This window comes from Nilaparvata lugens, chromosome 7 (genome assembly GCF_014356525.2).
Source record: "Nilaparvata lugens isolate BPH chromosome 7, ASM1435652v1, whole genome shotgun sequence".
Lineage (NCBI taxonomy): Eukaryota > Metazoa > Arthropoda > Insecta > Hemiptera > Delphacidae > Nilaparvata > Nilaparvata lugens.
In genome coordinates, this window is record NC_052510.1 from 16,455,403 (window position 1) to 16,580,075 (window position 124,673).

The 124,673-nt window shown below is 34.1% G+C and overlaps 1 protein-coding gene across 2 annotated transcripts; it reads right to left on the minus strand.

Moving 5' to 3' along the window:
• Nucleotides 1–1,253: 1,253 nt before the first annotated feature.
• Nucleotides 1,254–114,235, minus strand: LOC111051793 (potassium channel subfamily K member 1). Of its 2 annotated transcripts, none has more exons than XM_039432187.1 (4): nucleotides 114,019–114,235; nucleotides 9,695–9,835; nucleotides 7,071–7,469; nucleotides 1,254–3,715 (listed from the first exon to the last, which is right to left on the minus strand). In XM_039432187.1, exons 1-4 carry the CDS (start codon nucleotides 114,212–114,214, stop codon nucleotides 3,462–3,464), a joined length of 990 nt encoding a protein of 329 aa, XP_039288121.1. In that variant the 5' UTR covers nucleotides 114,215–114,235; the 3' UTR covers nucleotides 1,254–3,461. The 2 variants fall into 2 exon arrangements, with proteins under 2 accessions (XP_039288121.1, XP_039288120.1); XM_039432186.1 differs by lacking the exon at nucleotides 114,019–114,235 and adding an exon at nucleotides 19,145–19,411.
• Between the last annotated feature and the right edge of the window lie 10,438 nt (nucleotides 114,236–124,673).

Below are 124,673 nucleotides of genomic sequence, written 5' to 3' on the forward strand. Positions count from 1 at the left end.
TCTTCTACCTTAAGGGTACGGTATATGATGGTCAAAGATATTGTAAATCCTATATAACGTTGTCCAAGGTATGTCTGATCATTGGAATTCAATATTATTAGAATACATACATTTTTCATATAATCTCTTATTTTCGATTGATTCACTTGAATCAATATAACTTCAATTTATCTCAATTAATCGGAATGAAATGAATTTATTGTAAATACTTGCCAAAAAGTAATGGTTCAATAATAAGTGGACGGACAGTTGCAAGCTGCTTGTATAGTTAAAAATAGTAAATAAACAGAAGGTTTTCCCTCGTAATATCAGCTCACATAACACTAGATTAGGTATAAGTAGTATCAAATTAGCATGAAAGAGGTCCCAATTTCGGAAATGCATAGTTCACTTTATAAAATCACTTTATATAAATTCAACACTGTTTTCAGAGGTGCTGTAGATTTCAGGTGTTGTAGAGGTCAAATTGACTGACTGTAGAACTGAACTTATAATCAAAAGGTTTTGTCTTGTTCTATTTATTTAGATTATTGTATTCATGAAATGAATCTTATTGCTCATGGTATTAACATTGAAGAGTTGACTTTTCATGTATTTCATGCTAATTTATACTGAGAGTACAATGAGTTTGTTTGAGTGAATGAGTATTATACTAAATACAGTATCATTTATACTGCATGTGTATTGATAAGCCACACTATAAAATGTATACTGGATGTGAATATTTACGAGGATTCAGTGACAATGATTTATGCTTTCTCTTACTCCATTTCTCATGAGTGTTTGACTCACAATATGATGGCAAGAAGAATTTTCCAGCCTTAATTTTTCATTTCTAACCAGAATTTGAACAATTTCTGGAGAGAAAGAGTTTTGTGCTTAAGTCTTCATTAGGGTTAGGTTTGTAAGTATTTAATGAATATTATTGCAGCAGACTACGGTATGAAAAAACTATTACCGTATATCATGAAAAGAAAAGTTGATTGAGTGTGCCACACCATATTTCCTCAACTAGATACTCTAGTTTTGCTGAGTCTTCTATTATAAATTTTTATCATACCAGTACCTAGATTGCACCTTATTTCTTTGTTCATTCATTGTTAACTTGAGAAATACATTGTAATATTTTCAGCCAACAAAATAATGAATTTTGAGTCTGTTATGATGAATTATTATCAATGAAAAAATGAACAAAAATAAGTTATAAGACATTCTGAATCAAAGGTAGGGGTTGGAGAAAAAACAAAACGTAATAAAAACATAAAATATTTTTTATTCTAGAATTTGATTTAAAAATAAAAATTCAGTCAATGGTTGAACGGTTGAAATGATAAGTTCTTATATATTTTAAAATAAATTAAAAATGTTCAAATGCTCTTTTGCACTTTTTCAGTTCGCTTCTTGACAAGACTTTGAAATTGGGTGACTTATTGATTCACAATAAATTGAAAAAATCTGGAAATTCCATTGTAGAGAGTTGAAAAATTGATATTTACGAGACCTATCCATCATCGAAATTTTCCTCATGACTTGGCCATGTGAAATATTCCATGTTGATATACGAGACTAGTCTATTGAGTGATTTCTTATTCTATCAAAATACCTAATAATAATAATGTACAATATTTCATTCCATCAGCAACTTCTCTATATTTCGCATCTCATACATTTTGTTTGATACATTACATAGCTACATCACGTTGTCGAATTACTTTCTTATTATTCTTATTCATCAGTTTCAATTAGCTGTGAAGCTTCAATCAAAATTGACAAAACAATTACCCACTTTAAAACTCTCTTTTGTCTGACTGGAGGCTTTTTAAAAAATGAATATTTAATTATTTCCAGTTATTTATTAGGATTTTTCAAGCAAACATGAATGTGTTTTGAAATGTAACTACATGATCAAGAAGATTATTCATCCATCTGAAGAATTCATAATCTGTAACAGATTTCTTCTAATTTTGGAACAATGATTTGTTATCATTACCGGCTTTCAAGGAAGTTCATTAATTCATTTTCAATATTCTTTCTTATACAATCTGGAAACTTACTAAGTACACAACACATTTACTTGAAGATTCACTATACAGTATTAATACTATTTAAATACACAGTTCCATTAAAAAAATAATATTGATTCTATCAGCATATATTATCATTATTCATCAGAGTATCAGTGTTGGAATGAAAATTATGGCAAATTTTTAGATTTCATAGCAATTCTTCAATATGCCTATCAACATTGAAGTCTTGAATTTTGCATGATGTTCTTCCTTATTGTGAAAGATACTCTGATATATGTAGAAAGAATATATTTATGACAGATTTTTGAGGATTCAGTAGATTTTGCAACTTAGGTCTATGTATATTTTTATACTTTTATTTTTTTATGTGCCCAGCACATCATTTATTTCCAAAAAAAAGAATTCATCTTGAATTCTGCCTAATATGACACATTCAGTTGATATAATCAGTATTCTCAGAATACTTTCTGAAGGGCGATTTCTATGTGGTTGTATTCTAACAGAGTAGGCTATTATAATCTTGATGAAGATGTTATTCAAGTCAATGAAAATTGTCATTGAAGTCATTTATAATCAAGTGGACTATATCGATCTTAACGCTTGAATTCTTAGATGAATTCAGCCTAGATTTGTAGGCCAACTCCAAAGGTATTTCACAAAATCATGGGTATTTTACTCCTGTATCTCTATTTATCAGTAACTCATTCCATACAACCTATAGAGAACAAATAAAGCGTCTATTAATTTGTATCATACGAACATTTAAGATCATAAATGCCGATCAATGTGGTGTAAATAATGATTTGAAATCCTACGTATTCCAGGGAAGAAATTTTGCCAGATATAGAGAGGGGAAGTACAACAGAATTTTTGAAATCTCAGGTTTTTCTGTTTTAAAAGTTTATTTGGGCTATTTACATTACATACTACAGAACTTATTACAAAAAAATCTTTTGACCTGTAAATATATTTTGTATGTTTATGACGTTTCTGCTTGTATTCAAGACAACACTTCCCAAGAATAGGATAACTTGCCGGAATGAAAGCATGAATTCAATGTTATAAATGCAAGTGCAAGTCAATAGGAGTAATTGCATGAAATCATTCAGGCTTTTATTCCCACATGTTTTATCACAAAATATATATAATATACACAATAAATAAAATAGTTTCCTTCCTAATGTTTTGTTTTTCTGACCAATTTAGTATTCAAACTATTATCAATCAAATAACAGTAGATGAGGAAATTATGTAGCAGGAGAAATCATTCATGCTTTCATTCCTACATGTTATACCACAAAATATATACCGGAATAATATACACAATAAATAAAATAATTTCCTTCTTAATATTTTGCTTTTCTGATCAATTTAGTTTTCAAACTATCATCAATCAAACAACAGGTATTAACTAAGGAAATTATGTTGCAGGATCTACTGATGTCTAGCATGCACTGGAGTCTGGTCCTCTGGAGTTGGAGTTTCGATTTTGACTCCCTTGAGGTGCTCGTTGAACTGCTGCGTGTATTTGGGTCCGATGGAGCCGGGCGTTTGCAGGCGCACTTTCTCCGGATCGGTCGTCGTCTCGTCGGATCGCATCAGAAACAGCACACCGAAGTTCAGCTGCGGAATGTCGTAGAATATTGTCAACGTCAGCATTGTGAATGTCAGGCCGATTAGCAAGTATCCTGGAACAAGCAAACCCAATGTGAACATTATTTCATAGAACGTGAACCATAAATTCCTTCTACTAAATCAAATAAATAATTTATATGGTCATTTATTATATTATAATTCAATAAGTTCCCGGGCTGACAAATAATTTTTGAATAGTACAGTAACGCTCATCGAATTTCCATTTGGCTGTTTACCCTGTTGTCAATATTTGCAGTAGCAGCATTTAATTTGGATTTTCGTTTGATAATAATAATAAATAAATAATTGAAAAGAGGAAGAAAATAACTGTTTTATTGTTTTCAAACAAAAGATGAAAATACATAATTACTAGTTTCATTTTTTTGTGAGGAATAGGCTACTCTCATTCATCTGTAAATAAATAATCGCACCTTTTTTAAAAAAAACCTTTTTTATTACTCACGACATGTTTAACTGTCATTTCCAAGTCTTTATAATGACATTAATGTGTCGAAACATGTTGTGAATAATACAGTAGAGTTTTAGTAAAGTGTTCTTTGATTTTTTAATTTACAGATTAGTTACTTATTGACAACTATACCTACTAAATTGTGACGGAATAAACAACAATAATTTTATATAGACATTGTTGTAGAGATTACAAAAATGCGAATTTTAATTTATTGTTCATACAAGGAATAATACATAAAACACTCCACCTATATGGGCTACTTTTGTACCGTACAAATAAAAAACAATATAAAAACTTGTAGTACCCTTTATTATTAAAATCTTTAAAATATTTCAACGACTAGTTTCGACCATAACTTAAAAATGACAACTTTTAAATGACAAATTTCAACTTGTATATAAGTATTGGATATAAATCTGAGTCTGAATATGAATATGAGTCTGAATATCGAACACAAGTGATTGGATACGATTAAAATCTCTTCACAGAAGAAGGAAATAAGAAACGTTTCTTGAACAAGCCTCTTCTCTTCTGAAGCTATTGATGATTTAATTGTGAATTGGCCTATATTTGGGGAATTCAATAGAAATTAAACTTTTCAAGCAATTTTCTGTGTATATCATTGTCTATTACAGGTGGTTTTTCCAAAACATCCTCTATGTTTGTTATTTTTTGTTGCAACATCATATTAGAATTTCTATCTCGTATCAAATTAATTTGTACATAAGGGAGTATGAAATAAATCTGTCTAGAGTATGAAATACTCTCGACAGAGTGAATAAGTTCTTAAAGAGTGTATAAGTTCTAATCAAAAGGAACTGAAGACTTTACTTACAAAGAAAATTTAGCAGTTTAGGGAATTTATTACCGTCTACCATAATAATTTAATCGATATTTTTTCTCTGACAATTCTAATATCTTCTTCCATATTTTAATAATCTGTAGTAGGCTATCACTCATGTGAATGGAATAAGAGAAACCTAGAAGTATTTTTCATATATATCATATGGATATATGAAATAGAATTTTATGTAACCTTGATGTGATTCAGTGGTGTACTGTGACGCATACAGTGAATAACAGTAAGTTATTGGAAAGAGGGTGATTCTTATGTGATAATTTGAGACACAAAGAAAAGGCTTGAATGTTATACAATATTGTATCATAGAGAAAAGCATAATATTGTTATATTTCCTCTACGGTTATATCAAATTGGGGAAAAATATCAGGTTTCAAGTCAAAAATCAAAAATTGACTTAACCATACTTCGCTGCTAAGTGATTTCAGAGTGAGTGCCACTTCAAATAGTGTTAATAATTATTTTTGAATTTAAATAATCCATTACATTGTTCATTATTCTCATACAATTCAAAGTGTACGATATGTTTGATATTGTAAATAAACTCTAAAACAAATTTTTTTGCTGAGGATGCATCACTTGGGTCCCAGTCTTCAGGCTTATTAGATTCGATTAGAGTTCTTTATTTATGTATGTTACAATATGTGTGAGTAATGTGTGTGCGTATGTGTGAGTAATGGAACTGATGATGATGAAAGATGACTGAATAGAGAGCTTCAAGTAGGTTGCAAATCAACGGGGAGCAATTTTTAAAATCATGAATGGTATTATTTAGAGGAGTTCGGCTCTCCAGTGGTCATCCTGCTTGAACGGGATTAGCAGGCGCATGAATGTCAATTTATCCTTTTGATAGCTTATTAGCGCGATCACTCTCAGTCAATTGCTTCCCTAAACTTTACTTTGATGTTAATATTTCCACAGAGAATACATAATATGTACTCTTGAATTTCATTTATTACATGAAACTCATGTCAAATATATTTATTAACTCATGTATTACATGGGTTGGACTTTGGCATGAAAATCTCACCTCAAAAATCCAAGATAATGGCATTCAGGGGAAAGTGGCCAGTCAGATCAAAAATCGTGATAGACAATCAAGCATTAGATCAAGTGAGAGACTTCAGCTACTTGGGATGCCGCATTACATTCGATAAGGATGAAGATGTTGGTGAAAAAGTGGCGAGATTCAGTGCGGTCTGTGGCACTATAAGACGAGCTATAGGAAGGCGAACGAGACAAGATACCCAGCTGAAGTTTTACAAAACAATGGCGATACCGTTAATAACATACGGTAGTGAGGCATGGATCTTAAACAGACAAACTGAATCTCGTATACAAGCTGCTGAAAGGAGATTTTTACGAGCGGTCGAAGGTTGTAGTAGACTGGATAAAATAAGGAATGACAACATAAGAGCTGAATTGAATGTAGAACCGCTATTGGATATTCTGAAGAAATATCGGGAAAATTGGTCTACTCATTTATTCAGAATGCCATCCAATAGGCTCTCAATATTAGCATGGGAGTACAAACCCGAAGGAAAGCGAGGCATAGGAAGACCAAGGAAGAAATGGATGCCGGTACAGGCCAATAGAGCCTAATCTTTGTAAGAAGATGATGATGATGATGATGATGATGATGATGTATTACATGAAACATACATGTCTTTGTATTACACTGATATTGAGTAATATCCATAATTATTTGCACAGAGAATACTTATTGTACTCTCCATGTATTACATGAAGTTCATGTAACTTATTTTTCAATTCATGTATTACTCAGAGTACGGTTCATGAATTCGTTATTTTTTCGAATCCTTCATCATCATATCTACATAATATCAAATCAATGTCGATTTCATAAGTTACATGGTATCAACTATTGGGAAATAAAAAATCCAAGTACCTTTTATTAAAAACTCTTACTCACAACATGTTTCAAAATTTTAATAAATGGTACTTGGATCTTTTATTTCCTGATAAATAAGAGTACCGAAACGTAGAGTAAGTCGAATAAATAAATAAGAGTAAGTCGAAACGTTCTTAATGCTATTACCTGTTATAAAAACATTACCTGTTGTAGCGACCTTGTAGAACGGCCGATACGGCTGGTTGGGGAAGTCACCGGGGATGTAGTCTCCGAGGCCGACGGTCGTCAGCGATATGAAGCAGTAGTAGAAGGAGTCGAGGTAGTCCCACTCAGGCTCGAGGTAGGCGAATATGCCGGCCGGCAGGAGGTAGAGCAGAGTGACGACGAGGGTGGCAATGAGGGAGAGATGCAGCAGGCGGATGTTGAACGGAGGATAGAGGTGACCGAGCCGACTATTGAGAAACTGCAGGAAGAGAGTGGTGGGGACCATCAGACGCTCGACGAGTGCCGTCAGCAGAACCAGCGTCAGTGGTATGCCCAGCATTGCGTAGATCATGCAGAATATCTTCCCGCCTTTCGACAGTGGCGTCACGTGCCCGTAACCTGCAACAAACCAATACATATTGGTTTACATATACATTTCTGGCTCTTATCAACCCTTCGAAATTCAAAATTCATCAGTCATATCTCGAATACGTATTCTCTGAGTGTTAATCTTTGGTGAAAACAGAAATTTTAAACTTAACCTCACTTTGGACTATTTATGTGCCAAAATCAAGGAATTGAAGAAGTTTTGGGCAATTGCCTGTTTCTCTTTCCAAATATCGTGTTTGTGACTGTTCTAATAAATAAATAAATGAATGAATAATAATATTGAATTGAAATAATGGCATGGAGACGAAAGACATGTAACAGTGTTGTGAGGAGGGGCTCTTGTGCGAGAGGCTCAAGCTCACATCGAGCTGTAAAGGCAGAAGAAGATAATAAAACTTATGAATTTTATGAAAATATGTAAATATGAAATGAAAAATTTCATTTTTTCAAACTTGATGAATATAAAAAATATAATATTGAACTAAATTCCAAATTGAATGCTGTCAACCACCAGAAGACTTTTGCTACTGTATATATTGACAACAGACTGATCTACTACTAGAAAATTCTCTGAGTGCTACTATCCAAAAATTATTTGCCAGGCCGATAATGGATCCCAGGCTTGGTATAAATGAATATATTATTTTTCTCTCATGACAGCATTGGAAAGTTAATAAAATCCTGAGTATCCTTGGAATCCACTTTGAACAATGAATGATAAAAATTATCAAAATTCAAAAATAACTAATATGATTCTAGTCTACAGCAATTATTAAAATTTCATTTCGATTATTCCAAGACTTACTGAAGTATTCCAAGTTGAATCAGACTTTATTAACAACAGTGGAATATAAATTCCATTGCGCAACTGATCGCAACGATTTTTTCAGTTGAGGGGATAATGCATGTGAATCAGACCAGTGAATAAAAATTTACCAGTTGTTATAATGATATTAAGGTTTTCTAAAGACCTAATCTTGTTTGCCATTTAATATGATTTGACCATTTACTAGAGTAGTCTATGCTTGTTCAATAATGACGATTCCGAGAAGATACATCATAGAGCTGAATTCAATCTGTACTGTTCATAATGTTGATTGATCATGGTCTAGATACACCAGATATTTCTAGTGAAATCTGCGTACACTTGAACCCTAAAATGGTATCACATGAGTGAATAAATTCGAGCTGTGAATATTTACACTGTTGAATACAATTACGTATTTATACCCCCAATTTTATAATTAGGGGTAGACGATTACAACATGATACGAATATTTCGGATTCCATATTTTTCAAATGTAGATGATAGTAAAACGGTATTAGACCTGAAACAAGTAATTTACTACATCTTTCAAAATGAGGACTGTGAGAGTGGAATCACTAATAATTTATTGAATAGCAAGCAACAAAATAATAATGAAATGAAGAAACAGGCGTTAGGCCAAAACTTTCACTTAGAAGCAGATCACATAAGGAAAATCACGAATATTATTCAGAAACAAGCTGGTTCTCCATATTTAAACCAAAGAATATCCATACATTGGCAGATCAGATTCATTATTAAATACTTTGATCAGAGGTCAAATAGTTATTATATGATTGAATAGGTTATTGGATATGAGCCATCCAACAAAGAGTATTAAAATAGTGAATTCGCTAGTAAGAATGAGAAATTTGGATTACAGTAAAGGTATCTTTACATTACGCTACACTGAAGACGTATCCGTCCTATCTCGCAAAATTGAAAGCTACATCAGCGTTCACATCAGCGTAGCGTCTTGGGAGATCAGGCCGGCTACGTCTTCCGAAGACGTATTTCAGCGTAGCGCAGCGTAATGTGAGAAGACTTTAAATGATTAATAATTTCACAGTATATCCAATTCAAAATAAAAATGAAAAATCAAACTGAACAGTGAACTACTAATAATTCCCCATAGAATATAGGTTATTGAATCTGAGATATTTTAGTTGCTTGATTCTTCAATTTTCTTTATAGCCCATATTTCGCTAGCATGTATATGATTTCTATTATGAAGCTAAGAAATGAGTGATCAATATTTGTTTGTTAATTAGAGTATAGTTGATAATATTGCCAATGTTTAATGATTCTAGTTGCATAAGTTACATTTCCTTCACAGCCCACATTTCGCTAGCCTGTATATGATTCTGAATATAGAGCTGAGAAATATGTTATTAGTATTCCTTTGTTCGTGAAGTTTTCTTTATATTACCAATGGTTGTGACAACAGTGCTGGAGAAAAAGAGCGATTGTCCGAAACTCCAGTTGGGCTCACTGGTCACATTGCCCATGGCTGACACACCTCTATTGCTCGCCGTCACCACCTCCACTATCAACGATTCTAGGTCTTCATCTGCAAATAACAAAGCAAATACAACTTCAATTTGAAATTGAATTGAAAAAATATGTAAATAGCATTCAAAAGATAACATCACATTAATTTATCATAAGATCAAGTTTTATATTTTCAACAGAAGAAAGGTTATTGTAGAGATATCATTCTCAACTTGAAAAAGATATCGTTGTACAAATTTTCTATAATATAATGGAGGAAAGAATTGCTTATACACGTATGGGATAGGAAATTCACAAATGATGCATCATCGCATTTGAACTACACAACTGATTAACTTGAAATTTTGCATATTGATTCCTTATTCACCAAGAATGGTTATAGGCCTATTCTCAATTCTTCAAGATTTCAGTTTTTAATAATTAGACTCTTGTGAAGCACGTTTAGCATATTTTAAACAAAAAAAGTTCTAAACAGAGTAAATGATATACCAGATATAACAGAGTAATGAGAAAGAAAATATACAATATACTTTAGTAGGCTAATATTTGATAATTTACTCATGAATGATATCTATCACAGTTACGAGACTGATCATCACCCTTCGCATTACATCATATGAATTCGTTTATCATATAGGGCAGGCTATAGTTGAAAATTCAATATTTCTCTCAGAAGAATGTTTTTGCAAATAATAATATAACTGGAAAGTTGAAAGAGTAATATTGTATGGAAATAAGGTTACACATTATTGTTGAATATTATTTCCTTATTTAATATTCGAATAGAATGAATAGTTTAACTTTATAGGCGAGTGATTTAGTACATAATTATCTTAAATTCACATTTTTATTCCTACTTAATAAGATCAGATTGTAACTGAATCTTTTCAACACTAAAATTTTTCAAATCATCTTGGTATCACTTGAGAGATTCACTATTTCATCACAATAATTTGAGCGATTACGTTCATTCTTGCTATTGCTCTATCTAATATTGTAACACATGATTGCTTGACCTGTTGCCAGTTATTCAAGTTCTGAACTGTAGTGTGTGAATTTGACTTTTACGATGATGTGGATAACTGATGATAATGGAATGAGTTTCATACATAGAAATTCCCCAGAGAGAGTATGTTAGAGTACGGATTTCAACTGAATATCTATTTTGAGCATCAATTTTTGACCAATTTGTATTGAGACGAATTCCATGTTATATATGATGCAGGTACCTTTTTCGCAAAATATTAATTTTATATTGTAAAAACCAGTCAATGGAGTCGCCTATTAGGGAACCCAAGCTACAGAACTCAACATGATCTTATTCATTAATTCACCAAATGTCCACTTCGGTATTCCTTTCAACACCCCACATTATACTACTTACAATATTAATATTGGAATATGAGTAATTTTACGATGCTTTTCTTCGGTTGCCAATCGATTCATCATTGAAATTGGGAATCATGCTTTTGTCCATACCTAATAGCAAGATCAAGGACATTGTAACAAGTAAGGTGTACGAGAGAGAAAACTCCAAATAATTTAGAGAAAGTGATAGAGAGACAGATTAAGATGGTTGAGAAAGAGAGAGATAGAGTAAGCTGGAGAGAGAGTGAGAAAAGTGAGGGAGAGGAAGAAAAAGGAATGTAATGGATGGAGAGAGGGAAAATAATAAGTGAGAGTAAGATAGAGAAAGATAAGTGGGAAAAAGTGGGAGAGAAAGAGAGTGTTAGAGAGCAGCAACAGCAAAAAGAGCGTCTAATGAAGCGTCATCGTTAATACGGTGGCAGCTCCAGGGTTGTTGGATTGACGTTTTCGCTTATCCCTGTACTGGCGCCGCCCGTCTGGGTAAACGTCTCAACTCAACTCATCTCTGCTCTGGCTAGTTTTTCAACTTTCATCAACTTAGAACTAATGGCTGGTCGCTTCATCGGCTTGCGTCATAGACCTACAACTCATGTGCTTTCCAATGTTTTCTTCAAAGGTTTTTCTAAAGTTGATGCTGACAAGAGACCTAGATTTGTGTGTGGGTTATACAGTTTATGTGGGTTCCGAACCATCGGAAAGTGATTCCAGAGCTCATATTGTCAGTTAGTGGAGCAGGCCTGGAGCAAATACCCTACCAAGTTTCAAGAAGAGTGTAGTAAGGGCACCTCCCAAAAAGAGCACCTAATCTAAGTGATTTATATCCTGCTGGATCTATTTATTCATTAAAAAGGAAACTCTTCACAAGTATCTTAAGCCCAGGTGATGATGGGGGATGAATGATAATACAGTACAAACGTTTCTAATTGAGATGATTCCATGAATAGAGTGATGATGAATAGCTGAAATGAAACTAGAGAATGAGTAGCTGATATAAAATAAGAGGGAAATGGAACCTGAAGTACCTGTTAATTCTATACTAAGAACCTGCTTGCTACTTACCATTATCTTGTCAAAATTAATATAATTCATACTTTATCTACATGTGACTATAGATCTATATGACTCAACAATAGTTGAATGTTCGAAAATGTAAATTTTCGAAAATTACTAATGTTTGAAATTAGTCCTATATAGGCTATATTCTTTTAATGCTATGTAAATTATACAAGAGTATCCTTATAACGTAATATGAATTATATAGGCCTATTCCACGAAACTCAATTAGCAAAATAATGGTAAAGGTAGAGTTTGAAACCGAACTATTGAGAATGAATAATTCCAGATTGTGAATTTTCAAATCCATTAATCTTTTCCTGGAAAAATTAGAACCGAATTATTACCCTCACTTCATAACAACTGGCAAAATAAAATTATTCACACAACCCAACGTGAAAGCAAACTTGCTGACCAGGCTAAAATTATCCGCCTGTCAGAGATTCAAGCTGAAAATAGCGTTGAAACCGCTAAAGTTAGAAGTTGCCGGACTGCAGTTGAAACTCATCAGTTGCATAAATTGAAAATTCACAATAATATCGTCAGCACTGAGCAGTGGTGTTAGCGGCGCGGCCCACATAATAAATGGCATTGACATCCAAGTGAGCTTTGTTTCAATTCCTCGTGTGGCTTTCGACCACAAGTTTTAATTTCCGCAGTATTGACGAGTAGTCTAACCACCCAAATCAAAGCAAGCTCTGCATTTTCTCATTTTTCATTCATCGTACAATATTGGTGGTGAATTCAGTCATTTCATTGGTAACTATGACAACTCTGATCTGACTTGGAAAACTCAAATTTCAATGAGAATGTGTGTGGTCAGTGTGGTCTACATAATTTTGGAAATCTCATATGTATTATAGGAAGCATATTTGTATTTAGGAAGCTTTCTGACTCACTGCTTCCGAAATCGTTCTGAAATCGTTGTGATATCTTTTCAACTCCAAGCACACCTAGATACCTATTTTGCATTCAACTCTGAGATAACACTGGACTTGATATTGAGAGCATTGTACATTGTCACCGACGAATTCTTTTACAGCGATAATATTTAAATTAATTGAATTTATTCTTAGATAAATATGATTATGTTGAGCTGTAGATTACTATTTTTGAGATGACTATATAATGTCTATATGAAGTGATATATCCAATAAAAAACATCCGTTTCGAAGATATTTCCAGACTATTGGAAATTATTTGTCTACTTCCCACTAGAATAAACTGTTTTGAAGAAAAATTTTCTTATTTATGAACTCGATTTCAAGGATATGTATTTTTGAATAGTGATCCTTTTCATCAATACAGCTCATGCTCACTCTTGAAAGCTCTGAAACTCTAGATAAAATTCTAGATTTCAGAGCCGTGTTGTAAAGAGAAGAGCATCTAAATGTAAAGTTTTCCGATTTGTTCCTTGAAAATCGCATTCTTCGTTGAATGAATTTATTATTTCAATAAACCCATAACAATAAGCTACCCATTCATAATTTGATTCAAGATATTCTCCTTGAATCAAGGTGGCTGTTTTCTCTCCAGACAGGATGACAATTTATCGATTTTCTATAGGTTTCACCGCTTCTATTCATCTAATATTTCAGTGGGAAGCCAAGCAAATTCTGACTATCAATATCCAGTTAATTGTGGAATGATATTATGTCATGAATATCGTAGGCTGATTGCTCATGTGATTCAGAAATAGAGCTGAAAATCGTATAGAAACGTTGAGAATATGGGATCAAAGGTTATCAGACGCGGTGAATTTGTGAACTTTTGAAACAGTCATTTATCAGACACGACGAAAATCACTTGGATTGTGAGATAATAGTATGCTGCTCATCAATACTGATAAGCTATAATGTCATTGAGTAGCACTGAATAGTGAGTTGAGTTCTAAATAGAAGATCTAAACAGTATAATCCAAAGCTCTCTCACTCGTACTCATTTCTTCTTTCTAAATCACACACTTCCCTCTTTCTCTGTCTTCCTCTCCAAATACTATAATCGGAACCTTTACCCCTCCTTCTTTTTCTTCTTCTTCTTCTTCTTCTTCTTCTTCTTCTTCTTCATCTTCATCTTCTTCTTTCATATCTCTTATTCTCTCTCAGTTGATATAATGACAATATAATATTGCTCTATTGTTTGTAATGGCAATATTCACTATAACATACTTATTATTTGCAGTAATAATTTATTTATTGTGTGTGATAGTTTAATATTCATTATAAAATATTTATCATTATTGTAATATTCATTATGGGAATATTTTGGATCTCTTATTACAGGAGAATATTGACAATAAGCCTTTGGGATCCATCTTGTTGACATCTGGCATCTGGCATAGGAACTCAGCTCTAAAGTTGATGCTAATAGGCCTATACTGTATATTAAGATTCACGTTATTAAGTTAGTGGAAGTATTAGGAATGCATTGTTGCCACTTTTCCATTTCTACTAGCTTCTTAGCTGTGATTCATTTTATCACAGATGAATCAATATCCAGGCCTAATATAACTTAAATAGTTATAGATTATCATAATTGTTAAATCTACCTCTTTAAAGGTCTTCACTGGAGAGCAGCTATCATAAGAATTGAAATTTCAGTTTAAATAGTATGGATTCTTCGAACATTCTATATTCGAATATCTATTGACTGTAATCATAAATTTCAATCCAGATTAATGCAAATTGAAGCCACTGAGGATAGAGAATATTTTATTATGTTAGAGTGAGAGTAATTCCACCTCAATTTCTACGAGGAATACGAACGAATCAATCTGAGCGCGTGTCGCTCGTGATTTCAATTTGCATCTTATTATTTCCCAACTGGTAGGCTTGACAATCACATTTCTCAGTAGTATAATTCCATTACACAAATGTTCGCAAGATATGCATTTAATATGTGACGTAATCTGATATTGAATATCAATAAATAAATAAGTTTCAACAAAAAAAGTTATACAAGTAACAAATAAATACATCGTGACCATGATAAATTAATATACGACAATGCAAGAGTGTATGCTAATTATGTAACATATATGATTGGATGCATCCTGAGACGCGGGAGGCTCGTCACTTGATACCGGAGATACGGAGCAATAATGCTCGTTTCTGGGAAGGAAGCCAGGAAGGTCCGCCTGATTATATAATGCTCTACAACTTGGAGAGAAGTTCTAGGCTCGGTCAAGGCTGCTCAACTACACAAGTCTCGTGTCAATGACTGTCTAGCCTCTGCAATCTAGAATGGAAAAAGCTACTTGTCTACCTTGATGGGAGGATTTTGGGCCTGATTCACTTTATTTTTAGAATCTTCCAAATTTGAATCCTTGGAATCTGTTAGGTCAGTGAGGAACCCCTATTTCAAGATTATAACCTGTGAGAAGAACCGCTAATACTGTGGAATATATTTTGATTCTAAGACAGCATCAAGATTTTAAACAAGTTTATTTTTAATATTATTTCTCATAATTATCACACAGGCCTACAAGAAGTTATGTAACTTATAATAGAGACTGGTTGATTGGAAGTTTTCAACTCACTTCTTTTTACGATCCCATGTCGTACCTTTCTGATCATAAGTTAAATTGAATTCTCAAATAATATCCAACTAAATTGAAGGTTTTAGAGAATTTAAACTGAAAAGAATGATGTGATGTGTCATCTGATAGTATATGAATTCATGAAGAATAAATATTTACATGTTTACAATACAAAAATGTCTTAGACCTCTATTATTTTTGAAAACTGCTAAAGTCCATTGCTTTCAATGATTATTCGAAGACTTTGAAATCAACTACAATTATACGATCAATTTCAATAATTGTTGATAGTAACCCTTCTGGCTTTTGTCTAGTAGCTACTTGATAGGCTTTTGATAGTAATTAGCTAACTTTTGCCCACTTGATAACTTATATATTTAAGAATATTTAACTGGAAAATAGTAAATTATATTGTTTTTTCATGAGGAATAAAGAACTAATTGAATTGAAGTTGAGGTTTTTTTATCACGAATGTATGTAGTCACTCGTGCGTTATGTCAAGGTACGATTGGAGACATGTGAAGATTTTGTTTACTTTTAATGTAATTGAGGAAGGCACTGGTTATGTCACGCTACAATTTGGAGGGAAGTAGTGTGGCAGTTGAAAGCTTATCATATAGGCCTCATGTTTAGCAAGTGTTTATACAAATCGATTTCCTCTCACATTCTTATCACATCAGAAACGACTTCGAGTAGAAGGTAAACTGAAGCAGTTATCGGTCAATGAACTTTCATATCATTCCTTGTTTGATTAATTTCTCAATTGTATATTATGATTATTATATTCAACATATTGTAATATAATATATACGTCTTGTTGAATATATTATATTGATATAGTATCGTTTATTTTGTTAGCCCACTCTCTTCAAAGGTATCTTCTACCTTATTAACTCCAATATATTTACATTATCTGAATATCTTGAGACCTATTGGAGATAATACCATAGAGAATGAATACCGTTAACTATTATGAAAAATATCATTGCATTATTCGTATCTGATAATGCACATGGATGCTTTTCACTAGCCCTGTATCCTGTCAAAGTCAAATGTACCATATTATTCATGAGGAAGAGTTCAAATAAATAATGAAAATTTCGTAAAAGTTAATACTCTGAAAGTAATACTGATAAGTTTCAAACAATGCAAACCAAAAATTACAATTGATAACATTATCAGAAACAACCGTCATGAACTGTCATTACCTTGAAATAGCTCATATCTGTCGAGAATGTATTCCCTTGTTATCATGCCATAATTGTTATAAATACTGCTTGTTTACTTCTGCTGTAAATGCATCATGAATAAAATCATTGATTTGTCCTATCATTTCCCATCAAAACAAGTTATGGAGAGACCTGCCCGTGTTGTCTTGAAAATTATCTGAGACTTTCCACCGAGAATAACAAATAAACAGTGACTTAATTAGTTTTTTTTTGTAAAATGGCGTACTTTTCACAAGTCTGACCGTATGGTGAAACCAGTATAGTAAAAGGGGCGAATGCTAAGTCGCAATAAGGAAATCAACTCCACGTGCAAATCCCCGCTCTGGCTCCTCAATAAAACCAGTTTCAACATTTTGAATAAATTTACTCAGAGAAAAACAACAACAAATTGGAGGGAATGACGCTGGAATTGCTACAATGTCCGTCAGTCATTCGTTCTTCTTTATGTGATAAAAATGTATTTGAAACTTTCATTCTTATTGACAATGTTGAATTAATATTGTTGAATATTATTACTCCATTGATGAATTGAAACGAATTAATATTTTGAAAGTTTTTGAACGAATATTTTAAGAAATATATGCGCTATGGTAGATGCTTTCAGGAAAGGTAAATTATTGCAATTGTTGTCTAAGCCTATATCTGACTTGTATATAATCAGAAACAAATAATACATTAATTCACTGTATCTTTTCTTTATGATATGAATCTATTTCTTTAATATTCGCCTTATCGAAAATGAAATTATACGTCGAAACATGTTTAGAGAAATTGATTAGAGTTAAAAAGATATTTTTTTATACTATTTCCCTATGATTAACTGACAAACTGTGTACCGTATTAGCGGTGGTTTTGAACGGTTTGAACAGTTGCCTATCGTATTATTTGTGATTAATATTGTTAATTGAACATGTACTTACAATTTCAGTTGATGCAATTATATCTTAAATTACTAACTTTTGTTGACAAAATTATACTGAAATGGAGATGGCTTGAAACTCCTCTCTGATCTACAAAATATTCAATACTCGTATCTGTTGAAAAGGGAAACTAAAATACTACATTCTATCATTGGTTTTAACAGTTGACAAGAAGATGACAAATTCAAATGGGATTGTTTGATGTGTATTGTTAGTTGTAGTCGATTCTCTAATTGGACTTATTCACTCTTCAGAACCCGTTTGTAAACAATTACATTATTTATACTACTCTCATAATCAAATAACAGTGTTTAAGTAACTTCTGGGTTAGTTACCCTTCTCAAATATTGTTTCAAACCATTTAGAATATTGTCCAATGTGTGTAGATTCGAAGTAATTTGACATGATAATTAAAATAATATCGATTAAATCATCAGATGTACAACTATTCAGTTAGAGCGTCCAGAGTCTAAATTAATGTAATTGGAAATTGAAGCTTTCTTTAACAAACCCCTCCCCCACCAAAAAATGACAACATCGTTAGAGCTCCCCCAAGATATTGAGAATAGATAGAGTATAGAGTATAGTATAATTATATAGAGTGTAGATGATATCAATGCACATAGCAGTGCTTGTATTGTCTTGAGCAACCAGATAATAATACTGTACTTGTTCATTTATTCTCATTATCATTCTTATTCGTATCAATTTATACGCGTATACTTATAATGCTAACCAAATCAAACTAGAAGAACTTTTTTGATCTCATTATAACTATAAAGACTCGGCATCCTATTGCAAATAGTAGATTGGTAACCCCTTAAAATGACATTTGTTCTCAGAGTAAAACTCAACACCATTGTTGAATTATGGTATAAACATTGTAAAACATGTCATTATCTGTTATCTCTAAATTACTTCTAATATGATTGTACTTCATCATAGCACCAGAAAAAACTTATACGATTAAACTAAGAAACGATGAAACTAAGATTGTTCAACCCTCCAAGTTAATGCAAATCTCTAGGTTTAGTGGTAGAGATGCCTGTTAGGGGATTTTCATTTTATTTCATGAACAAGAAAATGGAAAACTGATGCAAAATCAACTTGACGCACATGGGTTTCAACTTAGAAAAGTACAGTACCACTTACATTACTTACGGTACCTAAAAATCATAATCAATTATAGAAACCCCTATCAATTCAATGCACATGATCATGAACGAAAAATGATAGTGAACAGTTGATAATCCACCAACCTGTTACACACGGATTCCTATTAAGAAACGCGCGTTTGGCGTGTATCAAATTTTCCATCGTCTGCCTTTCGATGGGTGACTCCAGCGAGGCGAAGATGACTCCGCCGGCTGCCAGGTAGACGACATAGAACACGACGTAGAGGATGAGGAGGCTTGAGCTACGGCGTATGCCCAGGACGCGCCGCAGACGGGCTCTCTTTTCAGGCATTCCTCACACATCGCGCACCCACAAACACTAATGACAACGAGTCCAACATCGAACATCAACGGTCGCCTGCTCTCGGGGACAAACTCCAAGAGCTCCGCTACAGGCAGACGCTCTCCGTTGCATGGCTTGATACGGAGGAACGGTTGTGTATCAAGACTAGGAATGGGGTAGGTTAGTGGTTTCACTTGTTACATTATCACTTTCAATCCTTTTCCGTGCTTGGAGATGAGTAAAGTTGACTATAAGACGTTTTGAAAGGTTCACTTCACTTTTTGTATCAAATTTTGTTCTCTTCAACTTTGGTTTCCATTTCCTACTTTGCTCATATTATTCAATTTCCAGTAATTTCAATAAAAGATAACATGAATCACAACATTTAAAACCACAATCACATATTTTCCTATAAAATGAACCTGGAAAATACGAATATCTTTAAGATGATACCACCGCAGGTATATTGTTCATTCAATATGAGACCCGTAGCGGAAATTTCCAAGGAATGAGAAATACAGTCAAAGAAATTTTCTCGAATGTAACATTGCAAGAATGCAACAAAAAAATCGGACCTTAACCAAACAGTATTGGAGAAATTCTAGTTGTTTGAAATGTAAGTGATATTAATGAATAATGATGATAATTCTTTGTAGATATATAGTTTGCAATGGTTTAGTTGTGGAATGTGGATATTGATGAACGAAAGCGATGACTGCTAATTTAATAGGCTGAAGAGAAAAGGGTGGAAATGTGCTCAGTTTATAATAATAATAAATAATAATAAATTTTATTAACCAATCATATCAAACAAAATAATAATATACAATACTGCAAAATCTTGTACTAATAAACTTATACAAATCAATGAAAAAAGGTCCATCCCTCTTTAAGCATAAGCTTGTGCTGAGGGATGAGTCGTAAGAGCAATTACCTTATTACATAGAAATAATAAATGAACAAAATAATAGAAATCATCATCATCAAAGTGTGAAAGATAAATAAATAAATACAATTTTCAAACTATAATTAACTAGATTACGTAATTTATTGATGCAGTTACTAAATAAATAAAGTTTTAATCATACAAAATAAGAATAAAAATAAGAAATCCAAATTGATAAGAAAACAAAAATTATATAAACACAAAGATCTTTCAGTTACAAAACAGAATAAAATTATTCCTCTAGGAGTCCTTATTTATACTTTGCAAATTTATATATACATTAATTCAAATACAGACAAACGGGAAATATAATGGAAAAATATGCACACAAATATGCTCCAATGAGAATAATATTCAAAATAGTACCCAGTACATCATAGAACTCATAATAACTTGCATTAATTACTTTGAAAACAAAATTAACCAAAAACAAACATGATAAGATGAAAATGATAGTAAATATAAAACAAAAAGCTAATAGGAAATGAATCGAAATACTGACAGGGAATGAATCAATCTTGTCTCAGATTGATAAAAGTTTTTAAACAATTTTTAAACTTATTGAAATTTGGAATGCCTGAAATTGAAAGAGGAAGCTCATTGAATAAACGAGGTCCCCTGGCAGAAGCATGACATGCAGCTGCAGAAGTCCTGAAACGATGCTCCTCCAGGGGCAACCTCACTTGCCTTCGAGTTGTATAGTTGTGTGGTACAGCCACAGGAAAAGCATGAGGTTTCAAATAAACAAACTTTAATAGGTTGAATTCATATAGCTTGGGTATTGTAAAGACTGAAAATTTCCGGTACAGGCCTTCAGTAGGGTATCTTGTTGGTTTCCTCAAACAAATTTTTATAATCTTCTTGTGAAGTATTATTAACGGTTGCATAATGGAGGCACCACAGTTACCCCAACCTATGATTCCATAACTCACAATGGACTCTATCAATGCTAAAAATACCATTCTTATTTGATGAAGAGGTAAGATATTTCTTAGCTGTACAAATTTATAAATTAACCTTCTCATTTTGAACACAGATAAGATATATGACTTTCCCAGCGCAGGTGCTTATCTATCATGATACCTAAATATCTAGCTTTCTCCTGAAACTCCAGTCGAACACAAGTACACTGATTATGCTGGTTGCAACCAGTGTTGTGGATAACAATATTGCAATCTTCAAAAACAGTTGGTGAACCTGCAGAAGTTAGCGAAAAGGGGATAACAACAGTCTTGGCAACATTAATAGACACCAGATTATCATCCAACCATTCTTTTATCACAGATAAACCATTATTGGCCAACGTACAAGCATCAGACCAGCTTGAGCTATGAAACAAAGCAACTGTATCATCTGCAAATGAGTATAGAGAACCGCTTATACTGGGTCTTTTACTACCACATAATCAGATGAAACTAGGAATAGAGATATTTTTAATACACCAACATTCTCTGAGCATTCACTTCTGTTATGATTGAAATTTAACTTTCATTTCTTAATTTTCTCCCCACATGTATGTTTATTATAATTATTGTTTTCATAAATAGTGAATACTCATTTTTCATGATTTATGATTTGATTCAATTGATATTTTTCTTCTACTTGAGTGATTTATCTAATTTCTTTTTTTAAATTTTATTATTCTAGTTCCTAGATAAGTTTACCTTCCTCACCACCATCCTTCCTTTACATCCTCTTCTTACTTCACAACTTTCCTTTGCATGCGAAAACAATTTTTTTCTCTTCCTCTTATCAAATTTGTTAATTTTGTTTCTTTGTAATGTACTATTCTATAATTTACTATGTATACTTATATAGGCACCTACTGAAAACCCTTCCGGTTTAGTGGGACCTCCAATGTAAATATTTTGTTCAATAAAACTTGATTGATTGATTGATTGATTGATACGCAGTACGCAGTTACTATTTAGACAATGTTCTTTCACAAATATTATCATGTGGTTCCACATGTCCATTGTCCATGGATAGGCCTTGAATATGCCAATGAATAGAGTGGATGATTAAATACTCGCTATTCTTGTTCTACCTATACAGCTCAAATTTTCGACAGAAAAACTTGCATGGATTCGAAAAATACAGATTTCTCCTTTCTACAAATGTATGATGATTCCAGGCTGGTGACGACCTTGATGGCATTGACTTGGCAACTTTTTCTACTTTTTTCAAAAATGTCTCTTCGCTATTCCAGACTCAAGAGGAAGCCGCCAAACTATTTTGCATTCCTGCAAGGTGGACCAGTGTTGATATTTACAAATGCAACAGGGTTGCAGATAACTGTGGTTTGGCTGCTTAAAGTATCATTTGGATTCTCATCGTTTCTTGCTCTACTATTCGTCTTCCCGATGTGGTTAGACGTCACAATTGCCAAGATATATAGCAACTGTACCGAACAAATATGCAATTTAATAGTATTGATTTCATCACGACAGTTTTGACGAATTCAGAATATTGTTAAGAAAAAACTAACAGATTACAATCGGTTACAAAAAATACAGAACAAAACCAGACGAGGTTAAAGGCGTATCTTGTTCAATGAAAGCGATTCCGTATACTAATAAGCGTATTCCGTATGTACACGTATTTTATAATCAGTTTTGTTGGGATGATGTACTTACATTAGAATAATATCTATTCAAATTTAATATTTATTAGTATATTATTTTTATTTTTTCTTGGAAGAACATTTGCACTTACAGTTTTACTCACCGCTTACCGAACAATTTCTTAATGAATGCTGAGTAAATGACTAACATTGAACTTGTCTGTTGAATTATCCATTATGAATTATTGTTAAATATTATCCATCGTTACCACTTGTGTCAAATCTATAAATGTTAGGTCAGTGTAAAAAATTACCAATTTCTCCTGCAATACACGAGGGATTATGCGCATTATTGATTTATATGTGCATAAATTCCCTATAACATTTTTTTTATGCTTAATGTGTTTCACCAGCAGAACTCTGTACTCCAATTTTAATATTGACTCCGATGTCTGTGTCTTTATCATCAGTTCAGTTTTAGGAATTGGAATGACACCTCTCTAAACCATTTAATCCAATTAAGAGGAGCTTCTTGAAGTTACTTCTTAATTGATTATAGAACTTTTAAAAATTGTACAGTTCTTCAACAAGAAGAAACAGCCTGGCATCGACATTTCTTAGGAGACGAAACTTCTTAATTAAACTTCTTAAATACCTTTGAGAGGTGATGCAATAGTTTGAGTGACAGTCTTTCGTTCAGGTTTTGCAACTTTGTTCAGTCGGAATAGGAGGTAGGCAGAGCAAATAAGTACTCTACAACTTGGATACAGTCTTAATTCTCTCTAATAGAATATACTCTGGAGTAAAGTTGATGAATTCAATTCTATCATAGCTGAGTTTTCAAACTACTATCAGGAATAATCGTGGAATTATTACTGTAGAACTTGGAACTATTATTGATAAGTTTATCAGCCTTGAAATATTAAATAATAATTGTGATGATGAAATTACCTACAATTGAAGCTGGTCACTGAGGAGAGTTCCAGCATAAAAAAAAGAATGCTTTATTTATATTTCAATATACTTTGCCTCTGGTTCCAGCAAGTCAACACGAGACCCAAAATGCTCAGAACTTGACTTTTGATGGTTATGTTTAGGGTCTGAACGCCTAGAAAGTAACTAAACTCACATAGGTAGACTAAGATATCGTCTTCCATATAACTGATTATCAAAAAAGGGAACTCATAATGCAGTATGATGTGTTTTAATAATTCCATTTCCTGAGAAATTTATAAGCATTTTTCCGTAGAACGTAGAGCCATAAGTGAAATGAGAAATAAAAAGTGAATATAATTGTACTGCTGTATAACAAGTCAACAAGAGTGATACAGTGATACCCAGAAGGCATATTAGGTGCAATATCAAATTCATAGTCTCAAATGATCCAGAATGTCGAGGTCTTGTCGAGTAACGATTCAAAAGTCATTCAAGTTGGATAATGCTGGATCGCTAATTTTTCAAAATTTGTTGAAAATTCCAACAAAAATGTTGAATCAGATTTTCAAAAATGTTGAATCTGAAATTTTCAAAATCTGATTCAATTTTTAACATAGAGAATATTCCATACAACTCTTTTGTAAATGATTCACTAATAAAATATAACAGAAATAGCACACTGCCCCAATTGTTCAGGAGACGATTACCATAATGATTATTCTTCTCCAAAAAAATAGATACTATCTTCATTATGGACTAGGATTCAAAGTATTATTTAATTAAGAATTTGATTTGATTAATGTTTACTCTTTCAAGAGTTCATTGACCCTAGCAACGAATCCTCCCACGTTTCGTATCAGCTTGAGCACTCTCCCCAATAAACGTATCAAATAATATTGTTTCTAAGAACCTCCCTCAAATATGTCCAACCAATAAGTCTATTATGAATTGCCTAATAGCGTTTTATTCTGGGATAGAGTAGAATCACAATATCTTCTTCCACAACGATGCACGACATTTTCTTGACACCGTAGGCTTAAAGTCCAACGGCGGATGACGCATTAAGACCTAGGCCTATTTCCGTCTCACTCTATCATCAACTATCCAATACCTCAGCTTTCTTCGTCTATTATCATTCAGATAGAACAATTTGTAAACAGCTCACCAGACGATAAATAGTAGACTAAATTCAAATCTGCCGGGTACAGAGTTTTGGTTATTTAGTAATTCCATACTGATTTCAATAGGCTCACTTTTGAGTTGAGATTATATTATCGATCCAAACTTTCAAGCCGCTGGTCTAAAGTTCTGAAATAGCACGTGATTCATATAACTGTTCTCTCATATTATATTATGCTACGTATTATTTCTTCAAAAATGTGTTCTACAGATTGTTTGGAGAAGTTCGTCTTGTCAACCCTCCTGACATCTTATACGCCATGTTTTCATTGATTGACTGTTAGTTATTCGTTAGTGGGAATTCAATTATTGATTTCATTGAACAAACCAATTCAACTTTCAACACATCTTCTCACGAGTTTCTCCTGTATCATAAATTTTCATCTTCATTTTCAACACCATCCCTATTCTGTATACACAGCTTTTCCTTATCTTGGAAGCAAAACATACAGTATTATAATTTACGATTTTGAAGACCATCTTATTTTCCAAGAAACGACCTTTTTTCTAAAATTTCTGAATCTAGCTTTTTATTTGAAACTACGTTTGATAGTTGTTCATGAATGCTACATTTTGATAAAATATTCATTATTAATTTGTTATGAATGTTTAATTTTATGAAACTTCAATCGTTCATCAGTGTTTTTTTAAGAAATGAACTTGAAAAAGTGTTGAGAAGGTAATCTCATAAGCATTTTGAAAGATCAAAATCTTACATTTATCATCATTAAATATATTTTGGATGCTCATCAATTCATATAATTGATAGCAACTTTTCTACGTCTTCTCTAAAAGAGAGTTTCAAGTGCGAAGGTTTGTTCAGGAATTTCAGCAACACTTCTCGATCAAATCAAGCGCAGGAAGGAAAACATTTGTTAATATTCTCGACTTTAATTGCAATTCAAAGTCAACCGCTTGTTAATTATCAACAAGGTTCAGGAATCCGAATTTTCAAAGTTGTCAAGTTTCCTGAAAGTTTAGTTAGCACTTCGGGAAAGTTTTCAGCTCATCAGTTTATTAATCAAATTCTCAGCAGCTATTCATGCGTAACTTCCCCCAGTGACTTGAGACTTGAGTAGGCTGCAAGTTTGAGTTTTAACTTTCAAGTTAAGTTACTTCGGCCTGTAATATTGTTTGCTAACATGAATTTACGTCGAAGTCTCAGTGAAATTTGAACCTCTATATTCCATGCATGTTAGAATGTATATAGTGCAAACTATGATATCTCTTAGGGAAATTTTCTCTGTTCACAATGAATATGAACAGAAGTTTATTAGGACTAATCAATCTTTACCTCACACTCAACCATTTTGGGAAAAACATATTATTTATTTAGTGACTGATTTATTGATTTTACAATTAACAAATCTTTGTACTTGGACAAACCACCCTTTCATGTCATAAAAGTCAATTCAGTAGGCTACTCTTAACATTCATTGTGAAAAGTTTATATATGTATTTAGATTTGAATGACGGATCAACATAGAATCGTTGATATCCAAAAAAATACAAGACGATGAAAAGAATGATAAGATAACAAATAGCCTCCATTTATTATAACTGTTTTCTGTATAACATACAGTACGGTAATAATGATTCATGAGTTCATCATCATCATTATAGATAACCTTGTAGGTGAGTTCCAGTTCACACTATTTGATGTTGTTCATATTATGGTGTATGACTCACCCAAAATTGTGATGGTATGATAAGGTTAACAACATCCTCTCCTGTTGTTGACAACATATCGAATAAATAGAAGGTCAATCATGCCTAATTGGATAGAGTATTTATTTATCTATTACAATAGATAATGAATAAGGTAACAACAAATTTCCTCTGAGAATAAGTTCATTCACTTATTCACTCTGTGAATAAGTTCATTCCATTTCCTTATTACAACCTCTTCTATTTCAGTATTGTTTGATTTCAACTAGTCAACGGGAACGATGATTCAGAAGCCTTCCGTAATACACATATATATTGAATCTAGAATTGATATCCTGTGTGGTGTAGTCTTATTTAAATGCCGTCACACAGGTATAAAATCTCACACTGAACCCTCGGTGTTGTAATCTCAAATTTATGAGTATGTGGATGAATTCTACTGAACACCAGACTGAGAGATTCAATAAAAGATTTAATTCTATAGTCCAAATCGCGGGAGGCACAAACTCCTGCACACCCTTGATCTGTTCAATGACTATCTCTATGAGAATAATATTCTTTGCAAGTATACGTCGTAGTGTAGCAATTGCTAGACACCAGATTCAGAGACCTTAGATTATTACCTGTATTGTGGACAGTGCACAAAATCAAACAGGTCGAGCAAGGAGCTTGGTGCATATAATTTGCGGGATTGCGCCACTAATAAATTCCGACGGTCTAGGCTAGGTTTGATATACCAAATGCCGTTCGGAAGATACTTCGCGGACAGAATCTTTCCAAGTTTCAGGCTCTATTGTATGATTCTTTACGCTGTAACTGTTTCTGCTCTGTGGTAGGAACTTTTATTCCTAAGTCGATGAAGGGCACAGATAGAAGCTGAGATATTAGCAGGTAAGGACAGAGAACGTATGATCTCGATCTGACCCCACTTGATACCTCCACTTAGATCTGTTCCTTGAACCAAATTTGGATAAATTATTTCAATGATCGTTTTTGATCGGTGTTTAACCATTCAAACGTGCCAAACACAAAATCTGAAGGGCTAAAGAAATAATCGAACTCTGGAAGTGAAATATTAAATTTGAAATATAATGAGCAGTAATAATAATTAATAAACAGTACAGTTTCAAGATTTGATAAACAGGTTTTGAATAATTTTCTGCTGACAGGCTTTGAATTGGTGCTATGATGCTGGGCTATCATGCACATTCTCTTTACAAAGTTTAAAATTCTTAAAGATAAATTATGATTCCAAATGATTTAACTAGAAAAATATTACAATGTGTGAATTTGATCAGGGTCGTGGTTAAGGCAGATAAGGACAGTTAAACGACCACAAAAATTACAATTATAATTCAGTACACTTATCTTAATAGCGCTTTCGACGTGGCCAGTTTATTTAGCGAAGTAAAATGGAAGTAATTTTTGTACTTTTCGAAGCGAAGGGTGGGGCCCCAAAAAATAAAAAGAAAACTCACGTGATCCTTCTTGGTATGGTAGTTTCTTTGAATTAATTTCGATTCGATGGTTCGTCCCAACTTCAATCTTCAGCACATGGGAGATTTTCTTTATAAATTAATTATTTCCTTCACTAATACAAAATTAATAATAAAATTTAGATTCATGGAAGTAATCAATTGATAGAATAATTTTACAAATATAACGAATAATATTGCCTCAGATATAGGCTAACATTTAAATTACATAAATTTAACAAATAATAAGAATCTCACTAGAAAAATGGTAACTTTTAGAACAAGGTCTTTACAGTGAAGGCATTGAAAGGGAAGTAGTGTCTCTCTTCTCGAAAAACCTTTGCTGAGCAGTTCCGTCTTACTTAATTTGCGTAGAATTTTGCTATTGGTGGAAATAGTATGACGTATACATCACGTCAGAGATGAGTAAGAGAACAGTTCTTGCTTTACAATAAATAAACTTAAATTATCTGCCTTTCATTAGTAATTAAATTCTCTTCACCGCATATGATAAGGCCTTTTCTAGTTGCTAATAACAAAAAAATAGAATATCATGTTTGAATATCATCCCTTTTTGGTGTCATTTTTCTGACCTATGATTGGCCTGAACGGGTTACAGAGATTTTTACATCAGTCCATGCGTTTGATTGTATGATAATTATTATATAATATTAATATTTCATACAAGAGATTCTTATTACATTAATAAATAACAAAAACTATTATTACAATTCTTATCAATGATAATGCTTGTATCATGACCATGCTCGCTTTTATAATATGTAACATGTTGTATATTTCCATTAATAAATTATTTTAACAATGATAATTATATTTTTATTTTAAAACTCCTATCCTTATTACAATAATTATTGGTTTTAGTAGTAATTATATCATCGTTCTGAAACGTAAGTTCAGCAGTACAAATAATTCATTTTGACTAATTTCTTGACTGCATTCAAAACAGCTGTTCACTAACATAAACAAAGTTGTAACCTCCAAATTTGATGGTTTAATAATTTACAAATTATTTGCAATAAATTATAATTTTCAATAAATAATTCTTCCAAAATATGCCGTATAAAACGGTGCTCTTATCTCAGTCACAGCTGTTGATGAGTGTAATCTTCATTGCTATCAGGTAACAGTACATTTGATACTCTTCCTAGCCTCTGACAATAATAATATCTTCTATTACTTAGATTTATTTTATTTCATGGTCTTAATAATTTTAAGATGTCACACCTGTTATGTACTAGGCACTTATAGCTTATTTTCATTATTTAGCCTACTGTTCTAAAAATTGTTCCCTCTTGAAAAATGAATAAAAACAGTCAACTTCATATCAGAACTATAATGAAGTGTGAAAATTGCTTAAATTTTCAATTCTATGAATTCATTGATTCCATTAATTGAGTCCATTATCAATTAACCAACAATGATACTCTATTGAATTGTACAAGCCATAGTCGAATCTGAACTTCTCATGCAATAAGTACTGATACTTGAAAATGAAATTCGATTTTCTAATCATGACACGTCATGCCGGAGGTATATAGGAAGTGAATTTGATATAGGAAGTTCACCTCAGTTGAAACCGACAATCATTAATACTTCCAGGAATTTGATTCTTTGTGAATTTCTCAATGCCCATGAAAATAATTAATCCCTTAGCGCTGATACTGGAGTAGAGAGATCAATATTAGAATAGAACAACACTACTGATTAACACATTGCGTGCCGTGAGGGCACCGGTGCCCTCATAACTGGGTTCCCAATGGGCCATGAGGTCTCCGGTGACCTCATGTAGCATATACTTTAAATGGTTGTTTTTCATTGTGGCCTATCAGTGACATCAATTCTATGTTTTGTATTGGCCTCAGAAGGAAACAAATGAATTATTTTCGGAATGGCCAACAGATCGCAGCAGTTTCATAGCTCCTACCAGCTGGTAAAGTGGTGAGTACATATTACAGCTGTTTATTTGCATTAATCTCATTGTTTCTGCTGCAATATTGAGTTTATATTTGATTATAATAATTGAGTTTATATTTTTATTATATTTGCTTATTATTGGAGAATAGAGATTCATGACTTGACAGGTAATAATATTATATTTCATACAAGAGATTCTTATTACATTAATAAATAACAAAAAACTATTATTACAATTCTTATCAATGATAATGCTTGTATCATGACCATGCTCGCTTTTATAATATGTAACATGTTGTATATTTCCATTAATAAATTATTTTAACAATGATAATTATATTTTTATTTTAAAACTCCTATCCTTATTACAATAATTATTGGTTTTAGTAGTAATTATATCATCGTTCTGAAACGTAAGTTCAGCAGTACAAATAATTCATTTTGACTAATTTCTTGACTGCATTCAAAACAGCTGTTCACTAACATAAACAAAGTTGTAACCTCCAAATTTGATGGTTTAATAATTTACAAATTATTTGCAATAAATTATAATTTTCAATAAATAATTCTTCCAAAATATGCCGTATAAAACGGTGCTCTTATCTCAGTCACAGCTGTTGATGAGTGTAATCTTCATTGCTATCAGGTAACAGTACATTTGATACTCTTCCTAGCCTCTGACAATAATATATCTTCTATTACTTAGATTTATTTTATTTCATGGTCTTAATAATTTTAAGATGTCACACCTGTTATGTACTAGGCACTTATAGCTTATTTTCATTATTTAGCCTACTGTTCTAAAAATTGTTCCCTCTTGAAAAATGAATAAAAACAGTCAACTTCATATCAGAACTATAATGAAGTGTGAAAATTGCTTAAATTTTTAATTCTATGAATTCATTGATTCCATTAATTGAGTCCATTATCAATTAACCAACAATGATACTCTATTGAATTGTACAAGCCATAGTCGAATCTGAACTTCTCATGCAATAAGTACTGATACTTGAAAATGAAATTCGATTTTCTAATCATGACACGTCATGCCGGAGGTATATAGGAAGTGAATTTGATATAGGAAGTTCACCTCAGTTAAAACCGACAATCATTAATACTTCCAGGAATTTGATTCTTTGTGAATTTCTCAATGCCCATGAAAATAATTAATCCCTTAGCGCTGATACTGGAGTAGAGAGATCAATATTAGAATAGAACAACACTACTGATTAACACATTGCGTGCCGTGAGGGCACCGGTGCCTCATAACTGGGTTCCCAATGGGCCATGAGGTCTCCGGTGACCTCATGTAGCATATACTTTAAATGGTTGTTTTTCATTGTGGCCTATCAGTGACATCAATTCTATGTTTTGTATTGGCCTCAGAAGGAAACAAATGAATTATTTTCGGAATGGCCAACAGATCGCAGCAGTTTCATAGCTCCTACCAGCTGGTAAAGTGGTGAGTACATATTACAGCTGTTTATTTGCATTAATCTCATTGTTTCTGCTGCAATATTGAGTTTATATTTGATTATAATAATTGAGTTTATATTTTTATTATATTTGCTTATTATTGGAGAATAGAGATTCATGACTTGACAGGTAATAATATTATATTTCTAACCATATAATTTTGGTTTTCAGATAGCCAATAGTTGATTTTTGATAATGCTAATTTTTTCTCATTGACTACATTATTATAGGTTATGTATATTATTTGTTTTTCTATACTAGCATGTTTTTTTTTATTTTTAGGACTAGTTATGGCTACAAAGGACCAGGATGTTCTTAGTGATGAGGAACTTCTACGCATTTTAGAAGGATCAGAGGACTCTGATCCATCCAGTGCTGATGAAGATGGGCCTTGGGAGCAAGATTCAGAGTCATCATCTGACAATGATAGTGACACAGAAGATGACCCTAACCTACCACAGCCTCCACAAGCACAAATACCCGATGATCACGCAGATAATGCAGAAAAAGGGAATTATGAAGCTAGGTTACACTATGTAGCAGAGCTACATGTAGCAGAGCTACATGTAGCTCAGCTATAAAGCTCTGCTACAAGTTCAAAGAGTGACTTTGGAGATATGCTATATAGCAGTTGAGCCTATTTTTTCAGCTATATAGCAGAAAATGAGCTATCCAAAATTTACAAAATTATCCAATATCTTCTCTTTCTTCTCTGTGCTGAAAGCATCACAGTAGTTTCGCCAAAAGCAGTGGCTGCTGCAAGAACTACGTACATTCTTCTTTGGCATCTGGTTGGGATAACTAAGCAGTGAATAGTGGTTTATTCCAAACTATATGTAGCTCTGCTACATGAAATTTGCATTTGATATACCACGCTTATCTGAGTTTAGCCCTGGCAGAAAAAATACTTTTCTACGAATCTCTCTCATCCCAATTAGTGACGGTAATCTCTCATTTCCAAAACTGGAATAAGGAAATCGATATTCCAATCGTAATACGTGTATGATGTCAGCCGCGTAAGTCACATCAGACAAACAAAGTTTATCTGAGTAAAGACGTAGCTACTACAGTATAAGCATTTTGGAGGAATTAGTGTTCTCGGAATCTTTCTCATACCCAGCACTACAGAAACGGGAATTGGAAAATCCATATTCCAATCATAGCATATGTCAGGGATGTAATACGCATCTGATGTAAGTTTATCTGAGTTTGGAGCTGGTAAATCCAGCAACCGAACTGTATATAACTTATCTGAGTAGGGCTCCTTCTCTCTCACACTCTCTCTCTCACTCAATTCCTCGCAAGACAGGCACACAACTCTCGAGTCTCTCGAGATTCCGGCATCCTGATGAAAAGTAATTGAATCCTTCGCGATTTCCTCGCCCAATTTTTCCAGACCGGCTCCCAATAAATAACAGGTTGCATCGATCCTATTCATTGACGTAATCCGCAGTATTCACCCGAGTGCAACGATGTTGCTGATCCAAACAGAGATTGTAATCAAATAATACTAAGTTATCGTCTTGAATCCAAGTTGCGTAAAACAGAAGATGGAATAGATAGTTGGAGATCGGATTGCGATAATCTAAATGCTAATGAATAAGTCATCAATTATCACAGAGATACGAGTTTCCCGATATCCAGGGTTGCCCACCCCCCACCGCCACACCAAGAATACTCCTGCGATATCCGTTTCGTTGAATGATAATCGAAAATCCGTTTTCATCCGGATTCTATCCTATAATAAACGAATTCTGGTTCAATAATCATAGTTGAAATAGCTTTATTGATTTTTTCACTCTCCCTTTATTCATGGAATAAGTACAATAAAAGGAGACAGACAAAGATTCGTTCATAATTTTGATAAAACGCACAAATGAAATAAAATGAAAGTTATGTAACCATTTTACACGTTCCTCAATTATTCTATTTCAATTTACTTCTTCTGAAATTACGTTGAGTAATGGAAATATCAGGATTGAGAAGGGACAAGAGAGTAATATCACTTGAGAGCTGTCAAGCGACAAATATCACTTTTCTCGGAATTCCTGCAATATTCATAGCACACTTCATTTTGAACTTGAAGATATGAAGGCGGTATTTGGTTCAACAAAATTGTGAGTGCATTCTTGTTGGAATGTTCCTTGAGAATAATAATGGAAATCATGAAATAATGAGTATTCATAAGCATAGTGTCACAATAAATCATTAACAGATGGAAATAAATGAGAGATCGCATTTAATCAAATACTGATGAATATATAATGATCATTTCGATTCTGCTACAATGATCTCTATTGAATTATGAAAACACTTTCCTTGGATATTGGAATTCTTGCTTTTGATTGGAAAGTAAAAAATATAGTAGGCCTATATTCTTCCACAGTTGTTGATTCCTGAATAATCATTATTCTTCAGTCTTCATTATTTTTTATTGATTCATACAATAATTACATCATCAAAAAGATATGGAGAGAAAAAATAAGGTAACCTTGTGCTATTCCTCTTCCAAATTTAGATAAGATTACACATAGTCCGAATTAGGTCAGGTCTTGTAGTTGTTCACTTCACAACATTTTCAGTCCTTAATAATTATTTTAACAAACTAGTTTTTTAAATTTAGATGCTTCAAAGCCAAACATAGAAGAAATATTTCATATTATTATCACTAAAATAGGAAATATTCACATATTAAAGAAATAATTTCAATAAGAATCAAGATTCTATGAAGATAGATCAAGTTGGAGCTGAACTTTCTCTATTTGAAATTTTGCAAGACAATAATGATCCGTGAAAAGGATAGAATCTGTGAACTGCTGTACTGCTGACTGGAATTGTGTTCAAATATTTTTTATCCTTCTTATATGTAATAACAAGAGTTTGAAACCAAAGAGTTTCCCACTATTTTTGTTCGAACATAATAATTGTTGATTTCTCATAGTTCCAGACAGCAATAATTTCAACATGTTTAGGTTTGTGAGTGTCAAATTTTCAAAATAAATGTTACTCTAGACATTCTATAGATTTTGCGTTTAGAAATGTAGAACTCTCAACTTCTTCATTGATTTCATCGCCATTTTGCATACTACTGTAAACCCAATTACTCTTAATAACAATTCATGATAAAATATAATCGAATGATAAAATTAGAAATTTCTGCAATATTATTTCTTTCATTCTCCGAAAGCTTGATATCATTTTGAAGACAACTATTTCAAGTTTAGCGCCTCTTGAACTTCAGACAGTGCTTAATTGATACTAAAGCTACTAATTTAACTGACAGTTGAACTCTGTTTTGAGTTGATCGCCAATTAAACTCAAGCATCGCTTGATAATATCATTTAGAAAGTCAACTATTCGAAGTTTACAGCCTCTTTAAATTCAGACAGTGCTTAATTGATACTCACTAACTGAACTGACAGTTATACTCCGTTCCGAGTTAAGCGCCAATTAAACTATGAACAGTGTTTATAACTCAACTGACAGTGGAACCACAATGAAAAATGCGTACGTAAGAGGCTCCGTTATTCAGTTTCCCGGTTGTTTGGTATGAAAAACAAAAAATGAACCGTTTATTCCTCCATCTCAGTGCTTCTCTCATTTCGTGGAAAACGAAAGAAGTTGGCAGAACAAAAGAAGTGCACTACCTGGATCTGGGCAGCAATAAATCCTCAAGGAGCAGCTTAGAGCCTGGATTGCGTCATCAGGCGATCTCAACACTTTTTCCTCTTCCCGACCAATGAAATTCTTTTTTCCACGAACTTCCCTCGAAGAATTCCACTCCACAAGCGAGTCAAGATACTCACAAGCGGCGATATCTCGAAACTACTTTTAATTATTTGCACTTATCTCGAATGAGCAACTTGGGGACTCATAGAGCAAATGTCTTTCCCTGGCGTAAAGCCCAGACGTGTTTCCAAGAAGTTATGGAATCTCTTCTTATCTCGTGCATGTTGAATTAAGAATATAAAACGGCTCATTATAATCTAAATGTCAAGTCAGAACTATGAGAAATGAGTGAACCCTCTCAGGGATATCTTGTCTCAGTTTTTATTCAAATTCTAATTACAACGCATATATAAGTGAACTTTTAATTGCCTATCATGGATTCTCTATAATATAGAAAATTAAATGTTGATGATTTATGAATTAAGATGAATATGAATTCTCATCACCATTGATTTCATCATTTTCTGTTGTAATATAGATTTCTATGATTTCGAAGAAGAGACAGATTTAAAATAACTAAGAAGGACTAAGAAAGGAATATTAGTCGCCACGCCAGACAACTAATTCGAACTGGCTTGTTCTAATGTTCTGAATAATATTTCATAAAGACCTTAGTATTAGTTTATGAATAGTTTACATAAATTATTTTACTTAATATTAGTTCACTGAGAATAGTTTATGTATTGTTTGGGTTGTCTTATCTCACAATACCAATCGAGTAGAAGCTTCCAGATATTCTAATCCAAAAGTTTCTATTAACTGGCTTGAAACCAAGAAACTGAGTAGATTGTTAAATCGAAAGCCAGCTGTAGAAATAGAAAAAACATTTGAGTACTATTTTGATGTTTGCCACCTAGAACATTCTCCTCAGATCTCAATATTATTATTGCATCTCACACCAAAATTATCCACCACTCCATCCCCATCCATGCTGTACCACAGAGAAGAGGAAGAAGAAGAATCTCTTCTCTGTGGCTGTACTCAACAAGAATCAAGGTGATCCCTCGCCAGCTCAATCTCCCTCCTCCAATACCGTTTGATCTCGCAATATTGCTCCACAGTGAATTGGCTCTCTGTTTATGAAAATCAACCGACCTAATAACAATATGATGTTGACTATTCCTCCTTGTCTATACAACCCAGAGTTTAATTTCGATTTGCGAGGCTCTCAACCCTGGGTGAAGCTCTCCATTCCCTATACCTATATTCGCTGTTGTATTCATCATGAATTCACGTACCGTTATACCCATATAAAGTGCATAGGTTCTGGAACAAAGAGAACATACTAAGTGGAGTGTCAACCGCAGCTGATAAAGTGTAACAAAGCCTGGAGCTTTCACTCTGTCTTAGAGACAACAATTATCGCTTCAGCTTTCCCCGATAAACAAAGGATACAAAAAAAAACAAAACACTTGGAAAACACTGTTTTACCGAAGGAATACACCCACATGTCTCCACAACCCTACTCAATATCTTGTAACGTGTGTTTCACATGTCATTTCTTCAACTTTACTTTGCACATGAAGTATGGTAGATTTGCATCGAAAAAGTTTTCTCTAAATACGGGATTTCATTCTAAAGATTTTTTCAGTTTGACTCAGTATCCAGGAAATGAAATTTCTGCCTGTAAAACTTTATTTATATTTAAATATTAATAAGATTGTAAATTATTAATCGGAAAGATATCAGCCTACTATGAAAATGTCACATTTTTGGAGCTCAATTGGCAAGATAACATGCCAAGTAAACAAAGAATAAACAGGATGCTGAGGTGAATCAACCGACTTCAAACCCAATACCCAAGATCAAATCAATCGTAATTTCAGACATGATCAGCTGAATCAAGATGTCCTGGTTGAAGCAGATACACATTAAGATTAAAATATCACAATACATGGTAATAATATTGTGGATTTGATAATATTCGAAGAATCTCAACTCACGCATGTTAATATTCAACATTTTAATGGGTACTCAATGAAATGAATCAGTAATTTGTTTGAATTACAGGACTCCTATCACTAGAGATTACTAGATTAGTGAGGGTGGCCACTAACGACAGGAAAAGAAAGTGATCTAACATGTGTGAACACATGCTCGTCATACTTGTTGTAGAATCAGTGAACGAAAAACAGCTGTTCGACAGCAGATTCCAACATAGAATGAACAAGCAAAATCGGTAAATTAAATAGAAATAAAATAGAAATCTCAGTACCCTTTTTGAATTATTTTATCACAACATGTTCCAATATTGATGCCATTTTCAAGTGGATATTTTGTGATAAAATAATTCAAAAAAGGTACTGAGATTTTTATTTTCATTCCTATTTATATTACAAGTAACTCTATACAGAAAATAGTCAGTAAATTAAACACTGGAAAGTAACAAATTACAATGATACAGAAATAATTTTACCTTGAATAGAGCGGTGAAGTAAAAATAAATAACCTAAACAAAAAACAACTCCATAACTATATCTTGTAATGATTAATGAAGTACAAATTTCTTTTAAAATTTAGGAATAAGTGAGTGATAGCTACTTGTCTTGTGAAACTATAAATTTTGGGAGGAATAACGAGTTTTCCCTTCTATCAGAATGTAGAGTGCAGTTTTACAATTAGGGAATCCTTCATATTGGAAAACAATCATATTATTGGAAAAACAACTCGCATCCTGATAATGATGGAGCACTCCTACTCGAATTGGAATAATTATGTATTCACGGACGAGAACTCCGAAAATTAACAAACATTTTCAACAAAGTAGCTTTATAATATACGCTTCATCTAATTATTTGTTCCTCTTTATTGAGGCGCATGTTCTTGACGTTTAAATGGAAAATTATATCATCCAAATAATTCTAGAAAGTTCATTCACTGCAGGGAATGTTTGATTAGTTCCCTAAGTCTCAGCTCATATAATATTTACATTCAAATCACCTCCCAGCGGAGTTTCTTCAAAAAGGTTGAGTGCGTGGGTGTCTTATATGAAGTAGATAGGGATCTTGGAATTGAGAATATCTTGGGGAGGAAGAGAGAGAGAGAGAGAGAGAGATAGAGGAGAATACAGAGAGATGGAGTGAGAAAGAGAGAGAAATGAGAAAAGAAAGAGAAAGAGAGGCGTGAACGTGAGAGAGAACCACTCCAATAAAGTTCGTGAATCGACAGAGCAGTGTGTAACTACTGGCTTGGGCGCGGACTGTATTGCAGAAATAGCTCCGTTCAGGGATTGAAGAATTTCTCAATTTCTCCGCACGATACTAGTCCACATCTGAGGCCTGAGGGTGATCTTCACTTTCATTTCGAGCTGGAAAATGCTGAATCAATCATTTTAACCTGAAAGATAAAAGGGCAAATTGAAGTCAAGCGCATTCAGCATTTCTGTTTTATTGCTGATCCTCGTAGAGATCCAGAATTATTCCAATTTGGGAGATGATATAGTAGTGGACATCTTCGTTCTTTGGTGAATGAAGTTCACATTCTATTTGAAGTTCTATTCGTATATGTGTGATCTTATCTTAGTAATCAGAGGATCATTATGAGGTTGTTGAAAGTTCCCTCATAAGTGAAATCACTAGCAAGTGATGTCAGGACCATTTTATAATATTTGTTCAATTCGAAACGTGATCGAAACCACAGTTTTTCCAGGATCTTGTTAGATGAACACATTCGAATCTAATTTGCCTCCCAAACCGAAGATTCTGTGTACTGCTCTTCATCAAATATTACAAAATTTCTCAACAAGGCACAAGACCAATAGAAAGTTTGTATTTATCAGGAAAACAAATCAACAAAAGTTGGAATTAACCCTTTCCTTTTAAATTTTAGCTTTCGATTAGAATTATCGATAACAGATCCATCAATTAAATCTATCCGTTTCTCATTCCTAATGTAACAACAATTCCTACATTAAATTTATAACAAAATTCAGAAAATGGAAAAACAATATATCGCCTCAATAGCTTTCATCCATCAGGTTCGATTTCTAATATAACAAATCGAACATTTCAAGTACATCGAATTGTCTATTGAGCAAAACTCTTCATTTCCTGCATGAAACCTTTGACTCTGAATCCATCTATGAACGTGCTAACCTCTGATCGAGTCAATCAAACAAACCCAACTCCACTCTCCATATAGACGATCAAACATGGAATAGACGCTTGCAGCTTACATTGTACATTTAATTTTCACACTTCACATCATATCTCATAAAAAACACTGATTCCGTGAGCTCTCAAGGTTTTTTAATGGCGTCAAAGAGCGTTTTTAAACTGTTGGCTGGGGTTCTCCTTTTTCCTTAATCATTCCTATTCCATGTAGTGTCATCAGAGCTCAACAGATTTTCAGAAAGTACAAGCATCTCCCTCTCTGAACATCTACCCTTCATACTACACTCAACAAATATTTTCAAGAGTACATATTTTCCCCAAATCATCTTAATTTCAACCTTTGCTATTGAATACGACGGATATTTCAAAGAGCCTCATTCTCTTTCAGATCATCCTGTGCTATTTGAACAGGAATGTGCCGAGCTGAGTGGAGAGGTAGCTTCAGTTTTCGCCCTCAATTGATATTCCTGTCACGCTCTGGTTTGTAGCGCAGAGTAACAGCAACAGAGAGATTCTAATGAGTTTTGCACCGTGGAAATCTCTCTTTCTTTCTCCCCAGCTCCAACTGTAACTGTCTATCTTCCTCTTACTCTCTCTCTCTCTCTCTCTCTAGAAGGCTCTCGAACCTTTCCCAGTGTTCAGTAGCAATTGAGACAAACCTGAGTAAGACGAACTTCTTTTCTCTCAATCTCGTAACATCAAATGGGAGAGGACTAAGGGATACTATTCTCTTCTCTCTCAATCTCGTCTCATCGAACAAAGAGGGCTGAGGGATACTCTTCTTCTTCTCTCTCGACCTCATAACATTAGACTGAACTCGTTCCAGGTGAGACAATTGAAAGACAAGCACGTGGAAGAAGAATAACCCTAATTCAATCAGAATGGGTTTGTTCTGTTCATTCCGAACTTCTCTCCAAACCTTTTAGTTCGCATGTCAAGAGTGACTAGCTCTTTTAACCGTATATTTTCTCATTCTCCAATATTAAATTGTAGAACAAAGGATTCAGTGAAAGACAGTGAAATTTATGGTTATAGTTCAAGTGACTAGTCTTAATAAAATTTAATAATAAAAAAATAGGTACCTGTATCTGTGATAGGTGATAGGTATCTGTACACATCCTCCTTTCAGTCTCAATTATATGAGATGTTCATTATATCACAGTTATTATGAATAAATGGATCTGTAATTATTTATTTAATTTTTCAATGATACACAAAACACAATGATTGGGGATGGACCAACAGTTGAATTTATAACAACAAAATTGATGAATAAGAAATCTTCTTATGATAAAGAAATCTATTCTCTATGATATAATTTAGCAGTGGTCAGAGTAGTCGAATAAGAACGAGACAGAATATGGGGGAAAACTAATGTTCTCACCAAGTTATTAAAACATATAGTGGGTGAGAAAGAGGAAGAGGTGAAGAGAGCACGGAGTTAATGAACGGCAGTGAGAAGGAAAATTGAGAAAGAGCGGGAATGAGAGACAGGAGTGACATTGAGTATCTGGATTGTACTTTGGACAAGAGCTCTCAAGTCGGTTCCAGGCAAGTACTAGAGACGCTGTCACAATCCTCAATGCGAAGGCTTTAAGCTTTATAAGTTCAGGGCCATTCAGTTACCAAAAGCTGAGTCGAAGAGATTTGCCCACTGTGAATGACTAACTTGTCCACAATGATTCTCTATTTCCAAATTCTTGAGATTTCATTTTCAAAATAGTTTCAACCGATTACTGTAGTAAAAATATGGTTCCTATAAAATGATGTGATTTTTATCAATACTCTCTCCAAATTGAGTTTGGATAAACTAATTCAGTTTTACTGTATTAAGTTAGTGTTGTAAGAGAGAGTCATGTGCATTCTATGGATTTTCATCAAGTGGCGATTTTCAGATGTGAATATAATAATTGTTATTGTTGTAAGGGAGCATGTCCTGTACATTCCATGTATTTCACCAATTGACAATTTTTAATGTTGATAGAAATTGTGGATATAAGTAATTATATAATTATTGTATTAATATAAACCAATGTACCTAGAAAACATCCTAGGTACATTGATATAAGCTGTTCTATCCAGATAGTCAGTCTATAAGGATGATCCACTATTATAAATTATACATTATGTTACCAAAATATAACTTGTCTGACATTTCTGAAATCAATACTAATCATGTCTTATGTGATTTCAATTTATGATCAAAGAAACAGAACTGCAACCACATTATTTTATAATCGTCAGGAAAACTTAGCAACTTTTATATTAAAATCGAGCAAGTTTTTCCATCAAGAAACGGACGGTCAATAAAACGTCAACAAACGAAAGGTCAATAACGGATGGTTGTAGAGCTTGTAGGCATTATTCCTGTATAATATTGAATTCGCCTTCAAAGAACAGAGTTGGCAACCACCAATACACTCAGACGACAATGTTCAACTATAATAGGGGGTAAAAATGTTAATAAAATTATTGAATTAGGGACTAGGCAAAGCTGTTCTCTTTATACTCAAGACATCATTATGCAATCAATCATTCTTCTGCTTGGAAGTAACAGATTATCTATTCTATCCAATAATGTGCTAATTCTTGTCTACAGCATATATCAAAATTGTTAATAGATATTGGTTAAAACTTAATGGATGTTTGGAAACGTAGATATATTCAATATACTGCTATCGTCTATTGCAATGAATTGCTATCATTATATTGAAATAACAGTCAATAGAGTAGGCCTACTGCAATTCAAATAAGAGCTTTAATTAGATAAATCATACCGTGATATATTTTCTGAATAAGAACCGGTGCCTGCTGATAAGTCAATTACTCCAACATTTTAATTCGTGATTTTGTTCCATAATAATTCCAGTTTCATTCATGTTTTCAACAACTATTTACCTCATATCATCAAGTAATGTTTTCTGTCCCAATAATTTCAATAATGAGGCCATCTGTATAAATGAAAAATATAAAATTATTTTGAATCAACGTAATATTGAACTCCAGTTTCAACTTGAAACAGAACCAACTTTCCTGTTCCATGACTCTCTATAGGAAATGCTTTTTTCAACATCGAAGAATGAATATTGGACTCATTATCAAAACAAATCAGTATGATGGTAAAATTGGGAAAATGTTTGTTAGTAGCTCGAACAACTCCATCGATACTGGACAAGAACAACTCTCCATTATTTTGAGGCGATTGAATTATTGCTGTTGAATATTATGAAGAGTGCACCCGACATGTTTGATAAGCGATGATTGTTCGCCATTAATCAGATTAATTTTCATTGGAAAACGCTGGTCATTCACAAACTTAATTAAAAAAGTTTTTCAATTTTGATGGAGCTTTATTTGATGAATTATTACCAGGAAAATGGCCATGAGCTGATCATTATTGATTTAACGGTTACTTTTATCATATAAAGAGAACGAAATCGTGCATTTTCAATAGCAATTGGCAAATTCGACTCTCTTCCTCCCCCTTCTCCTCTTCACCGTTCTCTATTCCTTCTTTTTTTCATTATCATAATCATCATCATCATGGTCAATATTATCATCATAATCATTATCTCTACTATCCACTTCTCCTCTTCCTCCTCCCCTTCAACCACCTCCTTCTTCTTCTCCTCCTCCTCCTTCTCCTCCACATCATCCTCCTCCTCCTTCTTCTCCACCTCTTTCTCCTCTTCTTTCACCACCTCCTCCTCCAACTCTTCAATATCATTTTCTTCCTATTCATCCTATAATCACCCAATCAGATTGAAATATTTTTCTGCTCATCATGTTTAATGATCATATTCGTCTCATTATCCACGCACAGTTTGGAGCTCATGAGAGCAAAAAAAATTGCTCTCATTCTTATTCTAATTCAATATAAGGATTAGGAAGTCCTGATCAAATTCGTTGCATCAAAATTGAAGGGACACGGGAAAAACTAACAATTTTCTCAGCTCAGAAGGAGAAGGAGAGAAAGAAGAAGAAGAAGAAAAAAGATTTTGTGACTTTGATAGTTTTTCCCCTGTGCCCTTCAATTGAGTTAAGAATGATTTCAAAACCTGATATTAGTCAAAATTATCTTTTTATTGAAATGTGGGATAGAAATGGTACAGGCTCAGACTAGTTTTACCTCCACGGTGATAATTATATAATGATCATAGTGTTTTGCACAATAAATGAATGAATACAAATTATAATGGATAAAGAAATAATGTTGATGTAATAATAATAATTATGGTTATGATGTTGATCCATTTCTCTTCCTACTGATTGTAACACAATTTAGTGTCTGATGATGACTTTCTTACTTTGAACGTTGCGTACTTTCTTAAAGATAAACATTTCTGCTTCTAAGTTCCGTGCTCTACTACAATAAATTATTGTACCAGTCGAGTATTACAATCCGAACAAAATCTTTCACTTATAATAATGAGGCTCATTGTTGATGTTCCTTAGCTCTGGTGTGTCCAGTTCCCTTGGAGTGGAATACTCCAAGTTTTCCGTGCATTGTTGATGTTCTTCTATTGTGGGAAGTACAGCTCTTCGGAATAGAATACTACCGAATAGACAAGTTTTCTAAGCAATCGTTCATTTATTTGGGCCCACATCAGAATCGAAACAGTAATTTTGCTGAAAGCAAACGCAAGCCGACTTTCATCGATCTTGTACTGTTAGGCTGTCAGTGCCAGTGTTGGAATAGCGAAATGCAGCGCCAGAATACCGAAATCTCATTTTAACCTTGATTCAGTCATTTATCATGAATGAAAGCAAGTGCCACCAAATGTACGCTCGTTTTCAACTTTCAACGGAAAAATGATTCAGCCAGTCCTCATGAATGGGAAGTGGCAACATGTTTGGTTTCAAGTTGCTGCTTGCAACGTGCAGCTTGCAATTTTAATTCATTGAAAGTTAAATCATGAGTGGAAGCAGCCATCAACCATCAAAAGATGCAACATATTCGTGCATTTTCAACTTTCTACTTGCAATCTGCACAAATTGATTCAGTCATTCATAATGAATGGAAACCGACTCCTGTAACTCCTGCAACATATTCGTTGCAACGTTTGTTTTCAAGTTGCTGCTTACAACATGCAACTTGTTGATTTATTGGAAGTTGAATCAAGAGTGGAAGGGCTGGAAGCAGCCATCAACCTATTGCTATATATTGGTGCATTTTCAATTTGCAACTTGCAACCTGCTCGAGTTGATTCAGACATTTATCATGAGACAGCCAACAAGTTCTGCAACATATTCGTGCATTTTCAACTTGCAAGGCGAGAAAGTTGCCACTGTCAACATACTGTATACTACTGTTGAAAGCTGGAACAGTGGCTTCGGAATAATGTATCCCGGTTGGGTAGTTGTACTCTATGGTCCAATTCATTTTCAACTGTCAGCATTCATCATAAACAAAATCAATGTTTCTCATTCATAGAATGCTGACAGTGTAGAGAGAGTTTCATAGTGGAAGTTGGGATGGCTTTGCCGGAATCATCGAAGTTTGCCTGCCGACTCTTGTTTGCCAATGGTAATGATGGCCGAAACTTCTCTCTCGTCGCTGACTAGATTATCAAACTTGTTTCGGCATTCCACTTGTTCTCAAATCACGCGGAATCTTTTTTACATTCAAAACTGTGAGTACGATCTTTGCTCCACATATTACATGTATCATACGTGTATAATGATGTGGAGCAAGGGTAGTATTCTCAGAGCTAGAAACGTTAGGACTTATGCTACTTCATGATTTCCCTCTTATGATGAACATCACTGGAATTTACTTATTCCTAGAATGATACAATCTGGGGAATAAATTGTAATGTAGAAAACTCGAACATTTAAATATGGATGGATTAACAGAGAAGGATAGAAGGATATCCTCTCTTCTCTTCGATGAGAAAATAATATTGTAATAATATAATAGAGAAAAATAATATTGATTTGAAAAAGACGAAATAGGCATTTACCATTTTTCTTCTACTCCTGATTATTTCATGAAAGGTCAAAATATCTGGATTGTAGCCCATTGATAGTTAATCCACACCTGGGAATTCTTTTATAAATTGCAAAACGGGTGATAATATTCACCGAACGTTTTTAACATTCAATTTTTTTTCGTCAATTTAATTTATTTCTGATCATAATCAATTTTTTTTCAGAAGCAAAAAAATACCTACACTGCAGGAATTATTTGTTTGCAGGCAACAACAAATTTCACTTCATAGAGGAATACATAGTTATTAGTTTTACAGAGGGATTTCAAACAATTATTAAATAATATCATATGTATTCAACTCTCGCTATTTCAATCTAATAATACAAATAAGTCTATAATTGAAATCATAAATTTGAGTTGTGTAGGTTGAGAATAATCAATAATCAGTGAAAGGCTGACAGAGTGATATCCAGTCGGACTCGGAAGCCCTTGAAAAGCAATTCAGAGCTTATGATTGACAGCAATATTGGTATCCAGCCAGATATATGTCAGGAGCTTCGCAAGCACAAATGGAACAGTATTCCACTGATATTGGGAATATGTTCGTCTTTCTCGAGGGTATCATCCCCTGTCAATCAAACACTTTTTCTGCGCTGAGAATTCCGCCTCAACGGTAGCAGTTATAAATAAAATCGATAAAATCAGTAAATAATCCATGGATTGATTGATTGATTGAGTACTTTATTTATGTAGATTATAATATATACTGGCTTATACACTTATAACAATAGCTTACAATACAGCAAAATTATAGATGAATTTACATAATATAGACTAAGAAAATAATTATTGAACTGCATATGATATGAAAAAGCAATTTGTAATAGATAATTATATTGTTATGCATCTACATAAATTAACGGAGCATTGGACATATCAATGTCCATTCTTCGGAAAGAATATTAAAAATATCCTTCCCACTAACTCACTAACTCTCTACCATAACGTTAATTTTATTAATTAAACTAAGGATTTATTTATAAATGGAAATATTGTAAAAGTTTTAATTAATATGAATATTTGAGAGAAAAAAAACAGAAAATTAATAAAGTAAAATAATTATATAGGTAGATGAGATCAAATTATTGATTAATAAAATGGAGTAGGCTGGAAGTAGATCAGGGTAATCAACTTTCAGTAATATACAGCAGTATGCAGTGGATAATTGAAATAACATGAGTTTATATGATATATATATATATATATATATATATATATATATATATATATATATATAATTCATTCTATAACAGTTTTATAGGTTTATATTGGTGGGATGGGTGGGGATGGTTGTCATGTGATTGTTCTAGGACTGGACAGTTTCAGTCATTTGTTCCAAAAGATGTTTTTTTTAAGTCAGGATGAAGCTCGCTCGGCTCTCGATGGACCTGATAGAAACAGGAAGTGCATCCCATGCATGACAGGCACTGACTAAAAAGGATTTTGTGGAAATAGTGGTTCGATGGTTGGGTATCCTTAACGTACTTTCACCGGTTCTAGTATGTGAAGCATCTGTCCTCCTACCTTCAGAAACAAATTTGAAATCATCTTTGAAATAGTTCGGATTCCCGTATTTCAAGATATCTCTAACAAGCTTGACTGTACGAAAACGTCTTTGATCGGGAAGCTTCAATGTTGAACTGGCAATGTGGGCAAGAGTAGACGAACCGTAGACAATAATTTTGGCAACGCTGTAGTTTATCATTCAGAGTAACTTGCATATCGTTGAGAACAGAATTACAATACATTAAATGTGGGAAGATAAGAGATTGAACCTATAACAATTTAATGTTTCTAGGGGGGATGTCGTGCATTTTCTTCAATGAATGCATCGCTGAAAATACCTTTTTACATGTTTTGTTCACTTGTTCTGACCAGTCAAGAGTATTATTCATAATAATTCCTAAATTTTTCACTGAGCTACAGTAAGGAATGTCATTACCATCTACACTAATTTTGTGAATCGATTCAAGGTCAATATTGTTCATAAGACGGGAATATCCAATTATAATGGGTTGTGTTTTGGTGGGATTAAGCTTAAGGCCATTTTTCTTTGTCCATTCAAATATCGAATTGATATCTTGATTCATAATTCCAACTGTTTCATCTATTCTTGTTATGGGACAGCTTGAATAAATTTGAAGGTCATCTGCATAAGTATGGAAGCTGGAGAACTTGATATTGGAGGAAGGTCATAAGCATACAAAGTGAATAGGAGAGGGCCTAAAATTTAACCTTGTAGTACTCCATGCATAACATTTTTCCAATTTGACTTGTTGTCACCAACAGAAACACATTGTTTCCTACCTAAGAGATAGGATTTGAACCAAACTAGGGAGTTGAGACTAAAACCAAAAATTGCTAATTTACTTAAAAGAACTTTATGATCTACAGTATTAAATGCTTTAGAAAAATCAAATAGGGTTTGACTAGACTAGTCAAAAATATCAAATGACTAGACTAGTAATTTTCCAGTCCAGTCTGGAACCTACTATCGTTTCTAGTAAGTAATCACAAAAAATCAAGATAATTATATAAATTTCATTGAAATTTCTTCCATTCAGTATCAATTTTTGTACTAGAGAGAAAATTTAAGTTGCAAATAGAAGTTATATTATTACCGGCGGTAAGACCCACAACTGCAGGCTGAACTGAAGATTATTGAACGTTTTCCATCACAAAGTCTTTTTATTATCATGGATTTTATATCTCCTGTTTCCTCATCATTTTCACTATTTTATTTTACTCACATCTATTACTGAACATGTTTATCTATCAGATTACGTGTACAAATTACACATCCATCAACCAGTCTAAATCACATATACAAACATGAATATTTATGTCTTGTCTCAATAATGTATCCTCTGAGAGTATCCATTAAACTCTTGATTTATTCTATCACATAGTTCCACATCATTGTTGCTCTGTTCCTTTGGGAAGTCGAATGAATGATTCAGAGTCAACTATAGCCTTGGTGTACAAAGGGTTCTGCAATCTCAACTCTAAATTACAATCCACTCCTATATCAACTATCACACATTTCTCTTAATCATACTAACTTGTTTGTATGTGTTCCAAACTTTCCATGTAATTGAACATGACCCATAGAGCCATATGACCCAAATGTATCAAGTTACCTCTGTTAGCACTTTTCAACTCAGTGCCCGAAGTTCAATCCCATTACAATACTGAGAGTATATAATACAGAGTGTATTCGAAACTTCTGTAACACGAAATTGGTGTATAGCTGCCGTATTCCAGGTTGAACTTCAACCGTCTCAAACTTCTACCTCACAGCAATTTACGGCTTCAGACCGTCTCACTGTTTATCGGAAATCGATGAAATAGCTCTTGGTATAACTGTATTCATTGCTAGAGCTCACTGTATGCCTCACATCTCTATATCTATATACATTTATATCTCCAGTTTTCAACTAGTAAAAAGTACTTTCGTATGTACTTTATTTCTTCATTTCTCAGGCACTAAACAGTTTTTCCGCTCTGCTCCGTTGGAGTTCTTAAATGTAATATCTTTCTAGTAAAACGTGTGAATGATTAGACAAAAGCGGTTTCTGATGAGATGCTATCCACATTTCTTCATCCTATCAATCTAAGTATTCCATGTTGGATTCATTCCAAAAATTGCACTTACCTGTATTCACCTAGACTGTTGAATTGAATAGTTGTGAATTTTTATAAATTTCCTGATATATTTAGATCCGCTTTGCACTCGTATAAACAGTAGACCTATATTAAATGTTTCACTTCATACCGACATGCAGACATGAATACAAATCATTGTTGACAATCAGTTCAATCTTCAATGGAACTTTCACTCCAGTCTATTTATTCATTACTATTTATTCAATCATTCAGAATTACACAACTCACAGAAAAGGACCACAGGCTTATAAGCCCAAAACGATTCCAATTGTAATTTATACAATAGTGAATGATATAAGTGTCTATTAGTAAAGAAAGGAATTGAATTTTTTTGACCATTTAAACATTTTAAACATTTTTTTCCGACAGGCGATCTGAAAAAGAACTGAAGTATGAAAAGTAAAAATAACGGCCTTTATTTGAATCGTTTTGGTATGTTGTTTGGGATATTAGAGAGGAATGATATTGTTAATATCATTGTGATCTTTTCAGCTCCCTGAAATGAATAGATACATTGATACTTAGATACATAATGTATATTAGAAAACTCAAATATTTGACTTTCAAAGCACGTTCTCTGGTGGATGAATTAATTCTTTCTTCTGTTTCTATTCATATTTTTTATATCAGACCAATCTTGGAAATGAACTTGCACCTGGACTTTTACAATAGAAACTACATCTTTTTCTTAAAAATAAAACCATGAAACTAGGATTTTTTTATAATCTGCCTAAGAAAACTTGTCTTCATTCTATTCCCATCGCTGTAATCGATGAAATGTGACTTCAATATCATCAGACATCTATAAACATCACTAACATAGTCAGACCATTATTTTATTACAGTATTTAAAGTTCTCAATTCATTCTGATGTTGCCAAAAATGATGGGATTAGACGGGAAGAGCGAAGTAAAATTGCAATATCATCTGACAAAATCCTAGAAGGGAGTTGAGACGGTTATTCCTTAATGAGGTTTCATTGTCTGTTGTATTTGCATTAATTCGTGAGGAAATCCGCCATCTGGCGGCTATTAATATTCTCATTTCATCTCGGAAAGCGCTCAAATTGTATCGGATTTGATAATTCAGTTGAGAAATTAGCCAACAGACTCGAACAAAATGACTATTTATTTCAGCTTTCAATCATTTTGTAGCAAGTTTTCATAGAAATCTCTGGTTTACTATCACGTCGTTGAAGGTATAACTCTAAAGAAATAATAGTAACGAATTCCATCCATTGCCTATTAAAACAGAGCTATTCCATTCACACGGAAAGAACGTCGAAGAGTTTTGTTTGTATAGAGGAAAGTACACATTACATTGTGACTGAAAATTATTAATGTTATAGCTTATCCTAAAAAATCAAGATATTTTTTAGGAATCATGAATTGATATCTCAGCTCTGTAAGATTTCAAAGTTGTTGGAATGGAATCGTTGGAAAGGAGTTTTTTTTCAAAAATTAACTCCAGTTTCTTCCACTACTTCATATTTTTACAGAACTAAGTTTCATGATAGAATTTCATACTCTAGCAAATTGCGAGTTTCACCACCGAGAACGTGGATTATCGATCCACGATTACGAAGTAGTAAGGAGTAAAATTGCAAAGAAAGGTTTCAGTGAGAAAAAAATATGAATTTTAAAAAATCCACCGATTATCATGTTCGCCTCTTAACGTCAAGTGCAATTCCATCATTCCGTGGTCTGACCGCAAATGTCAGGAAAGAAGACTGGATTCACGCTGGTAAGTTGAACTTACAAGCTTCAGCACTGAGGGATTTCCAAAGATAGAGCGGCGAATCTTTTTAGATGCTTGTATAAAATGAGAAAGCTTCTTAGTCAAAGAGCTCTGTGGTTGGAGGATGAGCCGTCGGTGATCTATCTGACTTAAGCAAAGTTTTTACTGCCCTACAAAGCGAGTTGAAGGATGCAAACTGAGGAGAAAAGAAGATTGACGAGAATCCAATTTTGTAGACAGAGAATACCGTAAAAATCTCTGCTTCATTGCAGACAATAGGTAGATAACAAGCATGTTATAGAAACATGAACATTCAAGATAACTTGCGATCAGTATCAGTTCTGATATCTCAGAACGGGAATGGAAACTGGAATCTTGGCTCATGAGCTGAAAGAAGTTGGAAAAACACTCTATAATATTGTCATCTCTCATAATTCATTCCAAGAACACGACTGTATATGAAAAGTATATAAAGCTATATTAAAAATCCCAATTCACCATTCTTAGAATGATTCATGTGAAGAAATGGTTTTCGATTTAAGTAAGTTTTGAACTTTGAAGTACAAAAGTGTTGCCCATATAATCTCTAGTAGAGGATGAATCATATTTGTTTTTTATATTATCGATGAATATACTACACATACATGTACTAATGATATATACGCCTAGAGAAGAACAAGAAACTTTCAATAGGGATCAGAAATTCATAGCCTTTTCTTCCCACTTAAACAGCTAATTCTAGAGTAGTAAGTTACCGTACTATTGTAATATACAAGACTCTCGAATTCTGCACAGGAAGTAAGATTTTTAATGATCTCACCAATCGTACGTAGGCCTACACTTCTCCGTCATCAACGAATCAACTTACAACCAGCTCTAACCAACCTGCAACACACAAATCAATCACATTTTTTGAATTGTATAGAAAATTGAACCAAACATTCTTCTATTACCATCTGAATCTCCTTTCCAAACCGTCATGGTATATGAACTATGTGATGTGGAGATTTGTTTCCAATCTAAGGAAAACTAATAAGCTAAAGATGAATATTGAGAGCTCTTATAGAGCTACTGAGATTATTGAGACACGATAAATTAATGTTATCAATAGATCCTTTTTATCTTATCAAACACTTTTAATGTGATAAACTCCCATTTTTGTATGATATTTGTTTGATTAGCCATTTTAAATACTCTCTTTCCGTTTGGGGCTACTGATCATTAAAACACGATAAAAGTCATCAATATTATCACCTTATTTATTTTATCGGAACAAATAAAATGAAATAAATGTTTTATGAAAATGAATTTATTTGTTCAGGAAAGCAATATTCAAACAAACTCAATGATGGTATTGAACAGTATAGTATGATAGAAAAATTCTAAAACATCTTTGCAAAGAATCAAAGAGTTCATAAGGATCTATACCCACTTCAACGAGGTCAATCATAGTGATGTTTGATTTCAAAATGTTATTTTCAATTCAAATTTAATAATCAGAAACCAAAACACACAATCTTCTACCCCTTCTTTGGATAAGCCTTATCCCAATCAAATGGGGTCGGCATTTCCCTCCTTCAGCTGTCTTCCTCCTCCAAATCCTATCCATCTGCTCCGTGTCTTCAATCCCTCTCCCGCAGATCGGCCACTACTCTGTCCCTCCACCTCATCCTTGGCCTTCCTTGCCCTCACTTGCAACCCAGACACAATCCTGCACCCTCCGTCCCAAATAATCATCCTCATGTCTGTGCACATGTCCAAACCACCCCTTCCAACCCAATGGTCCGACCCCAACCAAAATACAAAAACAAAAGAATGGATCTTATTATTGAACATCCGTCAATTCAGTCGCATATGAATTCAACCACAAATTTGATACAGTACTTGACACTAAACCTTACAATAACTGGCCTCAAGTGGCTGACTGCTGCCAAAGGCACAAAGCACTGGCAGGAAAGCCATCACAAAGGGGGCAGACCAGACAAGCTGATAGTGAACAGTTCCTTGTCCAACTTGCCTTCCTTGTCTAACTTCCCTTTGCTGTGGTCACGTGATACTATAATGTGGTGAGTCAGGGACTCATTCACTTACCGTGCAACACAAATTGCATACACAATGGCGAGTCAGTCCCGCCAGTGACGTAAGCCAGTGGTTTGGCTAAGCCCTAGTTTGCTAACATTCATTGCATCACATGTGTGGTGGCGGCTTATCCTGTTTTGATTTAGTGGAATATGTGTCCTGGTCTGCTTCAATTGTGTTGTTATTCAATTGGTCGCTGCAGTGTTGCAATCGGGATATTGTGATATGAACAATAGCTAGAGCTAGAAGTGATACATCCGACTGAGCATTGATGCAGATACTATAAAATGAAAACAATAGTGTTTGTGAGAGTTTTGGATCGACATAATATTCAACTTAATAGTATTCATCATTAAGGACATATTAATCAACAGCAGCTGCACATTTGGTTTTAAAGCTGCAATCATCATGGAACATAAGTTTTCATTGTTTATGAAACATTCAATATTTTCGAGTATATCGGTAGGCTACTGAGTTGAGGAAACACCTGAGCATTACAACTAAGCAAAAATATTGATCGTGATAGGATACAAACATCGATTAATTTATTGTTTCTATTAGTAATAAACTTTCTATTGAAAGATGCACATGAAACATTGAAAGATAATCATGAAAATGAAAGCAAATTGAAGCAGGATAATAGTAGTATTAAGATACAAGATCAATTAGTTCAAGTTTCTGACAATGTAGGCCTAGTTACTGTTGTTGAAAAAGTCAACCCTAATGAGACAGTAGAATTGAGTAAAGAAGTAGGTAGGGAGTTGTCTTCACTGAAAGTCAACTATCATGAAAGTAATATTGTTACATTGAAGGTTAGGAAAACTATAAGTAAAGTGAATGATTACATGAGACAGGTTTCTGTAGAGGTTAGGAAAAATGTAAACAAAATGAATCTTGCTTTGAGTCAAGTTGATGAGTTCAACTTTCAACTGAAAATTGAAAAGGTGTATGCAATGCATTCTCAAGTGAACATGACTAACTTTTGTAGGCAAAACGGCTTTGTTGAAACAAATGAACCCATGAATAAAATCATGTTCTTGAAGAAAACAAAACACAAAGTCACCATTGATGTGTTAGTATTCAAAGGTTGTTTCAAGTTGCTTATTACAAGATGATGACTGTGAGTCACATGATGAAAGGGTATTCCCCAACACACAATGATTAGGAATCCTGTGTTATGCCGGGATTCAGAATAGCATAATCGCTACGCAGTGTATGGTAAGAGTCCATAATTGTGTCTTTTTTTCTTCCTGTAGCCTATTTTTCTTGGCCCTTAATCTTTTCAAATTTCGATTCTTTCCTGTCTTTGTGTAATGTTCAGTAAAATTCTTCTATGATGCATATCTTAACCAATCTTGTCCATAGTCATTTAAATTTGTATTTTTTCTGAAATAATATTAGAAGTTAAAATAGTAGCTTATTTTCCTAATCTTTAAATTGTTGATAAAACTTAACTTTTCTAAAATCTATCCATTGTAGTGTAAATAATTGTTTGCTTGCGGTATATTTTTTCATCATGTATTACATATTTTAATCATATCTATTTTTTTCAGGTATCATATTAGGTAATTAGGTTTTTCAAAGCAAATTATGTCCATGTTCTCATCTTTCATTGCATATTGTGCCATAAGCCATATGTAATTAGGTTATAGTTTTCTTCTGGGCTTTTAACCCATTTTGCATTTTTTTTTTTTGCTGTCCAATACTTTGGATTTTTGGTAGACAAGTAGGTGTGATTCTTTTAGAGGTGTGGGCGTGAACCACATACGGCTGGACTCGATTATCTGACCTACTTGTTTGCGATATAAAAACCTTAAGACTGCAACATCAAATGTTTGTAAAAACTTTTGCATACTTTTGTTTTTGTGGTCCGATACTAGAGTCTGCTATCACATTGCCTTACAGACATCTAGGAACTCTCCACCCAGTCACAATAGTCAACATTTTTTTTTCCTTCACCAGTTGTTTTTGTGGGAGTGATAGCTCACAATTATAACAAATTAGAGTCATACTTGAAATTTACAAAATTCCATAGTAGTATATTTTATTAAATATACTTCCTTATGAAAGTTCAGTACTGACATGTAGGATATGCTCTAATTAATCTTTCTCTTCTTTGTATTGTTTTAGGAAATTTATTTACCCAGTTTTTCTTTTTCTCTTGTTTGTATTTTTTAGGGAACTTATTTACCCATTATTCATCTTAATCGTCTTTGTATTATAATCTTGAAATGTTGTACTTATTATACAGTCTTTAAATTATAAATTATTTTAAAAAATAAATGGTTCAATTTAGAACATGCTGAAATCTATTCTTATGTATAAATTCTTTTGTTATAATAAATAAACTTCAAAATTTGAAAGTATTAATGAATTGTGTAGCCATATATATGTGATGTATTAATGAAAGTTAGCTTGAATAATAATGTTTCATTGAATAAAAACGTTGTGTTATATTATCAATTGAAATGAGTTAAAGGTTAAAATTTTTCTAAAGTTTTTTGTGATTGATATCTTTTTCAAATTTTTAAAAAATTGTTTGTTCTATAAATTTTGATATGATTGATTATCGTTTGAAATGGATGCTGGAGTGTATGTAGAATTTTTAGTGGGGTTGTTGATTAGAATTTTGCTGGTATGTGATTGTTTTTTGAGATGGACAACCATTATTGCCTAAAGAAGAAATGACCAGAAGGTTATGACTTAGAGAGGCAGTAATGAGATAATATTTTTTTTTGTGTTGATTACTTATGTTGATTGCCATAGATGCAAAATAATGATTAATAATGCTGATTGCCATAGATGCAGATTACTAATGAATATTGATTGCCTTTGAAGCAAAATATTATTGATGTTTTGAATGATTTCTTGTTTAATGATTGATAGTAAAGTTTTGTCATGAAATGTAGTTTGTGTTTAGAACATTGAAAAGTCGAAATAAACTATAGTATCCAACAAACGATGATTAATAATATTAAATAATTTGCAATGAGGTTTCATTGTCTGTTGTATTTGCATTAATTCGTGAGGAAATCCGCCATCTGGCGGCTATTAATATTCTCATTTCATCTCGGAAAGCGCTCAAATTGTATCGGATTTGATAATTCAGTTGAGAAATTAGCCAACAGACTCGAACCAAATGACTATTTATTTCAGCTTCCAATCATTTTGTAGCAAGTTTTCATAGAAATCTCTGGTTTACTTTCACGTCGTTGAAGGTATAACTCTAAAGAAATAATAGTAACGAATTCCATCCATTGCCTATTATAACAGAGCTATTCCATTCACACGGAAAGAACGTCGAAGAGTTTTGTTTGTATAGAGGAAAGTACAAATTACATTGTTACTGAAAATTATTAATGTTGTAGCTTATCCTAAAAAATCAAGATATTTTTTAGGAATCATGAATTGATATCTCAGCTCTGTAAGATTTCAAAGTTGTTGGAATGGAATCGTTGGAAAGGAGTTTTTTTTCAAAAATTAACTCCAGTTTCTTCCACTACTTCATATTTTTACAGAACTAAGTTTCATGATAGAATTTCATACTCTAGCAAATTGCGAGTTTCACCACCGAGAACGTGGATTATCGATCCACGATTACGAAGTAGTAAGGAGTAAAATTGCAAAGAAAGGTTTCAGTGAGAAAAAAATATGAATTTTAAAAAATCCACCGATTATCATGTTCGCCTCTTAACGTCAAGTGCAATTCCATCATTCCGTGGTCTGACCGCAAATGTCAGGAAAGAAGACTGGATTCACGCTGGTAAGTTGAACTTACAAGCTTCAGCACTGAGGGATTTCCAAAGATAGAGCGGCGAATCTTTTTAGATGCTTGTATAAAATGAGAAAGCTTCTTAGTCAAAGAGCTCTGTGGTTGGAGGATGAGCCGTCGGTGATCTATCTGACTTAAGCAAAGTTTTTACTGCCCTACAAAGCGAGTTGAAGGATGCAAACTGAGGAGAAAAGAAGATTGACGAGAATCCAATTTGTAGACAGAGAATACCGTAAAAATCTCTGCTTCATTGCAGACAATAGGTAGATAACAAGCATGTTATAGGAACATGAACATTCAAGATAACTTGCGATCAGTATCAGTTCTGATATCTCAGAACGGGAATGGAAACTGGAATCTTGGCTCATGAGCTGAAAGAAGTTGGAAAAACACTCTATAATATTGTCATCTCTCATAATTCATTCCAAGAACACGACTGTATATGAAAAGTATATAAAGCTATATTAAAAATCCCAATTCACCATTCTTAGAATGATTCATGTGAAGAAATGGTTTTCGATTTAAGTGAGTTTTGAACTTTGAAGTACAAAAGTGTTGCCCATATAATCTCTAGTAGAGGATATGAATCATATTTGTTTTTTATATTATCGATGAATATACTACACATACATGTACTAATGATATATACGCCTAGAGAAGAACAAGAAACTTTCAATAGGGATCAGAAATTCATAGCCTTTTCTTCCCACTTAAACAGCTAATTCTAGAGTAGTAAGTTACCGTACTATTGTAATATACAAGACTCTCGAATTCTGCACAGGAAGTAAGATTTTTAATGATCTCACCAATCGTACGTAGGCCTACACTTCTCCGTCATCAACGAATCAACTTACAACCAGCTCTAACCAACCTGCAACACACAAATCAATCACATTTTTTTGAATTGTATAGAAAATTGAACCAAACATTCTTCTATTACCATCTGAATCTCCTTTCCAAACCGTCATGGTATATGAACTATGTGATGTGGAGATTTGTTTCCAATCTAAGGAAAACTAATAAGCTGAAGATGAATATTGAGAGCTCTTATAGAGCTACTGAGATTATTGAGACACGATAAATTAATGTTATCAATAGATCTTTTTTATCTTATCAAACACTTTTAATGTGATAAACTCCCATTTTTGTATGATATTTGTTTGATTAGCCATTTTAAATACTCTCTTTCCGTTTGGGGCTACTGATCATTAAAACACGATAAAAGTCATCAATATTATCACCTTATTTATTTTATCGGAACAAATAAAATGAAATAAATGTTTTATGAAAATGAATTTATTTGTTCAGGAAAGCAATATTCATTAAAACTCAATGATGGTATTGAACAGTATAGTATGATAGAAAAATTCTAAAACATCTTTGCAAAGAATCAAAGAGTTCATAAGGATCTATACCCAATTCAACGAGGTCAATCATAGTGATGTTTGATTTCAAAATGTTATTTTCAATTCAAATTTAATAATCAGAAACCAAAATACACAATCTTCTACCCCTTCTTTGGATAAGCCTTATCCCAATCAAATGGGGTCGGCATTTCCCTCCTTCAGCTGTCTTCCTCCTCCAAATCCTATCCATCTGCTCCCGTGTCTTCAATCCCTCTCCCGCAGATCGGCCACTACTCTGTCCCTCCACCTCATCCTTGGCCTTCCTTGCCCTCACTTGCAACCCAGACACAATCCTGCACCCTCCGTCCCAAATAATCATCCTCATGTCTGTGCACATGTCCAAACCACCCCTTCCAACCCAATGGTCCGACCCCAACCAAAATACAAAAACAAAAGAATGGATCTTATTATTGAACATCCGTCAATTCAGTCGCATATGAATTCAACCACAAATTTTGATACAGTACTTGACACTAAACCTTACAATAACTGGCCTCAAGTGGCTGACTGCTGCCAAAGGCACAAAGCACTGGCAGGAAAGCCATCACAAAGGGGGCAGACCAGACAAGCTGATAGTGAACAGTTCCTTGTCCAACTTGCCTTCCTTGTCTAACTTCCCTTTGCTGTGGTCACGTGATACTATAATGTGGTGAGTCAGGGACTCATTCACTTACCGTGCAACACAAATTGCATACACAATGGCGAGTCAGTCCCGCCAGTGACGTAAGCCAGTGGTTTGGCTAAGCCCTAGTTTGCTAACATTCATTGCATCACATGTGTGGTGGCGGCTTATCCTGTTTTGATTTAGTGGAATATGTGTCCTGGTCTGCTTCAATTGTGTTGTTATTCAATTGGTCGCTGCAGTGTTGCAATCGGGATATTGTGATATGAACAATAGCTAGAGCTAGAAGTGATACATCCGACTGAGCATTGATGCAGATACTATAAAATAAAAACAATAGTGTTTGAGAGAGTTTTGGATCGACATAATATTCAACTTAATAGTATTCATCATTAAGGACATATTAATCAACAGCAGCTGCACATTTGGTTTTAAAGCTGCAATTATCATGTAACATAAGTTTTCATTGATATGAAACATTCAATATTTTCGAGTATATCGGTAGGCTACTGAGTTGAGGAAACACCTGAGCATTACAACTAAACAAAAATATTGATCGTGATAGAATACAAACATCGATTAATTTATTGTTTCTATTAGTAATAAACTTTTGTAGAATTATTTCGAATCGTGAAATCCTGATAGCATTCATTGTGAAACTATTTAAAATTATGAGATTGCAATAAAATATTCAATAGTTGAGAGTAATATTTTGGATCACATCCAATCCAATTTCACTCACATTGAATTTCCAGAGAATTCTTTAGAAGTTTAGATTGAATTAGGCTAATTTATCATTAATGTTTTCCAATAGTAGGCCTATGAGTAATTACGTGAACGTGTTCAATCGGGCAATCGAAAATGTATTTCTCAAATATTCATAATTTGAAGAGTTCCTAGGTGAAGGCAAAAGTACACAGCAGCAGACAGACTTCTCAGGCGTCTGCAGACAGCCGGAAGAAACATTCCTCCCCCAGATGCTTGAATGCTGCAACACTTCTGCTGTGTGCTTTCACCACATAGAATATTACTTCTGCAAAAATCTCGCGATAAATGTTTTTTTCTGTTCATCCTAATGTGTCAGAATTCAATTTATCAACATTCGAAGCAAATTTTCTTGACAATCGATTATTTCAATTTCAATGTAATGGGATACATACTTTGATTTCCATCCTCAGGAATACCATTTTTGTAAAAGTTTTGAATGATGACAACTGCCCTTAAAGTATTTGAAATTCTCTTACTAAAGCCTACCACCATTACCGTTCTCAAATATCCAACGATTACAGTAATGTTTACATTTTAATGATTGAAATCGTTCAATTGCAGTAAACAACAATGATTGTAATTGCTTAATGATTACAGTAATCGATTACAGGTAAGCTGCAACTTTCAGCACAGTGTTTCATAGTTAGCGAGTTCACGCCGCCGAAATCGATGCTTTTGTATTCATCCGTTGAGCTGAAAATTGCTATCAGACGAGTAGGTTCAACATTCAACAGGCAAGCGCAATGCATTGTGTTTGCTCGTTTCTGAGGCGCTGAGGTTCATCAGTCAAATTCCCTGCATTGTGTGGCCGGAACTCCATAGCATAGATAACGATAACAGCTCTGGCATTCGTAACCCGGCTGGCGAACCGATACTCTGTGCTCATCATGGAGTTTATCTACTAATGAATACGGGGGAAATCGATACGTGTTGATACTCTTGGTTGGAGTTGGTTGAGGAGAGTTTATAGTGGGAATCGGGGGAGGAAGGTTCTGGAACATTCTTGAGCTCTTGATTCTGGAAGGGATGAATGTATTTGCGAGTAACTTATAATGCCTATGTAGTTGATGTAGATAATGGATATTGGATGAATATAATTTTGTAACTATCGAGATTAGATTAGGTTGGATAAGAGTTCTCTATTTGTGTATGTTACAATATCAACTAGCGTCTACACTGATTTACATTGAATGGCAGTATTGCTAATTATTCAACGAATTTGACAAAGTATGAATAATTGATTCATGCTGAGAATAAAGATTGAATGCAATTTGAAAAACTATGATATGATTATAATATTGTGATTAGGGATGTCAATCCCGGGACTGATTTCCAATCCCGGTATTTCGGGATTATCCAATATCAATCCCGGGATCCCGGGACTGATCCCGGGATTGGTAAAAATCATTTTCATGCATTTTTGCAATTGTTCCTCCTCAATTACATGTTCAGTGACAGTGTGTGGAGATGAAAAAGGGCTCATTATAGAGGGAGACGATATTATTAGAATGAAAAAATACTCCGGGATTGAAATTAAAATTGAACATTCTATTTCTATACATTTTTTCAAGATTAGGAGTAACTTTTTTATTTGATGTCCTATCTTAAATTTGCTGTCCTATCCCAGATGATAGTGAGAGCTAGATGACTTATCAGAGTCTTTTTATGTAGAACAAAATCATTCCTATCCTACATCAGGACGGGATAGGGTTCATACCTTTTATCACTTCAATTACTGTGAAGTGAATTAATATCACTTGAATTAATGGTATTAATAATGAAATAGAATACTTTTTGTAAGTAGCACCATACCGACCGAACAACGCAAAAGCTGAACCACTACAGTACTAAATGAAATTTCATAGAGCCAACTATATTTAGGCTACTTCAACTAGATACGGTATTCTACTTATGATAGAGGAAGAAAAGAGAAGAGGAATAATTAGGCAGAGAGTCAATAGTTAGTGCTTGTTCATTTCTGATTTCTGAAGTCTTCATCAAAGTTCTGATGGGTGCATTTCAAGGAAATGACATCAGCACTATTGCAAATATTGCGCCGTCTAGACTGTTTATTGTGGTGCTGTGTAAACAGAAACAAACGTAGAGACATAACAACCGATCAACAACCAATCTGCAAATAATGCGAACCGATAATGCGAATTCTATTTAGCCAGTGCAGAGTACAGTATACAGTATTATGTATATGCAACTGTAGTATGCGCTAGTAAAGTAAATTAGTCAAACACTTAGAACAATAAATTAGTTTAAAAAAATCATATTCATCACCGTAAATTAATCCTATATTGAATTGTTTTTGGAAAAATACGATTCACAATATCAGGTTTTCTAATCCCGAAAATCCCGGGATTGACGTTGAAAAATCCCGAGATTGTTAGGTATCAAAAATGGACCGGGATCCCGGGATTCGGGATAAAATAATATCCATTTCATTAACACACGGCCGAGAGTGATAGTGGAGCATTGCGTTATAAACCAGCAAAATCTTAGTACAAACTGCCAAAGTGTAACTTTGAAAATAATTTTATTCATTCATAAAAACTTGGTATTTGAGCAGAATCTAGTTTTTCAAAACTGTAAATGGAATTTCTCAATTGATGAAAAGCACTTCTTTTAGAAAGTTTTTCGTGTACGAATACATTTTTGAAATATGTTTTAATGATTCCTCTTTGATCGCTGCATTTCGATCATCGCTTTTTTTCTGATGAAAGCTGTTCTTTATTGATGGCCACAAAATTATGCATCTGTGATGTGACTGAAGAAAGTGATGAATGAGAAATTGAAGTCCCTAAAGTCAGGAGAGTTCTAAACAACCAGAAAGTAGCTTTCAAGCTCGAAACCGGTGCCAGTCAAAATAGAGTAGCAGGCGCACATCCCTTATCTAATCTTAGATATTGGATAAATGCGCGCCAACCGAATAATCAGCTCGAGTTCATTTACCGTTCGTTCATATTAAATATTTACTTTTATCCTTGTGTCATTGTCCAGTTAATTCACCTTGTAGAGTTTGTTGACTTTCCAAACCAGAAAGTTGAACTCTTCAATTTCATAATATGAAGGAGTAGCAGTAAAAACGTACTCTGACAAATAAGTACTTGAGATGGAATTCATAGAATTTCATAGAATTCTGTATCTCTTTGAGATCAGAGCAGTTACAAGAATTGAAAATGTGAAGTCTCCATAAAAACACACCGATGAATTTGTTGCCTTGTGAGATGCTTTCCCCGTAAACGAGATCCCTCTAATGATCTGGCTTCGTGAATTGTGTACAATAACGAGAGAAGTGGGGAAAAGTGTACGTTAAAACATCCACCACCAATCAATTGAGCAATTTCGTATTTTTTCTGAGCGAGGTTCATTGAATCAGTAGAGCCTGGTTTCTTCTGTAAGCGTTACAGCTCAAAAACTGAGTTCAACTCAACCTCCAGCAATGTTTCACTCAATTCTACACTCTCTTGCTTCTTTTCCATGAAGTGGAAAAAATTCTTCCTCTTTTCTTCTCAAATAATGTCTTCCAAGACTCTCCTGAAAATGCCTCTCGTTACAATAATTATTATTCAAAGGAGAAATACATTTTTCAGATGGAGACGAAATTCTTCTTCCTTGAAATCTAATTCCTGACAAGAGATTGGGAATGACAGCGAACATTAACAAGAGTTGAAATAGTGTTCTCTCACTCCAAATACCGATAAATCAATACGAAAATACTCCACTATTAGCATTACTGTTAGTCAAAGCTTTTCATTGACAAGTGATTGTTGTTATCTTCCCATGTTCTGTTTTATAAGAGAGCTTTCCATGAATACACAATGTCTTCAAATCTAATTGGAAACGAATGTTTTACAATCTCAATCAAATACTTTTATGAGAGTGTGTTGTACAGAGTGAGCTTTTTATTGTTCAGAACTGAGTACATCTTCATTAGAACCAATTCATTTCTAGAATATTGATGTACTTTACAATAATATGAAAAGGAAACATAAAACAAAACCCAAAACAATAATGCAATTTGAAGTAGAACTTATTAAAAGTTCAAAAATACCAGGAACTTATCCAAGTACAGATCATGGATGCGTTTTCAACCTGACAAAACTAAAGATAAAAAACCTTTTTGTATCAAAAATTGAAGTTAGTATTGAAAAGTTGATGAGAGTGATAAAGTAATTTCATCATTCAATTCCAATTATCATCGTTGTCTGAGTGTTATTATTCTTGTGTTTTGCAATTGAGAATCCAAATAAAGTCATCCAAGTCTCAACAGTAGATTCATGTTATTCTAAATTGAAATATCTTAGAATCTCAAGCGTGAATCATGGACAATAGTCTTTACTTTCCATTCAGATAGGTCGAAAAATCAAAATCATTCATCCACGAACTGTTAAAATAATATTATCTGGAAATAAATCAATTTGAACTGAATTATGATCTAAACATTCAGCCATGATAGGTGACATATTCAACCTTACCTACACTTGACTATCGATCGAGCAGCATGGACATTCCCTCAACACCGCAATTTTATGAGCAGAGCAGAGCATAGAAGAAACCCTTTTGATATATAAATGATGGAAGCCTTGTGGGAGGAGGAGCAAAGAAATTTGTACCGTTCAAAGGAGCCTGACGAATAGAAGCCCGGTAGCAGGTGTTTTATGCATACATTTTCTCAGCCCTCATTCCAGTCGTTTGAAGAAGAATATTCCCGAAAGGGAAATGCGGTCTTTTGAATGTGCAGTTCAGTACCTAAGAAAAAACACCTCTAGATGGTTCCATTGTAGCTCCACAATATGCATACTTGGAAGCCGCAGCTGATGTTGAATGCATTTTATTGGATTAGTCGATTTTCACTGGGGAGAAAAACGTTGCACTATTCGTAGAATAATAGGAAATTCTCTTGAATACGAACTAAAAATACTACATACTACTATATGTAGTTACTATGTATATAGTGGAGAGAGTGCCAACTTATATTTACCTGGGTACAGTTTTGAATGAGCAGTGGGACCATTCTCAGGAGGTGAGGGCTCGGATTGAAAAGGCAAGAGCGGCATTCAAAATCATGTCAAGAGTATTCAAGTCGCATAATTTGACCCTTGAACTGAAAATTAGACTCCTCCGTTGTTATGTATTTTCCATTTTGTTATATGGAGTTGAGTCTTGGACCCTGACTGGAACAACAAGAAAGAAACTTGAAGCGTTCGAGATGTGGACCTATAGACGAATCCTGAAAATATCATGGATGGACAAAATTTCCAACAACAGCGTTCTTCAACAACTCAATAAGAGGACGGAGATAATGTACACTGTCAAGAGACGAAAATTGGAGTATCTGGGACACATTATGAGGAATGGTACTAAATATCAGTTGTTGAAATGTGTACTACAGGGTGAAGTTCTTGGCAGGAGAGGTGTTGGTAGAAGACGAATTTCCTGGTTGAAGAACTTGAGAACATGGTTTGCAGTGTCCACCCCGGAACTTTTTAGAGCGGCTGTCAACAAAGTTATAATTGCCAGAATGATTGCCAACATTCGGTAACGGATAGGCACCAGAAGAAGAAGAAGATGTATATAGTTACTTAATAATATATGATATCTGAAAGAGTAAAGAAACAGGTTTTCAAAAAGATAATTGTGATGTGCTGTGTAACTTATGGGGCGAAAGTATGGACACTAACCAAGAGACTAAAACAAAGATTACTGGCTATGGAGATGAATTACTGGATAATATGTTGCCAGCTGATCTTGAGAGATAGGGTGAGAAATGAGGTTATAAGGGGGAAAATGAAATTGGACAGGTCAGTGGTGGATGAGGTGGAGGAGAAACAACTCCAGTGGTATGGACATCTCAGAAGAATGAGCCCCAGTCGCATACCAAAGAAAATATATGAGTGGATTCCGGCTGAGAGGAGGAAACGAGGACGACCACGAACGGTTTGGCAGCAAAACATAGAAGAGGCCATGGAGAGAAGGGGCATCCAACAAGACGTATGGAGAGATAGAGGCAGATGGCATGTTGTGTGCGGGAAACGACCGGGAAGGCTGAAAAAACCCGCGTATAAGGTATAAGGTAAGGTAATAATGTATGATTAGAAACACAGTGATTCTTGAAGTTCTATTTTGACCTTGCAACAAGTTATCTTTTTACGATAATGGAATTGATGGTAAGGGTCTCAAATAAGCCGGAAGTGCATTCATCTTCATCACCCGTGCACAAGCATTGAGATCATGTGGATGTGAAAATTACTATTCACAGTGAAAAAGGTTGCCCTCTTTTATAAATTAACGTTATCGAATTTTCAATGATCGAACAATTCTTCAGTTGTACGGCAAGCTGCATGACCATGTTACTGAAGGATTTTAGTGAAGATATAAGTTTTATATCTGTCATGAAAGATTTATATCTGCCACATGGAAGCATGGAAGTATTTTCCAGTTGGATACAATATTATTGCATTTTCAATTTTTCTACCAATCATAGAGTCACGATACTATGCAGAGTTCCAAGCAAGCTCATTCAATAATGTAGTAGTTTGATTTGTTCATTAGAATGTCACTCACACTAGACTAGAACAATAAATTCATTCCCTTGAAACAAGATAAAACTTGTATTTTCCCTAAAGTGGTTAAAGAAGCTTGTTAAACAAATAGTGGAGAAAGAATTTATTAGTTGTTAGTGAAACAGGCATCATAAAGAAAGATTGATAAGAAGATCATTAATTGAATAGAGTAATAAGGTGTACAATATAAGTTACAGGAAATATACAATAGAAGAAGGAGAGGAAGGTCGAGGAATAGATGGACAGAATGATGTGGAGTTCGCAACTTGGAAAAAACAGAGGATCGGGAGAGATGAAGAGGCTTTGTGAGGGAGGCCAAGGTTTGTAATGACCTGTAGAGCTGAGGAGTGAATATTTGTAGTAATATAAGTTACAGGAGAATGATACGATTTTATTGTATGTTGAAAAAACTTTTCCAATAATAAGTAATACTAACTCACGTGATCCATCATTCAAGTTTCCCTGTTTTGAAAATCTTCATATAATCATCATAATATGAATGTTGAAAACTTTGGAGCACTCACGATGCATAATGCTTATACCTAATATGCTCTATACCAGGTGGCAGCTTTCAATCATCTTTTTCCAATATTACTCTACTGGAACGAGTGTACCCTATACTACCACCATCACCAATCCCAAATAAAAGTAAGGGAGGGTTGTACCCTTCCATCACCATGAAATAGGAAGGGGGGCTACCATACCACAAGAGATTTGTGAACTGGATAGTGATGGATGAATCAATTAAGCTGCGTCAACAGAGTATGATTTATTTCCGTGTCGTATTTTTCAGCCCGGCAGAATCGAGTAAATTGAGAGATACGCATATTATTGAGTTATCTCTACTCAGCCGTGTCCTCCTGCCGTATGCCTCTCACGACACGAAAATGAGCAAACATTCGCTGACTCCTCGTGCCGTGCACTGTATGACATTTTTGACGGTGAGCGCTGTTAAATCTGTTTTTGATTCGATAAATGATGTCATTTATTCCAGTTTTCACATCGCCTGCTTTCCTAACAATGTTACTGCGTGATTCCTTTTTCAAATACATTATAATCATTACAGAAATCGTTCAAATTATTGATATTGATGAGAAATTGAATAACATGAATTACCACTGATTGAAATGATTATTATCATTTTAACATATAGGCCTACATCATATATTGATACATAGTCTAAAAATATTACTGGATTGGATATTTGCAATCATCTTTAGACTATGGATTACTACATGAATAGAGATTTCTATACATGCAATTATCGATTATGAATTATATAAATTACAAAATATTGAACCATAAGACCTTGAAAAGATGAGAACAATGCCAAATATTGTGCAGAAACTGATCAGGATATCAAAGTCAACGGAATGCATCTGTAATTTATTTAAGGTTTATTTCCTGAGAATTGTCCGATTCAGTACAGTATAACCTATGTTTATACTTTTTCTATGTTGTTTCATTCTATGGTAAACACTTTCTTAGAAGAAACGAGCCAAAAAACTGTTGAGAGCTGGAGTTGTTTCTAAACTGGAAATTATTTCGTTGGAACATCTCGATCAATTGCATAAAGAGAAGTACACTCCCATTTACAATAACACACTTCTATTGGCACTTTTGCAAAAGCGGGATTATATTTCGACGAAACCAAAAGTTTGAAATGGGCCCCAACATGAAAATATTTGTCATGTAATAATATCATTTTCTAATGCAATATTTGACTCAATAGAAGAAGACAGTATACAAAATCAGATTCTTTTTAGAAATGTTACAAAGCAAATATGAATGTTAGGTCTGTCTATTTTTCACAAAACTTGATGGAAGAAATTGAACAGACACCAGATAAAAGGAATCATAAATATTCCTTTCAAACCTCCTACCAAAATATTTTCAGAGATTTACTAAATTCACTAGATTATCTCAGTAATGCTCGTTCTGAATAGCACACAGATGTCGCTACTGAATGTAGAGCCGACGGAGAACTATAGGCAACCTGGCTTACTTGAAAGTTCTATCTTTTATCATCAGCTACTCTCTTCCTTTCACACACATTCATGCTGCTCTCTTTCTGTCTCTGTCTTTTCAAGCGCCTGCTCAAACTTTTCCTCTTACTGCCCTCAGTTTCTCGAATATCCAACTCACTATCCTTCTCTCACATCTTTTCATCCCGTGTGTAGGAAAAGGTAAAAGATAATATTCCGACAACAGATGCTACAGAACTTCATTGCCAAATAAGAAAACGCTGACACAACGACAAAACACTGCAGGATTTTCACATGGGAAATCACAACTTGTCATAATAACCTGCCCTTACAGCGCCTCCGTAGTCCTATACAGTTATGACCTCTAACTCATAAACTAGATTTCATATTGTCATAAAAGGCGACAATTTTATGGCTGTGTATTCGACTGAAATTTATTATGAAATCAAATAGTTATAAAAATGTCACGGCCAGGTTGTGGGGATTTACTGCAATGGAATTTATATCCCATGAAAGTATTCTGGGAGACCTCTCCCTCATCCATTTGCAAAAATAATTAATGTATTACAGGTGCTAGAGATAAGATTAGTTTTCTCCTATCTTAATCAATTTCTTGCAAGAGAAAACTTTCTGAGAAAAAATGGAATCGCCGCTGCAAAAAAAATCTTGATAATTCGGGGGAAAAAAACAGCCTTAAAGATATTATGACAGATTATTGAATAAAACGTTTCTCATTTCCATCAGAAGCTCAGCTCATATCGTCTACTAGCATGATTCATCGAGAAATAGGATAAAAACTGATAATGAGGACTAAATTTCAATTGAAAATGCTGCTTAAGCATTCAAGTTGTGGAGTGACTATCTTTTTCGTTGTCCACTTTGGCTGAAGTTAATTGTATATAATTCTTATAGCAAGATTGGGTGAGTATTAGTTCAAAAGCTACTCCACTGATCTTCGGAGAGATCGGGAATATTTTTGTTCCGTACTAACTCCAGTGGCGGATCCAAATAGGGGCTGGGGGGGGCTAGATAAAATGGGTGATTTGTTTTGTTCGGTTGCCGAATATGAGAGGAATATTTTTGTTACATTTTTACTTACCTTTGAAATATTCAACTTATTATAAGTTGACTGTTGCCCTTTAAATTCAGGATAAAAATAAACCTTACACAATACTTCTGCTTTAGACCTTTTATAAAAAGGAATAATAAGTAATGCAATAATGCATTCAAAAAACTTATTATAAGGTTGATAAACTAAAAATGTACATACAGGTTCATATTTTGAAACTTAATCTTTGCAAAAAAGTAATATCAGTACTTTCCGAAAGTACTTTACGGAAAGGTATTTCCGTACATGGAATAAAAAGGTAATAGCTTTCAATGTTTTAATTCTCATTGTGAAAGTGAATCAGATATGATATGTTAATGCAAAATCATTCTAATGGCTTCAAAATCCTTTTATTTTTAGTCAATATTCTTGAGTCAAACCATAGTTTTTTGTCTCTAAACTCTGGTCAATAAAGAGTTAAAAACAGCCTAAAAAAGTGTCATTTTAAACTCAAATTTCGGCAATTCCCGGACCCCACGCTTGATGGGGGGTATTCCATACCCGCCGGTGCTTCCACCCCTCCAAACCCCTAGCCACCCTTTGGCCTATCCTGGATCCGCCACTGAATAACTCCATCAAAAAATCTGGTTCTTATGCTCTCCAAATCTCATGCTATGGTTCTCTGCTATCCAAAGAATATATACTTCTTTTTGAATCAGACTCTCAGGATATCAGCCCAAGTATAAGAGTACAATTCGAAAGCCCTACCCGATCAATCCCTAACAGTATTGAGAAAAAATAAACAGAGTATTAAAATAATGTCAATCAATTTTACTTAGTTTTCTCAAGCTCGACAGCTGAATTATTTGAAATATTAATCTAACTTATTTAGTAGGTAAGACTATTGTATTCTAAACAAATCACTTCTCATCAAGTTCTAAGCAGAGTTTGCAAGTGCATCAATAGTTCCATTGAAAATGCAATCAGAATACTAAATGATCAAAACGCAATTCAAATACTAAATAGAGAGAAGGAAACTGAATGAATCATGTGGATGAAGAGTTGAAAGAGCAATTCAGGTGCTGAATGTAGAGAACTGAATGAATGATTAGAATCGATAAAATGTATCGATATTCAATATTATTTCAGGAGTCGGAAAAATTTGAATATTTCTCATTTCAAACAATAACATATTGGAAGAATGAACTGAATTCCGAGTAGCATAACAGAAAATTGGAAAATCATTCTATCCAGGAATTTTCATGTTTCATGAATATCGGGACTTGGGAGAGCAGACTAGTGAAGTAGCTATGAAGATGCGTGGGACTGAATATCGTGGGTGAAATGTTGAAGTTCATTTGCAAAATTGACAAGAACATATCTTTCCTCTTCAAACTCACATACAAATTGCTAGAATATTTCAAGTGGCAAAATAACATTGATTGAAGTACGTACTCACTTGCGATACCTGGAGAATATCATTGGTGAATTAAATTCATACTAATCAAGTTACAGTTTGTTGACGATTTGTTCAGTGCAAAATGTTTGGTTGAATTAAAATAATGATAATTTACATCAACATTTTGAAATTTCCACTGAAGTGAGTGAAGCCTTCTACTTAATTAACCTATTCAAAAATATAAAACATTTTCAAAAAAAAAAAAAAACACTTCACTCACATGAGCTACTTTTTAACAAATTAATAAAAACAATATAAAATAGGGTAATATTATATAATTTAATAATATAGTATGATATAGGGTACTACAAGATTTTTATATTGTTATTATTAACATTTTCAGAGTTTAGGTCTCAACACATCTAATAATGGGAAAATATGGAATTCTGAAAGTATTTTGGGGGTTTTTGAAGTCATCCGTCTCTTAGGATAGTTGTGTATTCTCCCCAAGGGTTTTTGTCAGAATAGATTCAAGGACAAAGAAAAGTTTGATGATCTGTCCAATTCAATTTCTGTAGTTTGCTTTTGGGGTGGAAAAGAAAAAGCTGTTAATAGCCTTGGAAAAGTTTATCTTCAGTACTTTTCTTTGAGAAAACTATTCATTCAAAAATAAATTGACCTGAATAATTTTCAAGTGAATTATGAAATGAAGAGGTGATGATAGTGATTTATTTTTTAGAAGTTTTGGAAAAGTTTTTATCAAGCACTATAAAGAGTTTGGGGAAGTGACCACAGTTTCTGCTACAAGTAATACTAAGAGTTTGCTTTGAAAACTATTATTTGAATGAGTATTAAAGTGGTTTTATTTTATCATTGGAATAAGCATATGAAATTGGAATGAATGGATATCATCACCACATTGATCACATTAATTATTGTTTTTGATAGAGTATTGAATACTCTATAAATAATTTCCCTATGATATATCAATCTCTATTATTTCTTTTTCTGAATCAATCAGAATCTTTGTCCAAATCTGAGTCTTAGACGTTATTTCCCTCAAGACAGGACACTCTTCTTGTTTAAGTAGGTTACAATCCGTGCTCTGATGAGGAAATATGGGAACACAGACCTTTAATCCTAGTGGACTGCTCTTCCATTGGCTACTCTAATCGAGATGAAGGGACCAGATTAGGAGGATCTTGTCCAGCTGGTCGCAAAGTAGCTACCGTACAGATGGTGGAACATAATTCCTGTGCTCTCCGAATATAGATTAAAGAAGGCTTAAGTCCATGATTCAACTACCATGTCATGGATCTCATGATTGAGAGTGTGTTCTTGTTCTAAGGACGAATTGAAGTTATGACTCACTAACCAATATTCTTGTTTAAAGCCACTTTCTCATCAAATGAAACAATTTCAAAATTTCTAGAATGAATACCTTATTTGATAAACATTCTCATTCACCTTCATTATTCATTGGGTGAGTTTGTTGGAGCAGTTGGTATGCTTGCTTTTACTATTATTACTGGTTTTTCTATGTTATGCAAATTCTATGGTATTTTGTTGGTAGGAATCTATCAGTTCCTCAAGTTTCAGAAATTCTCTGATTTCCTCTTGTGATTAATCTAAAACAAATAGCCGATACTGAATCGAATACTGGCAGTTAATTGAGAGTTATCAACATCATTACAGTCACTAATCGCACATGTTTGACCATTTTCTACAATGTTTCCATCCACTTCCAAATTCAGTAATGTGTTGATTCAAATAATTGATCACTCATCGATTTTCATTAATCTATAGAATTATTCTATTATTGAGATGATATTCTCCATTCTCCATACTTGCAGAATATCACGAATAATTTTCACCAATAATATTCAACACATATCTAAGCATTTCATTAAACTTTGTTGACCACTTCTTTATTTGTACCTCTTCTACTTATTAGATTATGATTCCTATTCAAATAGGAGGGTGAATAATATTGCGCTTTATCAAATTCTATTATGATTGAGTTGAAAGAGTTGAATGCCTTTTCTATATTTTCCTCCGTCTTGGTATTATAACTAATTGAGGGCTGGATATAACATTTATGCAGAAGCTGGAACGCTGGATGACTTTTTCGAGTAAAATATCCTCAACAATCTAATTTATAGAAAGTATACTCCTCTCCTTTTTTTGTATAGTATCAATATCACCAATCAGTTATCACAACAATAATGTACCAAATGGAATCAAACTTCCTCGTCGGTTTATGTCGATAATCCGATAAATCGAAACTCAACTTCTCCAACACAATATCATTTTGATAACATTCTGTGGACTTCCAATATAGCAGATTGTAATAACTCTTATCACAACAATGTATCCATTAGATGCGCTGTTGTAGGTCAAGTAGTGATTATCTGCTATGTCAACCAATATAGCTTCCCTCAGCGGGACTGGCAACTTCACCACAATAACTCGGTTTATCTTGTCAATAGCATACCTTCAATCCAATAATCAAGTTTGAGCCGTTATTGATCCAGGGAATAGCTTTAGATAAGCGACCAGCGTCCAACTAATCATTGACGACACCTAGATGACTATCAACTATTGAAAAGATGTTTTGTTTAAAATTAAAAAGTATTTTCAAGATGAATTCTATTTTGTTTGTGTTACAGAGAGTTCAGATTCAAAATGTGTCTAGTTTGAAAAATTGCTGATATCTCACCATCTATATAATAAAGTATATAAAAGTGAAATGGCACTCACTCACTGACTGACTGGCTGACTGACTGACTGACTCACTCGCAAAACTAAAAATCTACCGGACCAAAAACGTTCAAATTTGATAGGTATGTTCAGTTGGCCCTTTAGAGGCGCACTAAGAACGGATTTGGAAAAATTTACAAAGATACGCCCAAAATCTGCGTTTTTCCAGCGTTTTCTAGCGTTTTCTCAGCTTTATCGAGAACAAATGAACATAAATTGTTCAAATTTAGTACAGAAGCTCAGCTAGGGTGTAATAATGTTGTGTTAAAAGGGATTTGAAATAACGCCAAAGATACGCCCAAAATTAGCGGTTTTTTGCGTTTTCTCAGTTCTTTCATCAAGTAATAGACAGATAATGTTCAATTGATTTGATACAGAGGTTTAGCGAGGGTCTAAAAATTTTGTGATGAGGTGACTTTAATATTTCATCAAAGATACGCCCAAAATCAGCGTTTTTCCAACGTTTTTCTCAGCTTTCCTGCGTTTTCTCAGTACTTTGACTTTCTGATGGAATGAAGCATACTCAAATGAAAAATGCAGGCGAGCGAAGCGAGCCCGCTGATCTCATTTTTGGACGATCCAGTCGGGGGTCCTACACGGATATTGCGAGCGAAGCGAGCCTAACGGCTAGTGTTAAGATAAACTATATTGCAACAAAGAGTGGGGAGGGCGAAGAAATCGGAATAATATTAGAAATGAGATAACAAAAACTGATTTTGATGAAACAACGGGAATTCAAAACTCTCATCAATTTGAGGAATGCATTTTTGGTAGATTTAAATTTGAGAAAATATGCATAGTATCACATTTATCATATTATACTGTATTATATCAAGCGGATTGATGCATCAATTCCATTTATTTGTTATTGAGTTTTTTGTAAAAAAGAAGAAATCGGAATAATATTAGAAATGAGATAACAAAAACTGATTTTGATGAAACAACGGGAATTCAAAATTCTCATCAATTTGAGTAATGCATTTCTGGAAGATTTAAATTTGAGAAGATATGCATAGTATCACATTTATAATATTATACTTTATTACTGTATATCAAGCACATTGATGCATCAACTCCATTTATTTGTTATTGAGTTTTTTTGTTAAAATTTATAATAAGAATTGAGTTCATACTTTTCTGTTATACTGCATTCTTAGGAATAGCAGAGGTGATCACATTTGTAAGAGTTCAAAGGAATTGTTACTTCAAATACAGTGCCCTTATTTTGATAAGCTCAAATGGAAACTAAATCGAAATTCTAATTCTCAGTTTTCAGCTGTGAGTAACAAATAGTGAGTAGGTTTTTGATTTTGTATTAATTTTTTTTAAATAAGTACAATATTTCTAAGGTTTTTAATTTATTGTGATACATTCTGTGATTCATTTAGAGTATAAAATCAACCTTCAAAATTTTAAATTATCATCCCTGGACCGAGAATCAAGTAACGAAGCAGTGTGTGATTATATAACCTTATCTTTTGGACAACATTAACATTTTATCAAAATTTTTGGAGAGAAATAGTACAGGCTCAGCCTAGTTTTTCCTCCAATGTCATAATATGTATTATGATTATAGTATTTTATACAATAAATGTATGAATTCAATTTCGTAATTTTAATATGAAATAAAATTCATTACATAAGTAATTAAATAAGTATCACATTGATAAGTAAAGCACCAAGTAAACTCATTACGAAAGTATGGAACAAACTTCAGCTCAACCCGACATGAATGAGAATCCACTTCGCCTGCATTACTACTAATTCCAAATAATTCTCACGAAGGTAGAAATTCTTGAATGTGGTGCTTTCACGAGCTCAAGAGAAGCGTTGAACGTTGAGGGGGGAATGGCGGTATCCATTTCTGTGATGAATTGCTGCTACGAGATCGTGTAAAAAACGCATCAAAATGAATTGCCACATACCTACGTCACAATGCGATGAGTTGGGTAGGTGAGAATCATTTCTGAAAGTTCCTTACTCTCTCATCCATCTCTTTTTTGCATCGGAAAGTTATGAGTTTTTGATTAGTGTTTGCACTTTTTGAAATCTTCATCCTGGTTGTTCATTCTTGCATGAATTTCAAGTCAAGAGTAAAAGAAATTCATTTTCTCAGTAGTGAATATTTTTAGGATGAAGTATATCGCCTCAAATCTTGAATCATAGTCATAGTCGAGAAAAACAAGTTTAAATTTGCAACAATGACCATAAGCAAGCCAGCAGCCAACACATGTCAATCCAAGCAATCACAAAATTCAGACATCAAAGTAACCCATACTGCCCCGAATTTGCATAAAAATTATATTTTAAAAAGAATTTTTAGTAAGTTTTGAATACTATGTTTTAATTCTCATGATAAGAATTTGTATTACCAGCTTATACATCATTGTTCTGTTTAATCCTACATTCAATTTCACCTTGGTGAATCACATATAATTTTAACAATAGCTTTGTTCTCACAATGACTTCAATTCCGTAATGCACGGATTGTATTTAGTTCACCTTAGCAATTCAACCTGTTTTTCTATCGTCAATTGTATTCTTATTATAACTTCTTATCATCGTTCTTTATTTATTACTTATACCAAGTTTACTTTTAATTACTTTATTTTTTCTTATACTTATTAATATTCTTATGCAATTTTTCAAACTGGATTCACTGTATTTCTTTTTTTTCTTAGAAACTTCCCTAGTGTAATATTGTAAAAAGTAGTGGGGACGGATTTGGGCTTGTGGTCTTCATAATTGTTTATGTGATAAATAAATGAATAAATATTATTCTCTCTTCAGATATGAGATCAGTATTAGATACAGCACTTCCAATTCGAAATTTGAATTGCTCTGTGAGTTGAAGTCCGCACCAATTTCTCAAACTCTCGACTTGATGAATGAGAATGAGCGCCCCAAGTCCCTGAGGAGGAACGATCATTGTCTCGAACAATAAGGTCTCAGTGAACAATAGGCCAGGCTGTGTAGTGCCTGGGAAGCCCGCTAAAACAATTAGTGGTGAGTGGAGTCGAACTCAAATAAAGTGAACAAACTGAAAGACCAACTTCGCGTCTCAGATGTGTGGATTAATCGATAAGAGACGTATGAATGAAAACTCTCAAATAATGGAGCATACGTCTTTCGAATTGGGACGATTATTACGAATTAAGACAACAAGTCCTTCTCTTCCCTCCTTTAAGCTCTTCATTCTTCTCTTTCCTTCTTTATGCTCTCTATGTTGCCCTTTATTTAGGGATGTCAATCCCGGGATCCCGGACCATTTTTGATACCTAACAATCCCGGGATCCGTCAGCGTCAATCCCGGGATTTTCGGGATTAGAAAACCTGAAATTGTGAGTCGTATTTTTCCAAAAACAATTCAATATAGATATTATTTATGGTGATGGAAAAGAGTATTATAACTAATTTATTGTTCAAAGTTATTGACTAATTTATTCTACAGGCACAGCTTACAGTTTCATATACTGTATTCTGTACTGGCTAGATAGAATTCACATTATAGGTTCGCATCATTCGCAGAATGATTGTTGATCAGTTGTTTTGAAGATTATGCCTAAGGAGATTATGCCCAGTGAGTATGGAATATAATTCTATACTCATTGATTATGCCTCTACATACGTTTGTTTCTGTTTACACAGCACCACAATTACCAGTCTAGACGGCGCAATATTTGCAATAATGCTGATGTCATTTTTTGAAATGCACTCAGAACTTTGAAAAGACTTCAGAAATCAGAAATCAACAAGCACCATCTATTCACTCTCTATCCAATTATTCCTCTTCTCTTCTCTTTCTCAATCATAAGTAGAATATCTGGTTGAAGTGAATATGGTTGGCTCTACGAAATTCCATTTAGTAGTGGTTCAGCTTTTAAAAAAAGTTACTCCTAATCTTGAAAACATTTATAGGAATAGAATGTTTAATTTTAATATTATTCCTAGGTATTTTTCCATTTCAAGAATATCGTCTCCCTTTATAATGAGCCCTTCTTCATCTCCACACACTGTTACTGAACATGTAATCGAGGAGGAACAATTGATTAAAAATGCATGAAACTGATTTTTCCCAATCCCGGGATCCCGGGATCGGTATTGGATAATCCCGAAATACCGGGATTGGAAATCAGTCCCGGGATCGACATCCCTACCTTTATTGCTATCTTATTCAAACTTTTCACTCTCTTTGCTCTTCTCTGCCTTTCGATATTTTTTCAAATATGACTGTTCACCTTGCTTTTCAAATCAAATCAAAATACTTCTTCATTCCACAAGTACAGTTAGTACAAAATTACAGAGATAAATAATATCAAATATATAATACAAATAATAAAGTATGTACTTAAATTAGAGTTTCATATTATTCATTATGGAAGGAGCCTACATGGGCACTGTGGCCTGTGCTTAGACTCGAGTTGGGAGTTTCTAGTGGGTAGGGAAGGAGAAAGAGAGCCAAATGAAGTCAATTCATGAGGGTGCTTTCATTCAAAAATTCTCATCATTTTGTATAGTATAAAATTCAGAACTATCAATTGATTTTGGACTATTGTGCAACAGCAAAGGTCTCTACTAATAAGCTATCAAAAGATGAAATACTTTACTAAAATATTTTTGTCCAGTTACTATTTATAAGGTCAAGAAGAACGCTAGCGAGCTGAAATGTTCAGATCGACCTGCCCGTCCTGTTTGTACCGCTACACTTCTCAATTCGGGGTCCAATGGTTGATTCAATTAGATACTATTATTTTATAATAAACTGCCTCCTTAATATTAAATACGAGTAGTATTTGTGCGTGTACGTCATTCAGAAACTTTACTTGTGTATGATTAGATAAATGGACAACTGAATAAAAGCGGAATGGGACAAAGTGAGAGCTCCTTGTGTACATGAATATTACTTTGCTGCAGAAAGCTCTTAGCATCATTTAACTGGAATTTTTCGATTGCTATTTCGAGAAATATTTTGCTGAGGAGAGACCGTGGAAAAAGGAATTGAGCCGCACTAATTATTATTGAGTCGTCAATCGTGAGCCATTTTTGAAAGTGAGAAAATCTGTTTTACGTCGAGCACTCACTCCACAGGACAGGGCTCGATGTCGGAATTGATGGACATTCTTTCCTGAGTGAGGCTGCTCCTTTTTTCCCAGATGAGGCTATTGATTTGATTGGAAGAAAAAAGGAAGAATGAATTGCAAGAGAATGCAAGAAGGAAATGAAGGAGTAGAAGAAGAGGAAGAAGAAGACAAAAAATAGAAAGATTATAAAAAATATTCTATCAAGGTGTATAGAGTAGAACAAGGGGTAAAATGCACAGAGAGAGATAAGATGTTTTCAGTGAGAGAGAAAGAAAGAGAATGAGTGATAGAGATAGAAAATGGGAGAATTCCAAATAGGTAGAAGAAAGCGTTAACTGAGCAGTGGGAAAGAGAAAAAAGAAAGAAAACAGAAAGATCGACAAAAGAAGGTTATCATGATACGCAGGAATACAGAACAATAGATAATTCACAAGGATGAGAGCGAATAATGCGAAATGGAATTGAAAGGAAAGAGTGAGAATAAGTAAACGATGAAGGAGTAAGATGAGATGATAGGGTTGTGAATTTTAAGCAAAGAAGAAGAAGAAGAAGAAGAAGAAGAAGAAGAAGAAGAGAAGAAGAAGAAGGAGAAGAAGAAGAAGAAGAAGAGAAGAAGAAGAGAAGAAGAAGAAGAAGAAGAAGAAGAAGAAGAGAAGAAAAGAAGAAGAAGAAGAAGAAGGAGAAGGAGAAGAAGAAAGAGGAGGAGGAGGAGGAGGAGGAGGAGGTGGTTGACGAGGAGGAGGAGGAGGAGGAGGAGAAGGAGGAGGAGGAGGTTGAGGAGGAGGAGGTTGAGGAGGAGGAGTAGTGGGAGGGGAAGGAGGAGAAGGAAATAAGAAAATAGGAATATTAGGTTGAAGATAACTCAAAACAGGAAGAAGGAAGATGAAAATGAAAAAAATTAATTCATTATAGCATTTAGAATGGTGTATAAGGAGAAGGATAATAGAAAATGGAAAAATTAGTATACAATTTGAATGGAATGAAGTGAAAAAAAGTCGAAAAGATGAACCGAGAGGAATAAACAAGGAGGACGGAAAGAGAGCGTGATGAAGAAGGGGGAACGTAAGAAGGAGGAGAAGAGAAGACAGAGGAAGAAGAAAGAGGAAACAATATGATAGTAGAACAGAAGCAGCGAGAGTATCATCTCATTGTAGCCGTGGGGGGGGGGGGGCAGTGCCACGATAAAAGTTTCAGTCAAAGCGAGCGACACTTTCCAACTTCCAATTATAGGTTTCGGCGGCCAGCGACCAGATGATCATCATCTCGCCCAAAAAAGAAGAAAGAAGGTTTTATACCCTTCCCATTTCCCAATGATGATCCACCGTCATCCATCTTGCAGCACGACAGTAAACTTGCCTCACCCCCCTCTCCAAATACTTCCGTCTCATTAATCTTTGTCTCATACTATCTGCCATATATCTTCGAAATTTCCAGAAGCCCAAATAGCCTCCTCACTGGGGACATATCCAATTATCTGTGATTAAGAGGGCGAACAGATGCTTCAAATAATCATTAATGTCATGGGTCATTCTCTATCCAGAATTTCAACAAACATCATTTACTCCTATGTATCCTTTCTCCAACCTGAAGCAGCTCAATTAATTGTTTATTTTTCAATTATTTTATTATTGTTGAGAATAATCACTGTAATTAATACGATTACAGTATAATATTATGTTTTATGTTGATTAATTACTGTATCAACAATGTTGGAATGATTGAATACTTTTATAAAGAATATATTGCAGTTTGTTTGCACTTCAAAGATGATCAATCCAAAGCTTCATCCTAAGCTTCCAAGGAATAGTTATATCGATGTTGTTTTTATGTCTAAAAACTTGAAAATTACTCAGTTTAGTTAAGACAAAATAATGGAACAAAGAGTGTCTCATCTTGAACAGAGAATAATAATAGTAGATAATTTGGAAATATATAGGTTGGTTTTATAGTGATATCAATATTATTGAAATGTATAGTTTATTTAAACTTTTACACCCCAAAAACAAAAACCATCTTCATCTATCTTCATAGTTATTTTCTAATTTACTATATATTTAGAATCTATATTTCTTTTTGAGAAATTTGAACTCATTCCATTATCAAGTAATTCTCGTATTATGATTATACCTTTATGATTTACTTTACAAAGTGTTCGAGGAGAAACCTTCATACGTGGGCAGAAAACTGTGGAATCACCTACCGGAGAAGATAAAGGAGGATGGACTGTGTGACATTGAAAAAAAGACTAAGTGAGTTTCTCAAAGGAAGGCCCATGTACGAACTGTGTGAATTTCTTGAAACAGGAGACATAGACTGGAAGTGAAAAATATCATTGTGAATACATATAATTATATATATGTTAAATTTTAAAATAATATATATATATTTTTTTTTATTCTTGACAACAACTGCTATTCTTGAAGAATATGTAATAAAGAATTTTGACTATTGACTTTAAGAAGTGTGCATTGATTCAATTGGATTCAATTGAAGAGGAATGCTAGCAGTTTGTAACAAATCTCACTACAGAGAATCTTGGAATGAAATTATCCTCATCCCAATCCATTCTTTCAATATTTCGGTCTCACAGAAATTCATTTTCTCATCATAAATTCATTCTTTCATGATTCTATTCTATCATCATTCGAGTGTTTTCTTGAACTATTTATTCTACCATCAAACCATTCTGTAACTAGAACACTAAATGAGACTTGTAAGTAACTGTGAACACTAAATGGAATACAACAAATGGGACACCGAATTCCACATGGCTCCGAATTTATTCATAACTTACAGCCCAAATAATGAACGCGGGTATAGGGTTCTCCCAAATGCTGAGAATCTCGTTTCGAGCTGACGCGAGAGAAAAAGTCATTAAGGTTTTATTGGTGGAACGACGACCCTTCCGAGAGTAATTCCGTGTTGTATCTCCCGCCGCGTATATCTACAGCACTGCGAACGTTATCTATATTGCACAGAGATAGTGCAAATATATAAACATATACAGGTAGAGCAAACTTCATCTGCTCTTGACAGACTTGGAGAAGAGCTTCGCGTGTCTGTGAGATCTACAACCTTCCCATTATCACCGGAGGATTCAAGTCATTCCTACATACCTGACTCTTAAACCAGCTCTTAAAACTTAAGATAGAAAAGACAATCTTGAAACTTTCTATGTTGCAGTGGAGATGATTTTGTGGTTGATATGAAGTTGAAGTTGTTACAGTCACTTATTATTTATTCTTTATTATGAGAGGACGCAGAATTGACTATTGTTCATATATTATCATACATTGGACCAGGGGTCTCCAACGTTTTTCATCCAAGGGGCACATTGTTAATTCTAGGGAGGCTTAGAGGGCCAATAACAAGGATGTACGTGGAATGTGACTTGTTGAACCATTTGCTAATGTCTCGCAATGGTTGATCGCTGCTTGTTTACAGCTAATTCTACACTTATTAAGAAATGGAGTGGCTTGTAAGAGGAGAGTACTGAACAGTTGTCAAAAATGCGTATGAATATATATTTTAAAAGATCTGTTGCAATAACTCTCGACGGACCGGACAAATTCCATCCGCGGGCCGGATGTGGCCCGCGGGCCGTAGGTTGGAGAGCCCTGCATTGGACAATCAGAACTATTTGTTGATAAGGAGATTCTAGAATGGAGAATCCAGCAAGAATTTTATTCATTCATGAATATTTTTTTAATTGTTGGGTCATAATAGTTTTCTATTTGGAATATTATTCTTAATTTTCAAATAATAATTATCCTTACTGGAAATATTTGAATCGATTTGATTTTTAGATCTGAGAAAATAATTGGACCCTCGTTCTCTTGTGTCTAGCCTATTAGTTCTTGATAACTTATAGCGTCTCCCAGATATTTATGAGAGTGAATGCATTCATTATAAAAAAATATAATAAAACTTGATTGATAATGAGAAGATATGATTAGGAAATTCCCTATACGAATTAGTAGTGTCACTTGGGTATTGTGTCTCGAAATATCTAAAAACAGGCTGCTAGCTAGACTGAAATCCATACTCTGGATAGATGAATAATTTGTTACTAGTTTGTAGTTAGTAGGCTGTATACAGTAAGATCACGTCTGCACCGAATTATGTTACTTATTCAGAAGACTCTGCAGTTTATGACAAGAACACTGGATTTCCATAGCTGTACTTCATGTGGGCTGGGACATTAATTTGTGATACACTCAGATTATTCCGCCTGCATCAGCATGCCGATGAATACAACTGGAGCAACATGGCTTTACTCTACTTATATCTTACTGTGGTTTATATTATATTTTGAGTATTGATGTCATCAAGTATTGATCTTAGCTTCTCTGAGTGCCCCTCAGGCTTCTGATGTTTTGAAGTATTGATCTCCAAGTTTCTCACTCCATCAACTGCATCATGTACTTGAAAAGTAGAGAAATTCGTTCTATTCGGATATTATGAGGATATCAAAATGCAGAGCAATTTTCAGAAATAATGTGGCGGAGAGTGGAGTAGAGTTGAATGCTTCAGCAACTTCATGAATAGCGTTCTCAACCTTCCATGAAATTATATCCAGGAATTCTGGAATGAAAGAGATTCTCTAAAAGGGTGTGTCTCTTTTGATTGTGATACCTTTGATCATAAATTCACAAGAAATCTAGAAGAGAAGTTCAAATCAGGCATGCGTGAGTCTATTTTTGAATCTAGCTCCTGAATTGAATAAATTCAATTGCGAAATAACTAGGAATTAGATAATTTGTGAAATAACTAGGAAATATTTGAAGGTTCAAATATCACTATTTCCATGTGAGACTCCTAGCTAATTTCTAGCAATTTTCATTGAATAGCCCAGCAATATTCAACATTGTAAACTGATTTTTCATCTTCTCTTGCGACGATTGCGATATAGTACTCAGTAGAATTACTCTCAACTATCGCTCATATTATTATGTTCATGGAACGATGAGAAGTGCACACATTTTCTGACTCTGAGTTAACATAATATAATTATTGTATTTATGACCAGTGAGATTTGATAGCTCATTTATACAAGCAATCTAATTTGATTCATCAAATTAACAAACAAACAGTTAATTCATCAAATAATGGCATGAATCACGAGCATCTAACTAATTTGACAATCCTGTCGAACAATACTATTGACAACGTATCAGCATAGACACATTTGTGCATCCCCGTTGATTCCTCACTAATTTGAGTTGAATTTCCAACCGAAGCCAGGAGAGTGCAACATGTTTCGCCGCGGCATTATTAATGATAACATTGGAGTCTCTTGAAAACGCCCATCCAACAAGGGATGTGACTCCAAACATTCTGCTGTGGGTCTTATCAATAGTCTATTGTTTTCCAACTGAAACAATGGCGGAGTGGCGCTTCAGTTTAATTATCTAGACTGCATTCAGCAGAAGTCAACTCCGACCGTATCAAACGAACGGTTATTGTCTCTCATTATAAATGAGAAATGTAGTACTTTGAAGCTAGCTTTTCTCTCCCTCTCCTTTATTTATAAATTCACGACTGAACCGACAGCTCTCTACCTCCAAACAATATCATGCTAATGGGAGAATATCACCTTCATGAATAATATTGCGCTAAATGATCATTCATTCATTATTCCCTTACACTCGAAATAACCGTTGACATCATCAGCCCTAATAGAAGCTCTGAAAGCCCTTGCTAAAACAGTAATCATGGTTCAATCACCTTTCAGTATAACGTCAACTTGGGGAAGAAGAAAATGAGAGTACTTCCGTAATAATATGGGACAGTAATAATAAATTATGAACGACAAAGACTGTTGAATGAATACACTTGTTATGACATAATATCGAAGGCTAACCTGTTTTATTTTCAACAATTACACAAGGGGGTAGGAAGTTCAGTGAGATAATAATTAAACTAATCATTAGGAGAAAAGATTGACACGAAATCTATATGTCATGATATAGGATATTAATGATGTGAGGACATGATTTCTTAGAAGTATATTCTATAATTTTTTAAAACAAGGACATTTCTTTGAATGATTCGTTCACTCGCCCATAGAGCTTAAAAATTTTAACTTGTGCAGTTGAATCATTTTGGCTAAGAGATTTCTACTTTTATTGATATTGAAGTTTTTCAGTTTATCGAATTGATAGTTTGACACCTTGTGATACCGGACTCCCCCCGGAGAGGGGGACAATACTTATCATGTTCGGGAATGCTCTCACCTTTACTTCACGTTTCTTTATACTATTTTACCCTCTACATAACCTACATAATTTACGGAAATACATATTCCAAACACATACCCGACATATGTTTCGAAATTTTCATAACTGATGGAATAAATGAATTTGTCTGCTCTAACATAAACAGATTCAACAATTTTAGGGGATGAAATCGATGAATGAGGCACTAATGATCATCTTCAACCACAAAAAGCTGTATTTAGCAAAGCTTAATACTTTGATTCAAACTGTACGAGACACTTTCGGTATGCTGAGCTGAGCCTGCCATAATTTATACAGAGTGAATGTCAGATATTGAGGTGGGCGTTTTGAACGGCGCATCGCGTTCACTAGACCGTGTAATTGTTTTGACAACTAATTGAAACCTCGACAAGGCAGCAGCCACCTAAACTGTTGACGCTGCTCTTTTGGCTGGAACGACTAGACAAGCTCTCAAATTAAAAACAGGAAACTACCTAGATTAAGGCGCACAACGACACGAGAATCAGAACAGGCGACGGTAACATCGTATAGGCATGGACGAATAATATGGTATCTTTTCTCTATGGTGTAGGCAGTGAGTATAGAATGTAATATATTCCATACTCACTGGGTGTAGGCTAGACATAATAGAAGCTTGACTTGTCGAATAATTACTTCATTATAATAATAGAGATTATTACAATCCTCACCTCCTTCCTTCCAAGGATCCTAAATCATTATTACTGTTTATTAAGAGTGTTCATCTCTCATGTACTCACATGTATCTTTGTATTGTTATCTTATATGTGTGTTTGAAATAACTTTCAATTGAATCGAAAATCTTATTCATAATTCACAAGACTAATCTATGAGAATCACATTACTAATAAATCAGAAGATGCCGGGTTCGATTCTTGCATGAATAGATGATCATGAATGACAATGTTCATCTAATTCCCTTCGACCTATTGTTTCCTTGACGTGTGGAGTGTAGTTTGCACTTGCACTCCATGATAATTATCATAATATGCAGGATAGTGTATCAATTAGACCTTAATTTGATTAACAATCATGTAGCCTAATTATTATTGATAGCACATACGTTTTTTTGATCTGCACTGCTTATTACCATCTTCAGTATCACAATTAAAATAGAAATCTCAAAAATGATTGCAAAACAGTTTCAAACTATCATGAATCAATACATTCAATATATTTCGCATTTCTTCCTCTAACACAATTGGAAATTTTTTTATGCTTCTAAATATATCTTATGAATTTTGGTTCAAATTGATAACAATGTCAGTCAACGTCAATTGGTCGATGATCAATCAATCACCAACTTGATCAATGATGTTTTGATCTTGATAATAATTGTTTCTAAATGTTATTATAAAATATCGAGATTTGGGAACAGAATAGTTTTGGGCTATGCCTGTTGTTCTTCCCCGATCATATTCATGTGATTTGTAATTGTATTAACCAATAAATAAATAAGTATTGGGGATGGTTCAACTTTGATTAACAGCATCAAACTATCATCTATTCAAGAGCACTAACAATTTACGATTGATCATTCTTAATATAGCTAAATCTATGGCTATGAAGTCTGATAGTAGCTATCATTCAACATTCAAAAAGAAATACCAATCTCACAATGGAATCATTCTTTGTCACATTCATTGTAGTACGGGGAAAATATCATGATTCTCATTGACTGTAGTGGCTCAATGTGCCCAGACTTGTGCCTCGTTACTTATTCAACTTTCGGATGAGCTAAGCTGGCCCATTAAGCCAAGTAGCCTTCTGGCTGCTTTCCCTCCCTCGGTGCTTTGTGCTTATATCCCTTTCATTCATCACTATTGGCCAGCTTCTTTCCAAGAAAGCCCTTTTCATCTAGAACTCTGTGCCGTTGAGATGCTTTTTATACAAGCACTTCCTACTTCAAATCTTATCAAAAAGCACATTTTATGTGTCCTCGAATACTATGTCGATGTTGTATCAAGGAATTGAAATTGGAGATTGAGGAGGACTGAAATCTTTATCAGTCTCAATCACAGATGGAAATTGATGAGATTGCACTTATTCAAATGCTAATGCTAGAGCGGCTGTGAACAAGGTAAAAATCGCCATGATGATTGCCAACCTCCGAAATGGAGACGGTACTTAGAGAAGAAGAAATGCTAATCGATAAATTATTATCATTAAACATAAAACCAAGGATTTAACTTTGAATTTTCGTTTAATAATAATTATTATTATTTGTCGGAGTTTCACAGCTTATTCCTAAATTTTTAAATATTCTCATGGTTAGATCAATGAATAACTGAATAAATGAATGAGCTTATGAATGATTAAAAGAACCGTATTTGATGAGCTTTCACTCCATCAGACGACAGTGTATTATTTCTTATCTCATTACTAATGTTCAAATTAACACAGTCTCATGTCCACATAACTACACTATAAACTATTTATATCCCACGTGTTCAACATTGTCATTCAGATTACCTTCACGAGCTTGAAAGTAGAAGACATTACATAAGAAATTTGGAATAGGGAGATTTATATGATTGTGAGAGAAGTCAGTACAGAAAGAAGGCTGACTCTCCAACCCAAACTTTATCCAATAAAGACCACGTATTCAACTCACGATTCACAAAGACGAAAAGGAAAATGTGATCTATCAACTTTTGCATTGTACGCGGTATTGCCCCGAGGGAAATTCAAAGATCATGTGCACAGCGATTTATATCCTTGTAGTTACTACTCTATTGTCTTCTATACGGTACCTGAGAAACGAAATAGGAAAATCATGGAGCAGGACCTACAGTTGTGACAGCAACGAAATATGAATCATCACTTCAAATTTCACATAGAGAAAGATGAAGTTACTGTATAAAGGGATTACCCGTAAGATACATGAGCTTTGGGATTTTTTCTGCATGCTCTGAACAATCATATTTATTTTGTCACATGAAATGGAGAGTTTTCTCTTGGAAATAATAAGTTATATTAAAAGGTTAAGAAAATAGACAAATGGCATTACAATAAAATCGTTATCCAACGATAATAGAGAAAGAACAGTTATACTATTTTAAAATCTCTCTCGTTTGAAAATTCTTTGTTTCATTATATGATTATCTTTAGAATTTGAAACCATTTGTATTTAGAATAACGTGAAACGTTATATTGTGAAGATTGAAAGCATATCAGAGATATTTGGGACTTCGTATTTCAATTTTGGAGATGGAGCTGTTTCGAACAAATAATTTTTGTTGAGACCCTTTATATTTTATCCATATTTTCATGCCAATAAATGGACCGATGAGGTTCGAAAAATATATCCTTACAGACATAGAAAACCAGATCTTATGATTTTTTTATTATTCTTCAAACAACTAAGCATATTTCTCGCATTCTTCCATCGTTCTTATGAGAAATATTATAAGCGGAGTTGAGAAAATAATTCTGTATACTCTACAGCTCTATACTATTACACTCAAAACTGTAATAGAGGCTATGACGTCGTGTCTTGGCACCATAAAATAATTTTGAAGTAAATAACTAATCTTTAGTAGAAATGTGAAGTTGAAAGAATAGATAACCTAGTCAAGGTACCACTCAAATAAAATTGAATATTATTTATGATAAAGAGTAGTTATATTATCTATAAAGCGATAAAAGAGCCATGCAAAATTGTAATTAAGTTATGCAGTAATGAGAATTCTTTGGCAGAAATAAAATTGTAAAGCGGCTTGTTTATTATTGGCAGATTATAAAAAAAAAGATTGCTTGTACAATTTGAGGTTAGAATCCTTTGTTTTGATTTAATACATCAATCGATCTTAGATCAATCGACAATTTATTGAATCAAATATCTAACAAATCAGCTGATTGCTCAATCAACTAATATGAATTAAATTATATTTTTACTCATAAAATTTATATACTATATGTTAGGGAAGGTTTATGCAATAAGATAACAACGATTATTATGTTACTCGAATATTTATTGAAATCCAAAACAAAGTATGAAAAATAAGAGTATACCAAGCTCACATAAAAAATTAAATGTATATCGCATTATAGCTTCATATCTTGAGATTTATTTATTGGAATGTTCTCAGGCTATTATCTAAGCTACTTATTTATAATTTTTTTATTTATCTTCATATAACAGAGTTGGAGAAACCCTGAATCGTAAGTAACCAATTACATCACGTTTTACTAAGATTAAAAAGCCAATCAGAGGGAGGCTTACAAATTGTTAAAAGAAGAGATGAAATTTTTCTGAGAATTGCTCTCTCTGGCTTGTGATCTCGACCTATTTGGAGCACATGGAGAATAGGGTCTTTTTTCCAATTAATTTTTAAAAGCATTGAGCCAATCCCTTTTTAAATTTCAAATATATGTAATTAATGTTTGATTATTTGTGAACTCAGTGTTTGTTAAAGAGTTCTTAACTGTAATTTATTCCCGTAAATATATATTTAATACTGATAGAAACTTTTAAGAAATCTGGACCATACACGAGCCTTGCAGAGTCGAGAGGATCCAGCTAATTAATTATTGGAGATAATAATTTATTCTTCAGAGAACTTCAGAACATCATTATAGTGAGTCTGCTAATTATCTTAATTGAGCTCATTTAACACTAAGGCCTTTATCAGTGAATTGGGGAATTAATCAAAGCGCTATATGAGTTTTTATTCAAATTTAAGAAATTTGCAATGTGTCGAACACTACCATATAGTTTATAAGAACTCTTTTTATGAATTTATTTGATATATGTAGGAAGCTTATTTCCATGCATGGCACGAACCCAGAAACCCTGAGATCTTAAATTATTATTTTTATTAATTATTATTCATTGATCAAAGAATGTTCTATTAAATCTATAGACTGAACAGGTTCCAAGTTGTTAAGTTCTGAACCGACTTGAAGTCCATATATCAGTATTAATAATATATATATTTTTACAGCTCACAATATTGTGAATGCTAACAAATCCTGTGATAATTATTAAACTATTAGAGAATTTATTTATTCAAAGAACATTATATTTATCAAGAAATATTTTTGTCTATGTTATTTTATGGGAATATATTTGTGTTTTATGTCAGCATACAAGATCGTAGAAGTTTTTATTATTTTCCTAATTCATCTCGTGATATACAGTTTGAGCTGTCTTGGTACCAAGCAATATTATTCTGCAGCATATATAATTAGTGAATCAATTAATATTGATCTTATTCAGAGCATTTATGACTCATCATCCTTTGATGATAGTAATATTATTCAGCCAACATAATCTTACTGATATTTACATTAATAAGTCCACAATATATCATATAAGGATCCAGAGAACTTCAAGAACTGGCGTTGTAAGTTTCAAGGAATTTCGAAAGGATAAATTGGTGCATACCTGTATTCAAGACGAGCGTTTTAAGGATCAACTAGAAAAACCATAGTTGATTTTAATTATTCTCGATTGAATATATGGTTACTGATAATCAGTCACCAACTATCTTTTTGACTTCCTTATTGGTATTCTTCAATAACTTCACGGAAGCAGCGGTGAGAATTATTGATCACCAGGTGTTGAAACCTATGGTGATTCATTATGTTGGGAGTATTCATGCATCTACTACTGAGCTAGAGCTGTGGTCTGAACCCAGCATATTTGCGAGCCGGACGGCCTTAACTTTTTGCAAATTTATTTGCAAGCTAGAGATCTTAACAACCGCTCCAGTATATATCAAGTATACCGCACCACATAAGAATGTCACCCAACATGGATGGCAATATACCATTCCACAAGGACTACGAGATGAGAAATTGTACGAAATGTTCAGAAATTTATATTCTTTTATTCAAAATTCTCTCCATGCTCTCATCAGTTTTCTGTTAAATTTGTAATGTAGAATGAAAGTCATCCACCTCTTTTGTTATTCTGAAATAGCACGAATAATCAGATCAATTGCAAGGATTGTACCGAATGAATAAATTCACTTGTTCAAAAGAACCCCGCCCATTGATGCGCTATTTTATGGCCAAATATTAATTCGAACAATCTGATGAGTTGAACGCTTGGATTCGAATTTGCAATGCCTTTGCAGCATGAGGTGATTGAAAATTCGCTCAGACAACAAATAATAATGTTGGTCGACAAACAAACCAATGCAGCGGCAATCTGTATTTCAAATATTATGTGAGGATTATCAGCGCTTAATTTGTATGATTATCATTTCACACATAAAATTGCTGTGATATTCTACTCCATTCCGGAGCATTCATTCATGTTATATCAAAGCAATAACAAACAATATCGATGGTTTGTTGTCTATTTCTCTCCTCTCATTCTCATCCTTTTTCAATAAAATTGAATCCATCTTCGAAATAAATCGAAGCTTTATAAACTGATATAGAACAATAAACTATAAGTGTTGGACATCATATATTTTATTACTTGATTGACTCATTCCCAGGCGAGTAGGTTAGAAGTTTTCAAATTTATTAAAGCTCATATAATAATTATGTCGTCTCTCTAAGAGAATGTAATGGATAATACATTCACTTCTATCGCTTAAGTAGAATAAATGGACCTGGTTTTGTCTAATTGGCTTTATACAAAACAGTGAATTTCACAGATTTTAGGTTTGGTACTTACAATAGACTATAATAATAATATTCATTGGATTGACCCAAAAATTTTATCAGATTCCAATAAAAAAAATGTTTTAAGATCAAGCCGTGAGCTCATAGACACATTTCTATTGGTGGACTTCTATTTCAATGTCAACTGAGAGAAAATGTACAAAGTCAAACAGCGTCGACCAATCACAAGCGAGTAAATTTTGGAGTGCTTGCTAGTCCACGCCCACAGGGCGCTCTCATTAGCCGACGTCATAACGTCATCATGTTGAGTCTATTTTATTGGTCAAAATGTATTTTATCAATGGAATTTCATTTTTAGAGCCCTAGCCTGTGACAGGTAAGTAGTATAATAACAAGAAGTCTCGATAATAATATTGTATTGAAGGAAAAAATTATCATCCATTCAATTTTTTCATTTCAAAAATGCTAATAAACAAGCATATCTTATTATAAACGCAATTCTATATAGCATATCTCAATGTAAATGGAGGTAGAGTGAGTGATAATCAGTTATGATTTATTTATTTACTTATCCATTATCAGAGCCACAAATCATAGAATACAATATGATTGGGGGATGACAACTACAGTAAGAGCGCAAAACTGTCTCTCACACACATTTTGATAAATAGGAGTCTCCAAAACAATGAGGTTATGTATACACTTTTCTATATTGTGAGATCAATTTTCACTCAAAAATAACAATAATTGTTTGATAATATTGCACCAGAGAATATTCATTAATTCAAAATATAAAATGAAAAATTAAACAAATTTTTGTATGTTAGATCAGCTCATTTTTTATAAATAGTACAATTCCTTCATGTAGAGATGTTCTCCGAGTAGAGAGAAAAGTATTTTATTCTTTCCCGGGAATATAGATGATTGATTGCGAACAACTCAAGTTAAGTGCGACACTCATATTTTCCTCTACGAATTAGAACGTGAAATTGATTTCCAGAAGAAAATTCTCAATTAGGGATTACGTCATGAGCTCCTGTGTTCAATTAACAGTTAATTGGATGTGAGTGCTCTCTAGCTCAGAATGCACCAGAAATATAATCCCATACTTACACACTGTACAAAGCTTCATAGATATTACATGCAGCCATGTACCGAGTACATATATGTGAGGATATAAATAGTATTCCATTACTCCATAAGGTTATGAGGTACAATATTGTTGTTTCAGAGATTATTTCGAATATCACAATTTTGTACTGTGCACTCAAATGGCTGATGGGGATGAGGCTGGAAATTCATGAAGCTGCCATTTCCAATCAATTAGCCAGAAATGCGGCTACTCGCGTTATGCATATAAATTCCAACTCTGATCAGAATGGAGTAGGGCTTTGCTGTTAAATTGAGGAGAACAGCTGCTCTCTGCCTTTGAACAGGATTCAGGTATGTCGTGTTACTTTGATTCAGCTTTTGGAAAAAATTCGTAATGAATGTGCTTGGCTCCGCTTTTCCACAACAAGGATTTGGAACGTACAAAACAATGTACTTCAGTTTTTCAAAGTTTCATTGCTACATTTTGATTTCACAATAACATATTATAACGAATAAAAAATACCAACTATTCCTTCAATCTTTCTTGGAAGAGCACGTACATTTTCCAATTTTTTCCTCGATCTTCACTCCATTTTTGTGTGGGAGAAAGAATAATAGCTGCTTGTGGAGTATTTTCACTTCACCGATCTCAGAGCTAGGTGAATGAATCAAACTCTACCGCTGACTCCATAATTTCATGTTTTCTTCAATTTCTCATGATCTTCACGATTCTTTCTCACTACGCCAAGAATCGCAGTTGTTATTCAGCGTGACAGCTATAAGATGATACGGTAATCCGTCCACCACCTATTGAAGACCTGATCGAGATATTTGCAGCTGATATGGCCACCAGTCCACCGTGGATTACCCGCACTCGGCCCTACTTTATTTTATTCCTTTCCGATCGAAACGCGAACGAGAACAGCCAAGAGCCCATTTCACAGAACCTTAGCGCCTCGGCTTGGATTAGAAACACTTCCAAAGTGCCTGTCTGTTTTCGTTTCGGCTTTCTTTCCAGGCAAGAAATACAACTCTGTTTTTAGTGGAGAGAGAAGGAGCAGGATAAGAAGGAGAAGTAGGTAAGATGGTGAAAGAGTGCTGAAAATGCGGAGGGGTAGAATGGGCATTGGGAGAGAAATATGAGAAGGCTGGAAGGTATTTCAAAAGAAGAACAGGATGGAAAAAGAGAAAGGGGAAGAAAAGAGGACAATGGAAAGAAAGAGAAAAAGGAGAGAACCAAGAATAGTGGGAGTACAGAAAAGAATTGACCAGGATGATAGTGAATAATTCTATGACTTGGGAAAAGGAACAGAATAAATTGGAAGAAGAGATGAGTGAGGAAGTGGAGATAGTGTAATACACGAAGGAAGAGGCAAACAAGATAAGGCCAAGAACCTGGACTCAGTGAATGAGGAGATGAAATATGAAGAAGCTGAGAGAAGGAATATTATTAGAGATGAAAAAATGTCTCGGTATAGTAAGAGATAGAAAATTTGAAAAGCAAAAGCAGAGAAAAAGCTAAATAGGAGTGACCAGCATCATGACTTTGATGGAAAAATAGAATAAGGCGGAACAGGAAAAAGCTAAATGAGAAAGAAGAAGAGAAAATATGCATAAGAGAGTTTTCCGAAGCCAAGTAGAAATCATGAAATAGGTAACCAAGCGAGAGAAGTACGTATGTCTCCATGAAATAAGAGAAGATAACGGGGAAAAGTACGAAAATCCTCGAAAAACTAGGAGTGAGAGGGATTAGATTAGATTAGATTAGATTCCTTTATCTATGTATGTTACAATATTTACTGGCTCATACACTAATTTGCATTACATGACAATAATGCTAGTTATTCAACGAATATCACAAAGTATAAATAATTAATCAATGAGAATAAATATAGAAATGCAATTAGAATAACGATACTATAATAATGTGATGTAACTTCATAATTCGGCGGTGTTTCAACAAATAATTGACGATTCTTCAGAAGGATATAAAATATCCTTCCCAAAAACACACGACCGGGTTGTGAAGAATTAGATGAAATATAGATGAAAAATGGGGAAAAATATAGATGAAAAATAGGGATGAGAGAGTAACAAGCAAAAATGAATTATGAAACGAAGATGATGAAGACAACGAAGAGAAATGAATAAGAATAGTATGAAAAGAGACTTTAGTAGAGAAAAGACTACAAGATGAGGAAAGTAGAATCAGAGGGAACATTGTTTGAGGAAAAAGAAGTTGTAGCAGAAGTTGAAGAGAACTGGAGCTGAAGATGAGAATGATAGAATAACTGATAGCTGCAAAAGAGGCTGAAGAATGGAGAAGGAAAGATAATGAATGAATAATAAATTTATTGCCAAATACAAGTCATATTTTTACAAATAAAATGATCATCAAATTACAATAGTTTTTTGCTATTACTTTTACAATAAGTATGGGAAAATAGAGAAAGGATAGAAGGATCAGAGATGAGGAGAAAAATATGGTGGTGGCTGTAGTTAGAGAAATGATAGCAGATAGATAAAGTAATGAGAAACTAAAGATGGAGAAAAGCTGTATTAGATAATAGGTAGGTGAATAAGTAATAGCGGTGAAGAGATTTAAGGAAGAGAAGTGATGAGAAGAGAATATGCGGAGAGGTAATAGAAGGAGGTTGGGAAATGGAGGAGAGTGAAAGAGTGAAAGATTGAGAGATAGGAATGTCAAGAAAAAAGGAGAAAGTGAGAATGGATTAGGGAAAGGGTGGATAAAAGATAGAGAAGGTGGAGAGGTAAAAAGCAGGAGTTTATGTTATGGAGGAGGGTGAAAAAGTGGAACAGAAGAAAGTAAAGAAAAAATAATAAAGTGAAAGTGGATGGGAGAAAGGATGAAAAGAAGATAGTGAAGGTGAAGAGGTGAGGGTATAGAGGAAAGAGTGGGAGAGAAAAAGGCAATAAGGGAAAAGGCAAGGAAAAAGAAGAAAGTGGCAGGAGGTGAAGGTATGTAGGGAAGGGTGGAAGAGAAAAAGTCTAGGAAAAAAAGAGAAGAGAGGCAGCAGGTAAGGGTATAGAGGGCAGAGTGAAAAAGAAAAAGTCAAGAAAAGTGAGAATGAATGTTGGTGAAGTAGAGAGGCTAATCTAGGAGTGCCATTTCAGCATTGGGGCACTCTGACTGATGTGAAGCAGCTTGGGGTCTCCTGAGCTTTTCGTGTCAAGTGAGTTTGCGGCCGCAGAATTCAAGGCCGGTTGCACACCGTACGTGCAACACATCCAAACAATCCGCTCCGAGCCGAGTACCAATTCCCCCGTGTTACATTCATCCTGCACACAACCCGCCATTGTCATAACAATAATAGCCAAACTTTCCGAATTTCAACACCAATCAAATTACGCGGAACTGTGTCTCTTGATACGGCAATGAATCACAAAACTCCCCCGCTTCATTCAGGAACAATGAAACAGTTTGTGCGATACAAGGGCGATGTTTTTGACAATGAATTTGCTCGCTTGGACAAGAATAATTATTCTATCAATGCCATAGATGGGGAAATATATTATTATATCTCATTGTAATCAAACAATGAAATTCCATTTCTCAAATTCCCAGTTAGCGAGAAAATAGGGTAACATAATAATATTATTGTTTGGTTTCAATTATTCTTGTAAGGATACTGCGAATCTACAATATTGTATTGGTTCCTCATTTCAGTCCCTCGCACTGAAAGAATATACTTGCTTGCTTGGAACTATTATTCTATAGATGCCAGTTATAGGGTAGGATATTATAATATCTCTCTGTAATCAATACATATCAATATAATTCATCCAAATCGATTCCATTTCTCAAATTCCCAGTTGGTGAGAAAATAGGGTAACATGATAATTATTGTTTCGTATCAATTGTTGTAAGCATACGGTGAATCTACAATGTAGTGGCACCCCATTTAAGTCCCTCACACTGAAATTGAAGAATATATTATGAATCATCCATTCAATTATTCACTGCTTGTGACTGTAATGCATTAACGTACGGTACTTTTCATGACTGGTGGAACAATATTATTGATCATATCGAGTTTGAAAATATATTGAAGTTGCTTTGATATGGTAACACTGCGAAAGAAACAAAATAGATATTTGAAATAAATGGAATGTCTCTCAGGAAAAACGTTACAAGCGCCAAAATTTGAGTTCTCAATTTTTCATGGAGAACGTTCCTTGTGATCTTGCCTATCATATAGTGACATCTATTGATAATTTTTATAACTATTACTAGTAGTTATTGGTAGAATTTTAAAAAGTATTTTTAAAATATCCAGAAAATCAACATTGAAACGTTTTTTTTAGTTCTTGTAAAATTTGAGAAATGGCGCTTGTAAGGTTTTTCCTGGGAGCCATTCTTTCGACGCAAATTGGTACAGCCAACAATCGAATATGGTTTTTGACAACAGGGTTGGAAGTATAATTGAATAAAATTCCATTGAAAAAAAAACTAATTAATATACAAGTAACTTATACACAATCCATGAATATTGATAAAAGAGAACAGAATAAATTATTAATGAATGGGAAAGCTGATTAGAGGTTGGAACACCATTTTCTTATTCTATTGGTGGATCGTGAATCCACGGTACTTGACCATCACATGATCTACTGCACGTCAAACAACCCTGAGCGATTGCCACAATTCCACGAGCTCTCATTGGCTGATGCTATTTCCTCAACGTTTAGACTCCATTTTGTAGAATAATGTCATTCTAATCAATGGAATGTAATCTCAACTGATATTCTTCCATATTCCATGGACGAGTGATTCTCAGCCTCAATAATAATTAAAAGTATGAAACTTATGAATCATCAACAAATTTTGTAATAAACTTCTACAATTTACTATTGTATCTTTATTCAAGTTTGCCTGATTATTGAAATAGAAATTGATAATCATAACTACAATAATTTAAGATTTGTTATAGTCATTATAACAAATGAGCAAAAATTCAATAGCTGGGGAAGGAATTGAGTATTATTGTCGTTATGATTATCAATTTCTATTTCAATGATCAGGCAAACTTGAATAAAGATACAATAGTAAATTGTACACGTTTATTACAAAATTTATTACTCTTTCATTCACGTTCCATTTACTACAAGTGTGAATCGGAACTTCACTTGATAAATCTATCTGTACACACGTTTTTGGATAATGTGTAAGATCACTGAAAAAGAAATTATCCTGTTCTCATCAAGTTTACTTCTCATAATCGTTGCACAAGAACAAGTACCTCTTTAGTTTCAGTTACCAAAAACATGATGTACGTAATGTGTAAGATCACTGAATAAGAAATCATCATGTTCTCATCAAGTTTACTTCTCATAATCGTTGCACAAGACCCAGTATGCCTTCAATTTCAGTTACTATAGTCTCTACCATAAACACCCCTCCATTGATCCCTTTCCTCTACCTGCAGTGACCTTTACTGTATCTCCCTCTATCAGTGTGTCACAGGATATCTCATCAAAGCTGCCTGTTGCTCATCAAATGAGTGGCTAACTCATCTCAGCTGCCCCTTACTCATCCTCCCCAACTCATCCCAACACTATGGCCAGAGCGCAGAGATAACTCATTTAGAAGGAGATAAATCATCTGGTAATAAGGTACAGACACCCCAGTGACGGAGAGAATTTTGGAGCAGATCGTTGAATCTGCTGCGTAAAGTAATGAAGACACGTAACAATGACTTTATCAAGAGTGTGTTATTTTGTTTGCTTGGTAAAAATTTTTTTCTACAGACTAATACCAAATTTCATACGCATTATATTGAGTGGGAGAAGGGCTATTTTACAAATAAAGTGATCGTTATTCTGATGATTCTGTTGTTTGATATTGCTGCATGAGTGGAGTATATTAATGAGAAATTTTGTTATTCCGGGCGTACATTCCATTGTACTATGATAATTATCTCGACAGGTATTTGATTGATCGGTACAATCCAATAATGAATATCAAAATATCAATATTTTATGAATACATTACCACTCCACTAGAATGAGAGTTTTGTAAAAGTTGCTATTTTAAGCGCTGCTCAGGATTCAGTCTGCATCCTGCCCCCTCTTTGGATACCCCTGCAATATCGCTGTGAATAGGATTCAGAAGAAATGTATTCTCCACAACAGACAGTAATACTGTTATCATTGTTTTCAGCAATAATTTGAATGATTATTGTCAAACCGTATTCATCGTGATCATCCAATCCTCATTCAAAGAAATTACTCGTGATACTGTATTCTCAAATGCAATATCTACAACAAAGGTGAGAGAATAATGCTTGAAATTGAATATTGATAGCCGAAGTTATACAAGTTTGATAGCAAAAACCGCATGGGCAGAAAGCTGCATCATCAATCATGTATTCACACACATCGGAAGTGGAGTGAAACGGTTTTTCAGCTGCGGATAGGTTTTGTGCATGTGCATAGCACATTAGTCTAGGTCACGCTTCCAAATCCCCGGCGTACAGGTATGAATAATGAGAGGTATGAGTGGGCCATTTGTTTGTAATGACCTTTTGCGCACATCTGTGTTTTCAGTATGCGGACAACCACAGAGCAGCTTAGCAACTGTTTTGAATTAGTCGACTGTTTGAAAAACTTCATTTCCTCCAGGTGTTTCACAAAGGCTGTGTAGGTGATATTGCGATTGTTTCGAATGGCATTTCTGAATACGAAAATAATCTGAATTCCAATACCATGTTCAGTCTCTCAATTTTGTAGGGAACCAGTCGTCCCCTGAATGTCTATCAGTCTAGAATGATGAGCTAATTTAGAATATTTCATTGGTCAATTCAGAGAATATTTGAAATTTTAATGACTGTTCGTTTTCTCGTTCTTGAAGCCGATAGGGTTCATTTATTATTATTGTTTAGAATAATACGTATAACTTATGCATTACAAGTTGAAAAGTGAACACTTGTAACCACGTTATACAGTCAGTTATTTATAACAAGAGCGCTCTCAAGTCACGTTCGAGCTATCTACAAGAGTGGTTGTAAACCATTGTTGAAAATGGGTCCAACGTGACTTGAAGGTCCTCCAGTCAGTGAGAGAAAACCCCGTACTCCTTGTTGAAAGAGGGCTGCATGTATGAACTATGAATATCAAGACTAAATCAGAGTGATATCACTTCCCAAAAGATATAGTAAATTATTCAATGTTGTTTTCCATCACGAACTGCTTATTATTAAATCACTTTTTTAGCAGTCTATCTGACTGCTAGTCGTTTTTTCTAAAAGCAAAAAGTGGTAGTAAATTACTTTATCACCATTTGTACTACTAATTACTAAAATACGACCTTTCTAGGAGTGGAATAACAAAGTCGGCTGATTCTTCTTTCTATTACAAATATCGAATAATAACAATAATAATAATAATAATAATATCAACACTGTTACTTTAGTTGAAGCTCGTATTATTTTATTTATTCATCCATGAATGTACATCCATGAACTCAAGGGAAGGTATGATTTGTAAGGACAATATTCGTCTACGAATTAGGCTAATCTAACCTAAACCTTCAAAAATTGATTTTCAGGATATTCAAAGAGAATAATCCTATAATAGAAAAAAGGGGTTTTTTATTTACTTGATTTATGCATGGTTTTTTCAATGAATAGGATTGTCCCCACCAGCAAATCATCATTGAATTCCATTTTTTTTAATATTCACTTAATTGGATTCAGAAAGCATCTGTTCAGTTTCTTGCATAGCAAGATAATAGCTGTTTCGTCCATTAAGACATAATTTATCATCCATTATTGGCAACCATTCCCGGAAACTATTGAATGTACATTATATTGAACTGTATCGTACATCTGGACTATTCGAATTGTATAGGATACAGAATGCTCAACTGTATTAAATACAGCATATTCACCTGTGTTTGCTCCATAACACCTGAACAGCTTCATTCAGCCACAAGCGAGCTATGAGCGTATGAAATTGCTGGATATTAGCAATATTTCAAACACGCTCACTTAAGCACAGACGCGAGGCTTACAGAATATTGAACCAGTAAATCATTTTGATACGGCGCGTTTAACTACAAATTTCCATTGAATTGAATAGAACGTGTGAGAGTCGCAACTTTACGCAGTAGCGGGTGTTACTTTGCACCAATTGCAATGGCTGTTTCTCGGGAGCGTTATAATAAATGGTAAAACATAAAAACACCACTTATCTTGCCTCAGAGGCAGGCGCTCCCAACCGCATACTGATGGTCTTGTTTTACTTTCAAGGTTTCGCCATATTTCAACGCTCTCTTTTCATCATTTCAGTCGAATTTGTTAGTTAAATTTTGTTGAAACTGTATGCTAATTGAACCTGGTTGACATTGGGGGGTTTATTTTTCAACTAACAAACTTTCATGGATATTGGACCAGCTTCGCAATATATATATATGATTATTTGTGCATGTTCATTTGGTAGGGGCTGTCTTTACATAGTTCAGTTGATTTTTTCACAGTAGTTGAATTTTGTTGTAACTTTGGGTAATTGTATACAAATTGAACCTACTTAACATGAAAGTTATCATTTTTCATCAATGTGCATGCACATTGAACCTACTTCACAAAGAGTGATTTTTTTAATTTCACAAGTTTTAAGTTTATTTTGTTTGGAGACTTTAAAAACTTGATTTTACTTGATGATTTATTTATTGGAATACTGATATTTTTTCAAACAACGTTATATAATTGCTAAAATTGAAGATCCACTGCTGGGTTACGCTGAATGTTTCTCTTCCAATCATCTTCATTATTAATTTGTGCATGCATGATCATATAAATCAATTCAGTCAAATTTGGGCTATATGTGAGTATTACAACATACATTTAAGAATATAGAAGCAGGGGAATCACTGATAACCAAACCAGTATTTCTGATATCAAACTGTTGCAAAAATTTCAAGAATATATATTCTACGCTATATTATATATAACGAATATATATAATACGCTATATTCTCGTGAAGGTGATACGTTCATTCCATATGCATCATCCGGTTCATATTATCTACGATTATAAGGCAAAATTTGTATAGTTTTTTCTTTGATTCTAGTTGACTTGTCCTTGCTATTCACATTTTTCTTCTTGTACTATTCTCAGTTTATGAAACATACATATTATCTGATACTATCGATCCCCACATTCTATTCGCTGAAGATGCATCTGCTTCTTTCACATCATTGTCTATGACACTCATTTACATCTAATTGCACTTGATTCTCTATTTTTTCCGTTACACTAACTCACGGAATGCGTGTTTAGAATTATTTGTATCAGTACAAATTATCTGTATCAGTACACTCCCAATACTATCAACACAAATACCCATTCAACACTCCTGACTTTCGCATGCAATTATTCATAATTTAACCAGCTAAATTAGTCATTCACCTGCACCGGTCCAGACATGATTAGAATTTAAATCCACTACTTGCTCCGACCCAGGCTAGTCAAATGCTTTATCCGCGATGTATGCAAAATAAGGAATTTGCATGGCTAGCCTGTGACTTACTTTACTTGACATTCAGGCCAGCCGCTATCTGGGGGAGGTGGGTACATGTTGGGGGGGAGGATTAGGAGGTTGAAGGGATGTTTTAAGGGTGAGGCACTTAAGCACTGCTGATCAATTCGTAACGACCATTTGAATTGCAGTTGTGGCTTTGCATCAGCGGAGAGGTCGAGGGTCGTCTGTTGTCTGAAATGTTTTGTCATCTGTACGCGACACTTCCATTTTCCTAAGTCCCTCCCTTAATCAACGACAGGTTATCGGTGGATGAGAGAGTGGGAGCGTAGGCATATTACTAAACAATTCTCTCTACGACTGCAGCCGGTCAGAACAGCAATAAGCACTCATCAACATGTCCGAGTCAAACTGACACATATCAGTTTTTTGTTGAAACCTTTCAATTGCATTCGTAGCTTCTGGATTCGGTACAATTTGAGATAGCGGATCTGATAAAATGATACGATCTTTTTTGTTCTAAACCTTTCAACTACGTCTGTGGGCTCTGGATACTGCTGAAATTGTACATCTGACATATGGTTTTTCTCTGTTCGAAATCATCTCTCAATTCTATTCAAAGGCTTCTGGATGAACCTACTAACTACTATACTGACATACAATCTTAAATCAATTCTCGTTCCTGTGTTACAGAAGTCACTCCAATTTGTATATGCTGTATTTTTCGAAAATTGAAGCTTGTTAAAACACCATCCAATTTTAATCATATTTCCTCAGTTCCTAGGCACAACTTGATCTCCCAAATAAATCTAAATCTGCTATTCAATCTGAATCCTGACAATGCATGTTTTCCTATTTCATCATTTCGGCACGGCAATGTATACCGCATATAAATTTTGGAAAAATAAGTCTATGGATGAATTATATTGTTACAATATCTTCTATAAACTTTAATATCCCGCGTAGTTCTAAGACAAATATGACCTGCTGTATTAAAAATTATTACATTCTGAAGTACTGGAGTCTACATTCCACATATTTTGAAATTCAACAACTTTTTTTCAATGCAATCTAAACTAAAAAGCCAAATGAGCAATTTCCTCTTAATATAGAAATGGGTTGAATATTTATAAGATATAGGTGGATCTCACCAGGACTAGTACTTCTAGCCAACTTACATAGAATTGACAGATATTGAAAGATAACAATAATAATACATGTTTATAAATAAGTAAGATATCATGTATCATAGATACACATTCACACTATAAACACTGCTCTGCTTTTGACACATTCACTCCACAGCACTACACAACTCGAAGGGTTTGGTCTGCTTCAATCTGCGCAGCATACGTGTGTTGTCAAGTAGCTGAACGACTTCTTCATTTTCATGTAGTTGGATCCTGTCTGCATGCTTGCGTGCGAAACGCACAAAACGAACTCCACCTCCAGGTCTCTGTGAATGTCGGCGTCCCGGCTGGGTCTTGGAGCATCAATGAGTTCCTCAAAATTTTGTTCTGAGATCGTTGAGTACATCCACATTTGTATTTGAATTGTTCATTATTATTGTATATTTTTCGTGAAGGAGGCGAAATGGGTTTTCACCTGTTGTCTCCATCAATCAATCAAGTTTTATTGAACAAAATATTTACATTGAAGGTCCCACTAAACTCGAAGGTTTTTCAGTAGGTGCCTATATAAGTATACATAGTAAATCATAGAATTAAGAGAAATAAAATTAACAAATTTGATAAGAGGAAGAGAAAAAAAATGTTTTTGCATGCAAAGGGAAGTTGGGAAGTGAGAAGAAGATGTAAAGGAAGGATGGTGGTGAGGAAGGTAATCCATTAATAAAAATAATTTTTATTATTGCATTACTCTTGCTGGCACAGTCCCAGAGTTGAATTCCATTTATATAGGTTCAGGATTTGCTTGTAGATGAAAATCTTCTTATAGGTTGAAAGAGCACAATTTCGGCCTATCAACCAGTAGATTTTTCTGTATCTTATCAAACAACTGATAAACTTTGTAAACTAAGATTTTTCCAACAACTCAATAAACTTCATATATGCTCCTATCCAGTAAAAATATTTGATGTATTATGAATAAACCTAGTAAAAATATAAAATATTACTTGTCTAACTTGCATCTTCTATTATATTCCTGACATTATGTAAACTACTCAAATTAGACGAAGTGACAAGTTAATAGTGGATGATTTCTGTGTTTCTGATGTAAACTGCTGATTTAACTTGTTGAATGCTATATCCAGGATTCTCTAGCTTCGAGTAGTTTCTGCTTCCTGATAGGATGGTCTTGAATCACGTGGGATGATAACGAACGCGGAACAGAAACGTGGTTTTCGAAATTTTTGTTTTGGAAATTGAATTTCTATCAACCTTTCGAGCTGACTGGTAATTACTGACTTATCTAGTCACTTTCCGTCAGCTCCAATTACAAGTTTCCTTTGGCTTCTACTTCCAGTTCAGATTACTTGATTGAACAAACTAAGCTGAATCAAAGTAAACTAAACTGAGGTAAACGAGAATGGAGTCAAATAGTTGAGAGTAATCTAAGCTCAAGTTGAGTGAACTAAAACAAGCTGAACTATATAAATACTGTACCCACGCAATGAAATAACTGCACTATTTCAATGACACTCTCATTTTATTATCTCATATTATTCCTTCTCATGAAAGTTATTCACTATCTCTGTTCCGTATTAGACTATCAAATATTTTATCAAAGATCATTGATAGTGTAATAGTTATTGGTTTAAGAAAAATATGTGATAGTCCCTACATAATATTATTATAGTGTATTATTCGAACGTATGCACAATTTCAATGAATATCTTAGCATACTAATTCTAGAAAACTTCAATGGTATCTTGGACTTATTATCATTTGACTTGTTACTACCAATTGTTTTAAGATTCATTATGATTTGCTACGACTAATTAGAGTTATGATTAGTATGTAGGAAAGGATGTATACGAAAGATTTTATCAATTGGTGAAGGTCTATATAATAAATGAAAAAGTGATTAATAAGCAAACATCTAGAATATCAATTGAATTATTACTATGCATTATATAAACGTAATTCTTCGAACAGACTGGAAGTGTACAATAAAGTTTTCTGCAACAAGGATTTCACAGTCTATTTATACGAGAAATTTAAATTTAAAAAATTCTCAGGATTGAGAATATTAAGCCATTTATGAATCCAAGAAGATTTTCCAGTCTAAATTGAAATGAGATTTTCTTCGCCTCTGCTGTCATGAAATGTCTTTGTCACAGTCATTCTCAAGTTGTTAAAGATTTTACTGTCACCATTCTATCCTCCATAAGGAAATAATTGGATTGGATGATAAGATGTTGAAAAAGGTCCCCAGCACGGTTTTTTTAGAACTCATCCTTTTGAGTAGAAATGCAAACAAGCAGGTGTTTTCAGATTGTTTGAATTTTAAATTATCGCCATGCTTGGCGCTTCGAAAATGAATGAGTTGTGAATCGCATTTCCATATTCATGAAGGGAGAGAGAGAAAAGTTTTTCCAAGGGCAAATCTATTCCAGCGACAGACACAATCAGCGTTTTCCGACTGATCTTAGGTCGGCCCTTTCTTCCCTCATAAAGCTCTCAGGCCCTTTATACAGGGATTTTGTCAATTCCAAGTTCTAGCTGCTGGCTTCTAGCAATGGGAGCTGAGCCAGAAGATTTAGAGATCAAAACTTTCGCCTGTGTCCTGTGGAATGTGTTTCTTCGGAATGGATCATTTGATTCTGGGGGTGCCTTGTGTTGTGTAACTTATATTTTGCAATACAGTCTACACGATAGAAATGAGGTAATTCGAGATAGAAGATACCATGATCTGATTTAATTCAAATTCTAGAATTCTAGTCGATTACATAATATTTCATTTCATAATTAATTTAATCAATGAAATCAATCAATTCATGTTAAACCAATTTTGGGAATTCTATCTGATTTTCTCTGATAAAATTACCGAAAATAGAAAGGCTTGATTCAAAACATTAATTGAAACTGAATTTCTTATTTCATCCACAGAATATCATGTAATAAATATAGTTTTGTAAATAATCAATTCAAGAGTAGAATGATGCATTATAAACTAGAAGCAGAACCAGCTCTGAACATGAAAGAATTGGAAAATTAAGTATATTTTTATTAATTGATTATTATTTCTATTAGTGAGATAGATTGAATTTAAATTAAATCTTGAGAATTGAAATTGGAATTTTAATTTTGATTCGATTGAATTTTCAATTTAAATTGGCAGAGCTGTATAACAGAAGATACTATTTACACTCTATTATTACACTAATAGACTAATTTAGACACTGAATAGACACTAATTTTACTATTACACTAATACTATCAAAACCTTCAAGGCTGAAGCAAATAATGTTCGTTAATAAAAATACACTCTAGCCAGAACTAATATTCTACTACTCTTCAAGAATTCACAGCAAATTGAATTTGATTGGAAGCCCAGAGCTTGATTGGAATTTGTTTAATTTGCTAGTAACAACTTTGACCACACAATGGAATTTTATTGAACTCTTTAACATTACAGTTGAATAAATACTCAGAAAATACTCAGAGTTGGTATTTTCCAATCTTCGAACATGATACAAAGTTGCTCCGCTCTTTTGAGATAATTATTTTCGATGAAAAGTTATCAACTGAAGATCAAACTTCCAAATCGTCCTCTGTATAACTGTTTGGAAATTATAATAGGGACGAAATAATGAATTCTGTTTGAAATAGTGAGAAAACGTAAGCTATTGATCCATAAATCATTGCAAGCAGAAATTGGAGGGAACACCAGAGAGAGTCAAAATAATGATGTAATGGATGAAATTGACAGCAGTGTTGGAAATCAATCATGAGCCGTGGGTGGGCCTCTGATTTAGAGGAAGGAAAAGAAATGTAGGAAGAGGAAGGAGGAACAAAAGGAAGACGAAGAAGAAAGAACAATTTCAAATATCGAGACGTGTCTATAAAGGATGAAGATAGAATTAGGTCACGATTATTGAGAGAAATGGAAGCAACTGGATCAGGTAATGTTTGCTCAAGTCATTTTTATTGCGAGCTTTTTCATTTAAAATATCAAGTATTGATCGTAACCAATACCTACTATTCCTTAGTATATAGAAGTAATAGTAGGTATTGTCGTAAATGCTCCTATTTGACTCTTATTCGCTTTTATTAATTCCTGCATTGCAGCTAACAAAAAAATGTCATCACAAATCACTGGTGTATTATGTATAGTACGCGTCCCGTAGTTTGCCTCCATGACTTTGAAACTTGGCAAGGTATGGTTCGCGGGGTGATATTCCTACTATTAAAAAACATCCGCTCCAGAGTACATAGATCCCTAGATGGAGGAAGCTCCCTACTAGAAGTTCGGTGTTTTTAAACGGGTAGTATTGTAGTCTAGTTGCTCTTCGCTGATAGGCAAACCTATGAGACCCGGACTGAATCTTATATTCTGTTTTTCATCCTAATAATGAAAACAAGAGCTTCAGAGGTCAGCAGATAAACGTGGATGATTTTCCACTTCGATAAACTCTAAAGGGGTCAAACTGGTGAGCGTAGCCAAGCTGATTCCAAGTAATCACCCAAATACTTGATACGTGATTAATTTTGTGATACCTGATACTTTGTGATACCTGTGATATTGATGAATTTAATCTATACTTCCAGAATGATGGGACAGAAATTTAAATAATGAGTCTCATGGTCTTACAAAATTCTATACAACAATTTGTTCATTGTTCATTATATAATGAGCAATATATTGAGTTACAAAGGATAAACAATGGATTGTTTATTCTATGGTTATATCTTCGAAATAAACTCATGGTGCTCTCATTAATGTAATGAAACTACATTGTTAACCACATTGAAACTAAATGTTACCTGGTGTAACTCAAATTAAAACTCACTTCAACTTTGAACCAATCAAAGTACGAGTATTTATTCTAAATATGAAGCTGTTATCTCAAATCTCAGGATGTAACAATCTTTGATGTGTGAAAGACAAAAATACACCCACTGTTCACTAATATCTCTATATTATTAGAATGAACATCATCATGATAGTGTAAACAAAAATTCCTTCAACTTCGTAAGCTGACGTTTCAAAGAGTCTTTGAATTGAGGAAGGAACTCACGTTCCTATTTTCATGATGGCAGTTCTAGAAGCAGCTTTTTCCCAGAAACCAGAGAGTAATATTCGAAGTGAATGTGTTTGAAAACTTCCGAAGTAATTCGTATTCTTGTAAAACTGCTTTAAGCTTGTGACGTGTGTTTGGTTGACTGAATGCAAAATCGACAGCTCTGAAAATTGTAATTTCAAGCTGTCCCAATATTTATGCCGTTGTATTCTAAGAGTAGCTTCATATGCTGATGTTTTCTTTGGAGGATTGAAAAAACACAAGAGAAGCTGACGAGCCTTGCATACTCATGCCGCAAGTCTTGCATTTTACATCAATTCGTCTCCCGTTAAGCGATTCCAAGAAATTTTGGAGGAGTGATATAACTGGGATCTCTCTCGCTTATATCGACACCAGACAGATACGTTACAAAGCGAGCAAGGGGAAAAATACTCTTAAATTTACAAACACAAAGCACAAATGAACATTCACATCTACCAGCTACTGAGCGTACAGTCGTGCAAATCATACGAAAAATGAACGTGTCGTTCTCTTCAGAGTAATTTAAATAAACATATACAAATTTGCCATGGGAAGTTCACGGAATAGTAATAATCTTGTGAACCACATAGAGTAGCTTATACAAAATTCTAAGGCTGACACGGGTCATGTCTTCTGAGTTCTGTAGGCTATATGTGGAAGCCTCAGACCTTATACTTTCAAATTGATAGTAAAGTTTTGTTCCTATTGAGAAACAAAGTTATAAAATAAAATAAAAACAAACACAAAAGGTAGTATTTAGATTCCTCCTACAACTTTATCCTTCTATGTGTAAAATATGTGCATGATTTCGAATTCTTATGGAGAACGCATGAATTCGAAATCAAATAGGAAATCTTACTGATCTATCATGCTAAAGAACTGCATCCGATCATGCTCTGGAAAGATATTCACGTGAACTGTCCGTATTCTTCTTGCCCAAGCTGACAGTTCTTGAGTGAAACTCACTATGAATTATGGACATCAATGAACATTCTGATTGGTTCAGACAGTCATGAGGATTCTATTAATTATGTTCCCTGCAACAAGTATAATCCTCTCTCATGACTATAATTCATTAGCCTAGTAGCAGTTGGATAATTCCATTTAACAAAAAGAAATCAAGTCGATAACCCTAGTTAATCATATTTTTAGAATATGATTGATTTCGAAAAATTATTGATTCATATCTACTCATTCTAATTATCAACTACCTATGACGACATGTAATTCTTTTCATCATTTATGTAGTGGACTGACATCTTATGTTAGTTGTAGCATCATATTGTTAGAATATGATTTATGTTGAAAAAATATTGATTCATATCCACTCATTCTAATCATGAACTACTTATGATGATTCATATAATTCTTCCAAAATTATTCATTTAGAGGACTGACATCTAATGTTAGTTATGCCACATATTGTTAGAATATAATTGATGTTGAAAAATTATTTATATTTATATCCACTCATTCTAATTATGAACTGCTTATGACGATTCATATAATTCATTCAAAATGATTTATGTAGTGGACTGACATCATATTGTTAGAATTTGATTGATGTTGAAAAATCATTGATTTATATACGCTCATTCTAATCATCAACAACCTATGGCGATTAATTATTCAACCGATTAATTATTTGACCATTAATTAGTACACTGACATCTTATTGAATTGATTTATCATAATATCATGAGGTAGAATCGTGACGTTTTGTTGAAAGACTTGTTCATTGAATTCATACACTACTGAATATTATGTTAATTAATGAGTAAAGATTGAAAGAGAACAATTTCCATATATTGTGATTTGGCATAAGATTGTAAGACTTTGTTGGATTACTCTCCAAAAATAGCATAATCTCCCACTCAGGACAATATCAAGCTCAAGCTTATTCCCCAACAGAACCCTATAACTCATGAGGAATACGAAAAACGTTTATATAATCAGGATAGCTCCCATGTTCTCAACACACAGCCTTCAGTCAGCATCGAGATAAGTCGCATGCAATCTGAATGCACAATACCCAGCTGAACAGATCCAACTGAGATAAAATCAAATGAGTGTTCCATATGCTTTCTTTTTGAGGGAAGAAAAGAAACGCTGAATTTTCATTTCATATTTTCCGTTTTGTTCGTGACTTGACCCACACAGACGTATTTCTTCGATACGCATCTTTTCGAGAACACTGCCAGCGGGCAGAAAAATGTAGCTTTGTGTAGTGCTTTTCATCCATGTTTATTGCATTTTTGTTTGATCGATATTCTCCAGTCGTTATGAAACGTTTCTCGTCTGGAAAATGAAGCTTGTTCCAATAATATTTTAGTGTGCGGCGGCGATCTTGAGTGCGGTGCTTTGTAACATCAATTGCTCGACAATTCATCGTCCGAGAGAGTTATATTTTGCTTCGTCACTCAAAGGATTCATTCTTCATTTATTCATTGCTCTATTCATTCATTCTCCGTAGTACATAAATATGGAACGTATTTTCTATGCAACCTAGCGGTGCTTTTCATGCGCCATTGATAAAAATGAAACCAGATAGATTAGAAAAAGTAGCATCGTTGAATGAGACATTGAAAACGCTTTGTTGTTCGATGGATAGCATCAACAAACAATATTTCTGGAAAATGCCTTCTCTCTTTTATTCATAAGTCTGATTAAAACGAAAAATTTAGGAATATTTCGCGAAAAATTGTACAGTAGATTAACAGGATCGGATGTCTCCTTGTTATTAAATGTTTTGCATTATAATTATTTTGTCAATTGTTTCGTATCGACTCTCTAATGATAATGATCATTGTAATATGCTTAATGTCTGATACTGACTATAACCTATCGTATCCAATTTCAGAATTTGAAATTCATTTATCAATATTGATCTAGGTATCAGGAAAATAATTAATATTCAGTCTAATTGAAGTCTTGTCCCACAAGACGTTTGATAAACTAAGAAAACGTGAAACTTCAACTACAATACGATTGAAAATCGCACGTGCAATTCTCAATGACTGAACCAAGAAACTAGAAATCGTGTAACTGTATTGATTCTAATTCTCCTAGGACTTCATCTAGGTCCTAGTCTGTTTTATTCTTAATTTCACATGAATGATGATATTGTATCCAATATGGTCTAGTATTTCTCAATAAAATGGATAAATCTAAATTCAATCATAAATATTTCTCCATTCCCTTTGACATAGATAAAATCATAGCAATCTGTTTCTACTGGAATGCACTTTAAAAATTTGTCATGGCTCAATTTTTGTATACACTTATGTTCTGGACTGAAAAAAAAGTGGTTTACAAGGAAAATGATGTTCATGATGGAGAAATATTTGTTGATGGCGAATATGAGAACAGAAATTGATGGGGTACACCATAAAGGGGTAAACAATGATAGAGAAACGCAGAGTGGAAAATCACAAACATGATTACTTTTAATTAAGATAGTACGGTAGTAATTTCCTCCAACCTAGTCCATTATCCTACCCTCGTTATGAAGAGGTTTTAAAAGAGAGAATACAATGGAGACGTCGATAATGATTATGGAAAAAGGGTTGAAGTCGATAGTGATCGATACCATAATGAAAGACTAGACGGTAAATGAGAAGAGTCAGTAGAGAAGGAGATAAATAACTCATCTTTCTTTCTTTTCCTGTCGTGAAATTCTGTCCAAGTCTCAGACAGACTTGAACCTTCTTCAATATCAAAGAGTTCAATGCTCATTAGCGTTTTATTTTGAAAAAGTAAATGTTTTTGATAGTGGTTCTAGTGTTCTCTATTGAGAAAATGTATCATGATATAGTCCACTGGAGCCATCATAATTGATAAGAGGGGGGAATAATTTAATGAGATTAGTTAGTTCCAGGGTAGAAGTCTGTCGAATCGAATCGATTTATTCATTAATTTTCACAAACACTAATTATTCAAATGATTAGAAGAGAAATTATTTCAGAAGCGAGCTCTCGGAACATTTCTCTTTGTAGAGTTCCAAGAATTATGAAGAAAAAGAACTACATAGCAGGACTTCAAATTTCTTCATTTGATACCTCTGTAATGATAACCCCAGTGATCACCTATTTCATACTTAGTAATCATACGCAATAATATGATACCTATTTATGATTCCTGAGTGAATTCCTGCTCGATATAGAAATCCCTATTAAAAAGTCATCTATTCTGAACTTTTACACATTTTTTGTACTGTTTTGAAGCAATTTCATCAGTTTTGAAAAGTGGTGAAGGTTTGGTTTTAGTTTGATATACTTTTGAACTTGTACAACTAAACTTGCACTGTCCACTTGTACAAAAAAGTTTAATATTGAAGCTTGAAGTTCATAAATTGTAACGAATTGGTAAACCATGTTCTGCAAATATTTGTGATACTCTTATTTATGTTTGTTTATTATGGATACAGAGGAATGGAACAGGCTCTGGATTCTCAACTAGCAGAATCCATACGAAAAAAATAACTTGAAAATCTTGCTTTTATCTTGGTACTGCGAAACCGCGTCTACCATCTATTCTCTTCCAATGAACGAGACGAATTTTACATAGGATATTCACAGGTACCACTACATTGAGCATAAAAATAGAAACTCTTTATCGTATTCAAAGAGCAGAGCAATAGATGAGGATGAGGAGGAGGAGGAGGAGGAGGAAGAGGAAATAACGATCTTTTTCAGATTGTGATACTCGAGGCTTTTTGGGGTAAGCGAAGTGAGTACACCGGGATCAAGCTTCATTTTTCATTCCGGCAACGGTGAAAAACGTTCGGCTCTGTATTTTTATCCGCATTCAAACGCAGAACTCAGATTTTCATTTTTCCCTCGTGGATTTACATGGATATTGTGGCTCGGCATTTACACCAGTGATCTGTCCAGTTATTTAAGCGAGGTATACGTGTATATGTCCTATTCTAATTTTTCGATTCAGATACTCGAGGTGGATGAGGTGCAAAATAAAATAAAAATGATTTATTGTATAATTTCACAGCCATTCATCTACGAAAATGTGTGTAAATTTTCACTCTGCATTGATGAAGAATGGTTGATACTCTCGATTCATCAGACTTCACTATGACTTTTTTTCTATTCGTGAAATGTTCTTGAAGCATCAACATAGAATAACCAATCTATCAGTATTCCAAGTATCATTATATAGTATCAATATTAATTAGTATAAGCATAGAGAAACGATAGCTTAGATATCCCATGGTATAGGGCGTTTATGTCGCAAGTTTTACTGTTATCCCAAGCCGATAGTTCACATAGTTCTTTCCTATGCAGCTGTGTGACGCTGGTAGTCTCTCAAATTATGCCGTTCATACACTATCACCCCAACAAAACAGTAAAAATTGACAATAATCGACAGTAATCGGCTTGAGATAACAGTGAAAGTTGCGACATAAATTCCCTATACCATGGGATATCTACTTACGCTATTGTTTCTCTATGGTATAAGTATCAAGTTTATATAGTATCAATATTAATAAGGCCACTGGTTCCTCAGCTTATCTTCAGGCTTCACCTTTTCAATAGTAAAATATGTCTGATAATGTTTATCAAATTTAAAAGGTATTGTGAAATTTTTTCTCATGGGACAAGAACTCGCCATTTGTTTATTAATTCAGTTACGGTACTCAAGCGTGTCACTCTTTGAAGCTTAATCCTTAACTTTTTATAGTTTTCTGTTAGCTCTAATCTTGTTATTCGAAGTCTGGAAATTTATTTTCAAACACCCCAAATTTATAGTTTAACTACATCATTAAAGGATTCATATCCTTAAATAATTCCTCAAATTTATTATTACTTGCTAAGCACTCAATTTCATTGAAACAGACAGATATTTTCTACTCGTATAAATTTCCAAAATCTATTAAAAAAAAAAACATCAACCAACTCCAGAAACGTCAACTCTTGAACTAAATTCAGTGGCATTTGTTCACACTTATTAATCATTTTTACAAAACATTCTTTTTAATAATTCAATTTGGCACTTTGGAGTAACCAAATTTGTTGGAACATGTCGATTTTAGCAAATGAAACTCAAATGTACCTACTGGTTAATTCATTTGAAATACTTTTCTAATAGGGTCAGCTCACCTCTGACACAGGAGTTGAGCTCGAGAAACTTGGAGCGATGTTTGCGCAGCTCCTTGATACGAAATTCCTCCTCAGGCGACTCGATGGCCGAGAAAATGGCGGCGCCGGCCAGCAAAAAGAGCGCGTAGAACAGTAGCAGACCGAAGAGGCGCAGAGTTGAGGGCCTGAGGCCCCCGGGAGCGGCATGGACCCGCATCGTGCCGCCTTCAACGCGCTACTGCCGCCTCCGGAAGCCAGATGCCACCCCCGATCGGCGCTAGCCAGCGCGCAAGATTCCTTCCGCCGCCTCCACCTTCACCACCCCCGATACATTCACTCTCTCTCATGTTCCGGACCTCCCTCACCGGGCCTCACGTTGCGATGCCCAAATTTCCAAACGATTGATCTGCCACTTCCTCCAGGCTTCTCTTGCCGCTTGCCTCTGCACATCAACTCTGACACCCGGCCGCTGTTCTCTGATTTATAGCCTACAAAGCTTTGGGAAAGTAATGCAATTTTCTTGTTTTGCTTGCTGGTACCTTTGTACTACTCAACCTGATATAACTTCGATCAAAGCCAATAATGGCCGTATTTCCGAACTCGTATGTAATTTGGAAATCTGATACCTCATTAGATTAATGATTATACGAAAGTGGAAACGTTGGAAGGAGTACAATAATGACCACTCGGCCGCTCTCTAATTTATTGCATAGAGATCTTTAGAAATGTTTTTTGTCTATCTGTTATGCTTGCTAGATACCCTTATACAGAGTGAGTGAGAAGTCCGAGAACGGCTTAGCATCTAACACACAAAGGTAATGTGACGGTGGGTGTGATTGGGGATCCTACTCAAATTTGATATACTACTTTACTATGACTTAAAAAATCTGGTCCGCCATCTTGGATCCGCCATTTAGAATTCAACTTCATGTTTTTAAATAGGAAGGTGGTCATGCGATGATTTCGATACGGAATTTCAAGAAGAAATTAATGGCGAAAATCGCACATCGATATCTCAGGTTTTATAACCTTGCGGGGACCTTCCTTTTTTATTGTATTACTTAGTTTAATACTGTGTATTATTATTATTATTATTATTGTAATTCTAATTTCTAAGTTTTTATCTTTTGTTATTATTATTAAGGATAAATAAACGATTCTTGATTTGAATCAATATTCATCATTGTTGGCTTCTGCTACTCCGAAAACTGGCCACTTTCTCTTTTATAGGTTACGAATCTTTGTAGAAGTAATTTAGTTTTACTTTTTCTCTTCCTGGGTATTGAATATACCTTTCATTGAACCTGATAATACTTTGATCGAAGTCATAAGGTGATGACGTCAGCACTTGACACGAATCTTCCGAATCACTCCGGCTTTTGTCAATTTGATGTAAATGATGAATTCCTCACATGATCAAGTGAATGAATATTTGAGTTTCAATGTTTGTAATGAGAAGCATTCTATCTTATTTAATCCCACCCTGGAGAAGATTGGTTAGTCTACGAATAGAACTGCATTAACAAAGCACTCTTTTCAATACGTGTCATTTTCCACCCCCATATAACCTATTTCTGAAACTCTATAATACAAACCTTCTAGCCAGTCAAATTCACAAGTTATCTAACGCCATATCTACAGATTCTTTCAATAATAGCTGGAGCTATTTGTATGCTGAACATGATACGCCAATATGTAAATTCCATTTACAATTGAACCTTTCAAAAACAAGTTCCAGAGTTATTTATAATCTTTAAGAATAGCAAGAAGCTCCACAATGTTATCTAGAGCTGCTTGTATGAGCATAATACGCCAACACTTTTATTCCCCCGATTTGTTAGCTGAATGCAAGTGTAGGATCGTGTGCCTTGCTGAATAGACAGGTACGTGGAAAGAATGGCGAATAAGTTGCAAGTTGTGTTGTTGCGAAAGCTTAGACGCCCGGCAAGAATGTTGGTCGGGGGGAAAGCATGGACACGAAGGTGGAAATGGCGAGCGAGGTAAGTTAAACAAACACTCTTGTGACGTAATAGCTAGGAGAATTTTCAATGCTCAGTGAATATTGGAGTGTGAAAGAGACTCGAATCGTATTTTGTATTCTTCCGTAGAGAAACGAGACTGGTAGAATCTACCATACTTCACATGAATGAAGAGAGAAAAGAGACTAAAGAGTCTCAACTCCCCCCAATAAAGAATATTCCCGTTTCGATCCAATAGAAGTAGTCTGTCATGGAGATAAAGTATGATACGGAAAGTAATCAATTGAAATTGAAGTTATACCTGTGTTATATCATAGCGAAGAGGAAAATAAATGTAGCATTCATGTCTTTGATAATTCACATTAATTCACTTGAAAAGATATAGAGCTTTAGTGTCGTATGAAAGAAAAGCACCTAAAGTTTCTACTACAATAGTTTGGTTATGAAAAATGGCACTGAACCCTTCATTGATACTAGATAAAAAGGGTGTGGAGGAGAAGAGACACCTCTTCTTCATGGTGACTCACCAAGATGCGGGGGAGAGACATCTCTTTTCTGTGGTGACTCACAAAGATGGGAGGATGCAGGCTATTTGACTTCAGATGGCTTATACCTTGATTCAACTGAAGCATGATTCTCTATGAGAATTCCAGTCACTTGAGGAACACTCGGTGTGGGTTGAGAGTGGATTTTCCGGGAACCCACGACAGTGTCGAGCGCCTCCTATATGGATATGCTATGGACGCACGACAGTGTTGAATGCCTCTTGCATGATTGGCTCTCAGCTTAGGAATTGAGAGTCCCACACATGGTAGGTATGTTGATAAGCTTGATCAGCTTGATAAGCTCGGATCTGTCGTAGATGCATTCTGCCGTTCTAATACAAATGTATAAAAAAAAGATAAAAGGGTATAGTGACTGTGTTAACACTGCTATTGTAAAATTGACATTTCGAAGATCAACAATGATTCTTCTATTTATATAATATCTCCATCCTCTACATCCCATTTTATGGAGATCGTCTCTTAATTCATCCTCCCACCTCATTCTTGGTCTTCCTCTCTTCCTCCTGGAATGTAGTCTCTCCTTGAAGTGTGAATCACATACGTGTAGATTAATGTGTATTCAATGCTTTGAGTGAAGACTTGAGCTGAAGCATTAAATAATTTCTATTGTTTGCGTTGTGAGTAGATTGGATCCGTTTCGTTTGTCTTCTATAGAAATTGTGATCAGGAAGTACCGGAATGAAGAAGAATAATATTCTCATGAAGGTATTCTATAGAATTCAGATTCTCAAATTGTTGGTTATCGTATAGGGTGGGGAACATAAATGATGATTTCTATCTGCTAATATCATCTGGATTCGTGAAATAATCCATTTTGATCCAAATTTTACGAAGAAGTCGAATAATAGGAATCATTACTTATAAATCTCAAATAGAGACAATGGATGTCATTTCAAAGAGATGAGGGTGCAGGAAAAAAACAAATTGAGGGCCGTTTACACAGTCAAAGCTTGAACTTAATTCAATCAGCTGGTGGCTTAAACTAAAAATAAACCACATTATTATAATGATCGAGACTTGATATGGATTCAATCAGGACCTCCTAAATACCGGACCTGCGCCTGTGTGAAAATTTAGGTAAAATGGCGCCGATATTTGGTGGGGTCTCAACTCAGCTGACACTGATCGATATGTTGTCATCAGTTTTCAGTATTTAGCTGTAGTTGAGTGAAGTTTGCTTACAAATGTCAGGGGCTTTATAATATTATTTACGAGTTTTGAGTTTTTGTGAGTGTTGAGTGTTCGAAGTGTATTCAGTGTTCAAAGTGCTTTAATCAACGATAATTTTATAAAATTCAACCGTAGTCTAATTAATTTTTGTTTATCATCCGTAACTCAACATTTAGCTTGCTAACAATGAGTAAGCCTATGAACAGTTTTAATTGAACATGCCTAGAAATTGTTGTGTCCCTGGGTGTAAATCGAACGATATTATAGAAATACCCCCTTAGTGACAATATTTACTTTTCCCAAAGATAAAGAGCTGAGGAAAAAATGGACAAGGTGTAGAAATATTCTAAAGACACCAACAATTCGGCTGTGTGTATCAATCATTTTAGAGCATCAGACATTATTAAAGAAGACAAGTTTTGATGTTTAGATGTTTCTTATGTGACTGTTCCAAGAAAAAAGTAAAACAATGTGATGGTGCCTTCCCTACAATTTTTCCAAATCAACCTTCTTACAACACAATTAAATCGTGTGTAAAGGTATTAGGCAATCTATTTCTGAACAATTACTGCAAGGTGAAGTATAATAATCAGTTGCCCCAGCAAGCAAAGTTGCGAAAATATTGAGAACATTGAATTCTTAGGCTAGAATAAAAATAACGATAATTATAAGCTATGAGCATGTGAATTGCACTTGAATGACTATCAAATAATTACTTCTTTAATAAACCTTAATTAAATTAATTAAACTCAACCTTATTTAAATTCTTAAAAATGATTTTGAACAGTAATAAGTTATTAGAGAGAGCTGGAACCTAGCTGATGGCAGTAAGTTATTCCACCAACCATGGCGGCCATCTTGTTTGTATGCTCAGGTCCGGTATTTAGGAGGTCCTGATTTGAAATTTGAAATTCATTTGCCAAAAAATTCATACATTACAAAAATTTGAAATAGACAAGTCTAACAAAAACACAATATCTTAAACTAAGAAATAACATAGAATAGAACTTGACTAATCATTAAAACCTAAGATAAAAGTAGAATTTTTTAGGCGCCACCAGCAAAAGAAAAAACATCTTGCCCGCTGGTGGGAGTATTAATATAAATATATAAATAAAAAAAATTTAATCCAGTTTAAGATGAAATTTAGTTCAAACTGATACTGTGCAAACGACCCTTAGTATATCGTGAGTATTCAGTAATTCTCGATTCTACAGGCATTTGGAATTTATCAATAATAAATAAAATAGAGAATGCATTTATTCAAATGCTAATAATTAATATATAACTATTATTTAACGAGAATCCTAAATAAATGCTGTACATCACCCCGAAGACTTCTGCTACTGCATACATTGACAACAGGGTTAGCAGCTAGATGGAAATTCGATAAGAATTTCAGTGAATTTCGATGAGATTGTCAATTTGGTGTAAGGGTAAGCATTCCCGACCCGACTAGCAATTGGGAGGTACCGGGTTCGATTCCCGGGGTGGCAACTCATTTTTGGATAGTAGTTCTCATCGAATTTCCATCTAGCTGTCAACCCTGCTGTTGTCAATTTCTGCAGTAGCAGAAGTCTTCGGGGTGATGTACAGCATTTATTTAGGATTTTCGTTAAATAATATTTAATAAATAAAAGTTTCAAATAAACTTGAATATTTTAATGTTCAGTTTATACATAAACATCTTGCAATGTCGACAAAAATCATGAAGACTAAATTAATTTTAATTTGTTCTAATTAGCATTTTTCTTTCTTTGGTAGAGATTTATATCGGTTTAATCATAAATATATATCTTAAACTGCACATAATATTATCGAAAATAATCACTGAGCATGATCAACATGCGTGATCCATACATGTGGTCCATGATTTTAGAAACAAGGTTGTAATCGGATTCTAGGTCCCTCTCTCCCTGTGGTAAACGATAGGATGCAAGACAGGGAGTGTTGGAAGGGATGGAAAACGGATTGAACGCTGAGCTCAGATGTCTCAAAAGACCATTACTAAGGGATAGAGGCAACCTCGATTCCTCTCAGATACACATATCCACAGTTACCGAACCTTAAACAAATCGAATCGTGGCGTGGCGTGTGATCTGAAGTGTTCGATAAATAACATTCGAGGATCGAGGTGCAGTGGATAAGGTGATTTTGTGAACCGGATAATTCGTACTCAAACCTTCAATTTGAAACTAGGTTCAAAAATAAATTAGTTTTCATTGTTTAACATAGATCGGTGTATAGAATCAGATATTGATATAGTGATATAGTGATATAGTGATATAGTATATTGATATATATAGTATATAGATATTAATATCAGTGTCTATAGATATTCTATGTACATAGAATATATTAGTGTTTATAGATATTCTGTATACATAGAATGGAGGATGAAGAATACGAAAATGTATTCATGATATTCCAACAACGAGTACACAAAGAAAGTATTTAATACTATAAGTAGTCTATTTATTACTAATACAGAAATAGAAACTAGATAGGCTTACGTTTATTTCATTGACGATTTATCCATCTGAGAGTTATACCATGAAGAAAATATAGCTTAATATGCTTCTTATGCTATATTTTCTCTATGGTTATACAAGAGTCATTTTTGTTACTTCATCTGCTCTCATGGAGAGGTAAGGTACAGCTACCTGATATAATAAACATGAATGCATTTTATATTGCTTGCTTACCTGGAATGCCTTGAACACCTTGAAACAAAATAACCTGGATTCACTAGATACATTTAATTCCATTGCTTTCATCTAATTCTGCATTGCTTTTAGGTGTTTAGCTGAGTTTTTCTAGCTACAACTAAAATCTTTGCGAAACTACATTTTCTTACAAGCACGTGTTTTCTAGTTTCGGATGGGCTTCAAAGACTAAAAACCACTAAATTGTAGAATTTTATTGTACAGTAGGAACTTTGGAATATCTCAATTCAAATAATATGTTGTATTCTTTGTTGAAATATGAAAAAAACAATAATTGAGAAATTTACGATCAAGATGCCATCATAGGACTCTTATATAATGTATTAGTTACAATAATTAATACCAATGAGCAACCTTATTATCAAACAGTCTTTACAACAGAATGTGAGATATTTTATTTTGATAATTCAAAAAGTGATGACTTTCGATTTCCATTCTGAAAAAAAGAGATTTCCTGGACAATTCTACTAGCCTGCGGACTTCAGTTTGAAATTAATTAATTCAAATGTAAAAATTGTAAAATGCTCTCATCAATTGAGGATTATTTGCGTTATGAATTCCAAATGTGAATGTATGTATAAGTAAGTCTGAAAAATGGACGTACAGTACTTAATCTACAGAATTTTACCCAGCAGGAGCAGCCCAAGATGAAGATTTACTTAAATATTCATCAACGATTTAGCTCTGAAAACCCGTAATTCTACAGTGCATTCCACATTTAAATAGAAGAATGAGAATATGAGTTTTCGTGATGACCTTTTGAGTAACTCAACTCACATCATGTGATTTGTTCACAATAGTTTGTCAACTTATTCCTGAATTATCGCTACAAATCACGTCGATATATTGTAGATGGCAGTTTGATACGTGACGTGACAAATCTTGCATCGATCCTGCATGGAAGGATGCTGGGTTGTAGGGCTCAAAGCTTGATTGGCCCGCTCGCTCACCAAGTTTGTAAATCCCTTTCAAACGTGATTCAATAGAACGCCGCTACTGCTACAAACTCTGCTACTGCACTGCATCTGCTACAAACACTCTCGCAAGCAGTGTACGCTATCATGACAAGCTCAAAGATATATATTATTATCATTGTGTTATATAGTTTCTCTATGGTATTAAAAATATTATGAGCCAATATTATAATGGTAATTGCCTACATTGAAAATTCTTCTTCTATTAGATATATAAACTTCTTCTACCATTAACGATTTATATTATAATCATCGTGTTAAATAGTTTCTCTATGGTATTAAGAAATATTATGAGCCAATATTATAATGGTAATTGCCTACATTAAAAATTCTTCTTCTAAAAGTTATTCTTTGATGAATGTTATTTACTAATATTATCCTTAATTTATTGGATGTTTCAACAAACAGATAATCCTCTGAATCTATATTTAGAAGAAGTTCACAGTGTCATACGAGATATTCCATGAAAATAATTATTAAAAGTTAAGATGTAGTTTTTGGCCACAGAAAAATGTCAAATGAAAAATGTCAGTCATACGAGATATTCCATGAAAATAATTACCTATTAAAAGTTAGGATGTTGTATTTAATTGGCCACAGAGAAATGTCAATCGTCGTAACATTTACTTCAACAACAAGAGAATCGTCCTACAATGTGCAGAAACATTTAAAGTGTTGATAGAATAAAAATAATAAATTGTTACCTTATTGCTCATTTTACCATTAATAAGCTACTGAAAAATTCAATCGATTTCATTCAACTCTCCTTCACCACTTTAATGTGTGTTGTCCTCTGAGATCCAAAAAAAACTTCAAGAATAAAAAGAGTGACATAAAAGGTAACTGGATAACTCAGGAGTTGGAGCAAATGCGCCTATATCTGAACATGGCTACCCAAAGGATGAAGGCAGGACAAGAGGTGGATATGAGTGCAATAAATAGAATTAAAAAACATTATGATGCGGCGGTTGTCACAGCAAAGAAAAACTTTTACGGCGATTTTATTTCTAAATCTGACAACAAATCCAAAAGTTGCTGGAACGTGATCAATAGCTTCAGAGTTGATGGGAGCAGAACTACAAGTCAGTCCAGGATTGCTGAAATTAAAGTTGATGATGAGATGATTAGAAATCCAAGTGAGATAGCAAAGATGTTTAATGAGCATTTTGTGTCAGTGGGAATGCAAACTGAAAGAGAGAGATTGAAAAGCAGTGCTAGAGAAGGATTTGCGAATAGTATGCCTGAACCAAACCATAATATGTTTCTCTCTCCAACAAATGCATATGAAGTTCTCTCCATCATTAATTAAGAGTATAAAATCTAAGCGAAGTAAAGGTTATGATGGATTATCTATGAGTGTAATTGAAAAATGTATTAGCGAGCTAATTTCCCCTCTCGTCAACATCATAAACTCAATGCTTGAACAGGGAGTTTTCCCAGATCGCCTGAAAATCTCTAAAGTCACTCCTATCTATAAAAAAGGAGATATAACGAATATCGCTAATTATCGACCCATCTCAATTCTGCCCGCCCTCTCAAAAATTTTCGAAAGAATAATCCATATAAGATTAACTAGATATTTGTTCAAATTCAAGCTTATTCCTTCCTATCAATATGGTTTCGTCAAGGGGAGATCGACTATTGGTGCAGCAATAAATCTGTATGAGAGAATATTAGATGAATTAGATAAAGGAAATCACTCCTCGGCTGTTCTCTTAGACCTCTCGAAGGCCTTTGATCGTGTCGATTTCAAGGTCCTGCTGATTAAATTGCGAGGCCTGGGAGTGAGAGGTATCCCCTACCAACTATTGGAATCATACATAACTGAACGCATTCAGTATGTCACCATATCTTCGACCTCTGGAGAAGTTTCCTCTTCCAAAATGAAACTTAAATTTGGCGTCCCTCAGGGTTCAATCCTGGGCCCGCTACTCTTCCTTCTGTATATTTCTGATGTTCATTCAGCGGTATCTGACAGAGTTCACTTGACACTATATGCTGACGACACAACTCTTTTTTTCTCAGATAAAGATGTGAATAATTTTGAAATAGACATGAACATCTCCACAAATGCTGTTGTTCAGTATTTCAATGAAATCTGCTTATCAATTAATTCTACAAAAAGTCAAACTATCCACTTCAAATCTGCCGCTACTCTTCCTCAATTATGTATTGGAGAAGATGAAATTGAGTGCACGGATACAGTTAATATGTTGGGGGTGTACTTTGATGACAGGTTGACATGGACAATGCATGTTGATAATATTGTGAAGAGAATAAGTAAAAGTCTCTTCCTCTTAAGAAATCTTGCGAAGTATGTCCCACAAAACACCGTTAAAGTTGCATACTTCGCTACTTTTTACTGTTACCTCACATATGGTATAGAGCTTTGGGGTTGTACCACAAAGGAAAATATGCAGAGGGTCTTTGTACTACAAAAGAGGGCAATACGGTATATAGCGGGCCTTGGATTTAATCACCCCTGTAGAGATGCGTTCAGATCATTGTCGCTGCTGACGGTGCCTTCGATTTACATGTTTAGAATGATCATGCATACTGTAAAAAATAGAATGGACCAGACACTTATCTCCGATACACACTCCTACAACACTAGAGGCAGAGACAACTTTGCGATTCAGCCGCATAGGAGGAAGCTTTTTGAGGGTAAGCCTAGTTACTCAGGCTGCAAATTTTATAATAAGCTTCCTATACATTTAAAGCGTGCATCCACCAGCATTCCTCTTAATAGATTTAAAACCGACCTTCAAAAATATTTTATAGACAAAGCCTACTACACGGTGCAGGAGTATTTGGAGGATCATTGAAGGAATCGCTACTATTTTAATTAGTAGACTATATTTATATTTGTAATAATTTGACGACGTTCAACTGTTTGCTTGTGTAATAATGAGTACACTGTGTTGAATGGATTGAATATCTATCTATCTATCTATCTATCTACTGCACTCTTTCTCTGGCTCTCATAGTTTGGACATCCACTTACTCATTCATTCATTTATTCACTCGAGTTCACGTAGCTTATAATTAAATTTATCCATCCAAAGAGATTCAGTCATGTTTCTTAAAGTGATCAACCATAAATTGGAGTGATTATATGTGTACAGTTTTAGGTGCTCATAATCAAATGTGAGCACCGAAGCCATGCAGGGAATTTAGTAGCAGCGTTGCTACTTTGTGATTGGCTATCGTCGGCGGTGGGTGGTCCGGACGGCTCGACCAATGAGAATCGTAGGCTAGATA

Excerpts from the sequence above, each read along its gene's own strand:
- LOC111051793 (XM_039432186.1), bottom strand. The coding sequence starts at position 19,352 with ATGCCTGAAAAGAGAGCCCGTCTGCGGCGCGTCCTGGGCATACGCCGT. Across the intron at positions 7,470-9,694 it reads CACTGTTGTCACAACCATTG|GTTACGGGCACGTGACGCCA; the intron begins GTAATATAAAGA and ends GGTTTGTTGCAG. Across the intron at positions 3,716-7,070 it reads CTACAAGGTCGCTACAACAG|GATACTTGCTAATCGGCCTG; the intron begins GTAATGTTTTTA and ends TGCTTGTTCCAG.